We start from the raw sequence: 144,179 nt of genomic DNA, 5'->3' as shown, positions 1-144,179 counted from the left end.
TTGGGATAAGGTTGTAAGGAATTACTTCGGTTGTTGGGTTAGTCGATTAGATCTGGCCCGACTGGTTTTATTGAATCATGCTCTTATTGTGAATAATTTAGTTCGATTGTTTGGTACATGGCATGAGTGTTAGGATACCAAGCCTCACTGTCATATGCCCATGAAAATAACTCAATTCTAAAACGGATCTACAAATTTGGGGAAAATTAGGCTCAGGCCCAACCCATGGATAACCCATAATATGAGGCCCTTAATTAAAAGAAGTTTAAATCTAGGCCGGAGTTATTAAAAGACATTCATACCCTTTTATATATTGTCAAGCCCATAATTAAATAAAATTTAAATCTAGGCCCCAAATTATTTAAATATTATGTGATGATGTTCCAACCACCTGGACCACCACCAACCACCTCCGACAACCACCGCCACCAACCACCTCCGACTACCACCGTCAAACCACCTCCGACCACCACCGCCAGCCACCTCCGACCACCTCCAACCACCAACCGCCACCGCCGACCACCGTCTCCCACCACCACCATCTCCCAACACATCCATATGGAATGTGTAACTAGAAGTTACACATCCGTATGGCATGTGTAACTAGAAGTTACACATCTGTATGGCATGTGTACGCAATAGTTACACATTCATACGTCATAAAACAATTAACATGGGCATATGGCGTGTGTAACTCATGTGTATTTTGAAGTTACACATCCATAATAAATGTGCATCTAGAAGTTACACACCTGTATTCAGTAATTGAAACAATAATTCCATTTACAAAAACTTCTCTATTTATCAATTGTTGTTGAACACAATAAACAAGCTAAAATACGAAATACGTAAAATAAAATCCTAGAAATAAGCTACGAGATCTTCAAATAAAAATGACATTTTCCCTTCTTATCTTCCTCGATTACAAAATGCTTACGTATCTGCAACAAAATAAACATCCACGAGTTAGGTTGGATGAAAAAAAATCCATAGAAGCAAAACTATAGAATAATTACAAGGTGAACAACAAAGATCATAGAAAGACACTTAATGACTTATCTAAGCAAGTGTAGTTAGGAGTTACACATACTCTGTGTAGTGTAACTGGGAGTTACACAGGCATCTTCTAAATAAAATATGACGTGTACTCAACAGTTACACACCAGCTCACTTGTGTAACTGAGAGTTACACATGCATATAACATGTGTAAGTAGGAGATACACATGCATTTGGCTTGTGTAAATTTCAGTTACACATGCATATGACTAGTGTAACTAGGAGTTATACCTGCATATGAAATATGACATTTATTATGAACTTGCAAGCTTTAGTGTATTTTGGATCAATCAAAAGCAAAATACACTAAGAAAGGATAACTGAGTATGCATGGATAAAGTTAATTTTGCCAAGTGTGTCGTGTATTCATAATAAACGTTCCGCAAAACTGATGTATTTATAGGAAGATAACACACACAAAAATGAAGTTACCTGGCGCTCAGCAATTTCCCCTCTAACCAGTGAAATCAACTCCAAAAAGAGCTAATGGAATCAACAGTCTGTCAGAAATGCAGTTTCAGTCATTAGTAAGAGAAACATAATATGCTAATGGACTGACCACAACCTCTATACAAAATCATATAGTTAATCAAAACTAGATTTCAATCAATTACATCAAATTATTAAGAAGAATATTGCACAAAGAGTGAAAACAATATAATTTAACAATACACAAATACATGAACTATGAATATGAAACAATACAGAAATACGAACTATGAATATGAAACAGTATAATTAGGATGCTATTACATCTACCAATCTAAAGGAAATTCACTAACTAAACACTCCTAAAACTAAAACAAGCATGTATAATCAGCTAGTACACATAAAAAGGCATGTGTAATTTGGAGTTACACATGCATATGAAATGTGTGATTGGAAGTTACACATGTGGGTATTTAGCATTTATTCTCATACTAACCATCAAAGTTGCAATTAGATGAATTAAAATTTTGATAATACCACGACATTCTCAAAAACTCAAGATTCAAAATCAGAAAGTGGGGTTTACCTTCTTGGTACGCATCGTCAATCCATTACAGGTGTAGATTTCTGCATCTCGAAGCTTATTAATGTCTCTAGCGTTGATTCCTTGAGTGATTGCTGTAAAAGATTAAGAAAATATGTTCCTGATATTATGCTTCACGCCAAGCTGAACTTTTAGTGACATACCTGCTACAATCAACCAACATGATGACCATTCACTCTAACTATCATAGTGACAAGTACACTAGAAGTTGCAACATAAAAGGTTCAATAAAATCAATTACTACAACAATGAAGCTTAGCAGAAATCACTAACTATTGCCAATTCTAAACCACTTCCAAGTGCAAGTCCTCGTACACCATTACAGGTTATAATTGAAAATTCACAATTCAATCAAAACTGTCAAATCTCTTATACAAAAAATAATCTTAACAATCCAATGAAAACACAAAACAACGTACAAAACAGACCACAAATCATTTCAATTCAATCACTAAAACCAGAAGTTACATATTCAAACAAGATGTGTAAGTAAAAGTTATACATCTAATTATCATGTGTAACTAGAAATTACACATCTATTTAGCTTGTGTAACTAGAAGTTACACATATGGAAGTTACATACCCTTATTGCCTCCTAGCACCATAACTTGTTTATCTGGATCCAAAAAGGCCACTACAGAAAAACCACATACTATCTCTAACCTGTAAACAGAATAAAACATATTCATCAATCTTGCAAATGGAAATCAAAACATATATGCAACACACAATGCGCATCTGAACCCTTGGCGGCATAATATCCATCAAAACTTAAATGCAAAAAGTATATAACAAAGGCATATCCTCACCTCAAGAGTGTCTATAGAGTTACAGACTCAACAAAGTAGATTCAACACTCAACAATACAACAACATCACCAGTTACATATGCATTTCTCTGATGTAACTAAGAGTTACACATGTATTCTCCTAATGTAACTAAGAGTTACACATATCAAACCTAAACCTGAAGTGTGAGGAAAAAAAGCTCGGCTGCAATACTTCATGTATGATTTCAGGTTCAAGCTTCCATTCAATCAACTTCAAATCATTAACTCAAAAACTCAGTTTCACAATCAAACCATGAATCACATGATGCAAAATGACAGTAAGTAGCATTGTTGTAGTAATTTCAACCATAATTGAAAACCAACAGTCTTTGACCTCATAGGAAAACATCATACTCCTAAATAAATCCGTACACACCTGATTTATAAAAGTGAATCCACATACTCCTTAATTTTTCTTCAATCCAACTGAAAATCACCTAATCTAAATGAACAAAACAAAATTAAATGATCAAAAACTGATCAAGATTGGTTTTCATAGGAAATCAAATTTGCGATAAAACTGAATCAAAATTGAAATAAAGAATGGAATTAAAATTGAATCGAGAAATTATAAACAGTAACAACAACTAAAAATCAAAACGTACCTTGATTATGTTGTTATTCTTCCGAAACAGTGATGATTCTTCTTGATTTCCGGAATTAAAAGAAATGACAACTTCAAATCAGAAAACCTTACATGGAGTAGATTTGAAACAACAAACTAGAATCAATTGAGAGCTTGTACGTAGATGATCAGTTGTTAAATAAATTAGAATCGAATCATTCAGATCTATAAATTGATTAATTTTTCAAATCAACTGGAAAATCTTAAATCATTCAGATCTATAAATTTGAATCAATACCTTTCACATCATCGAATCAACTGAAAAATCCATATGCGGATCAAATCTATTAAGTTCAATCGATTATTTGATTGAACATTATCGTCATCATCGTCAAAGATCCATAAACATCATCTTCTTCTTCGTAAAACAGAGGTGTTCGAACTAAGTTTAACAAATCCATAAAAATCATCAGCAAAATTTCCAGATCTTCAATGACGAATGATTTTACGAAATTTCTATTGAATCAAATTGATTCGAAAAGTGAAAAATGAATCTGAGAAAACCCTAGAAATGGTTTTCTTTACAGACGAGAGAGAGAGGCAAGAGAGAGAAAGAAAATTGAGAAATGAAAGTGTATCTACTGATTTTATGCTTGTATATATAGAAAAGGGTAATACTGTCATTACGAAAATGTCACTTTATTATCAAGCCCTTAAAATAAAAGTTCTGGTCCTAGAAATATGCAAATGTGAAAGAATGGAGTTGATAGTGTAGGATCCATTTAGTGAGGCTTCTATATATTGAACCCATATAGTAGGGGGTTCTAGTATTTTTCACTTCAAATAAACCATAGATTTATAAACTAATTAGTTCTATTTAAATATTGTGGGACTAAGATCCAATCAATGAGTTCGAAAATCAAATGATGTGAAAATTGGAGGCATCCACTCAGTCCATTTAAGGAGGAATTTTCCAAGTTTCGTATGTTACAATCTTGTACAGAAGGAAATGGGCAAAAAACAAAGAGCGCTTAGTTGTAACAGACGCCCTAGGCGCACGAGTTGTCTAAGGGGCGCCTAGATAAAAACGCCATGGGTGGCAAATTGTAAGCAAATTTTGTGTTTTCTAATTCTTCCTCTGCAGGGCCCCTAGGCGAGGGGCCTGAGACCTCACATCGCCTAGCGCCTTATACAACATAAAAAGAGCAATCAACAAACCATCGCCTAAAAAGTTTTTTATTTGAGGCAAAAGAAGATTCAGTAATATGGAGTGGTTACATGATTTGCATGAGGACAGAGAATGCTCTATCATGGAAGATTAAAGAGTTGTAAACATATCTGAAATCTTCCTTCGGGATAATGCACATGAACTTCTTGGATTTTTGTATGAAGAATGCTTCGTCTATTTTTTACTATTTGTTATGCTTCCTTGAGTGTATTTTTTTTTGCTTTCACAATCGGATATAGATTCTGAAATCTATGCAGATGAGCCATTTCTGGGGCAAAAGGCTCTGAAAAATCTTTCTTATGTTTGCAAGAAGTCTGTAAGTTCCACTGCTCCATTCAAAATCAGAGAAACCAATACAGAATACAGATGGACGACTAATAAAAAAAATTGAAGCATTGGACGACTAATAATGTATAGGTTATTATTATTTTAAAACCAAGTTAACTAAATGGATGCACATATATACCAAGTTGGTTAATTTCTCATCACGAGCATCACTCTCATCACTAACATGACTAGCATCACCAACATCACAAGTAACACAAGCTTCTCAGAACTATTAATCCATACGTCACAGCAATTACCGGAATCACAAACATCACATACATCACATGGAGTACGACGAAACCAGAAATCACAGTACCTACTTTCAATTTCACCTCAATTGCTGGATTCACAAATAATGTAGGCCTCAAGACAATCACTGAAATCTTAGACATCTCAGATATCTCTGAAATTCTTCAGCTAAGCAATGTGCAACCTATGTCAGTTCAGAGAATAAAACTTCAATGGCTAGGAGAAATAAAAGATCAGAGAATCTCTCCTTGCTCTTCTGAAGATAATCTAGCTATTCCCATGGAAACATTAGTGAAGGTCAATAATACCAAGGATTGGCTCTCCCAGTATCATCTTAATCACAAACCCAAATTCAAAAAACACTCATTTTAACATTCATCCAAATTCAATAATCACATTTCGCAACAACTTCAAAAAAACAATCACAAGTCTAGCATATTCAACAAAACCAAAATCCAAAGAAATAAATGTATCAAAAGTATATCACAAAATAAACCAACCCATAAAACCAAGACATCCCATCACTCCAAATTAACAATTTGTTTACCAGCTAATTCTTTGATTCAAAGAACTTTAGAGCTCCATGGTGCTTACCTCTTAATTCCCCTGCTGAGTTCGACTACGAGTTCCCTGACTCACTTGTCGAGTCTGACTTCGAGTCAATCGCCTGGTCGGCCGGACAACATGCATTCTGGTTTGAGTCACTTCCTGCACCTCGTGCTCTGCTTCGTCGGGTTCCGACGGATCAGCATCAACGTTGATTGGACTCACAGGAGGCTCGGAATCGGCAGCTTGATCGGAGGCTGGATCGGTAGCGGGTTGGTTAGATGGATCAGTAGAAGATTGATTGGCATTAACAAAGATAACTCGACCTATTTTCCCTGTATCCGGATAGAGAGCATCCAACACTGGGAAGTGCATTGGTTCATCCTCACCCCAAGGCTTGGCTGCCAATTGTCGAATCACATTCTGAGCAGAAGTTGGCAAAGTGATCGATCGGAACCCAATCCTACTCAAACCCGAAACGAGAAATCGATCTGCAACAATCGCAACACCTTCATGAACCTCAAAGGGACCATACTTCGGATGATATGCATACAAAATCAAATCATCATCATCAGTTGAGGCTTTTTCTCTGGCTCTGTTGCTTGTGCAGATGCAACTTCCTCTCTATGATGAGTGGCACCAGGCATCTTGCATCCACCATGTTCAACACCCAATTCAGGCCTCAAAAAAGGATTAATGGAATCTTGATTCACAGGAGCAGGCTTTGGCTGATTAAAGAACTGAATCAATCTCTCTACTAGCGAATCGATCAGCAATTCATGCACATTTCCTAGAGGACAACTATGCAACAATCTCTCTGCTTCAATATTCACATAAATATTATGCTGCATATCTTTCAAGTACCAACTGAAATCCTCTTTAAAATTGGGGGCTTCACATCCTTGTGGGAAAGCGATTCCGTAAGGCAGACGATGAACCAAATGCTCATAAGGATACCACTGAATGCAAGGCTCCTTGTCGACTTCATCCATCTTACGCTTGCCTTTGCGATCATTGGAACTATGTCCTTTAGCCATGAGGAAACTCTTAGAAATTGCTTTGATGGAAATTTGGAGAAGAAAAGAAAACTGCTTCCCCTTCCGTCAAGAGAATTTATTCTTATAAAGGGTCTCATCCATAAAGCCTCGACAGTTTCGCCAATAAATTGTGATGATTCTCAATACCGTCAACTGCACACTCAACCCCTCCCCTCACCCCCTACTCTTGTCGATTCAAATCTCCAGCATTTAGGCAATGATAACCTATGTTGCAGTAAGTTATTCTTCACACGTATAACCATATTAAATCTTATGCAGCTGGTCTTGACAGGTGGCGAAGCTTTGTGGGACAACAAAAAACTCTCATCCTCCAGATGGTCGTCATGCACAAAATATAAGATCCTCCCGCGTACGACTTACACAATTCTGACTCAGCTGACAAATCTTCGCTCACAGACTCAGACGCAAGCTGAAACGAATTTTAGTTGGGCTGAAATTTTTTGCAACATGATCGATCCCATAAACATTTGGAAGCAGTTTCAAGCAACTGCAAAAGGAGTAATAAAATTCAATTTTACTTCAATCTTGACAGACATGGCTAAGGTAAGAAAGTTAACTCAGGAGGCCAACTGGCTTTCATCTTTCGTAAAATCCAACACTTATCACAACAAATGGGTAACAACTCTTCACTCTTATTTTAATTCAATTTCTGATAACGCTCATGAGCCTAGTAGTGTTACTCTGTATGCCATTAACAGTGACAGGTTATGGTTCCAAATGCCATTAGCCATGATAGTCCAAGTCAACAAGCCCTTAAAAGACTGCCCCAACCACAAGTACAAGGATTACAGTATTCCAACTGCAATTTCCATCCATCTCAATACGACAAGAGCCACTGTCATCTCGTGAATAAATTTCAAATTAAAGTATGTCACATCAATATTACCCACATGGTCCCTCACCTACCTATACTATCCAAAGTAAACATAACCTTCTCATCATTTTCATTCTTTGGATCCAAAAACTCTCGTCTATGGCGGCCTCCTCCTCAAATTAAAACCCTCAATCCATAGAAAAACTATTAGAAAAAATGAACACTTCCTTAACCATTCCTGAGGATTTATTCCCAAAAGTTTTCATTAATGCTGAGAATATCAAAATTAAGCAAGTCCAAGACTGGAAAGGATGTTTCATAGGGAAACTCTGTAGTAACATCTGCTTTCAAACATCTAGAGTCAGTAACTTCATTAATTTTAACTGGGAAATGCTCAGCAGAATTGAGGTTGAAGTTTGGAACAAAAGAAGAAACTTTTACATTCTCAGAACTACTTGTGAAGAAGACTACTCAACCTTAAGGAGTGGAGGCACTAGAGGGGTCTTTGACAAGCTGATGGTTCTAGTTGAAGTGCCTGCTAATGGTCCTGAGCTTATTGATGAAGAACTATTCTCTAAAGTTATGATCTGGCTTCTTGTTAAGAGAATTCCAACACACATAATCCCAGACATTCCAAACATCATAAGACCAATTGGAGTGTTTCAAGGGAAAAAAAAAACTTATGGTAGAGACAGGTTTGAAAAAAACTTGGAAGTAAAAGTTACAATCAATGTAACTAAATCTCTAAAGCTTGGTATAGAAGCATTTGAAACTACTTCTCTCTCTCACTGGTTGGAATGCACTTATGCTTTTAATGGTATCAAGTTCTGCAAAGTCTGTCGAATCCTTGATCATCCTAGCCCCCCTTGTCCATCCCCACCAAATCAAAACAATCCTGATTATCACCACATCCCAACCCCTCAACCTGGCCCTCCACCTATAACTCTTAGACAAAAAATAGTTGAAGCTGGTAAGGATATCATACACAGACACTACTCTGATGCATATGCAACTGTTGAGTTTGAAGCAAAAATGAAATATGCTAAAAGATTGGATATGGAAAAATCAATAGCTAATATTGCCTCTACTTCAAGTAACCACATCACCTTTGCTGCTCAGACAAACCATTTTGAAGCTAAAGACTCTCCTCATCCAGATGTTTTAGCCTGCAAAATTAGAAACAAAAGAAAGGAATTAGCAAGGAAGATAGTTGGATCTTACAAGAAAAATATGCCAAAGTGGAAAGCTGCTGCTAGAACAACATCCAACAGCAACAACAACACCACTAACAAGAAGGATGAGGAAACTGCTGTTGCTGATCTTGCTGCTGCTGACAAATCTTCCCAGTTTCCAACACTCCAAAGCACTTCCCTTTTAATACTCTCCCTACCTTGGCTCAAATCAAAGCAAATTCGGAAGCTGAAGCAAAACAGAAAAAGAAAGCTGCTTGGAAGGCTAAGAAAAAGGACGACTCTTTTGAAATGCTGGATGACACCTCTCTCAATTCTTCCTCAATCCAAATTTCTAACACCAAGAGAAAGAAGTTTATTCTCAATGAAGATAATGCTACTCCCAACAGCATGGACATGGCAAGCACCAAGAGATACAAAGATCTGAATGACATCACCCAGGAGCATATGGACAATCATCATACTACTATGGCTAATGGCATTTTGAACTGCTCTACAACTGGTAATCTGGTATATTCTCTCAACTTTCCTTATTACTTGCTCCTAATACATCAAATCTTGACTTACTTTGTGACTACCATGATCTTTAAGTATTATGACACTATCACTAGAAGGTCCTTATCTAAGTATCCAGCATTGTCATACTTTTGGCAATTCTTTACTTCTTTAGCATGGAATTGCCAAGGTCAGGGCACTAAAGATTCTAAAATATAGATTAATGATATGCTCAACAAATTTAACCCAGACATTGTTTTTCTCTCTGAAACTAGACTTAAGAGTGACAAAATCAAAAAAATCATGCATGATTTAGGGATCAACAATTTCTTGTATGTCAATCCAGGAGGGGCAAGTGGCATTGCTGGTGGCTTAGCATTAATATGGAAAAGCATTGTCTCTCTTGAGATCTTAGATTGCTCCATTAACCATATAAATGCTAAAATCAGAATTGGCAATAACCCCCCTTGGCTTTTCACAGGTTACTATGGCAACCCCTATGATACCAGTTCAAAAATTCACTCTTGTAAAAATCTTGAAAATACTGTTGAATTCAATAAATTAGCTTGGTTGGTTATAGGGGACTTAAATATAGTCCTTCATGATTCTGAAAAATTCAGCACTCATCCTATAGATGCTAATGAAGCCTCCATATTCAATGAAAAGATTCTTAATCTTGATCTCATTGATCTTGGCTTTACTGGTTGTCCTTTCACTTGGTCAAACAAAAGAAAGGGATATGCTCTTACTGAACAAAGATTGGACAAGGGTCTAGATAATGATGATTGGCTGGTTATATACCCAAACACCACTATCACTAACTTGTTGGCTATATGATCTGATCACCATCCTATATTGCTTAACTCTAATCCTAACTGAAAAAATGGTAAGATCCCTTTCAAGTTCTTTGGTCCTTGGTTAGATCATGAAGATTGCAGGAAAATTATAGATTAATGTTGGAAAAAGACTACTCCTGGTTCAAGTGCTTTCTCTATAGCCAGAAAGCTCAAAGACATAAAGTTACAACTCAGAGTTTGGAAAAAGGAGGTTTATAGTAATATCAAAACCAACATAGATGAATGAAAGAAACATTTAACATGGCTTCACACTTATTACTTCCGAGAAGACATAGGACAGGCTCTAGCAGGTGCTGGGGAAGAGCTTAAAAAATGGCAAGACATTGAAGAGAAATTTTGGAAAACCAAAAGCAGAGATCAACTCATCAAACTGGGAGACCAGAACACAAGTTATTTCCACAGATCCACTAAGAGCAGAACAAGGAGAAATAAAATTGATACAATTCAAGATGAGGAAGGCAACTGGATTATGGACTATCAAGATATCAAAAACTGTTTCACAAACCACTTCTCCAAAATGGCTACTCCTGAAACCATAAATACCTCCTCAGAAATCTTCAACCTCATCCCTCAAACCATATCCCCAGATGATAACCTAATGTTAAACAGAAAACCTGAACCTGCTGAAATTAAAGAGTATGGCAAATAACAAAGCACCAGGGCCAGATGGATTCCCTCCAAACTTCTTCAAAATCAACTGGGACATCATTGGAAATGATATTGTCAAAATGGTACAACACTTCTTCTACTCTGGTCACTTACTGAAAGAGATGAATGCCACCTTTATAACTCTAATTCCCAAAATAGATTCCCCAAACTCTCCTAGCCAATTCAGACCAATCAGTCTTTGCAACACCACCTATAAAATCATATCCAAACTTCTAGCCCAAAGAATGAAACCTTACCTACGTAACGTCATATCACCTTATCAGTCTGCTTTTATCCCTGGAAGACAAATATATGATAACACATCCATTTCTCATGAAATCATACATACCATGAGATCAAAGAGAGGAAAAAAAGGGAATGCTGGTTTTATGGGCATTAAAATTGATATGGAAAAAGATTTTGATAGAGTTTACTGGACATTTCTGATAACTATTATGAAGAAAATTGGATTTGATGAAAGATGGTGCAACAAAATTCTACAGTGTATTTCAACTTCCGCCTCTGCTGTTCTCATCAATGGCTCTCCTGAAAAATTCTTTAAACCAGCCAGAGGGCTAAGGCAAGGAGATCCCCTTTCTCCCTATTTATTTCTATTATGTATGGAAGCTCAGTCAAGAACTCTTCTTCATGCTGAGGACCTAGGCATCATTACTGAACGCACAGTTACTCCTCCTATCAGCCACCTGATGTTTGCTGATGACTGCATGATATTCTGCAACGGCAATCTTACTGAAGCTCAAAACATTATGAAGATCCTCCAAATCTTTGGTAACACTTCCGGGAAGCTAATCAACTTCAACAAGTCAGGAGTTTTCTTCAGCAAAAACACCAATCCAGACCTCATCCCCCAAATTAGCAATTCTATGGGAGTTCAAATCCTTCAACTGGATGATAAATATATAGGTTCACCAATCTTCACCCATAGAAGCAAAATAAATTCTTTCAAGCCTGGAGTGGAAAAGCTGAAGGTGAGACTCACCAGCTGGAAGAACACCCCCCTAAATCCTGCTGGAAGGGAAACTCTCATAAAGTCTGTCACTTCTTCTGCATGCATATATCAGATGAACTGCTTCAAGGTGCCAAAGAAAACATGCAAATATATCAACAACCTTCAAAGAGATTTTTTCTGGGGGAAAAATATAGAAAATTCTACTGGCTACTAACCCTAAATCTTGGACTTCAGTGTGCAAACCCAAAGAGCTGGGGGGTCTAGGATTTATGAATATGGAACTCTTCAACAGTTCAATGATTACAAAAATTGGGTGGAGACTAGTACAAAACAAGGATTCCCTTTGGTACAAGCTCATGGATTCCAAGTATCTACTAGGAAGGAATGTCCTCAACATGGATACAAAAGCCAAATATGGAGATTCATGGGTATGAAAAGGAATCCTAGAAGGCATCAACAACATACAACATCACTGCTTCTGGAAAATTGGAAATGGGAAAAGGATAAAGATATGGGAAGATATCTGGATTCCAAACACATCTCATAAACTGCAAAAACCACAGAACTGCCCTCATAATGTTGAGAGGTTAGAGTCAATCCTACTTCCAGATGGCAACTGGGATGCAGACCTAATCCTTACTCTTTTTGGAAATGACAAGGAAACAGTTATTGTCAATCTGCAGACACATCCTAATGAAGAAGATAGAATAATATGAGATCTCAATGATAAAGGTGTTTTCTCTGTCAAAGAACTTTACAAGGCAAAAATTGAAAACCTATACATAAATGACACTCCTACAGGGAACTGGGAAGCTGTCTGGAATATGGAAGTGGCACCAGTCATTAGAATCTTTCTATGGAAATGTGCTCATGGAATTCTTCCAACTAATGCTAAAACAGATAGCATTCTACACTACATCAATCCTAATTGCACTGTATGCAACAGTGGTGAAGCAGAAACCATGTCTCACATGTTCTTAAATTGTCCAGCTGCTATACTGGTCTGGCAGGAGGTTTTGGGTTCCATTAATACCCATTTTGACAGTAGCACCATCTTCATTGAATGGTTAACTACCTGGTTCCAACCTGGAACTACTAGCCTCAATTGCAACATATATGCAACAACCTGCTGGTATATCTGGAAAGAGAGATGTGATCTCATTTTCAAACAAATCCAACCAAATTTGGGAACAACTACCCGCAGTATTAAACAACATTTGTGCAATTACAATAGAATACATCATATGCAAGGTCATATAGTGAACAATTTTCCTATCTTGCCAGAGGAGACTGATACAACATCTCAACATAATATTACTCCTTACACTCAGGCATTCAATGCTGAGTTTGGGAGTAACATCAAAATATGAACTCTACAAGACCCTGCAACTTCTCTCTTTTGTACTGCTCTAATAATGACAGAGTTTACAGGAAATATTATTGGAACCAGAGAACATCCAAGATACTATGTAGCAGAAGGAGCAACAGCAGGATCAGAACTAGCTTTCCAGTGGGCCAAAGAACTGCAACACACCAATGTCACTATATAGGCCGAGGCAATGGAGACACTAATTCAGTTTAAACTCCTCTATCACGAAGCAGTCACAGGAAGATTTCATCTTAGCTATCATGAAAGAAGAAACTGCCAACAAGAAGAAGTAGAAAGGAGTAGTAATATGGGAAACTATCTTATATCTTTTGTTCTACTTAGCCTTAGTATAATTCACAGACAACAAAACATGGATGCTTTCAATTTAGTTTTATTTTGTAAAAAAAATGCTGGCAGGTTAAGTAGCACTTCTGCTACCAATGCCAGCACCAATGTTGTGTACGCTTCTTAGTGCCTTATAGGCGTAAGCTTTTTCTATAAAAAGAAAAGAACAACTAGTTGGTTTGGTATGTTATTATTGTTGTGGTAATTAAGGACGCCTGAAACAATGACAGAGAAAGTCGTGTATGATATTGCTAAAGAAACATGTCTAGATGTGGATGATATCAACTCTGCAACAATAACTACACCAATAACTTTTGAATATGTCAATGCCTACACGTTAATGCTCATTCGCCTAACTGGATTGTTGTATCTTTAGCCTCACACCACTTTTTTTATTTTTTCCAATTTAACCAGGCCCTCTCGACCATACAAAATAACTGAGGCATATAAAACGAAATAGTATGTGTGAAGGATAATAGTCCCACACTGTTAATATTCCTTTAATAACTTAAAATATAATATGGAAGGGCCACTCCACTCATTGCCAATTGGTTTTGAGTTGGATGCCCGCAGATTTTAATTGTATGAAAATACTTGTGTATTGGTGGAACATTTAGATTGACTTTACAATCTCGGTATATGTGTTGAACATACATGCAATATACAGCAGGGTAATGCAGGGGAGAAATTTAAAATATGTGTTGAACATATATGCAATATACAGCAGGGTAACGTTGAACATACATGCAATATACAACAGGGTAATGCAGGGGATCAATTTAAAATATGTGTGATAAGCAATGGATGCAACATATAACCGATTGAGTAATCCAGCAAGGTTTTTACAGAACATCTTATTGTGAGTGTACATCTGAAAGTCCATTCTCCAGAGCACGAACCAGATTTTCAAATTAAGTCCGCGTGCTTTTGGTCAGTCCAGGGCCGTCCCTGGCATTTTTCTGCCCCAAAGCTTACCCAAAAAATGTCCCCCCCCCCCAGCAAACTACAGTCAGGAGCATAAGGTGGTGTACAAACTATGTTAGCCTCATTTTCTGTCATATTTAAGCCTATAGATACATATATTAAGTTCCCAAATGTTTCCACAAGCTTGTCAAATATCTCAACATAACATATATTCAAAAAACAATAATAATAAAAGTTCATTCGATTCGAATAATAACACAGATTACCATCTATTCGAAAATGACCCTTCTTACATTCCTGGATGCGAAATCAGAAAGTACAATTTTAAAATCAACTTGCATAGCCATGTCATTTTCAATTGCTAACATAGATAATCCTACTAGTCTTTCCTGTGACATAGTTGATCGAAGATACGAGAAAATCAACTTTAGCTTAGAAAAACTTCTTTCCGCGGAGGCGGCTGTGACTGGAATCGTAAGCAATATCCTATAAGAAATCCATGCATTAGGGTAAAAACCACCCATTCTTAGTAAAAATTGTAAGACATCGATTGGATTACTACACGAACTAGGTAGTACAATTCGCATGAAGATTAGTTCCATACATAATTCCATGCCATCAATATCACTAGATCTACCATGCTTCAAATAAGCTAGAAGTGCAATACATGCACTCATCAATTCATCCTCACTCATATATTTCAACTTGTTCAAGTCATACAAAAACCCAAATATTTCTTCGTACATTTGAAATTGTTCAAATCTAGTTCGGAATGAAGACATAGCACTATATACTATATATAAGAAGTAATTTTTTCTAAAAAAACTCCTCACCTGATGTTGGTTCGGTAGTACGGGTGGTACGAACTTCACGAAATGTAGATTCAGTTCCCATCGCTCTTGCAATCTCCTTAGCTTCATCCATTGCCTTTTGAAACCCATTTACTCTAAAGTCTTTAAAAAACTCAATAAGACCTTTCATTTGTTGTATAACAACACCGATGTCCATATATTTAGATTGCAATGACTTACTCACAGTATTAACAACAAACAGAAGTCTATACCAGATAGTCAAGCTAAGATAAAATTCAAAATTATGCAAGTCAAAACTTACTAAGATGTCAGCAGTGCTGACTTCTTGAGAGATAGGGGATGAATCTCGAAATCTCTCTAAAGCATTTCGAATTTTTGGAGCTTGGTATCTTATTGCTTTGACACTTGCGACATGGCTTTCCTACCGTGTGTCTGACAACGGTTTAAGTGTCCATCCCTTCTTTCCAATCTCCTCTTTAAATACATCCCACCGGTTGGTTGAAGCTGAAAAAAGTGTATAAATACGTTGTATGGGTCCAAAAAAAGAACTTGCTTTAGGACAAGACTTGGCCATATCTGAAAGTATGAGATTAAGACTATGACAAGCACATGGTGTGTAGAAAGCTCTTGGATTGATCTCGAGTAATCTTGCCTGCACACCTTTATGTTTTCCTTTCATGTTTGCTCCATTGTCATACCCTTGTCCTCTTATATCATCAATGTTTATCCCAAGATTGATTAATGCATCTTCAAGTTCAAAAAATAAACCTTCTCCTGTTTTATCTTCCACTCGCAAAAACCCAAGATAATACTCTTCGATTCTTGCTGTTGAAACATCTACGCATCGGATGATAATAGACATTTGTTCCCTGCGAGAAACATCAGGAGTACAATCAAGAATAACTGAAAAGTATTTGGCTTCGTGGATTTTCTTGTCAATAAGCTTTCTCGTTGCATCGGCAAGCATTGAAATCAGTTCGTTTTGAATCTTGTGGCTGAGATAATGAGTACGCATTTCATTCTTTTCAATGCTCTCCAGATGATACTTTAACACGGGATCATATTTTCCAAGTGTCTCTATGAAGCTTAAGAAGTTACCATTGTTTTTTGTATAAACTTTCTCATTATCGCCACGAAATGCTAAACCATTCTTCGCTAGAAACAACACTCCATCCTTCATCCTCTCCAATACTTCTTTATAATGTTTTCTCTCTTTATTGATATGCTCTTGTATTCTTTTGTCGATAGTTTTTTCCTTTCTCAATCTTAATTCCAACTCAAGCCAATCATACATACAACGATGATGCACTCCACAGTTTTCATGACTTGCGAGTCTTCCACTTAGGTTATTCCAATCATTAAACCCAATAATGCATAACTGATAATTACTTTCCCTTTTCATGAACAGTTTACAACAAAAACAGAATACCTTTTCCAAAGTTTTCGAATACACTAACCATATTCTATCTTGTTTCTCAAAATTGCTCAATTTTCGAAAGTAATGATAGCTAGAGAAACAATCGTTCTTGTCATCTCTAGGGAATATGATATTGTCAACTCTTACCGGACCCTTCTCTACCAAAAAATCAACAAGTTTTTTATCAATTGTTTCCCAATTACCTGGATCAAGCATGTCTCTATCTGTTAACTTATCACCACAATTTCCAACTTCATTATTTTCTGCTGTTGTGTTTACATCATCCTCATTTCTATCTCTATTATCACCATCAGCACCTTCATTCTCATTATTCACCTCATATCCACCATCATTCATACCGTTAGAAGCACTTTCATAATTCTCATTGTCATTAACACCATTATCAGCAACACCAACATTCACATTCCCATTACTCCCCTCATTAACACCATTATTAGCAACACCAACATTCACATTATCCTCCTCAATCCCATTATCAGCAGCCCCATCACTTACATTCCCCTCATTCATGCCATTATCATCAATACCATCGTTCTCATTCCCCTCATTCATACCCTTATCAGCTGTAGCATCATCTTCGTTGGTGGCGTTCCCAACTATTGGTTGATTCCTAATCAAAAACTTATCAAAAGAACCTGCAAGAGATTTAGTAGATGCCAATCTCTTTTTTTGGTTCTTCCTATTTTGACATCCAGATGATTGTTTTCTTTTCAGAGGCATACCTGCCATTGATTCAACAAAGAAAAATGCTCAGCAAACAAGAACAACAAACAAAAAAAATTCACTAAAAATTGGGGGTTCAATTAAAAAAAAAATTCCCTAAAATATACAATTAAGTAATGTTAACTGAGAATCAAAAGATAACATTTAAAATCAATCATAGAACATACATGATAATCTATTCTTATGATTGAATTGGGGTTTAAAACGTTTTGCCCTAAAAATACACTTAAGTTATACTAACTGAAAACCAAAGATTAGATGCAAAATCAATTATAATATATAAATGTCAATCTATCTTATGCTTCATGATTGAATTGGGGTTTTGATTCTACTTACCGTGGAGATGGTGGTGTCGCAACAATGGCTCAAGTGGAAGAGCCGAAGAGCCAGAGGATCAGGGAAGGAAATAAGGAAGAAGACGAGATTTTGATAGAAAAATCGAGAGAAAAAAATCTATCCGTAATATATGATATTTATTATATATTTAGCAATAAGCCTTTAAAGTAAGTCCTTATTCATAATATGCCCCCTACTTCTCTTCCTATACATCCTTTTTACTTTCTGTACTCACGTTTTAAACCTTCATTTTCATTTTTTTATCACAAACCCCCTAGATAAAATCCTATTTTTGCTGCCCCTTTCGCTGCTGCTCCAAAGTCAACCTTCGTTGACTTTGCCTCAGGGCCGGCCCTGGGTCAGTCCAAGTAGCTTTACACGGAAATTCTTCAAGCCTTCGGTTGCATCATCCTCTTTGAGATATGACTTTAACTCCCGTTCTGCACATTTATGGAGCCTTTCTAACCCATTCTCAGCTTCACCTTGCAAATACCCAAACAACTCTTTCTTTACATGTTCACTTTCAGGTAAGTAATATCCATAGACATAACTCCACTTTAAAACACGCCTGCATTCGATAATTTGTAGCCAAGCATCTGTAATAACCTGAAGCTCTATTGGAGACGAGCCATATCTTACACAAAGCTTCACTAAATCCTCAGATATTGTTTCCTGCAAGCTTTTATTGGCCTCTATCCTTGATTTCTTGTTTTCAACAAATCTTTCGTAGAAAAACATGTACCTATCCAAATGATCTTTAGCCATTTTTTTAATTTTTTCTTCCTCATTATATGCTCCCTCTGCTCTTGCTTTCTCATAGATATTACACGCCCCATAACCGGTATCCTGATCATGAGTTAACCAATCACCAAGGCAGAGCCAGCAGAACTCAAGTCTGCAATGGCATGTCATATGCATACACCCATGGTTTTTCTCAATTGGTTTTTTGCACTTTGGACAAGATTTGGAATTAGCTAATATCCAAGTTACGTTTTCAGACTCATCGATATTCTGCATCGCCCACTTGGCCACTGTGTCGCAGTCAACCGGACGATGTGCATCCTCAAGACAATTCCAGCAAAAGCTATGTTCGTTACCGCAAAATAACATCATAACTTGAACTACCAGCAACAAAGTCAACAGCATACTCACAGCCTGGACCAGGGAACCATTTGATGTTTGTCTGATCTTCGACGTAAGATCTTAAAAGGTAACCTGAATACTTCTCTTTACGTTTATCAAAAACTAATTCATTGATCATATCTTGATCAACAGCGACATCAGAAGACTGTTCAGGACATCGCAACATTAAACACCCAGGTCCATCATCAATCTTTATGTTAACATATTTTGTCCAACACAATTTACAAACAAGATAACCACAAGCAGTAGCGCACATACCATCGCGAGGGAACTCATCAAAGCAGATCCGACACTTGATTATACTCTCCGGGTATTGAATCGGAACTAGTTTGTTCTCTAACAAACCAATTTCCTTGCGAACTTTTTCTTCGTCCGCAAACCATGAGTCCAGCGCTTTATTAACTTCCCAGTTGTAGTGCCGTAGTAAAATGGTTGCTGATGCTCTTGCAATGGAAAGCCCAGTAAATATCCGCGCAATGTCTTCATCCTGCCGCTTAGCTATATCTTGCTCCGTCAGTACCGTATATATTTTTTCCCGGTGATCATCATCGGGTCCATCTGAATCATCATTAGAAGAAGGCTCAAAATATCCATACTCACCATCATCAAGTGTCTCGTCTACATCACTGTTAGAACTCAAGCTTAGTAGCCAGGAGCGGGACCAACGAAAGCGAGGACGGGTACGAAAATCGTAAAATTTTCAAAAAATGAAATTCGAGGAACGAGTCCCGAACCTAGATTAGGTTTACTTATACTACTAGTTTTCCATATTTATAAACAAGAAAGAAAGAAGACAACTACATATAACATTCATAAAAACTTAATGAAGTACCTACTTTCTTCTAGTTTCAATATATCTCTCATTTGGTGCTTGCCTATCCTGTGAACCCATCCTCATCCTGTGAACCATGTGGTTGGAAGTGGCGTAGTCTATGTATAGACGTGTAGGGAACTGGGAAGATGGAATATCCATTAGTCTAGATAAACACTGACACTAACTTCTTGATAAGATAAAGACTAAAACTAGTAAGACAAACGTTATATGGTCACATTAAAGCTAACCTAAAATAACCGATCAAAAAAAAAAGAGCTAACCTAGAATATATAGGAGCTAGATATATGATATACTAGAATATATGTGAAGATATGAGAATATACAGTTAGTATATTTAGCCAGATACAATTAGATATGCTTCAATAAGATGTTTATTACAATTGGAATACTGGGTTTTTAACTGAAACGTTCCTCCCTTATCAGGAGCGCGTTTCTTTCTTGTTAAAAGCGCGTTCGCATCACGATTTTCACTAAGGAACGCAAATTCGCGGTTTTCACTGAGATTCGTGATGACTCTTCACGTTCCTGGCTACTAAGAACTCAAGTATCCATCGTCTGAACCCAATATTCTTGACCTTCTCAATCCTAGGTAACTATTTTTTTTTTAAGCTAAACAAAAAACCTTATATATATAAGGGTATGATATGATAATTTCCTAAAGGTGTTGAATTCAAGACCTACCAACATTCGGATTCTCTTATTCAAAGCAATAATTTCGAGGTTAATCGAAACAAAGAAATACCCCGTGGGAGTTGTTTTCTCTTGGGCCTTTCTGGGTGGTCGCTATGGGGCGAAAGCGCTGCTGGATTGTGATCAATTTGACTAGTAAGGTCTAAGGGGCAGTACCCCGGGTCCAGGTCGAAATGGTACGTATCTCTTGAAGAAGATATAGAACCGAAATCGGCTAGTTAGGTCAATTAAATTCGACCCAGCTGATTGCAAATCTTATTCAATTACCTCATAATATTTTATTTTATTTTTTATTTTTTTTTGTTTCTTGAGTATCCCTTAATTTACGGAGGTATCCCCAATTGTGGCTTCCAAAAAAATCAGCTAGTATAAAAACAAAAACAAAATTTTAAAAAAAATTAATTGGAGATAGAATTAGAGATTTTTGTGAATCCGAACCTTTCTAAGTAGTTGAAATTGGACTAAATCTCTCTTCAAGATCAGTCCGAAGCTCAACATGTGTAGAATGACCAACAACAGTAAAAGAAAAATTGAAGGGTTTTAAAACCAATTAGAATAAACAATATCTATTAGAATTAGTGATGATGAGCTGGTTGTTATTCCTTTGGGAGGATTACCAAATAAATATGACTCATTTAGAGTTTGATCCGCTACTATTATTAATAAATAGGTCCAAAACACTCCTCTGTAGGAAATTCTGATTTTACACAGTAATACAACTTCTTCCTCTTCTTGCATCATACATATCTTGATTATCATGAAAGCATAAGATTTCTCATGGTACCAGATTAGGAACGATCCTTCTTCACAGATTTACAAAAGCTTAACAATTTTATCAACAATTTTGAGCTACATCAAGTTTGGGTAATATCAAATCAATAATTTTTCCCAGATTCAAAAATTTCTAGGGTTCTTGCAAGATTTTATGGTAACAACTCGAAGATCAACATATAACAATATATTCAACAACAGCAGTAATATCAACAGTAGCAGTAATAGTGAAAATCACATCGACATAAATCTTCTTGCTACAGATCTGGAAAATATTCATTCTCAGTCAACAATAATAACAATGTCTTTCGCTGGTAATTCTAATGCTCTACCTTTTACAAACATCTCCAATTTTGTTTCAATGAAACTTGACTCAACTAATTTCTTACTCTGGAGAGACAATTTGAGGGGGTTTTGTTTTCCTGTGATCTTTATGGTTATGTTAGTGGTGAAATAGTTGAACCCGCACAAAACGTTGTAGTAGATGGTGCTGAGATAGTTAATCCTGAATGGATTTCTTGGAGGAGACTAGATACATTTGTTTTTACTTGTTTAAAAGTCACTTTCACTCAAACAATTAGTGGTGATGTTCGTTGTTTATCAACTTCTAGAGAAATATGGGTGTTTCTTGAACAAAGCTTTAGGACTCAATTTCTTGCAAGAAAAAGTATGTTAAAAACTCAGTTAAATGGTATTAAAAGGGGAATATGACAATTGTTCAGTATCTGCAAAATATTAAGGCTATATCAGATTCATTAGCTGCCATTGGTGAAAAAGTTAGTGATGAAGACTTAATGATGTTTGTGTTGAATGGGCTTGGTAGTGATTATAATATTTTTGTGATTTTTTCATAAAATAGAGAGAAGCCTTATACTTTTGGAGAAGTTAAAGCTAAATTGCTTTCTCATGAACAGTTTCTTACTGAAAGACATCAACTAAATACTAATGTGATTGATGATCAAAATTCAGCGGCGTTTTATGCAAGAAATGGTCCATTTGGTTATAATAATAATAGAAAAAATGGTGGATCATATAAGAATGGAAATGGTGGAACATATAAAAACAGCCAATATTAATATGGTTCTACCTCCGGGCAATCAAATACTTCATTTCAAAATGGTTCAACTTCAAATGGTAATACTGATAGGAGATCTTATGTAGACTACTCCAAAGTTTTTTGTCAAATACGTAAGCAGAATGGTCATGCTGCTTCTAGATGCTTCTTTCGTTATCATCCTCCTACAACTGGAAGTTCAAGTTCAAATGGAAATGCACAAGCTCATTATGCTAAGGATGTTCTAGCTCCATATCAGCATGCAACAGTTGCTCCTTCTGGTGCTCAACAGACTGTTACTGGTTTGAATGTTACTAATTAAACTATTAATGATGATCCTTCTTCCTCGAGTACAGTGTGGTTATCTGATAGTAGAGCCTCATCTCATATGACTGGTGACAGATCAATTCTGCATAATACTTCTACCTAAAAAGGAATTGAGCAAGTCATGATTGGTAATGGTAAGACTAGGACTGCACAAGACCCGCCCGCCCATCATACCCAAATCCGCCCGTACCCGCTAAAGCCGTGGGTTTTTAATCTGAACCCGCCCGTTGTGGGTGCGGGGTTGGTTATGAAATAAAAACCCGTTGTTTATGGGTGCGAGGTTGGTTTTAGCTAATACCCGCCCAAACTCTCCCGAAAAATCCGCTAAATATACACCATCGATAAAACTAATCCTAGTCGTCCGTTATCAAAACCCTAGTGGTACTAGGAGATTGTTGATAAGATAGATAACTCTCTTTCCCTAGTGGTACTAGTCTCTTCGACTTTTCCTCTCTGTAAGGAGCCTCCTATGTTCTTCTTCTTCCTAGTTCCTCAGTTCTTTTTCTTCCTAGTTCCTCAGTTCTATTCACCTGCGATAACAACAACAACTTCTTTGACTCATCAATAGAAAAGACATGAGTCACTTACTGTTGGTCTGGAAACTTTTATTGTTTAAGTTTTAATCTGAACTTTAAAGTAGTCGTACTGTTTAAACTTGTTTTTATTGGAAGTACTAGTGTACATTGTTTAAGCTTAACAATGAAGACTTATGTAGTTATGTTTATGGTTTGTTTTTTTAAACTATAAAACATGTGTGTGAATGATTATTGAATATAAAGCGCGTTTAAACCCAAACTCTCCCAACCCGTAGCGGGAGGGTAACAAAACCCGCCCGCTGTTTATGGGTGCGGGGTTGGTTATGAAAATAAAAACCCGCAGTCTGTGGGTGCGAGGTTGGTTTTAGCTAATACCCGCCCAAACCCGCCCATGTGTAGTGATAGCTCAAGGAATGAGACCTAAAAACTACAACCTATGTTTTACCTACAAGTATACAGGGTCTTGATGAAGATAGAATGTAAATAGAGGTTTGTCCACAGGGACTTGGAGGATTTGCTAAAGTTTTCTAAATTTCTAAAGTTATCTGAATTCAAAAGAAGGTACTAAGGTTTTTGATTCCACTACTTGACCCTAGGCTAAGGAAATTATGATGCAATGTATGTCTTGTTCTTTCATGAAAGACTACAATGAGGATTCTACTAACTATCCTAACCAAATTACCCCTAGCATCAGTTGTCTTTAATCAGCACAACTAATCACAGGCATTTAGCTTCTCTAGCTAGTTTAGCTTAAGGCAATCTCTCTAGTGGATTTAATTCTTGGCCAAAGACCTAGCTCCACTCCTAGTATCAGCTGTCTTCTAACAGCACAGGTGATCACAAGCAGGTAGCCCAAATGGTTAAGCATTCATCCTAAGGCAATTCAGCTCAATAAAGAACATACAAATACATTAACATTCCTAGCATATGATCAAGAGCTTCCTCTAAACCCTAGCAAGTGAATTAGAACATGTACATGCTTGTAATCATGATACTAACAGGTATAAACATGCTCCACATTCCACAGCATACAATTCACATTCAACCTTTATGCATAAGAGAGATTCAACAAGGATGAATTGAAAATGAATTTCGAAATTAATATTGAACTGCAAATATTGCTTACTGGCTAGCCCAGAGATGCCGAATTTTACAACCCCTAACACCCTTTTATAGTTACAACAAAAAAATTCCAAAATCCCCAAATCAGTGAAATTAGGGTTTTACAAAAAATCCTTACCTAATCTCTGAAAACGATTGATAGCTCTCACCCATGCTTCCTTGTCGTCTGCTGATGCTACCCATGCCTTCGATTTATCCTCTAACCTCACCTATTTCATCAACTCCTAACCTAGGGTTCCTGTGAGATGAAACGATTAGGAGGTGATGTAATAAGTGGCTAGAAAAGTAGGTCTTGGTTGTTAGAAGTGATGATGGCTCGAGTGGTGGTGGTTGAGTGATTTGGGGGGAGAAGATGGTGGTGATTGAGTGATTTGGGGGAGAAGATGGTGGTGATGGAGACAGCGTCGCTGTTGCAGAAGAGGGGAAGAAGGAGATGGTTCGATGGGTTTGGGCTAGGGTGTGTTTGTTTTGGGTATAGGGTTAGGTTGTTCGAGTGTGAGGCGGGTACAACAAATCTTGATGTCTTGCGAAGCTGAGCCGTGGGATAATATCTTCTGGGACGGATCTAACGGCGAGATGGAGACAGATCATGAGCGACCGTTGGATGCCTGATACAACGAAACTAACGGCTCAAGATGGAGTTAGGTGATGTAGTGTTGGTCAGGTGCATCGAAATCTGATGCATGATGACGCAGCGACCGTTGGATGATGGAATGGATCCAATCTTACGGTTAAGAAGGAAAACGGGTTTGGGTTTTGAATTTTGGGTTTAGGATATGGATTTGGGTTTAGGAATTGGATTTGGGCTTAGGTAATCTTGAGCCCACTTCTTCTTTAAGAACAATTTCTTCCTTTTTAAGCCCATTTTTATCCTTGAGTCTTCCATAACACATTCTTCACTTCTTTTCCGCTAGAGTTTCCACCGGCTTTCTCCCGTGTCTTTGCTTTTTTGGCTCCGCAACTCATCTAGTCTTTATTTGATACCTAAAAATACAAAATTAAACAATATTAAGTAATTATCCTTGAGGAGAGCAAAATACAAAATTCATTACAAATGGGGGAATTATGGTATGCAAAATGGGATAAGTGCCAATAAAACGATGATAAATAATGCAATATTTGGCGCCTATCAAATACCCCTAAACCTGAATTTTACTTGTCCTCAAGTAAAACAGAAACTAAGGAAATCCTACCTATACCACTGTCGCTGGTCTCTCGAATGCATTTAGCGTATGCACTAAGCCTTTTAAACCACTAAGTGTCCCTAGTGGACGAGTGAAGTCTCGTGAAGGTTTGCTTAGAACGTACCTACAAAGTTCTAGGCCAAAATATAAGCTCATATTCCATCAAATGTGACATGTGCGAGACAGTTTAAGCTCACAGCAAAATGGAGATGTCAATCTAGCTATCTAAGGCACAATCCTAGCACTGATAACAAATAAAGACATGTGATAAGAGTGTAAAGTGTATCTACACATGTGTAAAGAAAGATCGGATGTTATGACTACTAATCACCAAGAGATAGTTTCTCAGGCTAAGAACCAAGGTCGAAATCTAGCTAGCTGTCCGGACTTTACGAGAATTGTGAATGAGTTGGAGGTATTTCACAATTACTCGCGTTGTACATCAATGGCTTGCACCCTTCCTTGCTTATTACAATGAAACAACAAAATGACTCTTTACATGACTCTTATTTACATTGCCTACTCTCTTTTATTTTTGGAACAAGAGAGGATGGAATTGAAAAATACTTGATTTTTTTTTATTTTTTTTTATTTTTTTTTTGAATTTTTCTGATATTTTTTTCTGAATATATACATCGTTTTTTTTTTTTTTTTTTTTTTTTTTTTTTTTTTGAAAAGGAAACACTTTTGATATAACAAAAGAAACAAAAATTACATGACACTTTGCAAGAGGTAGCCCTTTTTGATGCACCCAGTTAAATTCGATGGTTGTTTTTCTTAATGTAACCTCCACCTTCTATCCCAACCAACCAAAGAACAAGCTAGTCAAGTTTCGTTCAGTATTCTAAAGTGATTGGCAACTAAAACTTCCGATAGAACACCTTGAAGATCGAGGCTATACATGTATTGGTAGATCGTGCGCGTGCAAGTTTCTTATCACTATGTGAATTGTGCTAGAATCAGGGTGCCTAAATATCTAGACTAAGACTCCTAAAATTACATATTTGCACAAGAGTCAACATTTCAAGGTAAATGAGCTCCATTTTTATGTTTTTTTTTCATTTTTTAATTTTTTATTTTGATTTTTCATTTTTTCAAAAAGAGGGAGGAGTTTTGTTTTCAATTATAGCATGTTATAAGGGTATACTGATTATCACCCCTAAACCTAAATTAAACAGTGTCCTCAATGTTTAAAAGTGCAAAAGAAAGAACTGTACAGAAAAGGAAAAACATAAAATAAAATGGAACGTTCAACCTGGTTTATGTACAAGGGTGGACCAATCAGGCCGCATAGACGGGATCCTCCAGATCGGTTGCCTCAATGTCAGGCGGAAGTGGTTCAAGGAACGGTTTCAATCGCTGCCCATTCACTTTGAAAATGTTCTTGTTGGAGACATCTTCAAGTTCCACAGCTCCATGAGGGAATACCGTGCGTACTAGGAATGGGCCGGTCCATCGGGACCGCAATTTTCCTGGAAAAAGATGCAGCCGAGAGTCGTATAACAAAACTTTCTGACCCGGTGTGAATGACTTGCGCAGAATACGCTTATCATGAAACAACTTCATCTTTTGCTTATACAGCTTGGCACTGTCATAAGCCTCGTTCCTCAATTCTTCTAACTCATTGAGTTGAAGTTTCCGTTGTGCACCCGCCTTGTCGAGAGAAAAGTTAAGTTTCTTGATAGCCCAGTAAGCTCGATGTTCTAATTCCACAGGAAGATGACATGGCTTTCCATACACTAGACGATAAGGGGACATGCCAATTGGTGTCTTATAAGCTGTTCTATAGGCCCACAAAGCATCATTCAATCTCAATGACCAATCTTTCCTTGACGGGTTGACCGTCTTCTCCAGAATGTGCTTAATTTCCCTATTAGAAACTTCTACTTGTCCGCTTGTCTGAGGGTGGTACGGAGTTGCAACCTTGTGGGTTATGCCATACTTGCGTACTAAAGACTCAAAGTACTTGTTACAGAAATGTGAACCACCGTCACTGATTATAGCTCTAGGGGTACCAAAACGTGAAAATATGTTCTCCTTCAGAAATGAGAGTACCACCTTGTGGTCATTGTCTTGGTTGCAACAGCTTCAACCCACTTCGAAACGTAATCAACAACAACTAGGATGTATAATTTGCCTTCAGAAATAGGAAATGGACCCATAAAGTCAATCCCCCACACATCAAATAGCTCAACGATCAAAATCGGATTCAACGGCATCATGTTTCTCCTCGAGATACTTCCTAGTTTCTGACAGCGCTCACAAGCAATACAATACTCATGGCAGTCTCTAAACAGCGATGGCCAGTAAAACCCACACTGCAGGATCTTTGCAGCGGTCTTCTTGGCACTGAAATGCCCTCCACATGCTTGGTCATGACAGAAAGATATCACATCTTTCTGTTCCATGTCGGGTACACATCTCCTAATGATTTGGTCTCGGCAGTACTTAAACAAATATGGGTCGTCCCAAAGGAAATGTTTAACTTCAGCCAAGAACTTGGAGCGGTCTTGTCTCGACCAATGTGAGGGCATTCTACCTGTAGCAAGGTAGTTAACAATGTCGGCAAACCAAGGAAGGTTTGACACAGACATCAATTGTTCATCAGGGAATGATTCTCTAATCAGCTCAGATTCATCAATAGACTCACTAGTTAATCGGGACAAGTGATCAGCAACCACATTCTCACAACCTTTCTTATCACGGATTTCGATGTCGAATTCCTGTAATAAGAGTATCCATCGAATAAGGCGAGCTTTAGCATCCTTCTTAGAAAGAAGATACTTCAAAGCCGCATGGTCAGTGTATATGATGATCTTAGATCCTATCAAATAAGATCTAAACTTGTCTAATGCAAATACCACGGCAAGTAACTCCTTCTCGGTAGTCGAATAGTTGAGTTGAGCATCATTAAGAGTTTTACTAGCATAGTATATCACATATGGTAGTCTATCAACACGCTGTCCTAAAACAGCGCCAACGGCATAATCAGAGGCATCACACATGAGTTCGAACGGTAGTTCCCAGTTGGGTGGTTGGACAATAGGAGCTGAGGTGAGGAGAGTCTTGAGTTCTTCCCACGCCTTCACAAGCAGCATCGAAGTTAAAGACAACATCTTTGGCAAGTAGATTACACAAAGGTCTTGAGATTTGGCTAAAGTTTTTGATGAATCGCCGGTAGAACCCAGCGTGAAAAAATGATCGAATCCCCTTCACAGAGTGGGGTTGTGGTAAATGTTGAATGAGGTCGACTTTAGCTTTATCTACTTCAATTCCTTTTTCCGAAACGATGTGTCCTAGAACTATGCCGGAGTTTACCATGAAGTGGCATTTTTCCCAGTTTAAAATCAGATTCTTTTGCTTACATCTAGACAACACAAGGACCAGATGGTCCAAACATTCATCAAAAGAGGAACCAAACACAGAGAAATCATCCATAAAGATCTCGAAAAACTATCTATCATGTCTGAAAAAATGCTCATCATGCAACGCTGAAAAGCAGGTGCATTACACAGCCCGAAGGGCATACGTCTAAAAGCAAATGTCCCAAATGGACACGTAAATGTAGTTTTTTCCTGATCTTCCGGTGCAATGTGAATTTGGTTATAACCGGAAAAGCCATCTAGAAAACAGTAGTGACTGTGTCCAGACACACGTTCTAGCATTTGGTCTATGAAGGGAAGGGGGAAGTGATCTTTTCTTGTTACTGTGTTCAACTTCCTGTAGTCGATACATACTCGCCATCCTGTGGTTGTACGTGAAGGGACTAACTCATTCTTTTCGTTCCGAACTACAGTAATGCCTGACTTCTTAGGCACAACTTGAATGGGACTAACCCATTTACTATCTGAAATCGGATATATGATACCCGCATCAAGTAGCTTCAAGATCTCACTCTTAACAACGTCTCTCATGTTAGGATTAAGTCTCCTTTGCATTTCCCTAGATGGTTTGGCATTCTCTTCAAGATTAATGGTGCATGCAAATGGTGGGACTTATCCCTTTGAGATCTGAGATGGTCCATCCTAAGGCTTCTTTCTGCTCCTAAGTACTTCTAAAAGCTTGTTTTCCTGTTCTATGTTTAATCGTGAAGAAATGATAACAGGTAAAGTATCAGAAGGACCTAGAAATGCATACTTCAAAGTATCAGGTAATGGTTTCAATTCCTGTTTGGCCTTAGGAGACTCATCCGAAGATATAACAGACTTCTCAGAAAGTGGGAGTTGTTCCACTGTAGTCTGCCATTTAGTGATGTCCATTTGAGGTACAGATTCGAGCAAAGATTGGACTTCACCAATGTATTCATCATCATACAACTCCAAGTTAACATCTTCCAAACATGCTTGCAAGGGATCTTTTGACATAATGCCAGTCAATGAATCTTGTATCAAACTCTCAATCATATTGACCTCATGTACATCCTCATCATCAAGATTCACATGTTGTTGACTAACATTAAACACATTCAGCTCTACAGTCATGTTTCCAAAAGACAGCTTCAACACTCCATTACGACAATTGATGATCGCATTAGACGTCGCCAAGAAAGGACGTCCTAAAATGACAGGAATGTGACTATCAGGGTTTTGTACAGGTTGAGTGTCTAAGACAATAAAGTCTACAGGAAAGTAGAACTTATCAACCTTAATCAAAACATCCTCAATTACAGCTCGAGGGACTTTGACGGATCGGTCCGCCAATTGGAGAGTTATGGGTGTTGGCTTCAATTCTCCAAGACCTAACTGCACATAAACAGAATATGGCAGGAGGTTCACACTTGCACCTAGATCTAATAAAGCTTTATTGACCGTGTGGTTTCCTATAGTGCAAGAAATTGTTGTACAACCTGGGTCCCTAAACTTAGGTGGAGTTTTGTTCAGAATGATGGAACTCACCTGTTCATCTAAGAAAGCACGTTTGTGCACATTAATCTTGCGCTTTTGGGTGCACAAGTCTTTGAGGAATTTGGCATATGCAGGGATTTGCTTAATTGCCTCAAGAAAAGGAATGTTGATGTTGACTCTTTTGAACAGTTCTAACATCTCATTGTAGTGGGTGCTTATCTGTTGGCGAACTAACCTCTGAGGATATGGAGCAACATGAGCATTAGGAGTTAGAGGGATATTCACAACAGTGGGATTGTCGGCTTCGCTAATGTGCTCAGGATCCTTTTCTAAGTTGGAGATGTTCTTTGGTGGTGCAGGCAATGATATGTTTGGCTCAGATTCATTTGATTGTGGTATGCCTACATTGTTCTCAACAATCTTACCACTTCGGAGGGTGGTGATGGAATGGACTTGATCGGGTGAGGTTTCATTGCAAGATGATGTGCCTGCTTGAAATATCCTCTTTGGATTTTGTTGGGGCTGGCTAGGAAGTTTACCCTTTTCTTTTGTATTCAGTGCATCGCAAATTTGACCCATCTGTAGTTCTAGAGCGGAGACTCGTTGATCAGTTGCTTTCTCATTTTTCATCAGATGTTGGGTCAACTGATTGATACTCTCTTCGATGCTAGACAATTTCTTGTCAGCAGTGTATTGAGGGTACGACTGCTGTTGAGGATTTTTAGGGTATTGATAGCCTTGATTGTTTTGATATCTTTCTAGATTCTTGGAATGCATGCATTTCCGGACAATCACTGACCTGATGGTCAGAACCGTTACATATAGCACAGATAGCCATTTCGACATGTTCACAGAAAGCAGTGGTAGAAGGTTTTACGTTTTTCTGAAGTTCTAACGCTTCTATTCTTCTTGCTAGTGCTGCCATTTTTGCATTTCCCTCAAAATCAGACTCAATCCTATGGACCTTATCTACAGGTGTAGTCTTTCTAGGTTCACGAATGGACTCCCACTGTTGAGTTTTTTCAGCAACTTCAATTAGGAAAGCCCAAGAGTCATCAGCACTTTTATCTGTGAAGAGTCCATTACACATAGACTCTACAATTGTTCGGGTGGAGACATCTAAACCTTCATACAAAATTTGCACAAGTCTCCATTTTTCAAAACCATGATGGGGACACTTAAGCAACAATTCATTGAATCTCTCAAGATATCTAGCTAAGGTTTCACCTTCTAATTGTACAAAGTTGTTCAGACTTTGACGAATTGTCGCAGTCTTGTGATTAGGGAAGAACTTTTTGAAAAACTCTTTTGTGAGGTTGTCCCATGTCCTAATTGACTGTGGATGTAAAGCATACATCCATGACTTGGCCTTTTCCTTCAAAGAGAAAGGGAATAGTCTCAATTTTAGGGTTTCGTCAGACATCTGAGTGAAACGTATAGTTCCACAAATCTCCTCGAATTCTCTCACGTGATGGTAAGGGTTTTCATTTTCAATTCCTCTAAACACGGGAAGCATTTGTATTGTGCTCGATTTTAGCTCATAATGACCAGTAGCTTCTGGTAAAACAATGCACGAGGGTTGACTTGTCCTTGTGGGATACATGTAATCCTTGAGACTACGGGGTTCTTCCATTATCTCAGGTTGGTCCGGTGTGTTTTCCTCAGAAGATGTGGGTATGTCAATTGGGTCTATTGGATTGACTCTAATTAGTCGGTTTGATTGGTCTCTAAAGGTCACAACCATATCCTAATAAGATCATTGATCGATGAAATAACATCTAACAAGCCCACAGTCAATGAAAAAAAACACGACCTAAAATTTGGTTTTGTTGGGTTTAGGTTTCACAATGGGTTTTGGTTTATAAAATGTAGAGCCCAAATTTTTGGTTTGAAAGGGTTAGAATTTTTGGTTTAAAAGGGGTTTAGAAAATTTTTGGATTAATTGGGACAAAGCCCAACCAACTAAAAGGCTTTTGGTTCTTGGGTTCTTTGAAGAATTTTGGTGAGAAAAATCTTAACTCACGGCCCAACAGAATTTTGTTGCCTCTAAGCCCAACAGAATTGTTTTTGTAAGGTTAGGAGCCCAATGGATGGGATATAAACCTATAGTCCAAATTAAAGTGCAAGCCCACAAAAGAAAAGAAAAAAAAATAACAAACAAATAATTACAAGCCCATAAAAGAAAGAGAAAAAGAAAAAGAAAAATAAAAATAAAAATTATTACAAGCCCAAATAGAAAATAAAGAAAAAGAAAAACTAAAATTATTACAAGCCTATAAATACTTAAATACAAGCCCAAAGAAATTTAATGAGGCCCAGTTGGGTTAGCTCATGGGTTAGGCTTACTTGATTTTCGGAGGGAAGCCCAAATTTGGGCTTTTGATCCCTTTTTGTTGCACTAGCCCAGTTGGGCTTGGATCTTCCTTTGCAACCTTAATCAACAGCTCAGCAGAATTGCACCAGCAGCTTCACAGCAGCAGCAAGCAGGAGGGAGCAGCAACAACAGCAACAGCAGCTTCACAGCAACAGCAGCAGCAGCTAAACAACAGCAACAACAGCAGGAACTTCAGCTCCACTGCAGTTCCAACAGCAACAGCAGCTTTGGCTCCACAAAGCTAACAGCAACAGCAGCTGCAATAACAGTCAGTGCAAGGCAATGCTCTTAGTGAAGCGAGAACAAGAGCAATGCAAGAGCAGGAGCAAACAAGGAAGTTGCAGGTCAGGAACAAGCAAGATTAGCAAGAAAGAAAGAAAAAAAAGAGAATAAGGAAAACAGAAAACAAGCAAACCGCTACTGAGTCCCCGGCAGCGGCGCCAAAAACTTGATAGCTCAAGGAATGAGACCTAAAAACTACAACCTTTTTTTTTACCTACAAGTATACAGGGTCTTGATGAAGATAGAATGTAAATAGAGGTTTGTCCACAGGGACTTGGAGGATTTGCTAAAGTTTTCTAAATTTCTAAAGTTATCTGAATTCAAAAGAAGGTACTAAGGTTTTTGATTCCACTACTTGACCCTAGGCTAAGGAAATTATGATGCAATGTATGTCTTGTTCTTTCATGAAAGACTACAATGAGGATTCTACTAACTATCCTAACCAAATTACCCCTAGCATCAGTTGTCTTTAATCAGCACAACTAATCACAGGCATTTAGCTTCTCTAGCTAGTTTAGCTTAAGGCAATCGCTCTAGTGGATTGAATTCTTGGCCAAAGACCTAGCTCCACTCCTAGTATCAGCTGTCTTCTAACAGCACAGGTGATCACAAGCAGGTAGCCCAAATGGTTAAGCATTCATCCTAAGACAATTCAGCTCAATAAAGAACATACAAATACATTAACATTCCTAGCATATGATCAAGAGCTTCCTCTAAACCCTAGCAAGTGAATTAGAACATGGACATTCTTGTAATCATGATACTAACAGGTATAAACATGCTCCACATTCCACAGCATACAATTCACATTCAACCTTTATGCATAAGAGAGATTCAACAAGGATGAATTGAAAATGAATTTCGAAATTAATATTGAACTGCAAATATTGCTCACTGGCAAGCCCAGAGATGCAGAATTTTACAACCCCTAACACCCTTTTATAGTTACAACAAAAAAATTCCAAAATCCCCAAATCAGTGAAATTAGGGTTTTACAAAAAATCCTTACCTAATCTCTGAAAACGATTGATAGCTCTCACCCATGCTTCCTTGTCGTCTGCTGATGCTACCCATGCCTTCGATTTATCCTCTAACCTCACCTATTTCATCAACTCCTAACCTAGGGTTCCTGTGAGATGAAACGATTAGGAGGTGATGTAATAAGTGGCTAGAAAAGTAGGTCTTGGTTGTTAGAAGTGATGATGGCTCGAGTGGTGGTGGTTGAGTGATTTGGGGGGAGAAGATGGTGGTGATTGAGTGATTTGGGGGAGAAGATGGTGGTGATGGAGACAGCGTCGCTGTTGCAGAAGAGGGGAAGAAGGAGATGGCTCGATGGGTTTGGGCTAGGGTGTGTTTGTTTTGGGTATAGGGTTAGGTTGTTCGAGTGTGAGGCGGGTACAACAAATCTTGATGTCTTGCGAAGCTGAGCCGTGGGATAATATCTTCTGGGACGGATCTAACGGCGAGATGGAGACAGATCATGAGCGACCGTTGGATGCCTGATACAACGAAACTAACGGCTCAAGATGGAGTTAGGTGATGTAGTGTTGGTCAGGTGCATCGAAATCTGATGCATGATGACGCAGCGACCGTTGGATGATGGAATGGATCCAATCTTACGGTTAAGAAGGAAAACGGGTTTGGGTTTTGAATTTTGGGTTTAGGATATGGATTTGGGTTTAGGAATTGGATTTGGGCTTAGGTAATCTTGAGCCCACTTCTTCTTTAAGAACAATTTCTTCCTTTTTAAGCCCATTTTTATCCTTGAGTCTTCCATAACACATCCTTCACTTCTTTTCCGCTAGAGTTTCCACCGGCTTTCTCCCGTGTCTTTGCTCTTTTGGCTCCGCAACTCATCTAGTCTTTATTTGGTACCTAAAAATACAAAATTAAACAATATTAAGTAATTATCCTTGAGGAGAGTAAAATACAAAATTCATTACAAATGGGGGAATTATGGTATGCAAAATGGGATAAGTGCCAATAAAACGATGATAAATAATGCAATATTTGGCGCCTATCATGTAGCCCTAGGTAAGACTTTACCTATTTTTCTGGTACTTCAAATATACAAGCTTCTTCTGTTAGTTTTGAGTTGAATGAATTACATGTGCCTTCTATGAGAGACAACTTACTATCAGTGGCTAGATTTACGAGAGATAATGCTTGTTATATTACTTTTGATCCATTTGTATATGGGATAAGAAGTTTACATGATCATGTTTTACTAGCTAAAGGGAAAATGGTCAACAATCTATATCTCATAACTACACCTAAATTGCAATATGCATTTTCATCTCTTATTGCTTCTTCTGATTTGTGGCATAGTAGGTTGGGCCATCCTTCCTTAAAAATAGTTCAACAACTTCATGTTGATAAGCATATTCATTTGCAGTCTGTTAATTCCAGTGCTATTTGTCATCCTTGTCAGCTTGCTAAAAGCAAAAGGTTACCTTTTATTGCTTCTTCTTCGCATGTTTCTTCTCCACTAGCCTTCATTCATTGTGATGAGTGGGGTCCTGCTCCTCTTACCTCATTAGCAAGACATGGATATTACATTTTGATTATTTGATGATTTTAGTAGGTTTCATTAGATTTATCCAATGCAAGCAAAGTATGAAGCTTTACAATGCTTTCAACATTTCCAAAATCTTACTGAAAATATGTTTAGTACCAAAATAATTGCTTTTCAAACTGATGGTGTCAATGAGTTAGTTAAAGGTAATTTCAAATTTTTTATTCATTCATCTGGTATTCAGTTAAGAATTTATTGTCCTCAAACCCCATGTTAGGCTTCTAAAAGGTCCTAAAAATTATCCCCGGCAGCGGCGCCAAAAACTTGGCAGGTCCGGAAAGTGTATAGAATAATGATGAGATGGAAACGGGCCTACAGTAATACCGCAAGTGCACGGTCGTCGGTTGTAGCTCGTGCAAGTACGGGTCGATCCACAGAGATCGGGTGTGTTTCGGAAGTGTTTTAGCTAATTGGGTTTCTAGTTTGCTTTGGGCTTAGAAGCCTTTTGGAAGTGTTAGGCTTAATGTGCTATTGGGTTTGTTCTCTATAAAAAGAACTGAGCTTGGGCTCAGTTGGTCTTTGAAAAGCAAATTGGGCTTTGGCCTTTGAGTATAAGCTTATGGAATAAGCCCACAAGTTGGATTGGGTCTTAACCTTAACCTAAACTGGGCTTTGAGCCTTAGTGAAATGGGCCTCAGTGTACTAAACCTTGGGCTTTTGTTTCAGTCAAGAATCTGGGCCTTTGGGTTCAGTTGGCTTTGTTTAGCTAGGCTTTTGGAAGTGAACTGAGCCTTGGGCTCAGTTGGTTAGGCCTTGGAGAGCCAAGCAAGCAGAAAAAGGAAGAGGTGCAGCAGAAGAAGCAAGCACAAGTGCTGCAGTAGAAGAGAAAGGCAGCTGCAGCTTGGCAGCAGCAGTTGCAGAGGTAGCTGCAGTAGAAGAAGTGGCAGCAGCTTGGCAGGGCAGCTGCAACAGAGAGTGAAGGCAGCAACAACACAGCACAGGGCAAAAATAAGCAGTTAAGACTGCACAGCTGCACAAGTGCTGCACAGCAGGGAATGCAACAGCAGGAGCAAGAGCTAGGAAGGCAGCAGCACAAGGCCAAAAGGGCAAAAGCAATAGGAAAAAGTGACAGAACACATCAACTATAAGCAAAGAACAATGCAATTAGCAAAGGGAAAGAACACAGCAACAACAACAGAAAACAGTGCAAGATGAGCCAAGGCCTGAGGCCAAGGGCAGGGAGAAGAAGAAGCTAACAAGGCTAAGGCAAAGCTAAGGCATACCAATGGAATGGGAGGAGAATTAGCTTGCTATGAGCACTAACTTCCTCCCATTGCACAATCACAACAATGCAATAGAGTTAAGCAATTACATGGAGTGGGAAGAAAATTAGCTTGCTATGAGCACTAATTTCTCCCCACTGCACAATCAAAACAGTGCTTTAAAGCTCTAACCTAGCATACCATCATTTCTTAACAATGAATTAAACATAACAGTGACATTAACAAGAGCAAGCAGGATATGAAACCAAGCACTAACAGTGATTAACATTAACCTAAACAGGATACTATCATACATTTAAACTACAAATATAAACATTAACAGTGATTCATTTGTAACTGAAATTGAACATTAAAATTAAACTAAACCCTAAAGATTTAAACCTAACCCAAATTGGGTGGTTACTTGGCTAGTCCAAGAACAAGTTTTAACATCTCATACACATCCCCTTTTATACCCAAATTAGCAAATTAGGGTTTACACCCATTTTCCCCAAAAATATTCAATAAACAGTACAATTAGGGTTTAACTTTTATTACCCAAAACCGAGGAATTGACTCTCTTATCTTCGACCCATTCCTCCTCTGATCTTCCTGCTCCCTCTCCTGTGTTCAATTGATGTCTAGAGCCTCATCTATTTTAGTGATTTCCAACCTAGGGTTTAGAATGGTGAGAAGTCACTAAAATAGATGGCTAGAGAGATAAAGGAACGGACTGGGGAGGTACTGATGATGTTGGTGAAGAAGTGATGGTGTTGCAGAGGTGAGGTGGTGGCTGGAAATGGTCGGGGAAGGTGGTGGCAGAGAGGTGGCTCTGCAAATGTCGGGTGAAGGAGATGAAGTTTTGGGGCGATGGGTTGTTTGGGTGGATAATAGGCTTCGGTGCTAGGGTGTGAAGCGGGAGCATCTGGTTCGATGTTTGGCGAGCTGAGCCGCGAGATGCGAAGCTGGTAGGTGAATCGGACGGTGATGCGTAGTGAAGCTTGTAGCGACCGTCAGATTATATGATACAACAAAATCAACGATGCCAGATGGAGTTAGGTGTTGTAGTGTTAGGCGGAGATATCAAACTTTGATGCACAGCAAGGGAGCGACCGTTGGATTCAACTACCATCTAATCTGAAGGCTTGGAATTTCAGCGCTGTGGTGCTCGGCAGAGACTTCAGATTTTGATGCTCTATGAAGGAGCGACCGTCGGATGCTTCTGAGAAATGATCTGATGGCTGAGAACGGAGGCGCTTTTGTGGGTAGAAAATGAGGTTGTGCGCACCACTCTTCGCGGTTTCCTTGCGTAATTTCTCCCGGCTTTTCACTACTTTTCTGCTCTTTTTGCTCCACGACTCATCCGAACTTTATTTATTACCTAAAAATGCAAAATTAAGTAAGAAAAATATTTATTCTTGAAAACAATGAAAATACAGAATATGGGATAAAATGTAGAATTAATGCATAAAAGATGAGTTAAAATGCCAACAAAAAGGGATAAATATATACAATATTTGGCACTCATCAAATACCCCCAAACCTGAATTTTACTTGTCCTCAAGTAAAACAAAACTAAGGAAATCCTAACTATACCACTGTCGCTGGTCTCTCGAATGCATTTAGCGTATGCACTAAGCCTTTTAAACCACTAAGTGTCCCTAGTGGACGAGTTGAAGTCTCGTGAAGGTTTACCAGAGGTGTGCCTACAAAACCTAAGGACAAAATATGAGCTCATATTCCATCAAACGTGACATGTGCAAAACAGTTAAGCTCACAGCAAAATGGAGATGTCAATCTAGCTATCGAAGGCACAATCCTAGCACTGATAACAAATAAGGACATGTGATAAGAGTGTAAAGTGTATCTACACATGTGTAAAGAAAGATCTGAAGTTATGACTACTAATCACCAAGATAGTTTCTCAGGCTAAGAACTGAGGTCGAAATCTAGCTAGCTGTCCGGACTTTACGAGAATTGTGAATGAGTTGGAGGTATTTCACAATTACTCGCGTTGTACATCAATGGCATACACCCTCCTTGCTTATTACAATGAAACAACAAAAGGCTATTTACATGACTCTTATTTACATTTACTATTCTCTTTTATTTTTGGAACAAGAGATGATGGAATTGATAAATACTTGAATTTTTTTTTTTTTTTTTTTTTTTTGTATTTTCTGATTTTTTTTTTCTCTTTTTTTTCTGAATAATACATCGTTTTTTTTTTTTTTTTTTTTTTTTTTTTTTTTTTTTTTTTTTTTTTTTTGGGAAGAAGGAAACACTTTGATATAATTACAAAAGGAAACAAAAAAATTACATGACACTTTGCAAGAGGTAGCCCTTTTTGATGCACCCAGTTAAATTCGATGGTTTGTCTTTCTTAATGTAACCTCCACCTTCTATCCCAACCAACCAAAGAACAAGCTAGTCCAGTTTCGTTCAGTATTCTAAAGTGATTGGCAATCGTAACTTCCTATCCAACACCTTGAAGATCGAGGCCATACATGTATTGGTAGATCGTGCGCGTGCAAATTTCTTATCACTATGTGAATTGTGCTAGAATCAGGGTGCCTAAATATCTAGACTAAGACTCCTAATAAAATACATATTTGCACAAGAGTCAACATTTCAAGGTAAATGAGCTCCATTTTTTATGATTTTTTCATTTTTTAATTTTTTTGAATTTTGAGTTTTTTAATTTTTTTTTTGGAATTTTTCACTTTTTTCAAAAAGAAGAAGGAGTTTTGTTTTCAATTATGGCATATTATCGTGGTATCTACTCTATACCCCCAAACCTAAACTAAACATTGTCCTCAATGTTTCAAAATATGGAAAGAATTAAAATGCAACATATGGAAAGGGACATGCTAAGTAGAGTAAAAGGAGAGAGAATACCCGATTTCGGCGAAAGCAGAATTAAAACTCCGTTATTCAAGGCAAAAATCCAACATATTTCAACCGAGATCATATTGGATTAGCAAAAATATATACAAAAGAAACCAAAAAGTTTTAAAATTTATCTACTGGATTATATACAAAAAATTCACCATACACTAACAATCTAAAGAGTTGAGGATCAACCCAAAAGACAAAGTGTAGACATTTCAACAGCTTCACACATATATAACAGGAAAGAAACGCAAGTGAAACTGTGAAACAAAATGAGCTACCCCCAAACCTGGATTTTACAGAAGATATAATTTTGAAAACAAAATCGCGCAGTTTCGGGGGTTCATCATGCAAAAGGTCTAGCTCGAAATGGACTGTTTTCGGGATGGGCAAAGAAATGCATTCCAACTGTGGCTCTTTAAAAGTGTTATATTTTGAAGCAAAATAGTCCAAAAGGACTTGGGAAGCACACAGTTCCAAACCTAGATTAGGAATTTTCAGAAAAATTGGTTTTACAATATTGGTACAAACCAGATCTAGGTTGGGTGGAAGGCCATCAGATTGTGACTTAGGTAGAAGAATAGGCACATCATTATCAATCAAATCAAAATCTCCTAAATCATCTACACATGTCACATCATGCTCACAGTCATCAATCAGTTTAGCAAGTTCACACTCAGAATCATCAACATCATCAACAGATTTATTCTCGTGTATCGGCACATCAGGAGAAATATCACAATGTGACCTAGGTAGAGAATCAGACACATCAAATATATTTTCATGCATATTAGTGTCTACAGAAGATTCAACTATTCCTACGTCATGTTCATCTTCACAGAATAATTGTACGAATCCCATGTCAATATCAAAATCATATGAATTACAATGAGTATTAGAAAAAACAACATTCATGAAGGTCGAGGGCGAGAAGCCATATGTTATTGAACCAACAGGTTCCACAATATTTTCATGTTCTTCTAACACATCATCATCATCATAATCATCATCATGGTAGCATGCATATTGGTCCTCATTAAAAGTGGTGTGTCGTTAGTCGATTCATGTTCCTCTAAATTAGGTTCATATTCAACATTATTTATATGAATGGGACTAGACACTTCATTAGGGACAACATACATTTCCTCATGAATTTCCTCCTTTTGTAGGTGAAGCAAATCTGATCTAAATATGCCTGAATTCGTGATGTAGATCTATCGAAGTTTTGCTCACTAAGTCTGAAAGCTTCTGTGGTGGAGTCTAAATTCATGGGAGTACAAAATTCTTCATGTTCAAATTGTGGTGAATGGTACATGTATGCATGGTCATTAGGGTCTACAAAATATTGATCGCAACCCTCAAAGGATTGATTATGGTCCCAATGACTACCATTCTCACAATTCATGGGCATTTCATACATTGGATTTTCTCTTGATTGCCTAAAATTATGCAAAATATGACAATGCTCAACAGGGTGGTCTAAACTACCACATGCGGGACATGCATAGATTTCAGGTTGCCTAAGAAAATTAGATGTGACAGATTCCTCATGTGCTTGCATTTCTAAAGCGGTGATTCGAGCTTCTATTTGATCCATAAGTGATGATTGGGTGAGTGAGGCACTAGCAAAATGTTCATTTTCACGTTGTGGCGAATGATGCATGTGTGAATAGTCATTAGGGTTCATGTATTGAGGCTCGGGACTTTGAAAATGTCCATAATAATTCCTATAACTATTGACATCATGGTCCGTGGGAGGTTCATAACGTGAAGTTTGTCCATACGCAAGTTCTCTAAGGGATTTATTGTATTCCCCAACTGTAGAAAAAGATCTATACATGATTGGGCTCAAAAGCTAAGTAACTATGTTACAAAGCCCAAAATTTGGTTTTTAATGGGTTTGGATTTTTGGGAAAAATTGGTTTTATGGGTAACATTTGGTTTTTGTCGGGTTGAAAAGAAATTTGGTTTTTAATGTTGGGAGCAAGATAAAATTTGGTTTTAAAATCTGGGAGCAAGTAAAATTTGGTTTTTAAAGGGTTTGGATTTTTGGGAAAAATTTGGTTTTGGTGGGAGACATTTGAAAATTTGGTTTAAAATGGGAGTAAAATAAAAATTTGGTTTAAGATGGGAGCAAGTAAAAATTTGGTTTTAAAATTGGGAGCAAAGTAGAGATATTTTTTTTTTTTTTTTTTTTTTTTTAAAGAAAAATAAAATTAAAAAAATAAAATTTGGTTTTTGAATGGGAGCAAGCCCACTGTGCAAGCCTCTAATGAAATGGAAGGAAGGCTGCGGCCCACAATCGGTTATCAGCTCAGCTGGGTTTAAACCCAGAGTCCAAAATACAAGTCCAATGGAAAATTTAAACAAGCCCACACAAAATAAATACAAGCCCACAAATTAAACAACAAGCCCACAAATAAATTATTACAAACCCAAAATAGAAAAATAAAAAGCCCAAAAAATTGGGTTAATTATTACAAGCCCACAATTAAATAAATTTGGAAGCCCACAGGTTGGGTTCTCTCAATTGAATGGGTTTAGGCTTACCTTTGTAGCACAGCCCAGCTGCTCTGATATTGTTGCAAAAACCCAGTTGGGTTTTGGTTCTTTTCCTTGGTGGCGTCCCAGCAGAGGAAAAACAGGTTCAGAACAGCAGGTCCAACAGCAAATGAAGTGAAGCAGATGCAGATGCAAATGCTATGCAGTGAAATGCAAAAATAGCAAAGAAAAACACAGATAAAACACAGCACCAATCCCCGGCAACGGCGCCAAAAACTTGGCAGGTCCGGAAAGGTGTGTAGAAATGATGCAATGAAAACGGGCCTACAGTAATACCGCAAGTGCACGGTCGTCGGTTGTAGCTCGTGCAAGTACGGGTCGATCCACAGAGATCGGGTGTGTTTCGGAAGTGTTTTAGCTAATTGGGTTTCTAGTTTGCTTTGGGCTTAGAAGCCTTTTGGAAGTGTTAGGCTTAATGTGCTATTGGGTTTGTTCTCTATAAAAAGAACTGAGCTTGGGCTCAGTTGGTCTTTGAAAAGCAAATTGGGCTTTGGCCTTTGAGTATAAGCTTATGGAATAAGCCCACAAGTTGGATTGGGTCTTAACCTTAACCTAAACTGGGCTTTGAGCCTTAGTGAAATGGGCCTCAGTGTACTAAACCTTGGGCTTTTGTTTCAGTCAAGAATCTGGGCCTTTGGGTTCAGTTGGCTTTGTTTAGCTAGGCTTTTGGAAGTGAACTGAGCCTTGGGCTCAGTTGGTTAGGCCTTGGAGAGCCAAGCAAGCAGAAAAAGGAAGAGGTGCAGCAGAAGAAGCAAAGCAGCACAAGTGCTGCAGTAGAAGAGAAAGGCAGCTGCAGCTTGGCAGCAGCAGTTGCAGAGGTAGCTGCAGTAGAAGAAGTGGCAGCAGCTTGGCAGGGCAGCTGCAACAGAGAGTGAAGGCAGCAACAACACAGCACAGGGCAAAAATAAGCAGTTAAGACTGCACAGCTGCACAAGTGCTGCACAGCAGGGAATGCAACAGCAGGAGCAAGAGCTAGGAAGGCAGCAGCACAAGGCCAAAAGGGCAAAAGCAATAGGAAAAAGTGACAGAACACATCAACTATAAGCAAAGAACAATGCAATTAGCAAAGGGAAAGAACACAGCAACAACAATCAGAAAACAGTGCAAGATGAGCCAAGGCCTGAGGCCAAGGGCAGGGAGAAGAAGAAGCTAACAAGGCTAAGGCAAAGCTAAGGCATACCAATGGAATGGGAGGAGAATTAGCTTGCTATGAGCACTAACTTCCTCCCATTGCACAATCACAACAATGCAATAGAGTTAAGCAATTACATGGAGTGGGAAGAAAATTAGCTTGCTATGAGCACTAATTTCTCCCCACTGCACAATCAAAACAGTGCTTTAAAGCTCTAACCTAGCATACCATCATTTCTTAACAATGAATTAAACATAACAGTGACATTAACAAGAGCAAGCAGGATATGAAACCAAGCACTAACAGTGATTAACATTAACCTAAACAGGATACTATCATACATTTAAACTACAAATATAAACATTAACAGTGATTCATTTGTAACTGAAATTGAACATTAAAATTAAACTAAACCCTAAAGATTTAAACCTAACCCAAATTGGGTGGTTACTTGGCTAGTCCAAGAACAAGTTTTAACATCTCATACACATCCCCTTTTATACCCAAATTAGCAAATTAGGGTTTACACCCATTTTCCCCAAAAATATTCAATAAACAGTACAATTAGGGTTTAACTTTTATTACCCAAAACCGAGGAATTGACTCTCTTATCTTCGACCCATTCCTCCTCTGATCTTCCTGCTCCCTCTCCTGTGTTCAATTGATGTCTAGAGCCTCATCTATTTTAGTGATTTCCAACCTAGGGTTTAGAATGGTGAGAAGTCACTAAAATAGATGGCTAGAGAGATAAAGGAACGGACTGGGGAGGTACTGATGATGTTGGTGAAGAAGTGATGGTGTTGCAGAGGTGAGGTGGTGGCTGGAAATGGTCGGGGAAGGTGGTGGCAGAGAGGTGGCTCTGCAAATGTCGGGTGAAGGAGATGAAGTTTTGGGGCGATGGGTTGTTTGGGTGGATAATAGGCTTCGGTGCTAGGGTGTGAAGCGGGAGCATCTGGTTCGATGTTTGGCGAGCTGAGCCGCGAGATGCGAAGCTGGTAGGTGAATCGGACGGTGATGCGTAGTGAAGCTTGTAGCGACCGTCAGATTATATGATACAACAAAATCAACGATGCCAGATGGAGTTAGGTGTTGTAGTGTTAGGCGGAGATATCAAACTTTGATGCACAGCAAGGGAGCGACCGTTGGATTCAACTACCATCTAATCTGAAGGCTTGGAATTTCAGCGCTGTGGTGCTCGGCAGAGACTTCAGATTTTGATGCTCTATGAAGGAGCGACCGTCGGATGCTTCTGAGAAATGATCTGATGGCTGAGAACGGAGGCGCTTTTGTGGGTAGAAAATGAGGTTGTGCGCACCACTCTTCGCGGTTTCCTTGCGTAATTTCTCCCGGCTTTTCACTACTTTTCTGCTCTTTTTGCTCCACGACTCATCCGAACTTTATTTATTACCTAAAAATGCAAAATTAAGTAAGAAAAATATTTATTCTTGAAAACAATGAAAATACAGAATATGGGATAAAATGTAGAATTAATGCATAAAAGATGAGTTAAAATGCCAACAAAAAGGGATAAATATATACAATATTTGGCACTCATCACCCCACAACAGAGTGGTCTTGATGAAAGGAAGCATAGACACATTACTGAAATGGGAAATACTCTTCTTTAAAATGCTTCTTGTCCAAAAGAATTTTGGTATGATGTTTTTTTGGCTTTAACTTTTCTCATAAATTGGACTCCAACTCCAGTTCTTGGTCATAAATCTCTTTTTCAAGTTTTACATAATACTCCTCCAGAATATTCTTTGTTGAGAGTTTTTGGTTGTATTTGTTATCCATTTTTGGGACAGTGAAGAACCGACAAGTTATCACCTAAGTATGTGAAATGTGTTTTTATAGGTTATAGCACTTTACATAAAGGTTATAAATGCTATAACCTTGTCTCAAAAAGAACTTATATTTCCAGACATGTCATTTTCTCAGAAACAAAGTTCTATTTTTTTTTCTTCTTCTACTGTTGAGTCTTCTACCATTATCAAAGTCCCTTCTGTTTTATTTTTTGTTCCTTCATCTAGTATTGTGACAAGATCCCAATCTGGTATTGTTAAAAAAAATGAATTTCCTGATCATGTTTTACATCATTTTGTTAAACATCCTATATCTTTTGGTTTTATTTCTTTGCTTTCCATTCCTAAAGAACCAATATCTTTTAAAGCTGCAATTCAAATTCCTGACTGGCAAGTACCAATGAGAGATGAAAATGATGCATTAATTAGAAATGGAACATGGGATTTGGTTGATCCTGAACCTCATATGAACGTATTGGGATCTAAGTGGGCTTATAGAGTAAAGTTGAAGTCAGATGGCACTATAGATAAACTTAAGTCGGGATTGGTTGCTCAAGGATATAACCAGCAAGATGGAATAAATGATGGTGCAACATTCAATTAGAGTAGTTTTAACTTTAGTTGTTACTAAGGGATGGAAAATAAAACAATTGGATGTATCCAATCCATTCTTGCATGGTGATCTTATAGAAGATGTTTACATGAAACATCCACCTGGTTTTGAAAGTACTGAGTTTCCTCATAAAGTCCGCAAATTGAAAAAGAGTCTCCATGGTTTAAAACATGCACCAAAGGCATGATTTGAGAAATTTAGTTCTTCATTACTTGTTTATGGTTTTGTAAGAACTGTTTCATAGTTTTCTATGCTTGTGTATGTTGTTGGTTCTGAAATGATGGTTTTGCTTCTTTATGTGGATGATATTATTCTTACTGGTTATTCAGCAAGTTTGATTGATCGTTTGGTTACATATTTCAGTGTTGCCTTTGCAATGAAATATTTGGTGGATTTACATTTTTTCTTGGATATAGAAGCTATTAGGAATGTTGATGGTATTTTGTTAACACAAAAGAAATATGCTTTGGAGTTAATGGATAAGGCTAAGATGTTGGAATGTAATCCATGTAGTACACCTGTAGCTAAAGGTCAAAGAGTTTCAATTTCTTATGGTGTTTTGTTAACAAATCCTTCTGAGTATAGAACCATAGTTGGTACGCTTCAATACTTATGTATGAAAAGACCAGATATATGCTTTGGAGTTAACTATGTGAGTCAGTACATGCATTCTCCCATTGATGTTCATATGTTATTGGTTAAGAGAATTCTAAGATACTTAAAGGGTTCAATTAGTATTGGGATCACAATGAGAAAAGGTGATATTGATTCTTTGACAGCATACACAGACTCTGATTGGGGTAACTGCCCAGAAACAGTTAGGTCTACTTGTGGTTTTGCAATCTTTTTGGGGTCTTCTTTGGTTTCTTGGTCTAGTAAAAAACAACCTGCAATTTATGGATCTACAGCTGAGGCAGAGTATGAGTGTTTATTAGTGGCTACTGCAGATTTGGAGTGGCTTTCTTCTGTCTTGTCTGAGCTACATATTTCATTAGTTCAACCTATTACTCTATATTGTCATAATACAAGTGCAATATATTTAACAACTATTCATGTTTCTCATTCCAGGGCAAAATACATAAAAATTCACTATCATGTTGTAAGACAGTTGGTTGCAAGTGGTTTTCTATCAGTACAACATATTGCCTCAGAGAATCAGTTAGCTGATCTTTTTACTAAAGGACTATGTGCTCCAGTGTTTTCTTCTTTACTGCATCAGTTGTCGGGAACTTCTTTATCATCTTCCAATGAAGATTCTTCTACAACAACAGCTACTTCCTCTGGTGTTGAAGATTTTACTGTTGCTACTACAGTTTATTGTCTTAGTGACGTTCCTTATCATGTTAGACATGCTTCAGTTTAATTGTTGTTTTTCTACTTTACCGTCTTCTTTCTGTTCAAACTGTTTAGGGTCACCCTCTATCAGTTTGAGGGGGGCTAATTGGATAGTTACTCAAGTCAAAGTTATTTGACTTGACTCGGTTCAATTGAGTCAGTATCTGAGTTAGTGTCTGAGTTTGTATCTGATTCAGACAACATAAATGTGTGTAACAAACATGTCCAAAACACTTCTTTGTAGGAAATTCTGATTTTACACAGTAATACAACTTCTTCCTCTTCTTTTATTCATCTTGTTTAACATCATACATATCTTGATTATCATGAGAGCATAAAATTTCTCAATTACCTTTGGTGAGCTTCACAACCATCTTCCCCAGAGGAGATTATTATTCAAGACAAAACTAGCTCTCTACAAAATAATGCTAATGCAAAGGGTTCTTCAAGTCGTCATAATTCCACCAACATAATTCATGGTTCTAATTCAGTCAACAATCGTGGATCTGGTTTTTGTCGCGATTTTCGTTCAAACTAAATTTTATTGTCGACCATCTTTCAAAGTTTGGCCATATCAGGGATATACATTTGTATAGCTAATTTAACAAAACTAATTAAAATTTGGCCAAAGACCGTGAAAACACCAATTAACCATAAATAAAGTAGAAAATCAAACTAAAACTAAACACAATACAATATTTTGGTGAATTGATCCAAACTTCAACTGGTGGAAAGGTAGACAAATATATAGAGATTACATGCCTTTCTTACAAGGGTTACAGAGATGTTTTTGGCGTAACATAAGCTAGCAATTATAGAGAATATATTTGCAATAAATCCATATCAATCTGTAGCGTAACACAAGCTAGTGATTGATACGTGATTTTCTCTTGGCAGCTGTTACCAGAAGAGCTTTGACTGAGTCTTGATGAGATGTATTCCTAACATCCCCCTCAAGTTGTGCATGACTGGCCGAATGTTCAACTAGGCTCTGAGAAACTCAAATCTTACAGAAGCAAGACCCTTTGTAAAAATGTCAGCTAGATGACCTTTTGAGGAAATAAACTTTACCGGTAGTGTTTTGTTTGCAACTCTTTCTCGTACAAAATGGTAATCAATTTCAATGTGTTTCATTCGTGCGTGAAAGACTGGATTTGCTGTCAGATAAGTTGCACCCAGATTGTCACACCACAATGTAGGAACTTGTACTACAATGCCCAATTCATGCAATAGTGACTGAAGCCATATCAATTCTGATGTAGCTATGGCTATGCCTCTGTATTCAGCCTCAGTACTGGATTTAGAGACCGTTTTTTGCTTGCATGCACTCCACGAAATAAGATTACTGCTAAAGTAAATACCGTAGCCACTTGTTGATCTTCTATCATCTAAACTGCCATCCCAATCAGAGTCTGAGTAGGCATGAAGTGTTGTATCCGCTGAAGGACGGAAAACTAAACCATAATGCACTGTATGTTTGAGATATCGTAGGATTCTCTTAACTAGATCCCAATGCTCAACAAAAGGATTATGCATATACTGACAGACTTTGTTGACTGCTACCGCAATCTCTGTTCTGGTGAGATGAAGATATTGTAAAGCTCCACAGACACTACGATACAGAGTAGGGTCCTCAAATTTCACACTTCCGTGTTTACTGATATTGGCATTCACTGGAAGAGGTGTAGAGACTGGTTTAGCAGCATTCATTTTTGTTCGTTTGAGTAGGTCAACTATATACTTCTGCTGACTGAGTATCACTGAAGTGTCTTGGTGGATTACTTCTATGCCTAAGAAGTAACTTAGGTTTCCCAGATCCTTTACTGCAAAGGCAGAGCTCAGATTAGTAATAATATTGGTGATAAGAGCAGAGTTTGAACCTGTGATGATGATGTCATCAACGTAGATGAGGACATATGTAACTCCTTCCGATGCTTGTTTTATAAAGAGAGAACTGTCAGAAATAGAACCCTTGAATCCCAGTGCAATGAGAAAATTACTTAATTTGGAAAACCAAGTTCTCGGAGCTTGTATCAACCCATAAATCAATTTGTTGAGCTTACAAACATGATTAGGATAGTCAGGATTGACATACCCTGGTGGTTGCTTCATATATACGGCTTCATTTAACTCACCATGCAGAAATGCATTTTGGACATCTAATTGCTTCATCGTCCAATTTTGAGACACAGCAATTGAGAGAACAAGCCTTATCATGCTAGGCTTTATCACTGGGATAAATGTTTCATAGTAATCATGTCCCTCACGCTGATTATATCCTTGTGCTACCAATCTGGATTTGCGTCTGTCAGTTGACCCATCAGCTTTTTCTTTGACACGAAAAACCCATTTTGAGCCAATTAGATTCATCAATTCCTCATATGAAACATAACTCCAAGTTCCATTGCGAATGTTAGCATCAATTTCATCATCCATGGGTGGTCTCCATGTTGGATCTTTTGATGCTTCAGTATAAGATGTTGGAGCAGTAATATGTGTTGTCTCTAGTGGATATTTAGTTGCTTGCAGACACAACTTGTTTACAGGCTTTCTAATACCATCTCGAGCTCGTGTGACCATATGATACTGCTGAATTTGTGGTTGAGCTTGAGAAACAGTGATATCAGCTGCTACTGATGAAGTACCAACTGTAGTATTGTCTGTGGGTTGATCAATGATTGGAGATGATACTTCTGGCAGACTAGAGGACAACGGTTGATCAATTACAGCTTCAGCTTCAATGGATGGTGATGCTGGTTGGACAGGTTCAAATGATGCACTAGAAGATGGAACTGATAAAACAGATGAGCTTAAGAGCTTTGTAGTGAGTGATTTCTGTGTGAAGGTAGGAGAATTTACATGTTGCCTGGCAACAAATGGGAAGCTTGTTTCCACAAATTTGACATGTCGAGAGATATATAGCCTGTTGGTTGAAACATGTAAGCATAAATAACCTTTGTGAGCACTATTGTACCCTATAAAAACACATGGTAAAGATCTTGGTTCGAGTTTGTTTGAGACATATGGTCTAAGACATGGATAGCATAAACATCCAAAAACTCTAAGAGAGGAGCAGTCAGGAGTCTTGTTGAACAATAACTCTAAAGGAGATTTACACTCAGTTTTTGAAGATGGGAGTCTATTGATGAGGTAACATGTAGTTGTGAAAGCTTCAAACCAGTAGGATTTTGGCATTGAGGCATGAAAAAGAAGTGCTAAGCCTGACTCTGTTATGTGTCTAATTCTACGTTCTGCAAGATCGTTTTGAGATGATGTATGAGGACATGAAAATCTATGTATAACTCCTGAGCTATTTAGAAAGGCAGTGAACTTTTTAAACTCTCCCCCATTGTCTGACTGAAAAACTTTAATCTTGAGATCAGTTTGATTCTCAATGATTTTTTTGAATTGAATGAACTCAGGAAATGCATCTGATTTACGAACTAGTGGATAGATCCATGTGTAATGTGTGAAAACATCCATAAGCAGAAGATAATATCGATATCCATTTCTAGATAAGTAAGGAGATGTCCATAAATCAGACACAAGTAAGCTCAATGGCTTATCGGTTACAGTACTACTATTTGGAAAGGGAAGTTTATGACTCTTGCTCACATGACAAGAATGACAGAACTCAAACTTCTTATTGGAAACTGGAAGGGAAAAATGTTTAATGACTCGAAAAACAGTACGGAGCATTGGGTGTCCTAGACGTTGATGCCACAATGGAATAGTGTTGGTTACTAGAGCAGTTGGAGTTGTATTGGTAATCTCTCGAACATCATCAAACATGTAGAGCCCATTCTTACTCCTGCCTTGCAACAGTGTTTTCCTGGTTTTGAGATCCTTTACATCAAAGAAATTGGAGTGAAATTCAAAATATACATTATTATCTTTGCGGAACTTTGAAACAGAAAGAAGATTTTCTTTTATGTCAGGCACATGAAGTATATTTTTGAGATGAAAAGATCGATTATTATGGGTAAAAGAAGCATTACCAATATTTTCAATGTGTAGAGCATTGCCATTTCCTACACGAACTTGTTCAGTTCCATCATATTCATGCCTGATGTTCAGATTGTTGAGATTTGCAGTTAAGTGATGAGTTGCTCATGTGTCAGTCACCCAATTGTTATCAGCAGGACCACCAGGTAAAGCAAGATATGCAGCTAGTTCTCCTCTTTGTGGTGCATTTTTATCTTTGCGAAACCAGCAGAAACTTGCATTATGGTTTTTGCGATTGCAAATCCAACAAGGACCTAGTCCTTGATCTCTTTTAGGCTGTCGATTGTGTTGATTTTGCTGACGAAAACCTTGATTTTGTTGAGATCGATTCTGGGGAAACCTTCCTTGCTCTTGTTTTTGATATGGTGGTGCAGTAGACGAAGAGGCAATATTTTCCATTGGTTGCTGAATAGAAGCTAGTTGTTGCTCAAGTCTCATATCATATGCGATCAGATGTGCATAAAATGCATCCATATCTATCTTTTCGACAGTGCTCAGCGAAGTGACAATTGAATCATATGCTTGATCCAGCCCACTCAAGATTGATTGCTGAATATCATCTTCAGAAAGTGCATTCCCTGATGCTGTAAGGGCATCAAATAATTGTTTAGATTTTGCAAAATAATCATACATGGAGCTGTTACCTTTGCGCAAACTCATTAGTTTCCTTCTTAGATTCATCTGATGTGCCCTTGTCTTGGGTGCATATCTTTTTTCAAGTGCATCCCAGACTTCTTTTGAAGTTGTTAAACCAGATAGACGACCTAATACTCCTTCTGTGAGGGATGAAAGCAGCCAGCCTAGTAGGATCTGATCCTGTTGTTCATACTTTTCATATGTAGGATTTGATAATGGTGGTAAATCAACTTGTGTGTTTGGTATGGCTGGTGATGGTCTTGCATAAGTACCATCTACACATCCTTCTAAACGATAGCCCTTCAGTAGTGGCTTGAATTGTGTCTTCCATAAAAGATAGTTGGTATCATTGAGTTTGATGTTGATGAGATGGTTAATGTGAATTGCTTTGGATGTTTCTGGTGCTGCCATTGATGCGGAAAAATGAAGAAAGCGTGGTTTATGATCTTTCTGGCTGATACCAAAACAGAATACAATATTTTGGTGAATCGATCCACACTTCAACTGGTGGAAAGGTAGACAAATATATAGAGATTACATGCCTTTATTACAAGGGTTACAAAGATGTTTTTGGCGTAACATAAGCTAGCAATTATAGAGAATATATTTGCAATAAATCCATATCAATCTGTAGCGTAACACAAGCTAGTGATTGATACGTGATTTTCTCTTGACAGCTGTTACCAGAAGAGCTTTGACTGAGTCTTGATGAGATGTATTCCTAAGAAAACTCGTACTCTTGTTTCTTCCTTTGATTCCTTCCTCCCAAAAATTGAGCCCGTTTGCCATGCGGCAGGCACCTTATCGTGAGCCTACTTCTGAAAGACCATTCTCTAACGAACGAACCAAGTTTTCAAAGTAAGTCCTTGTGATACTGGTCAGGTCACGAAGCTTTCTAAGGAAATGTATGAAGTCTCCGGCTGCATCATCTTCTTGGGGATATAATATATATTTCTGAATTTCCTGTTCTGCGCATTCATGGAGCCTTTCCAAGCACAACTCAGCTTCACCTTGATGATAATCAAGGAGTGGTTTCCTTACATGCTCACTTGTAGGCAAGTAATATGCATAGACATAACTCCATTTTAGAACACGCCTGCACTCCATAATCTGTTGCCAAGCATCTGTAATGAAGTCAAGCTCAACATCAGTCTTATAATAGCTGTACCTAAGCATTGCTAAATCCCGAGATTTGAATTTCTGCAAGCTTTCAGCTGCTTTAAGCCTTGACTTTTGGTTTTCAACAAATCTTTCGTAGTAAAAAGCATATTTATCCAAATAATCTTTAGCTTCTTTCTTTATTTTTTCTTCCTCGTCATATACGCCCTCTGCTCTTGCTTTTTCATAAACATTACACGAGTAGTAATCACCTGCACTCTCCCAATGAGCTGACCAGTCACTAAGGCAGAGCCAGCAGAATTCAAATCCGCAACGGCATGTCATATGCATACCCCCTTGGTTTTTCTGAATTGGTCTTTTGCATTTTGGACATGGTTTGGAGTTGGCAAATATCCAAGTTAGGTTTTCAGGCTCATTACTATTCTGCATGGTCCACTTTCCCGCAGTGTCGCAGTCAACCGGACGATGTGCTTCGCCAAGACAATTCCAGCAAAAGCTATGTCCGTTATTGCAAACAACGTCATAAATCGAACTATCTCCAAAGAAGCAGTAACCTAAATTATCTCCAATAAAGCCAACAGCATACTCACAGCCAGGACCAGGGCACCATTTGATATTTCTCTGATCATCGACGTAAGATCTGACAAGGTAACGAGAATACTTCTCCTTATCTTCATCAGAAACCAGATCATTAATCATGTCTTGACCAACAGCGGCAGCACAAGATGGTTCAGGACATTGCATCTTTAAACATCCAGGTCCTTCACTAATATTTTTGCTAACATATTGTGTCCAACATAATTTACAAAAGAGATGACCACAAAAAGTAGCGCACACACCATCGCGAGGGAACTCATGAAAGCAGATCGGGCACTTGATTGTACTCTCGATGGATTGAATCGTAGCTAATTGGTTCTCTAACAACAACCCAACATCCTTGCGAACTTTTTCTTCGTTGGCAAACCATGCTTCCTGCACTCTGACAACGTTCCAGTCGTAGTATCGCAACAAGATGGTTGCCGATGCTGTTGCAATGTAAAGCACAGTAGATATCTCTGTAATATCTTCTTCCTGTAGCTTACGTAAATCTCGCTCCTTTAGCACAGTATATCTTTTTTCTGGCCAATTACAAGCGGATCTAAGATCATCGTTAACTGTCTCTTCTAGATCACTGTCAGAACTCCAGTTCTTATCTTCTGTACCCATTATTCTCGACTTGAACCTCTTCTCAAACCTAGGTATCTACTGCGCCGTGAATAGAATTAGGTACTGATCGAATAGACAAGTATACATATATATAATATATACGCGGATTTCCTAAACTTGAAGCAAACCAAGACTTGCCAGAATTAGGAATCTGTTACTTTTGGCAATGATTCGGAATCCGTTATTTTGGGCAATGAAATTAAGGTTGTTCCTAAGCCGACTTGACAGATGAGGTGTCGATACAGGGCGGAAGCTCCGCTCGGTTGTGATCGACTTGACAGGTAAGGTTTAAGGGGTGGTACCTTGCTCTTTAAGACATTACTTGGGCTGTTGGGCGTATGAATCTGTGGAAGTTAGATTGGTAAAACTTTATAGTTATTCACCCGAGTGCCAGAGTGTAGTATTGTTGTGGACTATCCATGTCTCTGGCTTTTAGATCCGGGACGAAATGTATTCAGAATTGCCCATTTCCATACCATAGTTATTTCTGTTGAATGTGTGTACTAGGCATCAAAATGTAAGGCTCGGAATTTCCGCATATTCCAACAGTAGGAGTACATATATTTAAAATTTAGAAACAGCACACATACAATGATACACACGCAAAGATGTCTTGTGAGCTTATGGTCATCTTCATGAAGTTATGAAGTTACACCTCGGAACCCAAGGCCTGACATGTTGAACAGACAACAAGAAGTAAGATATGGCCCAATGACACATTACAAGGTGTTTGAAATCCATAGATCCCCCAACAAACTTTTCATTCTTACTTTTCTTCCGGTTCACCATCTGCCATTGCCAAAAATGAAGAGAATTTAAATGAGTAGTACAACTGCTCTGAGGAATGAGTAATGCAATCTTATAAACCTTACCTCTTCATTGGCATCTTCTGTTGTTGGAAAATCTGGATGCGCAACCCGCAAAGGAACCTCAAACTTGTAAGCAAAGGGTAGTGCAAAACCAGAAAATGCGCAAAGGAACCTCAAACTTGTAAGCAAAGGGTAGTGCAAAACCAGAAAATGTTTTGAGAAGGAAAAAAAAAATGATTCCGACATACCGGATTCGAACCAGTGACCTGACCTAAGGATCAAGCTGCAAACTACTACAGTCCTCCGCTCTACCAACTGAGCTAAGGTCGGAATTTGTCTGTTCTGAGGGATTAACGTACATATTCACTTAGATGGTTAAAACCATGTCTGTCATATGTCAGGCAGTCGCATATTCAATACTTTCAATGTTGCAATCTGAAAAATATGCAGGTGATCATTCAAAGAGGCTTATTTCGAATGAAGACTACTATAAGGCATAACATATCCCGTACTAGGCAAGATACTTGTACCCATACAATAAGGTTCATTTCTTTGCTGTCGTAGTGTCATGAATCTGTATGGCTCTCCATGTGCAAACCTAAATTTCATACTGCAGCGCCTTCGCCTTCATGATCTGGCTTGATTCGCTGGTGTCCGAGCAAAATCTAAGCAAAAAGTCTATACTAACAAAAGTCTATACTAAGGATTAAGCTGCAAACCACTACAGTCCTCCGCTTTACTAACTGAGCTAAGGTCGCAACACTGTTCAATTCGAGGAATTATCATATATCAGCTTCTTATCTATAATATCATGCATATTGCCGAGGAATATCATGCATGCTCGGACGTAGCGGCATAGCTCTACATTTAGCAACTATTCTGAAAATGACATATAGCCGTTGGAAGTCAAAGAGGCTGATTTCAAACAAGATTACCTATACGGCTTGTCATTGCCTGGCACATATAGCATTAGTCAAAATACCGTACGTTTAAACCCATACTAAATTTTGGTATCTGTGCAATTGCGAGCAAAGTCTAAGCAAATCGCACAACAAAGTTTATAAAATTCACAAAAGAAGTACAGTTACCTGGAGCGGCCTTTTCTTACACTTTGAAAGTTGCACGACATAAAAGATAATTCCGACCTACCGGATTCGAACCAGTGACCTAAGGATTAAGCTGCAAACTACTACAGTCCTCCGCTCTACCAACTGAGCTAAGGTCGGAATACTGTTCAATTTGAGAAAATTATAGTATATGATCACTGACGTGGCGATCTGCTTCTTGTCTCTAGATCTACATATCTGACATGAGTGGGATGCATACATAGCTCTAACGGAAGTGACTATTTTGAAAATGACAAATAGCTGTTGCAAGTGATTAGTCAAAGAGGCTGATTTCAAACAAGACTACCTATGAGGCTTGTCATTCCTGGCATGTCTAGTACTAGGCAATATACTGTACATTTGTACCCATACAATAAGGTTAGTTTCTGTGGCATGCTGTATACCCTTATCGCAAAAGAACCCCACAACAAGCATAAAACATGTAAGTAAAGGGTAGTGCAAAACTTCAGCCGAGTCATTATTTCGGTTGGCCATAATTATCTAACTGTGTTAAAAGACTCAGATATGCGGAAATAAATATATGTGCACGATTCTCATTAAAAGGTAAACAATTAGTACCTGATAAGGAAGTAAACAAGAAAGAGAAATGAGAAAACAAAGAAATAACAGAATTCTGGTTATGTGAAACCCTTACCTCTTCATCGGCTTATTCTGCTGTTGGAAAATCTGGATGCCCTTCTCGCAAAGGAACCTCAGTGATTCCTACAAGCATCAAACATGTAAGCAAAGGGTAGTCCAAAATTTAAGCTGAGTCATTAGGTTGGATACAATTTACAAACTGTGTTCTCAAAGACTCGGACCTGCGCACATAAATACATACACGTGCATGATTATCATTAAAATGTAAGCAATTACCCGATAAAGAGAATAAGATTGCCAAATTGTCAACAATTAAGATTGCACCACTGTTTCACTAATCCATTTTGAAAGGTAAGGATAGATGACTGTTTCACTTGTAGGAAGGATTCCAATACAAACCCCTGAGTCAGTACCTCCAGTATTCATCTCCCAAGCAACCTAAAAAAGTGTGAACTGTAAATGAACGAGTAGGACGTTAACTATTGAACCCATAAGATTAAAAAAAAAAAAAGTATATAAATCACAATCACAACAAGACGTTGATATAAAGCAGAGGTTACTGGTAGAGACAACAAATATTTTTTGTATTGGCCCTGGAGAACAGACATGCAAAATTGGCGAATACGATGAAATATTAGAAAAGATGGTTTGTGTTTGCTTAACAAAACTAGTCATTTTAAGAATTTTATTTGAGCCAAGAACTTTATGTTCCATCAGCTACAAATGAGTGAGGACGGATATGGGTCTACCCATTTAAAACAGCAAAGACAACCTAATCTCAGTTAAAACAACAAAGATAAACTACGCTGGAACTTAATTATAATCAACTCCCAGCCAGGTTTATACACTAGAAAGCAAGCAGCTTTGTGGTTGACCAGCAAAAAGAAATCCAAGAACAGGATCCTGAAAAAACTATAACTAAGATAAAATTTCCCTTCTGATTGAAGAGCTTTAAGATGAAAAAATGTTTCCGACCTACCAGAGTTTTAAGATGAAAAAATGATTCACACCTACCGGATTCAAACCAGTCCAGTGACACTAAGGATTAAGCTGCAAACTACTACGGTCCTCCGTTCTAGCAACGGAGCGAAGGGCGGAACAATGTTCATTTTGATGAATCATCTAATCTACTCATTTAGATAGCACTCTTGTCTCTAAAACCATGTCCGACATGAGTCAGATGCATAATCGGACTTAGCCCTCCCAGAAGTAGCCAAATCTAAGACTTAGAATCCCTTCCAGATTTTTTATGATGCAAGTTGAAAAAATTGCAGGTGATAATTCAATGAGGCTGCTTTCTAACGAAGACTACCTATAAGGCTTGTCACAGAATGGCACATCTGGTACCAAGAAATACATTTGTACCAATACAATGAGGTTAGTTTCTTTGCAGTCGTAGTGTCATGAATCTATATGGCTCTCCATGTGCAAACCTAAATTCCGTATCGCAGTTCCTACACCTTTGCGTTCATGATCTGGCTTGATTAGCAGATGGCTGAGCAAAACCTAAGCAAATTGCGCAACAAAGTCTATATAATTAACAAAAGAAGTACAGTTATCTGGAGTGGCCTTTTCTTACACTACAAAAGTTGCATGATACTTCCAACAAAAGCACAGCAAAACTTTAGTTACAAGAAGCATTCACCACTTGAGCAAAACCATCCCAACCGTTTTCCTAACTGGCTCTTCAATGATTTGTTGAACCATGATGAGTTGCAGAATGAATCAACAAACAGTCTGTTCGGTTGATCCTGACTCCTTGAGAAAATACGACGAAGATAAACTTATCTGGAACTTTTGTAAAAACCAAACTACCTCTGCCTGTTTTAGAGACAAGCCAGTTGACTTTCCCGGCAAAAAGAAATCTAACAGGATCAGGGAAAACTATAGCTAGGATCAAAATTCCTCTTAGATTAAAGAGTTTTGAGATAAAAAATGATTCCGACCTACCGGATTCGAACCAGTGACCTAAGGATTAAGCTGCAAACTACTACAGTCCTCCGCTCTACCAACTGAGCTAAGGTCGGACACTGTTCAATTTGAGAGTTATCGTATTTTATCACTTAAGTGGTGTTCTGCTTCTTGTCTCTAGGTCTATATATCTGACATGAGTGGGATGCATACTCGGACATAGCTCTACCAGGTGAGCTGTCATAGGCTGGAGCCGCCTGGCACATCTAGTACTAGGCAAAATACGGTACATCTGTACCCATACAATAAAGGTTAGTTTCTGTGGCATGATTCTGTATGGATTTGTCCATGTGCAACACCAAAATTTCGTATCTGAGCAATAGCGAGCAGTATCTAAGCAAATCACATACAAAGTCTAAACAAATAACAAGAGAAATACGGTTACATGGAGATTTTAGAAGCATAGTTGATTTAATCGACAAACAAACCTATACCATTGTTCCATATGTTTTTCAATAATCCAAAATAATATGCGTTATGGTTTTGTGAAACCCTTATCTCTTTATGCGCTTCTAACGTTGATGGAAATCTGTAAACCCTTCTCGCAAAAAACCTCGCAACAAGCATAAACGGGTAGTGACTTCAGCTGAGTCATTATTTCGGTTGGCCAGAATTTTCAAACTGTGCTAAAAGACTCGGATATACGTAAATATGATATATGTGCATGATTCTTACCTGATAAAAAGAGGTTAGGATTTCCAATTCTCGACAAACACCAGTGTTTGACTAATCCATTTTGAAAGGTACGGATAGGAAAGATTGCAATAGGCACATCTGAGTCTGTACCTCTGACTTACTCCCCCGAGCAATCTAGTAGAGTATAGCTGTAAATATGTGAGTAAGTCGGGAACTACTAAACCCTTAAGGTTGGAAAAAAAAATAGAGTAAATAAATCACAATAAAAACAAGAAGTTGATACAAGGCGGATGTTCCTGGTAGAGTCAACACAAAATAAACCCAACAGAAGCCTATCAGCTAGAATCACACAAACATTACTTCAGTGGAGGTCTCAAACAAGAGTAGTACAGCTACACGGAGTTGACCTTATCTTACACTTCGAAAGTTGCAAAATATTGCCAATAAAAAGTAGCAAATTTTTTGGTTGTATGAAACGTTCAGTTAGTTCCACAAGAGCGGAAACATTCCAACTTTTCTGTAAAACAGGAGGAGACAAGATGGATGTAGTGAAGTTGTACAGGTTTGGGATGGTTAAACACCAAAAATTAGTCTCTTTCACCAGGTGAGGTTTACATCCCAACCCAAGGAAGGGATCTACTTATTGAGGGCGACAGTGAATTGTGGTGGTGTCTCTGGCAGTTCACATTCAAATGCATTTTTGTTTTTTCTAATAATCTCTATAAAAGAGTATCTGGAAAGAAGTTCTTTATAACCAACCACCTGCCTGATTTGGAAACTAGCTAGTAAGCAGCTTCGCACTTGACTTCCCTGGCAAGAAAAAATCCAACAACGGGATCAAGAAAAACTATAACTAGGATTGAAATTTCGGTTTGAGATGCAAAAATGATTCCGACCTACCGGATTCGAACCAGTGACCTAAGGATTAAGCTGCATACTACTACAGTCCTCCGCTCTACCAACTGAGCTAAGGTCGGAATATTGCTCATTTTGAGGAATTATTAGGTTTAACTATTTAGGTGGCTTTGTCTCTATGGCCATATCTGACATGAAATAGCCATTTTCACGCCCTCCACAAGTAACCACATCTAAATTTTTGAATCCTTCTAAAATTCTTGAATTGATGACACAATCTGATAAGATAGCAAGTGACTATTCAAAGAGCCTAAACTTGTCACGGCATGTCACATCCGCACATCTATTCCTAGGAAAATATGGTAAATTTGTACCCATACACTAAGGTTAGTTTCGCCCGGGTCGTTCAGTCATGAATCTGAATGGATGTCCATCTGCAACACTTAAATTTCGTACCTGCACTCATGCACCTTTACGTTCATGATCTTGCTAGTTTAGCAGATACCCGAGCAATACCTAAGCAAATTTCACAACACACTCTAAACAAATAGCAAGAGAAGCATGGTTACATGGAGTTGATGGTTATTTTACACTTAGGAAGTTGCATGATATTTCCAACAAAAGTAGCAAAATGTTGGTTGTGTGAAGCATTCGAATCCATATCTCAGGAGCAAAACTATTGCCACCCTTCTGTCTATGGACAACATTGTGAATAAGCAAAATCATCTAATCACATCAATTCTCCCAACATAAATGCCATAAAACTACAATAGTTTTACATCTAATTTCTTGGGCCAGAAAATGCAAAGCTCACAACAACACAAACATATATATCAATTGTGCATTTCCTTGAGCAGAAACAAACAGAACTTGGAATTAATTACCTGATGCCCTCTTTTTCAGTTTAATACCACCAGAAATTGCTAGAGTTCCGATTTTGTCCCGGAGACACAGTGAGAGAGACATTTCGAATTGAAAGTGGTGCTATCCTAAATTAAAAAACCTAATTTCAAAAGCCCCAAATTGAAAAACCCTGATTCAAAATCAGGTAAAAAAATCCCCAAATACATCGCATAAGAACAAAGATTGAGCAATTATAACACCAAAACATAGTTAATTAGATAAGGTTCAGTGAAATTATACCTTTATCTTCACTGTTTCATCAACTGCCATAATCTCAACACACTAGCTCACTGGCTTGTTAGTGTTTGCACAGAAGGATAGGATACTCAATCGATTTCTTAAGGATACAAAAGAAAACCCTAATCCTTGATTGATTAAACCCTAACAAAGTAGTGGTGGGAGATTTCAGAGATCAGATGGAAGAAACCATTTTTGTTTCGGATTTACCCTGACACTTCCCGGTTAATTAGCAATAAGGGCGTTCTCGTCTCTTTAAGGCGTTCTCGTCTGTTTAAATTACATTTACAGGGGTTAGTCAAACCAGATTTCAAATGACTTTCAGAGAGTTTTCAAATCCAATGTTAGTAGGGTTGTTCATGGTCGGTTTTGGTTCGGTTAAAAACCGAACCAAAACCGAAACCAATACTATTGGTTTCTAAAAATCTAAACCAAACCAATCCATTAACCATTGGTTCGGTTTCCAAATGGTTCCAGTTGGTTTCGGTTTGTCCCAGTGGTTTTTGGTTAACCAATAATTATGTAAAACCAAAACAAAAGAAAACAAAAATTTACAGATATAAAAATCATAGTTGCCGATAGTACTGGTTTACACAAATTTACAGACAAAAAAAAATAAAAAAATATCAAGAATAGTTAAAGCTTACTCCAATTCTAGAGACAAAAGAAGATATATAATATATCTTAATTTAGTTATTGACAAATAAAAAAGAAGGAAGACGGGAAGAAAAAAGTCGAGTAGCAGCGGCTGTAGTTGGGGGTGGAGAAGGGAGACGACTGAGAGAAGGAGAAAGAGAAATAGGGAGAATATCATAATGAAATATTAGATTTAGGGTTTCTATTTATCCTCTAAATCAATGGGTAGAATCTAATACTTGTAAATCAACGATAGAAATTAAGTTTAAAAATTAATAGGTTTTCCAATGGTTTTTGGTTCGGTTTTAGAGGTCAAACCAAACCAAAACCAACACTATCGGTTTTCCACTTTCTACACCGTAACCAATCCATCAGGAAATGGTTCGGTTTGGTTTCTTTCTAATTGGTCTGGTTTGGTCCGGTTCCAGCGGAAAACCGAAACCATGTTCAGCCCTAACTGTTAGTCCAATGAGAATTTTTGTGAATCTCTTAATGTCTCTTGTTATTGGTTAGAGATTTTTTTTAAGTTATTTAAATTCTGTGAAACTCCTTGTTATTGGATTACGATTTCATAAGAGTCACTCCAACATCCTTGTTATTCCAATGAGAATTGAAAGTCATTGATTTATTGTTTTCAGAGATTTGGAGCGACTTTTTTAGGAAAATAGGCATGGTAGAAATCTCTCATCAAGAGGTGATATTTCTGGAGTCTTGGAAACTTGAGGATTATTTGTTTTTGAGAGAGTAGGACCTTTTTTTTTAGCTGATAACCAAGTAACGGTCCATTTGCGGAGTAAACCAACGGCGATATTGCATAGAAAATAAAATGAATGTGGGATGAGTGAAATAAAAAAAAACATGAAAACATAGGCATAAGGCAACAATGAGATTTGTTTTGACAATGAACACATATTTTACCATGCATTCATGGTACTTTTATTAAGATTATAACATGCATAATAAAGTAACTGGTAGATGTTTTGAATTTTTGATTAGATATTATAATCTGTCTCTACAAATCGCAGAGACTCTTTGCGCATATCAATGTTTTGTCTCTACAGGTCACAAAGACTCTCTAATATACTCTCAGAGAATCACTAGAAATCTCTATACTTTTAGAGAATCTCCGGGAGTCACTCAAATTACAAATATATGAAAGTTTATATAAATCTCAATTGACTACCTCCCTGTTACTTTCCACCTGTATTTTTTCTTTTCCTTAAAAATCCACCTGGACATGTCACATATCCATCTATTAACTTTGCGGACTGTTGAATGTGGATTGCTGCAAAGAGTTCGTTTCGTGAAGAATTCTATTGTCGGATGACGGGGACCTATTATATAACAAAAAAACACAAAAATACCTTTTGAAAACTTACTAATTACTGAATCTAATTCTACTCCCCTTGTCCTAAAATTTCTATCCTCTATTCTATTTTGATCTTTCCTAAAATACTGGGCAGCTTCTATTTATGTTCTTATTTCTTAATCAAAGTCTCGGATTAGGATAAAAAGTGTAGTTGAGCATTAGACTTTATGGCGTTCATCGATATTGAAGACGGAGACCTACTAAGGGGAGCTTGTGGAACTTCATCACAAAAGGTATGTGGAGACTTGAACTCATCTATCACTCAAAAGTATATTTACTCTATCTCCTATTTGTGATAAAAGTCGTATAGATATATAGACTTCGATTATCCACATTTGATATTTCGATCTGAGTTTAACTCGCTTACATATTTATCGAAGTATGTGTTGGCAAGCTTTCGCTTCAACCAAGTTCATCTTATAATCTTGACGAAAGTCAAAAGATGATCATGTGACAATCGCCTTGTAATATCTTATATGATTTGTGTGAGTCAGTCATTTGATGTAAACTCGGAATATTTCGTATTGATCATTCGATCACTTGAAAATTTCTTTGAAGCTAATAGTTTGTGTGAGACATCTATTGTCGTCTTCCAAGAATGTTTCAATGATTGAAATGGGAGTTTAGAACAAATAACTATGATTGGATATAGCACGGTATGCGTACTTGTATGCTAACTATTGCATGTTATTCCAAGTCGGGGAACCATAGTATGCATACCCGTACGCATACTGGTTGGTTTAGTGAAAGTCCGGGAACTTACTATGCATACCGGTATGCGTACTGGCGTGAGGTTCAGTTCCGGGAATTTCTGCTGAGTTTGGAAGGTATGCGTACATTTTCGCATACTGGAAAACCAAAACTAAGTCCGGAAACTTAGGTATGCGTACCCGTTTGCATACTTGATTAGGTTATGTGCTAAAATCGGTTTTTTCATGAACTAATACAATTATATATTAAGGAATGCAATCTTTTGCAAACTGTGGTTATAATGTTCATGGATTGATTCATCCTTCAATTGTGTCTTGTATACTTCTATGAGAATATATAAACAATTGAACAACTCTGGAACTAGTTTCATTTCAGTCATTTGAACTAGTTATGCATGGTTAAGATGAATATGGTTGATATGAAAGTGTTCATATGGCTAACTTCGGTTAACTATTGTTGAGTCAACAAGGTGCACACGTTTAGGTACGGTTACTCATATCTAAATGAAGTCACTTTTCATTTGTGTGCAACAATCTAAGTTCGATCTAACGGTTGAAAGATATTAGCTTGAGACTAATCAGGTTTTCATCTAACGGTGAATATTGAATGCTTTGCTACCAAGGTAACATTGATTACAAACCCTGATTTGAAGACTATATAAGGGAGAACTCTAGCAACTGGGAAACCTAATCTCCACACCTACTGTATGATACTAGGTGCGACTAGAGTCGATTCTCCTTTAACCTTAGGTTTTTCTAAAACCCTTTAGGTTAACGACTTGAAGACTTCATTGGGATTGTGAAGCCAGACCCAACTATTTTCTTTGTAGTTACGTGTTCTGATCTTGCTGTTTTCTATAGTGATTTATTACTATCTTCTCCAAGATTTACTCGAGATTTAATCTACGATAGGCAAGATAAAGAGTATTCACAAACATCTTCGTCTAATCGTTTGTCATTCCACAATATCTTGTTTCGCTACCATACGATTAAGATTATTGTGAGGTGATTGATATTTCTAGGCTGTTATTCAGGAATATAAGTCTGGTATATCAATTGGTTCATATTCACGTTGATTTATCAAAAGACGGAAAAAAAAACTCATAGGTATATCTGTGGGAGACAGATTTATCTATTCAATAGACTTTTTTGTGTGAGACAGATTAGTTTATCAAGTCTTCGACTTTGGATCGTAGCAACTATTAGTTGTGGGTGAGATCAGCTAAGGGAATCAAGTGCGAAGAATCCGGCGTGGTTCTAGAGGCGTAAGGAACGCGACTGTACCTTGATCAGTGTGAAATTGGTTAGTGTTAGAGCACTGCTCGGTCGAACTCGCATGCTTTGCTATATCAAGCATGTTTGTAAATGTTAATGATCAAAACTATAAGTCTTGATTTCTAGTCTGTTATACCTAAGTCTCAGACTAGGATAGTAAGTATAGTTGAGATCAAGGACTTCATGGAGATTCATCATACAAGTTGAAGAACTACTCAAGGAACCGGTGGAATTTCTCGACAAAAAGGTATGTGAAGACTTGAACTTATCTATTACTCAAAAGTCTATCTATTCTATCTCATACTTCTTGAGACGAAATTCATATGCTATATATATAGACTTAGATTATACACATTTGGTATTTCGAGCCGAGTATATCTCACCTATCTATATCTCGAAATATGAGTTGGTAAGTGTTTCGCTTCGACCATGTTTTTCTTTACCTAGTGACGCAAGTCATGATATGTTTCAATCACTTTGAAAATTGATTTGACGAGAAATAGTGTAACAACTATATAACGTCCTCTAAGAATTTTTAAATGATTGGAATGAGAGTTTAGATTACATAATCATAATGGACATAAGTATGTTGTGGAAACACATATGTGCATAAGTACTATACTGGAAGAATGGCTAGTATCCAAGTCCGCGAACCCAGTCCACGAACCGGAGAAGTTCTCAAACCCGAGAATTTCTGATGGAGTTTGTAAAACTCTATCCAGTACCTCAAAATTCGCGAACCTAGTCTGCGAACTTATGAAGGTTATATATCTGAAGATGATTTCTGAACTAAACTTATAAAGACTAAGGAATGCTTTTGCAAACCGTGGCTTTAAAGTTCATGAACCGATTCATGTGAATCAAATCATCTTTGCTTCAATTATTTCTTGTGTAGTACATAAGATTCCTTGCAATTGAACAACTCTCTAACTAGTTCATATGAGTCATTTGAACTAGTTATGGTGAAGAAGAAAGTGGTTGGTATGAAATGCTCAAATGGCTGACCTTTTGGTTGATTATTATTGAACCAACAATGTACACGTTTGGGTGCGGTTAACAAACCTAGAGCGTGCATTTCATTTGTGTATAACAAGCTAAGATTTTGATCTAACGGTTGAGATATATTAGCTTGAATCTAAATCAGGTTTTCATCTAACGGTGAATATTGTTTGCTTTGTGACCAAGGCGAAACCCTGATTTGAAAGACTATATAAGGGGACATCTAACAACTCTACAAACTAATCCCCACACCTTACACGTGATACTAATTTGCGTGCTAGAGTCGGTTCTCCTTTAACCTTTGGTTTTCTTCATCTAGAACCAGGTTAACGACTTAAAGACTTCATTGGGATTGTGAACCCATACCGATACTACTTTTATCGTAGTTGTGTGATATGATTTTGCATCTTATATCGTACGAGTACAATCAGATTGATTGGCTTGAGATTTGATATCTCCGATAGGCAAGATATAAAAAATAATCACAAACATCTTCGTCTCATCGTTTTTCATTCCACGACATCTTGTTTCTCTACCATGCGATTAAGATTGTTGTGAGGTGATTGATTTATCTAGGCTGTTCTTCAGGAATATAAGACCGGATTATCAATTGGTTCCTATTCACCTTGATTATATATCAAAAGACGGAACAAAAACTTTAGGGTTTTTCTTTGGGAGACAGATTGATTCTTTGATAGACTTGTCTGTGTGAGACATATTTGTTTATTGTCAAAGCCTGCGATTTTGGGTCGTAGCAACTCTTAGTTGTGGGTGAGATCAGCTAAGGGAATCAAGTGCGTAGTATCCTGCTGGGATCAAAGGCGTAGGGTGCAACTGTACCTTGGATCAGTGGGAGAATGACTGGAGTTCAACTACAGTCCAGTCCGAAGTTAGCTTGGAGTAGGCTATTGTCTGTAGCGGCTTAATACAGTGTGTATTCAATCTGGACTAGGTCCCGAGGTTTTTCTGCATTTGAGGTTTCCTCATTAACAAAACTTCTGGTGTTTGTGTAATTTCTTTTCCGCATTATATTTGTTATATAATATAAATAATACAGGTTTTGCGTTACATAAATCAATTGGATAGTCCGACCTAACGGTTGTTGATTAATATTGATTGATCCTTGGATATTGGTCTTTGGTACCATCCAAGTTATCTCTCTTTAATTGAGACTCGCAGTTTGCTTGAGTAAGATTAAATCGAGAGATTGAGATATTAACTCCTTGAGATACTTTTACCTAGATTGAGTCTGACTGTCTAGTTGATTCTCTAGAAAGTGTTTCGGAGTTTGATTGCGGAATTAATTGAGAAATAGAGATATAACTCTTTGATATACTTTTCCTAAGATTTAGTCTCACTGTCTAGTTGATTTTCTTTAAAGTATATTGGAGTTCGTCCATACAGATTGCTAAGCGAAATATTGGGTATGGTTGTTAGACCCCTGCTTTTTCAATTAGTATAGTAAACACGTTTAAGACTTTATAAGTATGTGTTTGTAGAAATCCGACTAAATGGATGAGTCTATCTCTAAAAACGTAGTAGTTTAGAAATTACCAAATGATTTTCAAAGCTTGGATTTACCTAAGCCAATATCTAAACATTCTCTTAATGTAGAAACTGTTGATAACTGGGAAATACGCTTAGAAGAACAGTTGGACGAAATTTCTGATGAAGGTGATTCCGATATTGATAGAGATGTTGATGAGGAAGTCTTATAGTATGTCAAGGTTTTGAATTTCTTGGAAAACAAGAAGATGACAACTTCTCATGTCACACCTCTTCTGACTCCTCTCTGTCGAGAAAACTAGAAATTAAGAAGATGTTACGCAGGTATTTATGTTTCGAATCGTTCTAACGAATCGATCCTTAAGGATTCTGAGTAAAACGTACATATAAAGTCACTTAAATGTGATAATCTTTATCAAAAGTAATTTTTGTTGGAAGAGAAAATTGCAGAATCTGAAGCAAGGATTAACTCTCAACAAATTAGTTTTGATGACAGAGGAAGTGCTTGTCTGGTTCGAGAAAAACGCATTGATGTTGATTTAACTGTTGCTCTTGATAAAATCAAGGTGTTGGAAGATGACTTGAAAAAGTTCAATATTAGTTCAAGAGAATTAACCAAAATGCTAAGAGCAAGTAAAAATCATCGTGATACACGAGGATTGGGCTATAAGGGAATAAATGCTCTGAGTATTAGCAAAGAGCTAAATTTTCCAAGGCTAGTGATTCTTCTCAACAAAAGGTTTCCACTGATGGAAAAAGTGAAATACCTTCATCGGTAGTTAAGGTTCAAAAGAGCAAAGTTTATCGACCTCCAAAATCAGCACACATAGATCGAGGTAAGAAAATTCCTTATGTTTGCCACTATTGTGGAAATAAAGGTGACCTGGAAAGGAGATGTCGTTTCCGTATAAGGAATGAAAAACTTCATGATGTTCTTGTTTGGGCATCACAAGAAGTTATGAAACCAAGATCACATGTTAAGGCTAATCCCCTTAACGCTACAGGTTGTAATTGTCCAACCTTTAGGAAAAGGAATCAGTGCTGTGATAAAAGATTTGTCTGTAAATTAAAGTCATACGAATCCTTTTCATAATCGTAATGGTTATCAAAAGGATAACTTCGTAAAGACGAAGACAAGATCCGATGCTCCCAATTGGAGAAAGACTAACTTGCAAAAGAACAGTCAATCCAATTCATTTCCGAGAAATCTAGAAGAGAGTAATGGGAAGAAGGTTCATATTGTTCCTAAACGCACTCGGAAGTGGGTACTAAAGAAAGCCAATGATCTTTGAGTGTGAAAAGGAATAATCTCCCAAAAAATTCCATGACTATGGAGAAGGCATTATCCATGGTGTTGGAACTTAATAGGTTCTTTGGAAAAATGAATTTGGATGTGAAATGTTCTAAAAGTGATCTCTTTCATGATAATCCAAAAGTGAAACAGAATAAGCCAAAAAAAAACAGATGGTGAAACATCCATAGTTACAGAAAAGTATGTTTTAGTCACTTGTGGTGAGAAAAACATTGCTCACCTCAACACAACTTGATTGTGTTGTAAGTGCATCCTCACCAAGGAATGAACTGTTAAGTACAAATCATCTTGTATGTGCATTACGAGTTTGTCTTTATGTGTAGGAAACTTCTTATGAGAATTTATTCTTGTGTTTTAAGAAGGATAACTAGGGTTTGGAATAGAAATTATTGTGAGTACACATAGGTATTGCCAACGATTTTCATCTTGCAACGTTTTTAGATTTATGTATTTAAATTCTAAAGTTTATTTGGAAGATGATTTTGCAGTATTAATATTTATTGGTTTTAGATATTACAAAAAAAAAATTGTTATGGGATATGTGTGTTTGCGTCCGTGAACTATGATTGTCCTATATATATCAAAAGTTAAGTCTATTGTGTCATTATGCAGATATTGATGGAAGATAAGATGAATTTTTGATTGCAAAGATTAGGCCTATTATATGTTTTTATGCAAATATTGATGAAAAATAGAATGAACCTTTGTATATTCCGTAGTATTGATCTTTCCCCGATCCACTTCTATGTGAATGTATTGTATGGTTCCGTAAGTTCCCTTATGTTGAGCATTTCCAATTAAATTAATCATGGGTTCTCTTGTGGTTAATTTAATTGAGTTTTCTGGATACAAATTCATGTTTCATGTGATTTGTTAAAGTCCAAAAAAATCCTTATTTTCTTGTGAAAGTAAGTTCGCTCTTGTTGTTCTTTCGGGAATGACATTTTATGGGGAGAGTTCTTATTTGAACTTGTGCTTAATTGCCCAATCTTTGTGGTGAGTGCGGCTGTGGAATATTGTCGGAGTTCTCTTGTATCTTTATAAACTCCTTGATGAATACAAGAAGTTTCGACTATGTGAAATCATTGAAACAAAGATGATATTCTCTTTTGGTCATGAAGTATCTGTATGGAAATTTCATTAGGATCCCACTAGTTTTCGTACCTTTGCCGATTTATATTGACAAAAAGGGGAAGAATTAATGTGTAGTTCATATGGTTTACGAATCATTATGTAAGGGGAAGTGGTTTTCATGTGAGATGAAGTATTAACAAAGGGGGAGTGATACATATCACCATAGTATTATTGTCGAAGTTGTGATACAATTGGACTTTAATGATGTGTAATAATACTATGACTAGGGGTGCACATACCCTATCCCTACCCGCCAGTGTTTTAACCGTATCCTACCTACCCACTATTTGGCGGGTAGGGTAACGGGTAAAGATTTCTTAACCGCCATTAGATGGGTAAAGCTCGAAATTATCTTACCCTACCCGCCTACCCGCCTCTTTATGTAACAACTTATAGTAGCCGTTGATATTTCTATTATTGATCATCTTTGTCGTTGGTTTCTATTAATCAACTCAACCAAAAAACTAAATTCATTTTCGTTTTCTTCTTCAAACGTCTCCTCTCTACACGGAAACTCCCAGAACCATAGATTGAAAATCCAGTTTGTTTCTCAATAATTAGAAATCAAAGTTAGAAATCGAAGAGGAACCTCACTCTCATATCGAAGATAGAAACTCACTGTCACAATTCATTCATCGTCCTAACAGAAATCAAAACGTATGTATCAGTAGAAATCTAAAGTAACCATTTCCATCGAGTATCTTTTTTTCCTCCAAACACAAGAGTTTCAGGCTTGCAGCTAAATTTTAGCTTTGGGGATTGTCAATTTTGGGTGCGAGAGATAAGGATCTCCCTTAGTGGTTTTGTTTTTAAAAATTTCTGCTGCCCTTCAATTGGTTAGTTATTTGATCAAGGTGTTGTAGATTGATTTCATTTTTTCAATTTATAACTTGGATAGGTCGTAATTACCATGATTGCATGTTTTCTTAATTTGTTTTAGGGAAATTAAATTAGGGTTCCTTATTTTTACATGAATTATGGGTTTCTTTGTTTTCTTGAAATGACCTAGTGTTGCCTCTGTTGTTCTTCTAGTACTGTTTTTTCATTAGGGTATGACTGATTTATGTGATTCCGTGCATACCCATCTTGAGATTTGATAAGCAGTAGCCATGACTATGTTAGGTTTCGGTTCAAGTTTTTGATTTTTTCAATTCCATTCTCAAAATCTGTGATGTTGAGTTTAGTTATTGTATAGTTAAAATTACTTAAACTGATTGTGTTCAGTTTCTCTCGCTGGTTATCAAATCTTGGCTGTAAAACCTTTAATGGATAAAATGCAAGTGTTATATGTTTCTGCCTAGTATTGTCCGAACTTTTGCTTTGGTGGTCGATGGATGAAAATGTGCATAAATCTGGAAAGGCTTGGAAAAACACATTATGTTGATTAATGATTTTTTTCATCAAAGTAATGGTTTATGTGGCTATAATAGATCCAAAATATATGTTATTTTGACTGGGGCGGAAAGTTTAGAAGGATTCATTTACTCTTCCATGTGGTTGTTCTTACACTAACCATTGTCGACCTTGGTGAACTGATGTGCGACATTAGAATTTACTACTTGCTTTGTAATTAACATTTATATTCCTGAATGCTTTGTAATTAGGATTACAGGTGTGCTGTCAGTTCAGTGGGTCCTGCAAACAAACGTTGGGAGTTCTCTTTCGAACCCAGAGTGAGTCTCTCTAAAAGATAGGATCATTCATAGAGTTGTAAATGTATTCTGATGTAAGCACCGACACGTCGTTAAGTTGTACGAGGTATCTTCTTTTTTCACTTTAAATTGGAAAATTTTTGTAAATGTTCAACATGCTTGGATCCTGATTCGACCCAATTGTGACATAGGGAAAAACTTGGGACATACTGAATCTTGACTCAACCGTTTATACTTCTTCTTCATGACCAAAACTATGCTTCAAGGTTCGTTAAGGGTTCTAGCAATTATGTCAATCAGAATGCTTGCTTGTATCTCTAGGTTGTCTCTATTTTACTTTAGTTTTTATTTTTTGTCATCTTTGTAAATGATATATTCTCTTGGTTTAGGTGACGGGAAGCAAGAAAAAGATTTTTATCGTTTTGGAGTTAGTCACCGGAGGGGATCTCTTTGAAAAAGTTGTAACTAGCGATAATTTATACTTGTCCCCCTGTACCATGATTTAGTCACCGGAGGTGAGACTTCATAACATATATCCATGAAGTCCCATGTACCATGATTAGGCGCATGGAGTCTGCTTTACCTTGAGAATTGAGAACTTGGTAATGATGGGAACACAAGGTCTAAGCGTTGAATTTAGATATATAGTTTCTCGACACGGTGCCAGTAGGGGTGTCTGGAACCAGCAAAAACACATCAATATGTGTGTAAATTAATTTACCACAGAGACTTAAAGGTTGATTTTCTGGAATGTGTTAATTTTGTAGAAATTAGGAAACTTCCGATCTACAAGATAGGATCATTCATAAGCTGTAAATGTATTTTGATGTAATCTGGAGTAAGTAATTGTATGTACATAATCCTTTTGGTGATACTATGCATGTGAAGGAGGTAAATGCATGAACACTAGTTCATTTAGGATATAGGTCTCACAGTGCAGAAGCAGTTTGTAAATTTAACTCTTTTCAAAGCCGATGGAATTAATACCGCATAGTAACTGGGAAATCAATCCTCACAGTACTAGTTTTATGCGCCTTAATTACACCTTTCTCTGTAATTAGCATTTATGTTCTTGGGTTTTTTTGCAATTTCTTGTACTGCATATTAAGACTATGAAATTTAATGTCGTTGGTTTTAATTTGTGCAGGCTTAGTGTGAGAAAACATGATTGAGATTACAGAAGAGATGTCAACGAGACCTCCTATTCCCTCTCAAGCTTAATCTCAATATATACAACGAAGGTCCAGTATTGTTGCATCTCCGCCACCTCCACCTCCACCATCTTCTCAACCTGAGGTCAGAGAAAGTAAGAAGCGGAAGAGGATGTCTTGGGTATGGGGGCATTTTACGACGAGTTTTGATGAAGATGGTATTAAATGGTGGAAGTGTAACCATTGTGAAGGCAAGATGCTTTTGTTTATTCATTTTTCCCTAGTTAGATTGGAAATACCATTGGGTACATATTTAGATAGGATGGCTCTTATTTGCTGTGTTGTTGCAAGATTTCTTTTTTGTTTTTTGGGAAGCATTTTTTGTATACACAGTCAAGGTAGTAACTAGTAACCAGAAAATCCAGAACACAGAAAAAAAATCGGTTATACCTGCCACCCTATCCTACCCGACCCGCCAATTAATGGGTCGGGTAGGATCTTACCCGTTTAGTGGCGGGTAGGGTGGCGGGTAAAAAGTTTCTTACCCGCCAGTTAGCGGTTAGGGTGGCGAAATAGGCCATATCCTACCCACCGTACCCGTTGTGCAGCCCTAACTATGACACTGTATAACAATGATCGAGAGCTACTGTTTTCTTGTTGTTATAAGCTATAGATCTTCAACAACTATGATGTTGAGTTGAACACGTTCTGAATCACTGGAGTACTTGGAAGTGACGAAGATTTCGAGTAATGTTGAAGAACCAAGGAAATCAATAATTTGGATGAGAAGCTACAAAGTTTATTTATTTTTTAATCCATATGTATTGATAGTTTTGTCACTAAAATTTGTCAAGTTTAGTTGTTAGAGCACTGCTTGGTCGAACTCGCAAGCGTTACTATCTCAAGATTGTTGTCAAGTTTAGTTGATAAACCTATAAATCTTGATTTCTAGTCTACTTATAGATAAGTCTCGGATTATGATAGAAAGTGTAGATGAGAATTAGACTTCACGATATTCATCGATTGAAGACAAAGAACTACTAAGTGGAGATTGTGGAACTTCATCAATAAAAGGTATGTGGAGATTTGAACTCATCTGTCACTCAACAGTCTATCTACCCTATCTCCTATTTGAGACAAAAGTCATATAGATATATAAACTTCGATTATACACATTTGATATTTCGAGTTGAGTTTAACTCCCTTACATATTTCTCAAAATATGTGTTGGTAAGCTTTCTCTTCAACCAAGTTCATCTTACATTCTTAACGAAAGTCAAAAGATGATCATGTGAAAATCGCCTTGTAACATCTTACATGATTTGTGTGAGACAGTCATTTGATGTAGACTCAGAATGTTTCGTATTGATCATTCGATCACTTGAAAATTGCTTTAAAGATAATAGTTTGTGTGAGACAGCTATTTTCGTCTTCCAAGAATATTTCAATGACTGAAATGGGAGTTTAAAACAAATAACCATAATTGGATATAGCATAGTATGCGTACTTGTATGCTAACTGTTGCATGTTATTCTAATTCCGGGAACCATAGGATGCATACCCGTATGCGTACTGGTTGGTTTAGTAAAAGTCCGGGAACTTAGTAGGCATACTGGTATGCGTACTGGCGTGGGGTTCAGTTCCGGGAATTTTTGCTAAGTCGAAAGGTATGCGTACCCGTTCGCATACTGGCGAACCCAAACTAAGTCTGGCCACTTAGGTATGCGTACCTGTTTGCATACTTGAGTAGGTTATGTTTTAAAATCGGTTTGTTGGTGAACTAATACATTTATATATTAAGGAACACAATCTTTTGCAAACTGTGGCTATAATGTTCATAAATTGATTCATGTGAATCAAAATCGATATTGCTTCAATTGTGTCTTGTATACTTCTATGAGAATATAAACAATTGAACAACTCTAGAACTAGTTTCATTTGAGTCATTTGAACTAGTTATGCATGGTTAAGATGAATATGGTTGATACGAAAGTGTTCATATGGCTAACTTCGGTTAACTATTGTTGAGCCAACAAGGTGCACACGTTTAGGTACGATTACTCATATCTAAATGAAGACACTTTTCATTTATGTGTAACAAGCTAAGCTCAATCTAACAGTTGAAATATATTAGCTTGAGTCTAATCAGGTTTTCATCTAATGGTTAATATTGATTACTTTGTTACCAAGGTAACATTGATTGCAAACCCTGATTTGAAGACTATAAAACTCTATCAACTGGGAAACCTAATCCCTATACCTCTTGTGTGATACTAGTTGAGACTAGAATCGATTCTCCTTTAACCTTTGGTTTTTCTAAAACCTTGTAGGTTAACGACTTGAAGAATTCATTGGGATTGTGAAGTCAGACCAACTATTTTCTTTGTAGTTGCGTGTTATGATCTTGTTGTTTTCTATCGTGATTGAGTACCATCTTCTCTAAGATTTGCTCAAGATTTAATCTCCGATAGGCAAGATAAAAAGTAGTCACAAACATCTTCGTCTCATCGTTTGTGATTCCACAATATCTTGTTTCGCTACCATACGATTAACATTATTATGAGGTGATTGATATTTCTAGGATGTTCTTCGGGAATATAAGTCCGGTATATCAATTGGTTCTTGTTCAACTTGATTTATCAAAACAAGGAACAAAGCTCATAGGTATATCTGTGGGAGACAGATTTAACTATTCTATGGACTTTTATGTGTGAGACAGATTGGTTTATCAAGTATTCGACTTTGGGTCGTAGCAACTCTTAGTTGTAGGTGAGATCATCTAAGAGAATTAATCAAGTGCGCAGAATCCGGCGTAGTTCTAGAGGCGTAAGGAACGTGACTGTACCTTGATCAGTGTGAGATTGGTTAAGACTAAACTATATTTCAGTCTGAAGTTAACTTGGAGTAGGCTAGTGTCTGTAGAGGCTTAATAGAATGTGACGTTCAAATCTTGACTAGGTCCCGGGGTTTTTCTGCGTTTTCAGTTTCCTCGTTAACAAAACTTCTGGTATCTATGTCATTTCTTTTTCACATTATATTTTCTATATAATTGAAATATCACAGGTTGTGCGTAAGTTCAATCAATTGTGAATCTAACCTTTGGTTGTCACTTGGATATTGGTTTTTGATACCGTCCAAGTTATTCCTTATATTCAATCGGGCTCGCAAATTCCTATTTGTTTTATTGCGGGTTAAATTGAGAAATACTAATGTAACTCTTTGTATACTTTTATTAAGATTGAGTCTGACTGTCTAGTTGATTCTCTTGAAAGTATATTGGAGTTAGTCCATACAACTTGCTAAGTGAAATATTGGGTGTGGTTGTTAGACCCCCACTTTTTCACTAAGAACCTCTACCCCAAAGGGTCTCACCAAACCGTAAAAATGTGGATCAATTTCGAGCAATAACGAAACTTGACCCCAACTTCTACTTTCGTTAGCATATCAGCTGGATTGTCTTTGGTATCTATCTTCACACGTAGAATGTCTTCTTCTTCCAGAATTTCTCTTACAAAGTGAAATCGAACATCTATGTATTTGGTTCTAGCAATATGCACTTGATTCTTAGCCAAGTAAATTGCACTAAGACAATCACAATGCACATACATCATGTTCGTGCACAACACCCAAATCATCGAGCAAACCTTGTAACCATATAGCTGGGTTTCCGTTGGGTACACCCGATTAGGACCCGATATTAATCGGTTCCTAATCGGATCTACCCGTCGGGTACCAAATCTACTAATGGGTCTAATATTACTACCCGGAACCGGACGCGTTACGTACGGGTCCGTTTCGGTTCCGAGTAATTGGGTACCCATTGACAACCCTACAGTAAAATAATTAACAAATGATGTTGTTGTTGGTCTAATTTTAAGAAATCATGCAGGTAATGCAATAAACCCTGAATGGGCTGAAGCTAAAGCGTTATCAGAATGCAGGTAATGCAATAAACCCTGAATGGGCTGAAGCTAAAGCGTTATCAGAAGTGGCACTTTGGACAACAAATAAATTGTATTTGGAGGGTGACTGTCAAAATGTTATCACTGCTTTGAACCATGGAGACAACAATAAATTTCATTATCTATTGTAGTAATATTTTGAATTCTTTTGTAACTTAAAAATGCAGTCATATGTTGGTATAGATGGTATTTCAACTGAAAAATGGGCAAACAATATCTATGCTTGGATAACACCATGTATCCATAGGAAAAAAAAAAGGATTTTGAACTAAAGCTCATATTTTTACCCCGTTCCTTTGATTCCTTCCTCCAACAAAAAAGTGCGACTATTTTGTCTTGCCTCACTCATCTTATTGTGAGTCTACATCTGAAAGACCATTCTCGAGAGCACGAACCAGGTTTTCAAAGTAAGTCCCGGTAGCTTTGGTCAGTTGAAGTAGCTTTATACGGAAAGGGTTGAGTGCATCATTAATTTTCCGGGTTGAATTCTTTGGTTGCATTATTTTCCTTAAGAAATGATTTTAATTCCTGTTCTGCACATTGATGGAGCCTTTCCAACCGAGACTCAGCTTCACCTTGCAAATACCTAAACAAGTTTTTCTTTGCACAGTCACTTTCAGGTATGTAATACCCATAGACACACGTCCACTTTAGAACACGCCTGCATTCGATGATCTGTCACCAAGCATCTATAATAAACTTAAACTGCGTATCAGGCTTGTTATATCTGTAGCCAAGGTTCGCCAAATCCTCGGATAGCATTTTCTTCAAGCTTTCAATTGCCTTTAGCCTTGACTACTGGTTTTCAACAAATCTTTCGTAGAAAAAAGAATATTTATCCAAGTAATCTTTAGCCTTTTTCTTTATTTCCTCTTCCTCATCATATGCTCCCTTTGCTTTAGCTTTTTTCATAGACATTACAGGAATCATAATCACCCGTATCCTCATCATGAGCTGACCATTTACCTAGGCAGAGCCAGCAGAACTCAAATCCGCAAAAGCATGTCATATGCATACAGCCTTCGTATTTCTGAATTGGTCGTTTGCACTTTCGACAAGATTTTGAGTTGGCTAATATCCAAGTCACGTTTTCAGATTCATTACTATTCTGCATTGCCCACTTTCCCGCAGTGTCGCAGTCAACTGGACGATGTGCATCGTCAAGGCAATTCCAGCAAAATTTATGTTCTCTATTGCAGACAACATCGTAGCTTGAACCATCAGGAAGGAAGTCAACAGCATACTCGCAGCCTGGACCGGGGCACCATTTGATTGTTCTCTGATTTTCGAAGTAAGATCTTAAAAGATAAGAATAATACTTGTCCTTATCTTTATCAGAAACCAATTCATTAATCATGTCTTGACCAACAGCAACAGCACAAGATGGTTCTGGACATCGCATCTTTAAACATCCAGGTCCTTCATTAATCTTTATGCTAACATGCTGTGTCCAGCATGGATTACAAAAGAGATGACCACATGTAGTAGCAGACATACCATCACAACGGAAATCGTCAGAGCAGATCGGACACTGGATTGTATTCTCCGCGGACTTAGTTGGAACTAACTGGTTCTCTAACAACCCAACATCCTTGCGAACTTTTTCTTCGTTCACGATCCATGCATCCATCGCTTCATTAACATACCAGTTGTAGTGCCGTCGCAAGATGGTTGCTGATTCTCTTGTAATGGAAAGCCCCACAGATGTGTGTGTGATGTCTTCTTCCTGTCGCTTACGTATCTCTTTCTCCAGTAATATTAATCTCCCGAGAAACCTAGAAAAGTGTCACTGTAGAATGAGAGTTGGTCAGTACGTAATTATGGAACCCATTAGGTAAAAAAGGGTAAACCAATCAGCCGCAACAAGACGTTGATATAAAGCAGAGGTAACTGGTAGAGAGACAACAAAAAGTCTTTTGTACTGGCCCTGGAGAACTGACATGCAAAATTGGCGAATACCGTAGAAAATTAGAAAAAAGGTTTGTGCTTAATTAACCAAACTAGTCATTCTAAGAATTTTATTTGAGCCAAAAACAGTGCGTTTATCAGCTTCAAATGACGAAGAACGAATATGGGCCTAAATTTCTCCACCCATGGTTAAAACAGCAAAGACAACCTAAGCTCCCTTTTGATTGAAGAGTTTAAGAGAAAAAAACTAGTCCGACCTACCGGATTCGAACCAGTGACCTCTGCTTTAGAAAAAAGGTTTGTGCTTAATTAACCAAACTAGTCATTTTAAGAATTTTATTTGAGCCAAAAACAGTGCGTTTATCAGCTTCAAATGACGAAGAACGAATATGGGCCTAAATTTCTCCACCCATGGTTAAAACAGCAAAGACAACCTAAGCTCCCTTTTGATTGAAGAGTTTAAGAGAAAAAAACTAGTCCGACCTACCGGATTCGAACCAGTGACCTAAGGATTAAGCTGCCAACTACTACAGTCCTCCGCTCTACCAACTGAGCTAAGATCGGACACTGTTCAATTCCAGGAATTACCATTTATATTTTTCTTAGGTGAGATTCTGCTTCTTGTCTCTAGATTATATATCTGACATGAGTGGGATACATACTCAGACATAGCTCTACCAGAAGTGACTATTCTGAAAATGACAGATAGCCGCAACAATGATTATTCAAAGAGGCTGATTTCAAACAAGACTACCTATAAGGCTTGTCATTCCTGGCACGTCTAGTACTAGGAAACATACTGTACCCATACAATAATGTTAGTTTCTGTGGCATGCTGTATACCCTTCTCGCAGAAGAACCTCACAATAAGCATAAAACATACAAGTAAAGGGTAGTGCAAAACTTCAGCCGAGTCATTATTTCGGTTGGCCAGAAAAAGACTCGGATATGCAGAAACATATATGTGCACGATCCTCATTAAAAGGTAAACAATTAGTACCTGATAAAGAAGTAAACAAGAAAGAGAAAAGAGAAAAAAAGAAATAATTCTGGTTATGTGAAACTGTTAGAATACGGGCATCCAACTCAAAATCAATTGGCAATGAGTGGAGAGGCTCTAATAGATTATAAACCGCAGGATTTTAAATAACCCAAGTACCCAACCATGTGGGACTAATAATCTCAATACGCCCCCTCACGTGTAGCCTCGGCAGGTCTTACAAACACGTGGACAATTAAATCGGGTGACGCGGAGTAAAGGTGCGGTCAACTGACTCGACACAAATAGCCTGCTCTGATACCATGTTAGATTACGGGCATCCAACTCAAAACCAATTGGCAATGAGTGGAGAGGCCCTAATAGATTATAAACTGCAGGATCTTAAATAACCCAACCATGTGGGACTAATAATCTCAACAGAAACCCTTACCTCTTTATCGGCTTCTTCTGTTGTTGGAAAATCTGGATGCCCTTCTCGCAAAGGAAAACATGTAAGCAAAAGGTAGTCAAAAATTTAAGCTGAGTCATTAGGTTGAATACAATTTACAAACTGTGTTCTCAATGACTCAGATCTGCGCACACAAATACACATGCTTGTACTTGACTTCCCCAGCAAAAAGAAATCTAACGTTTCCCTTAGATTAAAGAGTTTAGAGATAAAAAATGATTCCGACCTACCTGATTTGAACCAGTGACCTAAGGATTAAGCTGCAAACTACTACAGTCCTCCGCTCTACCAACTGAGCTAAGGTCGGACACTGCTCAATTTGAGGAGTTATCGTATATAAGCATTCTGCCTCTTGTGTCTAGGTCTATATATCTGACATGAGTGGGATGCATACTCGGACATAGCTCTAACATAAGTGACTATTCTGAAAATGACGTTTAGCGTTTGCAATTGATTATTCAAAGAGGCTGATTATAAACAGGACTACCTATAAGGCTTGTCATGACCTGGGCCGCCTGGCACATTTAGTACTTGGCAAAATACGATACATTTGTACCCATACAATAAGGTTAGTTTCTGTGGCATGATTCTGTATGGATGTACATATGCAACACCTAAATTTCGTATCTGAGCAATAGAGAGCAATAACCTAAGCAAATCACATAACAGAGTCTAAACAAATAAGAGAAATACGGTTACATGGAGATTTTATATGTATAGTTGATTTAATCGACAAACAAACCTGTACCATTGTCCCATATAGCGTCATTTCTAATTTTTCTATAATCCAAAATAATATGCGTTGTGGTTATGTGAAACCCTTACCTCTTTATAGACTTCTACCGTTGTTGGGAATCTGTAAACCCTTCTCGCAAAGAGCCTCGCAACAAGCATAAAACACGCAAGTAAAGGGTACGTAGTGCAAAACTCAGTTGAGTCATTATTTCGGTTGGCCAAAATTTCAAACTGTGATAAAGACTGGGATGTACAGAAACAAATATACGTGCTCGTTTCTCACTACAACATAAACAATTAGTACCTGATAAAAGAAGTTAGGGTTTCAAAATTGTCAACAAACAACATTGCGCCACTGTTTCACTAATCAATTTTGAAAGGTAGAAATAGATGAATGTTTCAATAGTAGGAAAGATTGCAATATGAACATCTGAGTCCGTACCTCTGGCTTACTCTCCCGAGGAACCTAGTAGAGCGTAACTGTATGTATGTGAATCGCAGGTCAGTAACTACTAAACCCTTAAGGTTTAAAAAAAAAACAGAGTAAATAAATCACAATAAAAACAAGAAGTTGATATCAGGCAGATTTTACTGGTACAGTCGGCCGAAAACTTCACTAAGAAAGTAAATCCAACAAAAGCCTATCAGCTAGAATCATACAAACATTACTTCAGTGAAGGTCTCAAACAAGAGCAGTACAGCTACATGGAGTTGACCTTATCTAACACTTCGAAAGTTGCATGATATTTCCACTGAAAAGCTGCAAATTTTGGTTGTATGAAACATTCAATTAGTTCCACAGGAGCGTAAACATCCCAATCCATTGGTAAAACAGGAGGTGAAACAAACATAGGGTTGTAGTGAAGTTGCACAGGTCTGGGACAGTGAAAAACCAAAAATTAGTCTCCTTCACCAAATGGGGTTCCAACCCAAGGACGGCATCTACTTGTTGAGGGTGACAGTGAATTGTGGTGATGTCTTTGGCAGTTCAAATTCAAAAGCAATTTTGTTTTTTTCTAACAATCTCAATAAAAGACTATCTGGATAGAAATTTTTTATAACCAATTACCTGCCTGCTTTGGAAACTAACTAGTAAGCAGCTTTGCAATTGACTTCCCTGGTGGGAAAAAATCCAACAACAGGATCAAGAAAAACTATACGATTGAAATTTCGATTTGAGATAAAAAAATATGACTCCGACCTACCGGATTCGAACCAGTGACCTAAGGATTAAGCTACAATCCTCCGCTCTACCAACTGAGCTATGGTTGGAATACTTTTCAATTTGAGGAATTATTATATTTAACTAACTAGGTGGCTTTGTCTCTGGGGCTTTGTTTCTAAGGCCATATTATATTCAACTAACTGAGTATCATGACATAGCCCCTTCTCAGATTCTTTATGACACGATCTGATAAGACTGCAAGTGATTATTCAAAGAGCCTAAACTTGTCATGGCATGTCACATCCGCACATCTATTACCAGGCAGATATGGTACATTTGTACCCATACACTGAATGGATGTCCATCTGCAACACCCAAATTTCATACCTGTGCTCATGCACCTTTACGTTCATGATCTTGCCAGTTTAGCAGATATCTAAGCAAATTTCACAACAAACACTAAATAAACAACAAGAGAAGCATGGTTACATGGAGTTGACCATTATTTTACACTTCGAAAGTTGCATGACATTTCCAACAAAAGTAGCAAAATGTTGGTTGTGTGAAGCATTTCAATCCATATCTCTGGAGCAAAACTATCGCAACCCTTATGTAAAACAGTAGGAGACTCAAACATAGAGAAGTAGCAATCCTAGTTGTAGCTTTTGTCAATCGAAAAAGGTTTGTATAAAGACAACAATCCGAATAAGCAAATTCGTCTAATCACATCAATTTTCCCATTATAATGCCCTAAAACTAGAATGGGTTTACTTCTAATTTCTTGGGCCAGTAAATGCAAAGCTCACAACAACACAAACATAGACATGATTTTTTATAAAAATAACAAAAAAGGAACCTGAATTGTGCATATCCCTGAGCATAGACAAATAGAAACTGGAATTAATTACCTGATGCCCTCGTTTTCAGTTTCCTCAAACATGATTTAATACCACCAGAAATTGCTGGAGTTCCGATTTGGAGACTCAGAGAGAGGGATTTTGAATTGAAACTGGTGCTATCCAAAATTATAAAAAACCTAATTTCACAAGCACCAAATTGAAAAGCCCTAAAAAATCCCCAAATACATCAAATAAGAACAACCATTGAGCAATTATAACACCAAAACAGAGTTAATTAGAAAAGGTTTGATGATATTATACCTTCATCTTCACTGTTTCTTCACTAAAAGAAACTACTCGCTCACTGGCTTGTTAGTGTTTGCACAGAAGGATAGGATACTCAATCGATTTCTTAAGGATACAAAAGAAAACCCTAATCCTTGATTGATTAAACCCTAACAAAGTAGTGGCGGGAGATTTCAGAGATCAGATGGAAGAAACTTGTTTCGGATTAAATGAGCAATAAGGGCGTTCCCGTCTCTTTAAACTACATTTACTTTCCACCTGTACTTCCACCTGGAACATACCGCAGTGTTAGCGTGGTCCTACTAGTTAACTTTGGGGACCGTCGAATATAGATGGTAGCGCATATTTGAAAACCGGCCTAACAACTTGTGATAGATCTAACCGAAATCCGAAAGCCTTTATGTCCGGGAACAAGTCCCGGGTAAGGCTAGAGATCATCGCGTAAAGATTTATCTTATAGAGGAAGTACGGTTAGAAGTTTTTACGCCTAGAAGCAACTTGGACAAAGACAAGAAAATTGCATCCCACGAAAATTTAAGCGAATTGCACAACTTAGTTAAAGAGAAATACAATTACCAGCTATCTGAGTTCAAAACTCGTCTAAATGGAGATTTGAAGTTTTCTTTCTTTGCCGAGCTACCTAGGCTCAGGTGCAGTAAAATCTTAAGAACATTTAAACTTAAATATTCTCTTCGTTTTTAAAAAATACTAGATTTGTGCCCGTGCGACGCAACGGGCGGGCTTAACTTCACCTTACGCATCTATACAGATCAAAGGTTTCTTCACTGTCAAAATTGATAATTGCCCGTTTATATGAAAATTGATAGTTGTCTGTGCTTTTCTCATGGCTTTTTGTTATAACCTTAAGCAATATTCTTTTCCGTTTTAATAAAACAATAATTCAAATTGATAGTTGCATGTGTGTCTTTTTGTTATTATTTTCCTTCTGAATAAAACATTGATGAAAATTGATAGCTGCTCGTGCCTTTTGTTATTATAATTTTCCTAAATAAATTGATAGTTGTCTGTGTCATTTGTCACATTTCTTTTTTCAAAAAAAAAAGAAAGAAAAGAATGATGACGAAAATTGATAGTTGCCCATGTTTTTTTGTTGTACCCTCCAGTAAATCTCTTTTTTTTTTATTACTATTCTTCTTCTGAATAAAATGATAACAAAATTGATAGTAGCCCGTGCCTTTTTATTGTCTTCTTTTTTCTCTAAATAAAATGATAATGGAAATTGATAGATGCCCGTGTCTTTATGTTATATTCACAAGCATGACTTTTTTTCAGTAGTAGCCCTACAACACGTAGCTTCGGTATAGTTCTGCATTACATCTATCATAATAGTCACCTTAAGTGATGTTGGTTTGGTAAGTACAGGTGATGAGTGCCAAATATTGTATATATTTATCCCTTTTTGTTGGCATTTAACTCATCTTTTGTGCATTAATACTACATTTTATCCCATATTCTGTATTTTCATTGTTTTCAAGAATAAATATTTTTCTTACTTAATTTTGCATTTTTAGGTAATAAATAAAGTCTGGATGAATTGCGGAGCGGAAAAGAGCTGAAGAGTGGTGAAAAGCCGGAAGAAATTACGCAAGGAAGCCGCAAAGAATGGTGCGCACAAGACCAAAAGGCTAGAAGTGGGCTTGAAGAGGAAGAATTGTTCTTAAAGAAGATATGGGCTTGGCATACACAAGGCCCAAAACCCTTACCCAAACCCATTTTCTATATCCAAGCCCGTCTCGGATTTCAGCCGTCAGATCGAAGCATTTCAGCATCCTACGGTCGCTCCATCATCGCACATCAAACTCCGAAGCCCCCGCTTTACATCACAACACCCATCTCCATCTTGGGTCGTCCGTTTTGCTACATCCCTTCATCCGACGGTCGCTACACGCTTACCTCCGTATCGCCGTTGGATCCACCTACCATCTTCCCATCCATCGCTCCTTGTCGCAGATCATCAAACCTCGCTGAACCCGCCTAACACCCAAGTATCGAACACCCTATACCCAGCCAAACGCACCTTTCTTCTTTCTTCTCCATCTATTCTTCCTTCAGAACCCGTACCACCACCATGTCCGTCTCCATCACCACCATCTTCTCCCCAAATCACTCCACCATCTACGCCACCAAACCAACCCTAAACCTAAGCCCATCATCACCATCACGTGCTATCTCTTTATCAACCACTAATTTCTCCAATTTCTCATCTCTCTTCTCACTGAAACCCTAGGTGAGAAATTGGGGATATAAGTGATGTTAAAGCAACAATTGGAGCATGAGATGAACGAGAAGAAGTAATTGGAGAGTGGGTCGACGAGATGGAGTGAGTATCTCAACACATTAGGTAAATCAATTTTACCTAATTTTCTGTTTTTGGGGAAAAGGGGTTGGAACCCTAATTCTGATAGGGGGAGTATATATTTGTAATGTTTTGTGTGAGAGAAGGGGGGGGGGGGATGATCTCTGGACTAGCCAGGAGAGAATTAGAACAAATTTTATGCAATTTCAATTCCAGTTCTCTTATCACAGTTGATAGTTGAATGCTATGTGTGTGTGTTTGAACTATTTTGTTTGATGAATGATGTTGTTATACTTATGTTGAGCATGAGATAAGTAGCACTAAGCTAAGGCTCAGTTGAAGCCTTGTGCACTGTCAATTGACAAGTTGCTAGGATAGTTATCCTGATGTGTGTTTTGATTGAGCAATGGGAAGAGACTAATGCTCTTAGTGCCTGTGATTGATTGTACTGTCAAAAGACAGTCAATGCTAGGGGCAACCTAGTGAGCAAATTAGTCTTCCTCCCATTCTAGATGTATGCATAGGATTTTTAACTCAACCTAGAAACATGTTGTTTGATTAGGACACAAGGTGGATCCTAAGCCTTGGCTTAACCACAAATCCCTTTGCAGTCACTTAATTTCAGTTCTATTTTGTTCCCTGCTAAATTTACTGTTTTTCTTTCCTGTTTTCCTTGCAATTTGTAGCTGTTGTGCACTGAAGTCAGTGCACAATCTCACCTCTGCCCTTGGCTTCCAAGCCTTGGTTCTTAGCTGTTTTCTTTGCTGCTTTGCTTTACCTTGCTGCTTTGGTTCTTTACTTCTGCCACTTTGTATGCCATATTGCTTTGTCCTGCTCACTGCCATAGTGCTTTACACCCATTGATAGCTTAGGAAAATTCTTGTATGCTCCCGCTCCCTGTGGACTAACTCTTTCTTATCCCTATATTATAAAGCTTGACCTTGTATACTTGCAAGTTTTGTGTGTTTTCCATTCCACACCAAGTTTTTGGCGCCGCTGCCGGGGAGTGGTGTTGCCACTACTGAGTTCCATTAGCATCTCTGCCTTGCAATCATTGCAGGCCTGCTTCACTATCATTGCAACCCTCTGCTTGCAATCATTGCAGCAGATCATTGCATACTTGCCTGCAATCATTGCACTACAATGATTGCACTGTGATCATTGCAGGGTTGGCCTGACTATTTTTGCACTCTGTGATCATTGCAGGTACCACCTTGGCTGTGCTGCTGCTGGTGGTGCCTTCTCTGCCAAAGCCTGCTGCTGCCAACTGAAGCTGTCAACTGGGCTCGCCTATTTCTGTTGCTGCCGGGCTTGTGCACCCTCTGCTGCTGGGCTCTGTTCCAACCTTTGTTGCTGGGCTTGAACCAACTGAGCTGGGCTTAGTAATCTCAATTTCGCTGGGCTTGCAACTTCTGCTCCTGGGCTTGCCTTTTCTGCTGGGCTTCGCTGCAGATTCTGCTGGGCCTGTGTTGCTGAGTCACTTCAATTGCTGCTGGGCTTGAGCGTGAGCTGCTTAGGACGATCCTAAAGCCCAACTGGGCTGTGCAACTAAAAGGGGACTAAAAGCCTATTTTTGGGCTTCCCTCCAAAAACCAAGTAAGCCTAACCCATGAGTTAACCCACTTGGGCCTCATTTAAATTCAAATTCGGGCTTGTAATAATTAATTTAATTATTTATTTGGGATTGTAATAATTTTTATTTATTTTCTTTTTCTTTTTTTTTTTTTATATTTGGGACTGTAATTATTTTTTTTTTTTTTCTTTTATTTTTCTTTTTCTTTTATGGGCTTGTCTTAATTATTATTATTGTTTTTATTTTCTTTTATGAGTTGTGCTAATTTATGCTAGGTTTAGTTCAAAAATTTTCCAAAGCCCAATTTTAAACCAAAAACAAAATCCCTTGTTAGTCCAACACCCATTCAAAACCAAATCTTCATAACCCTTGTGGGCCAAATTGTTTCCGATTGCTCTGTCTGACCAACATGTTAGTTAAGGTACCTACTAGGACATGATTGTGACCTACAGAGACCAGACAAACAGACTTGTTAGAATTAACCCAGACGAACCTATCGAAATTCTAAGTTCTGAGGGAGACAGTCCAGATCAACCAGAAACAATGGGAGAACCCCGTACCCTCAAGGATTATATGTACCCAACTAGAGCCAGTCAACCTTCTTGTATTGTGCTACCCGAGGCTAATGGCCATTATGAGCTGAAATCAAGCACAATACAGATGCTTCCTATTTTTAGAGGTGTTGAGAATGAAAACCCGTACCACCACGTGAGAGAATTCGAGGAAATTTGTGGAACTCTGCGTTTCACTCAAATGTCCGACGAAACCCTAAAGTTAAGGCTTTTTCCTTTCTCCCTGAAAGATAAGGCAAAGGCCTGGCTCTATGCTTTACAGCCTCAATCCATCATGACATGGGATGACCTCATAAAGGAGTTTTTCAAAAAGTTTTTCCCGAACCACAAGACTGCGACAATTCGTCAAAGTCTGAATAGCTTTGTGCAATTAGAAGGTGAGACCTTAGCTAGATACCTGGAGAGATTCAATGAATTATTGCTCCAATGTCCCCATCATGGTTTTGAAAAATGGAGACTTGTGCAAATTTTGTATGAAGGTCTAGATGTGTCCACCCGAACAACGGTTGAGTCGATGTGTAATGGTCTATTCGTAGACAAAACTGCTGATGCGTCTTGGGACTTCTTGATTGAAGTAGCTGAAAAGACGCAACAGTGGGAATCCATCCGTGAAACCAGAAAGACTACATCCGAAGCAAAGGCTTTTAGGATTGAAGCGGATTTCGAGGGAAGAGCAAACATGGCATCAATAGTTAGGAGATTAGAAGAGTTAGAACTACATAAAAATTCAAAACCTTCCACCACTACTCTCCGAGAACATGTCGCTTCGTCTGTTTGTGCGCTTGTAACGACCCCAACCATCAATTCCAAAATTGTCCCGATTTGCTTGCAGTCCAGGAATCTAGGCTTGAACAGGCACATGCCATGTTTCAAAAACCAGAGCATAACCCTTATTCACAGACCTACAATCCAGGATGGAGAAACCACCCTAACTTTTCATGGTCAAAAGGACCCACTCAGGGAGGACCATCTCAACCCAATCAGAGCTATCAAAACAATCAGGGATATCAGAACAATCAAGGTTATCAACACCCGAGAAACCCTCAACAACAATCAAACTCTCAACAACAATCATATCCTCAACACAATACCGACAAGAGATTATCCACCCTAGAGGAAATGTTCCAGAGTTTGATGCAAAGTCAGAAAAATCTAGATCAAAAGATGGATCAAATGTGTGAGAGAGAAAAGGGTAAACTTCCGAGCCAACCCCAACAAAATCCAAAGAGGATATTTCAAACAGGCACAACATCCTGCACTGAAACCTCACCCGATCAAATCCATGCCATTACCACCCTCCGAAGTGGTAAAGTCATCGAGAACAACGTGGGCGAACCTAATGAATCTGATACAAATTCCACGCTGTCTCCACAACCCCAGAAAACCAAAGAACCTGAGCAAGTTGGAAAATCTGACAATTCTACTGCTGTGAATGTCCCTTTGCCAACTCATTCTGTTGCCCCATTTCCTCAAAGATTGATCTATCAACAGAAAAGTACCCATTACAATGAGATGTTAGATCTGTTCAAGAGAGTCAACATCAACATTCCTTTTCTTGAAGCAATCAAGCAAATCCCTGCTTATGCCAAATTCCTCAAAGACTTGTGTACTCAAAAGCGCAAGCTCAATGTGCAAAAACGTGCTTTCTTAGCTGAGCAGGTGAGTTCCATCATTCTGAACAAAACTCCACCCAAGTTTAGGGATCCAGGATGTCCAACAATTTCTTGCACTATAGGAGAACACACGGTCAATAAAGCGTTATTAGACCTAGGTGCAAGTGTTAACCTACTGCCATATTCTGTTTATGAGCAGTTAGGTCTTGGGGAGTTGAAACCAACATCTATCACTCTACAACTGGCAGACCGATCTGTCAAGATTCCTCGTGGAGTGGTCGAAGACGTTTTGATCAAGGTTGACAAATTCTATTTTCCCGTAGACTTCATTGTCTTAGACACTCAACCTGTACAAAACCCAGACTGTCACATTCCTGTCATCTTAGGACGTCCTTTCTTGGCTACGTCCAACGCGATCATTAATTGTCGTAATGGAGTGTTGAAACTGTCTTTTGGTAACATGACGGTAGAATTGAATGTGTTCGATATTAGTCAACAACCTGTGAATCTTGATGATGATGATGTGCATGAAGTTAATATGATTGAAGGATTAATGCAAGATTCGTTGACTAACATTCTATCCGTCGACCCCTTTCAAGCATGTATGGAGAACTTTAACCCAGATTCCTATGATGATGCATACTGTAGTGACGTCCTATCTCTGCTCGAATCTGTACCTCAAATGGACGTCACTGAAAGGAAATATGAAGTGGAACCACCCTTACTCTCTGATTCCAAGCTTATTCCATCCATTGTTGAGCCACCCAAGCTTGAATTGAAAACATTGCCTAGTACGTTGAAGTACGCATTCCTAGGTTCTTCTGATACTTTACCGTCATTATTTCATCATGTTTAGACACGGAACAGGAAAGTAAGCTTTTAGAAGTACTTAAGGAACACAAAGAGGCCTTAGGATGGACCATCTCAGATCTCAAAGGAATTAGTCCCACCATTTGCATGCACCACATTAACCTTGAAGAGAATGCCAAACCATCTAGGGAAATGCAAAGGAGACTTAATCCTAACATGAGAGATGTAGTCAAAGGAGAGATCCTGAAACTACTTGATGCGGGTATCATATACCCAATTCCCGATAGCAAATGGGTTAGTCCCATTCAAGTTGTGCCTAAGAAGTCAGGCATTACTGTAGTTCAGAACGACAAGAATGAATTAGTCCCTACTCGTACAACCACAGGATGGCGAGTATGCATCGACTACAGGAAGTTGAACACAGTAACAAGGAAGATCACTTCCCGCTCCCTTTCATTGACCAAATGCTAGAACGTGTGTCTGGACACAGTCACTACTGTTTTCTAGATGGCTTTTCCGGTTATAACCAAATTCACATTGCTCCGAAGATCAGGAAAAAACTACATTCACGTGTCCATTTGGGACGTTTGCTTATAGACGTATGCCCTTCGGGTTGTGTAATGCACCTGCTACTTTTCAGCGTTGCATGATGAGCATTTTTTCTGACATGATAGATAGTTTTCTCGAGATCTTTATGGATGATTTCTCTGTTTTTGGTTCCTCGTTTGACGAATGTTTGAAGCATCTTGCCCTCGTGATATCCAGATGTAAAGAAAAGAACCTTGTTCTAAATTGGGAAAAATGCCATTTTATGGTGAATTCAGGAATAGTTCTAGGACACATCATCTCAGAAAAAGGAATTGAAGTGGATAAAGCTAAAGTTGACCTCATTCAACATCTACCACAACCTTGCTCTGTGAAGGAGATCAGATCATTTCTAGGTCATGCTGGTTTTTACCGGCGATTCATCAAAGATTTCAGCAAAATCTCCAGACCTCTGTGCAGTCTTCTCTCCAAAGATGTTGCCTTCAATTTCGATGCTGCTTGTGTGAAGGCATGGGAGGAATTAAAAACCCTTCTCACCACCGCTCCTATAGTCCGACCACCCGATTGGAAGCTTCCGTTCGAACTTATGTGTGATGCCTCTGATTATGCTGTTGGTGCTGTTTTAGGACAGCGAGTTGATAGACTACCATATGTGATATACTATGCTAGCAAAACCCTTAATGATGCCCAACTCAATTATTCAACTACCGAGAAGGAATTGCTTGCCGTCGTTTTCGCATTAGACAAGTTTAGATCTTATCTGATAGGGTCTAAGATCATCATATACACAGACCATGCGGCTTTGAAGTATCTTCTTTCCAAGAAGGATGCTAAAGCTCGCCTTATTCGATGGATACTCTTATTACAGGAATTCGATCTCGAAATCCGTGATAAGAAAGGTTGTGAGAATGTGGTTGCTGATCATTTGTCTAGATTAACTTTAGAGTCTATTGATGAATTTGAGCTGATTAGAGAATCATTCCCAGATGAACAGCTGATGTCTATCTCAGACCTTCCTTGGTTTGCTGATATTGTTAACTACCTCGCTACAGGTAGGATGCCCTCACGTTGGTCGAGACAAGACCGCTCTAAATTCTGGCTGAAGTTAAACATTTCCTTTGGGATGACCCATATTTGTTTAAGTACTGCCCAGACCAAATCATTAGGAATGTGTCCCCAACACTGAACAGAAAGATGTGATATCTTTCTGTCATGACCAAGCATGTGGAGGCCATTTCAGTGCCAAGAAAACCGCTGCAAAGATCTTGCAGTGTGGATTCTATTGGCCATCATTGTTCAAGGATTGCCATGATTATTGTGTTGCTTGTGAACGCTGTCAAAAGCTAGGAAGCATTTCGAGGAGAAACATGATGCCATTGAACCCCATTTTGATTGTGGAGATTTTTGATGTTTGGGGGATAGACTTCATGGGTCCATTTCCCATGTCTGACAGCAAGTTGTACATCCTAGTCGCAGTTGATTACGTTTCTAAGTGGGTAGAAGCCATAGCAACCAGAACAAATGACCACAAGGTGGTACTTTCATTTCTAAAGGAAAACATATTTGCACGTTTTGGTACCCCTAGAGCTATCATCAGTGACGGTTCTCACATTTCTGCAAGGCACTTTGAGTTTTAGTACGCAAGTATGGAATAACTCACAAGGTTGCTACTCCGTACCACCCTCAGACTAGTGGACAAGTGGAAGTTTCTAATAGGGAATTAAGCACATTCTGGAGAAGACGGTCAACCCGTCTAGGAAAGATTGGTCATTGAGATTGAATGATGCTTTGTGGGCCTATAGAACAGCTTATAAGACACCAATTGGCATGTCCCCCTATCGTCTAGTGTATGGAAAGCCGTGCCATCTACCTGTGGAATTAGAACATCGTGCCTACTGGGCAATCAAAGAGCTGAACTTTTCTCTGGACGAAGCTGGAATTCAAAGGAAACTTCAACTCAACGAGTTGGAAGAATTGAGAAATGAGGCTTATGACAGTGCCAAGTGTATAAGCAAAGATGAAGATATTTCATGATAAGCGTATTCTGCGCAAATCCTTCACTCCTGGTCAGAAAGTCTTGCTGTATGACTCCCGATTACATCTTTTTCCAGGAAAACTGCGTTCCAGATGGAAGGGTCCGTACCTAGTACGCACAGTTTTTCCTCATGGAGCTGTAGAGCTGGAGGATGTTCCAACAAGAACGTTTTCAAAGTCAACGGGCAGAGATTAAAGCCATTCCTTGAGCCATTTCCACCCGACATTGAAACAACCAACCTGGAGGACCCAGTCTATGTGGACTAAACTGGTCCACTCTTTCCCTAAATAACCAAAAAGTTTTCCAAATCTTTCCCTAAAAACCAAAATTTTCTTTTTCCCAACAAAACCAAATTTTTTCCAAAAAGTCCAATCCCATTAAAAACCAAATTTTCTTGTAGATAATGTGTTAGTTAAATTTCCTTTTGTTATATTTTGTGCTCATCCATTGTGACTCCTAATATGATGGATTTTTGCCTTGAATAACGGAGTTTTAATCGAGCTTGTACAATCGGGTATTCTCTCTCCTTTTACTCTACTCAGCATGTTCCTCTTCATATATTGTTTTATAATTCTTTCCATATTTTGAAACATTGAGGACAATGTTTAGTTTAGGTTTGGGGGTATAGAGTAGATACCATGATAATATGCTATAATTGAAAACGAACTCCTTCTTTTGAAAAAATTAAAAATTCCAAAAAAAAAAAAATTGAAAATCAAAAAAAAAATTAAAAAATGAAAAATCATAAAAATGGAGCTCATTTACCTTGAAATGTTGACTCTTGTGCAAATATGTAATTATTAGGAGTCTTAGTCTAGATATTTAGGCACCCTGATTCTAGCACAATTCACATAGTGATAAGAAATTTGCACGCGCACGATCTACCAATACATGTATGGCCTCGATCTTCAAGGTGTTTGATAGGAAGTTACGATTGCCAATCACTTTAGAATACTGAACGAAACTTGACTAGCTTGTTCTTTGGTTGGTTGGGATAGAAGGTGGAGGTTACATTAAGAAAGACAACCATCGAATTTAACTGGGTGCATCAAAAAGGGCTACCTCTTGCAAAGTGTCATGTAATCTTTTGTTTCCTTTTGTATGTATCAAAAGCGTTTCCTTATCAAAAAAAAAAAAAAAAAAAAAAAAAAAAAAAAAAAAAACGATGTATATTCAGAAAAAAAAAATATCAGAAAAATACAAAAAAATCAAGTGTTTATCAATTCCATTCTCTCTTGTTCCAAAAATAAAAGAGTAGTCAATGTAAATAAGAGTCATGTAAATAGTCATTTTGTTGTTTCATTGTAATAAGCAAGGAGGGTGTATGCCATTGATGTACAACGCGAGTAATTGTGAAATACCTCCAACTCATTCACAATTCTCGTAAAGTCCGGACAGCTAGCTAGATTTCGACCTTGGTTCTTAGCCTGAGAAACTATCTCTTGGTGATTAGTAGTCATAACTTCAGATCTTTCTTTACACATGTGTAGATACACTTTACACTCTTATCACATGTCTTTTTTTGTTATCAGTGCTAGGATTGTGCCTTTGATAGCTAGATTGACATCTCCATTTTGCTGTGAGCTTAAACTGTTTGCACATGTCACATTTGATGGAATCTGAGCTTATATTTTGACCTAGAACTTTGTAGGTACGTTCTAAGCAAACCTTCACGAGACTTCAACTCGTCCACTAGGGACACTTAGTGGTTTAAAAGGCTTAGTGCATACGCTAAATGCATTCGAGAGACCAGCGACAGTGGTATAGGTAGGATTTCCTTAGTTTTGTTTTACTTGAGGACAAGTAAAATTCAGGTTTGGGGGTATTTGATGAGTGCCAAATATTGTATATATTTATCCCTTTTTGTTGGCATTTAACTCATCTTTTGTGCATTAATTCTACATTTTATCCCATATTCTGTATTTTCATTGTTTTCAAGAATAAATATTTTTCTTACTTAATTTTGCATTTTTAGGTAATAAATAAAGTCTGGATGAATTGCGGAGCGGAAAAGAGCTGAAAGTGAAAAGCCGGAGGAATTACGCAAGGAAGCCGCAAGAATGTCGCACAAGACCAAAAGGCTAGAAGTGGGCTTGAAGAGGAAGAATTGTTCTTAAAGAAGATATGGGCTTGGCATACCCAAGGCCCAAAACCCTTACCCAAACCCATTTTCTATATCCAAGCCCGTCTCGGATTTCAGCCGTCAGATCGAAGCATTTCAGCATCCTACGGTCGCTCCATCATCGCACATCAAACTCCGAAGCCCCCGCTTTACATCACAACGCCCATCTCCATCTTGGGTCGTCCGTTTTGCTACATCCCTTCATCCGACGGTCGCTACACGCTTACCTCCGTATCGCCGTTGGATCCACCTACCATCTTCCCATCCATCGCTCCTTGTCGCAGATCATCAAACCTCGCTGAACCCGCCTAACACCCAAGTATCGAACACCCTATACCCAGCCAAACGCACCTTTCTTCTTTCTTCTCCATCTCTTCTTCTTCTTCAGAACCCGTACCACCACCATGTCCGTCTCCATCACCACCATCTTCTCCCCAAATCACTCCACCATCTACGCCACCAAACCAACCCTAAACCTAAGCCCATCATCACCATCACGTGCTATCTCTTTATCAACCACTAATTTCTCCAATTTCTCATCTCTCTTCTCACTGAAACCCTAGGTGAGAAATTGGGGATATAAGTGATGTTAAAGCAACAATTGGAGCATGAGATGAACGAGAAGAAGTAATTGGAGAGTGGGTCGACGAGATGGAGTGAGTATCTCAACACATTAGGTAAATCAATTTTACCTAATTTTCTGTTTTTGGGGAAAAGGGGTTGGAACCCTAATTCTGATAGGGGGAGTATATATTTGTAATGTTTTGTGTGAGAGAAGGGGGGGGGGGATGATCTCTGGACTAGCCAGGAGAGAATTAGAACAAATTTTATGCAATTTCAATTCCAGTTCTCTTTATCACAGTTGATAGTTGATGCTATGTGTGTTGTGTTTGAACTATTTTGTTTGATGAATGATGTTGTTATACTTATGTTGAGCATGAGCTAAGTAGCACTAATCTAAGGCTCAGTTGAAGCCTTGTGCACTGTCAATTGACAAGTTGCTAGGATAGTTATCCTGATGTGTGTTTTGATTGAGCAATGGGAAGAGACTAATGCTCTTAGTGCCTGTGATTGATTGTACTGTCAAAAGACAGTCAATGCTAGGGGCAACCTAGTGAGCAAATTAGTCTTCCTCCCATTCTAGATGTATGCATAGGATTTTTAACTCAACCTAGAAACATGTTGTTTGATTAGGACACAAGGTGGATCCTAAGCCTTGGCTTAACCACAAATCCCTTTGCAGTCACTTAATTTCAGTTCTATTTTGTTCCCTGCTAAATTTACTGTTTTTCTTGCCTGTTTTCCTTGCAATTTGTAGCTGTTGTGCACTGAAGTCAGTGCACAATCTCACCTCTGCCCTTGGCTTCCAAGCCTTGGTTCTTAGCTGTTTTCTTTGCTGCTTTGCTTTACCTTGCTGCTTTGGTTCTTTACTTCTGCCACTTTGTATGCCATATTGCTTTGTCCTGCTCACTGCCATAGTGCTTTGCACCCATTGATAGCTTAGGAAAATTCTTGTATGCTCCCGCTCCCTGTGGACTAACTCTTTCTTATCCCTATATTATAAAGCTTGACCTTGTATACTTGCAAGTTTTGTGTGTTTTCCATTCCACACCAACAGGGTCATGGAGTGGTTAAGGGAGTTGAATTGCAAAGTTATGGGGTTTGTGTGAATTCCAGGGTATGCGATTGGTGTCAATGCTGTAAGATGTAAGAAAAAGTTAGAGTGGTGATGAATTTGTTGAAAGGATGGATGAGAACTGAATGAGAATATGATGTTATATGATTGAGTTATAGGAATAAATGTTTGATGAGTGTGTGGAGTTGAATCTCTTGTAGAATCTTAGAGCTGCAACTGCAGGTAATTAAGCTGTAATTGTGTTTGTAAATTGATTCTGAAGTTTACTTAAGAATATATGAGTTGAGTTATATTTGAGTTTTGATTTGTGCAAGAGACTTAGCATGAGTCTTTTCAGCTTAGGTGACTTTGTCTAGTGTTCTGACTCAGTTATATGACCGAGCTGAGTTAACCCCGTTAACCTGAGTTGAATCGGTTTGACTCAGTGACCAGACCAGTAGACCATTGACTTTGACCCAGACTTGGACGTTGACTTTTAGTTGAACCATTTGACCATCATTGACCGTTAGTTGACCCAGTTGGGTCAGCACTTGTGTAATGGGCCGAGTCTAATGAACTTGGGCTTAGTGTTATGTATTCTTAGTTCGATGTTATGGACTCTTATAGTCTAAGTTAGCCTTTGGTTCCTTCTACTAGTTGTAGATATTCTTAAGTCTCGTCCAATAGACTATAAACCTAATCTAATTGAATTATTAAGCCATTAGATATGCAAGAGATGGGTAATGAAGATGTGTAGAACCTTAAATGGGCTTAGAATAAATAAAGTAGTTCACTTAGCCTATAACTAGAGAATCGTATGAGATTATGTTATGAGCCTAGTGTGAGTCCTTTGGCTAGATTCTTAGACTTCTTATGTGATTAACAGTTAGTCTATATTAACAACGATCGCTTCAAAGGACGAACCAGTGGATCGTGGATCTCGAGGTAGGCGTGGCTTGTCATCAAAAGAGGTGAGAATACATTTGACTCTTTTGTAACCATTATTGTTGCTGTTACGAAAGTTTATGCTTAACAAACTCATGCATTGTATGTCCGTGCATTCCATGCTTTGTTTAAATTGCATTATGATAATTCTTTTGATTCTATGAATCTTTCCACGGTTTGGAAAGGACTTGTAATGTTTTATTTGTCATTACGTTATTTAGATTGCTTTCGCTATGTTTATTTTGTGTTTATATTCATTTGTAAATCAACTCACTATTGAATATGTATCATTTGAGAGAAGATTTGTATATATATATATATATATATTTTTTTTTTTGATACGAAAAGAAATCCATTCAAACTACTAAGTTCTCCTCATTTCAAGAAGGAGCTGTTCTGAAATACAATTAGGTGGATTATCATACCATTCCTTGGTTAGCTTCTCAGTGCGAGCTACCTTTGCAAGAATGTCTGCCACTTTATTTTGTTTCTTTGGAACATGATAACAATTCCAGTTTTTAAACTTCTTAAAACATAAAACATTATCTCAAATGAAATTATAAAATTTCCAATTGATGTTGAATTGACCCTTAGTAATAGCTTCCACCAGAATGGTTGAATCTGTCTCAAAATTGACTGCGTCTAGATTCAACTGCTCCATACACTTCACAGCTTCCAGCAGTGCTAGACCCTCCACATGCTCTGGACTCAGGGATTTGTCGACATAAGTGCATTTTGCTCCCCTTGCTGCACCTGTGAAATTACGAAGGATTAGTCCTGTACCAGCATTTTTGGAAGAAAGATTGTAAGAACCATCTAAATTTACAGTATAAACCCCTTGCATAGGAGGAGACCACTTCAAATAGCTCTAACTTCTCTAGTGAGTAACTTGGTAGGTTTTTTAGGTGTAAATATAATATGCTCTGAGGTAATAGAGGAGATCTTGTAAATAAGCTTCTGAGTATCCAATAACTTATTATCAAAGACCTTAGAACAACGTTCCTTCCATATTACCCAAGCTGTGACCATCCTTCTGATAAGAACTTATGAAGTAATGATACTTTGTTTAAACTGAGATATCCAGTTTGAACATTCCTGTTCAATCGTGTTTTGAGAATCAAACACAAGACCCGTACTACCAAACCAGACTGCTCTAGAATACTGGCAGTGTAAAATGATGTGAGAAGCACTTCCTTGAGTGGGGCTAGTTTTTGGGTTAAGTTCTGTAGCAGATTTCTTATTGAATGCTTAAATATATGATTTGGATTCTTAGTGCTTCTGTATTTAGTTAATCTCTTGGATTAGTTAGCTGTTAGCTTTGGGACGCTACAGTCGCCATTGTCACCTCTCATGTCATTCGAATTTGTAGACACAGATGCTAACAAAAAACCCCAATGTTTCTTCACTAATGGCTTTTTTATGAAATTACCAATTGATACTATCAATTACTACAACAACTACTGCATCATCTTCTCCATTATGATCTGTGTGGTCTCATCCACCTACCAGTATATGGTGGCGAGACATTATGCCCATACATAGTACCATCCACCTTAATCTGGCCTATGTTGGCGCCTGACTCATACGCCAACATAGCTCTCCCAGATATGAATATTTTGAATATGAGATATAGTCATTGAAACCCCTACATCAATAAGCTCCACAGGTAACCACATTTAAAACTTTGAATCCCTCTCAGATTCTTCATGACACATTCTGAAAAAGTTGCAAGTGATTATTCAAAGAGGCTGGTTTCGAACAAGACTACCTACAAAGCTTGTCAAGGACAGGCACATCTAGTACTAGGCAACATATGGTACATTTGTACCCATACAATAAGGTTAGTTTCTTCCCGGTCACTGTGCCTTTACGTTCATGATATTTGGCTGGTTTAGAAAATATCCGAAAAAAATCTGGCCAATCTCACAACAAAGTCTAAGCAGATAACAACTAAGAAGAGAAGTACAGTTACATGGAGTTAACTTATCTCACACTTCCAGAGTTGCATAATATTTCCAACAAGTCATATGAAGCATTCGGATTCATCAATTCGCACCTCTGGAGCAAAACCATCCCAACCATTCTGTAAAAGGGTAGGAGGCTCAAACATGGGGAAAGTGGCTATCTTGAAAGAAAAAAAATTCCGACCTACCGGATTCGAACCAGTGACCTAAGGATTTAGCTGCAAACTACTACAGTCCTCCGCTCTACCAACTGAGCTAAGGTCGGAATACTGTTTATTTCGAGGAATTATCATATTTAACTAATAAGGTGGCACTTCGTTTCTCTCTAGGCCCATATCTGAAATTTTCCATTATAGGAAGCCCTTACCTGTTTACCAGCTTCTACCATTGTTGGAAATCTATATACCCATCTCGCCAAAGAACCTCACAACAAGCATAAAACATGTAAGCAAAGGGTAGTGCAAAGCTTCAGCTGAGTCATTATTTCGGTTGGCCAGAATTTTCAAACTATGTTCAAAGACAGAGATATACATATATAAATTTAATGCACGATTATCATTGCAATTAGTACCCGATAAGTGATCAAGAGAGTGGGATTGGGAAATCGTCAACAAACAACATTGCACCATCGTTTCACTAATCAATTTTGAAAAGTACGGATACATGAATGTTTCACTTGTAGGAAGGATTGCAATAGGAACCTCTGAGTCAATACTTCCAGTCTTCACACCTAAAAGAATGTAACTGTAAATGAGTGAGTAGGTAGGTAATTATGGAACACATGAGTGAAAAAAAGTACATACATGACAATCACAACAACACGGTGTTATAAGGCAGAGATTACTGGTAGAATCAACACAACTTTACTAACACAGTGTGACTAGGAAAGTAAAACCCTATCAGCTAGAATCATAAAAAAAAACATTTCCTCAGTGGAGGTCTCAAACAAGAGAAGTACAGCATAACATTTCCAATAAAATTAGCAAAACCATCCAAACCGTTCTGTAAAACAGTAGGAGACACGAACATGAGGAAGTAGTGAAGTTACACCAGATTGGAAAGGTGAATGAATCAATAAAAGTCCGGCTTACCAGGTCAGGCTTACTTCTCAACTAGAGGGAGGCATCTATTTGTTAGTAATAAGAGTGACGATGAATTGTGGTGGTCTCTCTGGTTCTTCAAATTCGAATGAATTTTCTTTTCCAATGAGCGACAGGATACGAATCTTAAATTCTACACCCATAGTCCCATAGTCAAAACAGCATAGACAACCTAAGCGGCCAAGTGTTGTCAATACAATAAAGATAAACTAAGCTGGAACTTCTTTATCACCAACTGCCTGCCTGCTTTAAAGACTACCTAGTTTATCTTTGTAACCTAAGGGTAGCTCCCACAAAATCCTGCTAAGATCTGCATCTCAGATGGAAGGGTGGCGGTTGATCGTTGCAACCCTTCGTTTTGGCAGCCATGAAGGAAAGGCCGACATGGCATGCCGTTGGCACGGTGGTGCGGCTGGCACGGGATGCCATTGGCACATGTGGCATGGTCGGCATGCCTTGGAGCGGTTTAGGCGCGGCCAAAACTAGGGCTTTGGCGTTGGGACAAAGGTTACCATGCTTTGGTTGGCGACCTTGGACGACTAAGATATGCGTCTCAGATGGAAGGGTGGTCGTTGATCGTTGCAACCCTTCGTTTTGGCAGCCATGAAGGAAAGGGCGGCATGGCATGCCGTTGGCACGGTGGTGCGGCTGGCATGAAATTCCTTGGCGCGGAGACGTGGCTGGCATGATTTTCCATTTACATGGTGGTGGGGCTGGCATGCCTTGGCGTGGACACGTGGCTGACATGGTTTTCCATTGGAACGGTGGTGCGGCTGGCATGGTTGGCATGCCCTGGCCGGAGATGTGGCTGGCATGGTTTTCCATTGGCACGGTGGTGGGGATGGCATGGTTGGCATGCCTTGGCGCGGAGACGTGGCTGACATGGTTTTCCTTTGGCACGGTGGTGCGGCTGGCATGGTTGGCATGCCTTGGCGCGGAGACGTGGCTGGCATGGTTTTCCATTGGCACGGTGGTGCGGCTGGCATGGTTGGGATGCCTTGGAGCGGAGACGTGGCTGGCATGGTTTGCCATTGGCACGGTAGTGCGGCTGGCATGGTTGGCATGCCTTGGCGTGGAGACGTGGCTGACATGGTTTGACATTGGCACAGTGGTGCGGCTGGCATGGTTGGAATGACTTGGCGCGGAGACGTGGCTGGCATGGTTTACCATTAGCACGGTGATGCGGCTGGCATGGTTGGCATGCCTTGGCGCGGAGACGTGGATGACATGGTTGGCATGCCTTGGCGCGGAGACGTGGCTGGCATGGTTTTCCATTGGCACGGTGGTGCGACTGGCATGGTTGGCATGCCTTGGCGCAGAAACGTGGCTGATATGGTTGGCATGCCTTGGCGCGGAGACGTGGCTGGCATGGTTTGCCATTGGCACGGTGGTGCGGCTGGCATGGTTGGCATGCCTTGGCGCGGAGACATGGCTGGCATGGTTTTCCATTGGCACGATGGTGTGGCGGGCATGTTTGGCATGCCTTGGCGCGGAGATGTGGCCGGCAAGGTTTGCCATTAGCACGGTGGTGCGGATTGCATGGTTGGCATGCCTTGGCGCGGTAGTATGAGAATTAGGGTTTGGCATAGATGATGTCGGTCAATGTTAAGGGTTCTGCCGTGGAACGTGACCCACGTATAAAAAAATGGTACCCCGTTAATTCTTACGTAGGAATGATGATTGATTCAATAAATGTGCTAATGGTCATAGTGACGTCATGTCAGATGTACAGTTTTACGATTTTCACCCTAAGCTAAAAACCACCATCAACACCTGCGTTATGTGAACTGTTGGTTATGGAAGCATCAATAAACATCCAATTCCAGTCTGAGTGTTTCATGAGCAATTCATTTGTCAAGAGAAAGTCTGGTTGATATTTAGTAGTAATGTGTCCAGACTTTTAAAGTATAGAATACAACTTTTGTGTCTGTTCCAAAGTCTCAATTTGTATGCCTATCCTATGTATAATATCGATAGGATTATGCTTCTGGTGTTCAAAAGTGGCTCTACACCTTGCTTTCCGTACCTTCCAAATCACTATAACATAGTTATTTTGCCCACTAGTCAATGTTTTACTATATATCCAATTTATCATCCAAGTACAAAAGCTAGTGAATGTAGTAAGCACAGAGTAAGCATGAGGGAAGCTACCAAACCACACTGCCCTAGTAAAAGGACAATAACAAAACAAATGCTCCATAGTCTCTTCAGCTGCATCACACAAGGGGCATAAAGAATTGTGTGCGACACCAATTCTATACAAGAAGGATTTCAAGGGAAGAATATTATGCAAACACTTCCATGAAAACAATTTGAACTTAGGCAAAGCATCAAGATGCCACAATCTTAACCAGAACTTCTGCTCTTAAGAAGAAGTCGTACATTGAGGACTAAACAATTTTCGATAAGTGGATTTAGTGGTAAATTTACCTGAATTTGTAAGAGACCACCTAATTTCATCCTTACCTGTAACAGGTAGAGTGATATGCATGATACGAGCAATCTGATGTTCATTAAAAAGCTCTGCTAGTGCTGATTCCTCCCATACATGAGTGTAATGGTTTATCAGTTGAGATACCTCATTATAATCTTGTAAATGGTATTTTGTTGGCTTTTCTAAAGGTTGGTCATTTGGATATATCTAGTTATCCTTCCAAATACTAATATCCTCCCCAGTTGCCACCTCTCAAACATGATATTGTTTTACCATATCTAGCCCTTTTCTAATACCCTTCCACATCCATCTATTATGCTTTCTATAAATACCATGTAAAGGAGAATGTTTTGGAAAATATTTAGATTGCAACACTCTAGAACATAAATTATCAAGATTAGTTACTAACCTCGGAGAGATAGGTTAAACTTCCTAAGGTTTTTGAAGCCAAGACCACCATACCTCTTAGGTAGACATAATCCACTCCAAGCTTTGGGATTCAACCCCTTATTTTTAGGTTGATGTCCTCACCAATATCGCCTCTGAATAGTGTCTAGCTGTTTAATGATAAAGACAGGCAGAGGAAAACAAGTCATTTGATAGGTTGCAATAGAATTTAAAACAGCTTGAATCTGAATTACTCTCCCTGGTTGGGGAATTAGCTTTTCTTTCCAACCATTTAGATTTCTTTGCATCTGTACTACTAAAGGTTGAAAACTTAATGCCTTAGACTTGTTAAGAAATAAAAGAACTCCTAAATATTTATCTGAAAGCTTCATGGGTTTCATTTGTAGCAAATTTGTTATTTCAGTTTGCCTATGACGAGTGATTTTCCTGCTAAAATCTATACCACTTTTTATAAGATTGATTACCTGACCAGATGCTCTGCTAAAGGTAGTAATATATCTTGGGCATGAATCGGTTCAGAAGTTTTAGCCTTAAGGAACAAAATGACATCAACAGCAAAAAATAAATGAGAAATAGCAGGCTTTACTCCATGGATTTTTTTTCTGAGATTCTGCATTAAGAAGAAGTCGAGACAATACATCCATACATAACATAAACAGATAGAAATACAGGTTATCACCCTGATGTAAACCACGCAAAGGGACAAATTTTTTACAAGGAATACCATTTAATAAGAAAGAAAAAAACGCAGATAAAATACAAAAGTAAATCATTTTACACCATTGCTCAGCAAAACCCAACTGTTTCAAAACATAATATACAAAAGACCATTCAATACGATCAAATGCCTTAGACATATATATCTTTATGGAAATATCTCGCACTCTATCTTTTTTCTTTTTCATAGTGTCGAGAAGTTCATGTGTTGTTACTATGTTATCCTGAATAAATCTACCCGGTACAAAAGCCGATTGATAGGGAGAAATTATCTTAGATATGATTGGTTTCATCCTAGTGATCATCAATTTAGATATAATCTTGTAAGTGGCATTACACAAACTAATCGGGCGAAAGTCACTTGGCAATGTGGGGCATTCTACTTTTGAGACTAAGGTCTGATATGTGAAGTTCAAATTGGGATGAAAAGTTTGATTTATAAAGAAATCCTGGACTAATTTCACAATATCATTATGGACTATATCCCAACTACACTTGTAAAAACCTATTTGAAACCCATCGGGACCTGGGGCTTTCCAAGAAGGCATCTGAGCAATAACAAGTTTAATTTCATCTTCAGAAGGCATTTTCAGCAGATTAAAGTTATCCTCTTCAGTAATACATGAAGAAATTAAATTTAGCAATTTAGCGTCCTTACCTGGATTAGTTTTAGTGGTAATATGAAAAAAATGACTATTTAATATCTCCTCAATCTCTTCCCTTTTTTTACACCAGATGCTTAATGAATTTTGTAAAGATGCAATATGATTTCTTCTACATCTAAAATTAGCTCTAGCATGAAAATATTTTGTATTACGATCACCATATGCAAAAAGATTATCCCTAGATATTTGTCTCGCATGCTGATCCAAAATATCGTACCATTTAGACAACTTTATCTTAACATGCTTATATGCAGGTAGCAATTCAACTTTGGCATTGTGGCAAGACAGATACTCAAGTCTTTTTTTCAAGCCTTTGATTTTCTTTTGAATATTGCCAAAAGTGTTGCTGCTCCAATTGGACAACGCATGTTGAGTAACAACAAGTTTTTTCTGTAAAATATCCATGTCATCATAGTTAATATAAAAATTCCAAGCATTAGCAATAACACTCCTACTTTCAGCATGGCCAAGCCAATATTAAAAGACTCTAAAAGGTTTTTATTTTTTAAGACTACCAGAAATAGTATCAATCAAAACCGGGGCATGATCTGAACCTACCGGCAATAAATTCAACAATTTAGCCTCGGGAAAATGCTGATGCCATCGTGTGTTAGCAATTGCTCCATCTAATCTTACTCTAACCAGGTTTTTATCTTTCCTATGATTCGACCAAATGTACGGGTATCCAGACCAAACAACATCAGTAAATCCTAGATTTCTAATACTTTGCGCAGCAAAAGCATGTTTATTAGATATCCGAATACAGCCACCTACTTATTCATCGATGGAAAGAGTGGTATTTAGATCTCCTACTAGCAACCAAGGAAGAGAGTAATTATGAGCTACTTCCTGGATAACTTGCCATTACTCTACCTTTTCTTGAGTACGAGTAGCACCATACATACAAGTTAAGATCCATTTGCCTACCGAAGCATACATAAGACACAAGATTTCTATTTTCCTGTATTAACTCTATTTTCCACAAAATACATAACCCTCCATTTTCCACAAAATACATAACCCTCCAGCTAACCCTATGGAACTTTGTATCCAAAAGTTAGGATAAGCAAATTCCCTCTGTATTACTTTCATTTTATGGTACACATGTTTAGTTTCTGACAAAAATATAAGGTCCGGAGAGTGGGTACTAATTTCACTCTTCAGATTTTTTAGTTAGGGGATTGGCAATCCCCTGAACATTCCAGGCTAAAATTCGCATTACACAGTTAACAGAGAGAATCAAATACTTGATACAAACACTTGATCTAAAGATACCAACAAACAGCAGAAGGGAAACAACTATAACACAGTAATATAACAACTTAGAAGCACACCAAGCAGAAGATAAACAAAATTTAACTACACTAGATAAATGGATAGAAAGACATCAAGTACACCAAGAAGGGATACAAAATATATAAGCACACAAAGGAAATCTTAGAAGAATACCAAGTAGTACAGAGAAGCACACAAGAAGAATTACTTAAAAGAGAAGATAACCCAAGTAGCACAGATTATAACGCACACAAATAGAACTAAGATTATTCTACCATACAAAACATGCAAAGGATTAACGAGTTGAAAGCTAATTAAACAAGATTAAAACAGATGAAACTTTGAATTGAAACTGATGAAATAAAATTTAGAATTGAAACCCTGGAAACGAGACGAAACAGTAGAAACATAAACGCAAACAAAGGTGAAATCGATACTTATCTGATAGATTGGCTAATGCGAATATTGAAGAACCGGAGATTCAATAAGGACGAAATGATGTTGGATTTGTGAGAAGACACGAATAATTTGGTGAGATTTTGATTTAGGTTTGAGTCGCCTAGAAAATCAACTATTTTTCGCCCACCGACATAGACAGAGAAAGTCCCGATGAAGTTGCTTTATAACAAAAGAAATGAAAGAAAAAATTTCGTCAAACGAGTACATTCCGACTTTACAGTTATTCACAATGGAATTTTTTTTCCAAGGTACCGTTGAAGGAACTTCATTAACAGCCTGAACTAAAGGAAGATTATCAGAGATGAAGATAACTAGTCTAACTGTACTTGATTAGACCACTGTGTTGCAAAAAACAATGCTTGAGCTTCAGCTTCTGTTACCGAATCTGCATATGTTGTCCAACATCTTGCAGCTCCAAAGTTTCCATTGGCTTTGTACCAGACGATCAAAAAGTTGCTTGATATGGTGAAACAATTTTGGATATAATTGGTTTCATACGATTTACCATTAGCTTAGAAATAATTTTATAAGTAGAATTACTAGCTTTTTGTTTTTTTCTTTTGGCAATTGTCACTTCCGGTGACTTTTGTCTCTTAATATAATTTGCCCTTTCTGTGTCAAAAAAAAAAAAAGAATTACAAAGGCTAGTTGGTCGAAAGTCGGATGGAGTGGCAGGACACTCCACTTTGGGAATTAAGGTCTGATAAGTGATATTAAAGTTGGGGTCTAATCTCCGTGTCGTAAAGAAATCTTGGATCACAGAGATAATGTCAGACTCTACAATGTCTCAATTATGCTTGTAGAAACCAATTTGAAATCCATCAGGTCCGGGTGCTTTCCATGAAGGCATCTGAGCAGTTGTGTTTCTAATTTCAGACACATCGGGTATTTTAAGAAGCATATCATTTTCCTCATTAGAGATGCAAGGAGTAATCAGATTTAAAAGACTTATATCTTTCCTAGGATTCGAAGAAGTAGTAATTTGTTGAAAATGACTATTCAAAAGACTCTCAACCTCATTTCGCTCTTTACACCATATACCTAAAGAGTTCTAAAGTGAAGCTATATGATTTCTTCTACGCCTAAAATTTGCTCTTGCATGAAAATATTTAGTATTACGGTCCCCATAGGAAAAATAATTATCTCTAGAGACTTGTCTCAAATGTTGATTATGAACATTGTACCAATGAGCAAGTTCAAGTTGAAGATTTTGATATTGAGGGGTTAGTTCAGATACAGGGTTATGTCTAGCCAAATTCAACAAATTATACATAATATTCTTAATTCTACGTTGGATGCCACCAAAAGTATTCTGACTCCAGATAGTTAAAGCATGCTTAGTGATAAGCTTAGCATTAAATGTTATCCTGGTCTTGCATCCTACTGGTCCAAGCAGCCTCTATAACAGATTTACAATCCTTATGACTCAACCAGTACTCAAAAATTCTAAAAGGCTTATCTTTAGTTCTAGCATTAGATTCAGTTATTAAAAGCACTGGAGCATGGTACGAACCAACAGGTAGCAAATTATGCAGTTGTGCCGATGGAAAGTATTCATGCCAGTTAGTACTAGCCAATGCACGATCTAAATGAACTCTAACAAGAGAATCGCCTTGTCTATGATTAGACCAAGTATAGGGGTCCCCTGACCAAACCAAATCTGTGAGACCTAGATTTCTGATATGTTGGGAAGCTAAAGCATGATTCCTATTAGGATTGTCTATGCCTCCCTGTTTTTCAGATGAATGCAAAGTTGTATTCAGGTCTCCAATGACCAACCAAGGATATTGATACTGAGAAGTTTCGATTATTAGGTTAACCTTAGAAGTTTCGTTTTTTTAAGAGATTAAATGAGTGATTTAACCTTGGTTGTTTGTAACCGAACTTGGTCCGACGAAGTTTTACCTAGCAATGTCCATTGGAATTGTTTTTACGCGGATCCAAATACTCACTGTTGCCAGCAAAACTTAAGGGTGCGCATCACTCCAACGTTTCGCCAAAAACCTGATACATAATGTAGCAAATGATGGAATTTCCTTCAACAGCAAGAAGAATTTTGGAAAGTGAAGGTGTATAATGGAATTCCATAATTTGATTCCAACATTTACAGAAGAAAAACTGGAGGCAAAGCAGGACACGACTGTTTCTTAAGGAAAACGAAGGAGGCAAAATTGAAGCAAATCATAAGATGGTAAGAATTAAGTTAAATACTTCAAGGAAAAAAGAAGCTTCACCGGCAGATCATACACATACGGATACTAATGGTACAAAATCAGTAATTCTCTAAGCCAGACCCAAGGTAATATTTGATCTGCAATTTTTGCATATCTGGACCAAGGAAAATTTACAATCAAATTAGATGGATTAGGGAACAAAATATATGAGATGGATACAAAAAAATAAAATAGGACTTAAAGTATCCCAATGCTTAATCTGCACACCTCACAGTGAACCAAGGAGAAACAATATCACAGGAAAACCAAAGGCGCAAAGACATGCAAAGAGTGTATGAGGGTTTTTAATACCCAAGATATTCTGAATTAGCGAGGAGTCGAATGCATACATACATACCTTGATATATCATGGATAGCACCAAAAATATAACTACATAAACACACAAATTAGCTTCATCAATATACCGAACCCTCTGCTTCAATACCCAGATTCCCGGGGGAGAGAGAATCAATCATATGTGTTAAGGTTCTGTTAGGTTAAGCATAATTTGTAAAAGTATGTGCATTAAAGGCTTACTTTTGTGTATCAAAAAAGCAAAGTCTGTTAACAGTATTACATAACCTTAGTTGATCAATTAACTGCATCGATATGATAAGATCCTTAGTCCCCCCATGGGTTCTTATCACAATAATATCCTGGAATGGTAGACTCTAGAATTCGAATTAAATAGTATTATTAATTGCAATAGTCGTCCAACAGTAGGCTCTTGATTCTAGAATTCGAAGAGAGACCGAGAAGAGGGTTTTACACGAGGTTTCAGAAGAGAGAGAATTCAGAAGAAGCGAGGTGGAGACGAACACAAAAGACTTTCGAGAAACATACCGCTAAGGAAGAGTCAGAGTCGGGGTAAACAAGGATTAGTTTGGGATCGGCTGCAGCCAAGCTTAGGGGTTACCGCGCAGAGACATATTTTGAGGGACCGGACATAATCTCTGTCGTTAAAAATCATGAACGATCGCAACCACTCTTTGACCAAGATACATACACACCACCTTTCCTTAGAACGTTGATACCTTTTTAAGGATGGGTTTGGTAATATTTTTCTTTTTCCAAAAGCATTTCCAAAACCTATATATGTCAATAATTTTTAAATTGGTGTTTGGTAAAAAAAAATCATATTGTATTTTACCTAAAGTACTTCCGAAATTCCTCAATTTTCAAAAGATGGGGAGGAGGAGCTTTTAAAAGGAACGCACGACTGGGGGTACTTGAACTAATTGGGGGATATAAGTTACTTCCCCCAACCAATAGTGTCTGTTAAGGGGTGTTTTTGGGCGAAAATACTAAAATACCCTTCCCTCAAAATAAAAATCAAAAAACTTAAAATCAAAAAACAAAACCACATCCCCATTTCCATCTTCACCCTTAACTAATCTCTTTTAGGGTTAGGGCTTTGAAACCTAAATATTCCCCACTCTCTTTCAAATTATAACTTTCCCCATTCCCTTTCAAATTCTCTTCTCCTTCTCTGAAGGCTCCTCATTTTGAAAACTATTTTTTTTTAAACATTCTGAAATGATGAAGATCATATCGTTAGGGATGAAGACCATGTCGGAAATGATGAATACCATGTCGGAAGTGATGAGTATCATGTCGGAAGTGATGAAGACTTGCCGGAAGTGTTGAAAACCATGCCCGTATAGATGAAGACCATGCCGGTAGTGATGAAGACCATTCCTGAAGTGATGAAGACCATGCCTGTAGTGATGAAGACCACGTCGGAAATATTTTTTTTTTACATCTTCGGAAGTGATGAAGACCATGCCGGAATTGATGAAGACCATGCCGGAAAATGGTGCCGACATGCTTGGTAACTAACATTCAATGTCGTAACTAAGTGCCGGCATGCTCGATAGAAATCTATCAATATCGATAATTAAGTGGAAAAAAATTCAATTTTCTGGATACTTTACATCGTGTGCCGGCAAAGAAATTCAAGCAACATACCATGCTGGTAGCAGTACCTGCATGCTCGCGAATTAACTGACTGTGTCGGCAGTGGACTGAAAACCAAAAAAAATATCAAAACGGAACACAGCCGGAAGGGGCTACCCCCCGGACCCCATGAATAGCGGTAGGTAAAAAACAACTTTTGTACCGGCATAGTTTTTTGGTTGAATATTATGCCGGCTTGAATTTCAAAATGAGGGATAAGCTCGGTGCCGGTATGGACGTGGTATGAATACCATGCCGGTATCCGGCATTGTATTCATGCCACGTCCATGTCGGCACCGAGCTTTTTCAGCTGCAAAATGGTGGATTCAAAGAAAAAAAATCAATTTTTCAACCTCTTAGCAGCAATTCTCTCTTCACAATCATCCTCCACTTTCAACAAAAAAAGTTCCCTATCAAATACTTTTTTCCTCCTTCTACTCTCACCTCACTCACCCTAATACTAATAAAAATACATACTAATCATTTATCAAATAATCTTATGAATTTACTAATTATAATTAAGCACTAAACATGATTAGTGAGGGGTAGATTAGGTATTAGGTAAAACTATTAGATAAGGGGTGACCCTGATTTGATATTTAAATCCAGTTTTTGTCCTTTTCCTCTATCCCCCAATTAGTTTTTGTATCCCCCAATCGCGCGTTCTTAAAAGCTACAAAAGAATAAGCTTTGGTCCCACCAAAATTTAATGTTTGATTTATACTTTTTGTCCCTATTTTATTTTGTAAATGACAAAAATTACCATTAAATATATATACAACCAATCTTTTATTTCTTATATTTTATTTTTTAAATATTATATAATTTTATTATTATTATTAGAAAAAGAGTATTACATTAACTGGTTGGAAGCATAACAAGCTAAGCTCCAACAACGTACCATTACATTAATTGAACAGGTTGTTGTGCTAACCTACCAGCGAGCCTCATGAGTAACCTAGCCAAGGGAGCCGAAGCGGAAGGAGGGGCTGAGATTGTGTCACAAGGGGGGCAAGCTAACTCTACCTTCCATGTTAATTCCTGCAATATTACACCATTGGGGACATGAATCTGGGACCTCTTAGAGCGCATGAAACTTTGGGAAAATAGGGATGACCAGCTGAGCTAGTGTAGAAATCGAGGCCCATCCAAAGTCAATGAACCGAGCTTTTTTGATCCCTAATTGTTATGGGGGTGAAGTCTTCGTACTAGTTCGTTAGTAAGAGAACTAATTCCGCAAAGAACATAGAGATGTTTTGAAGTCGCCACCTGACTAAGTGGAGTCAGGACCCTTTTAACTAGTTTGAGTTCTTCGGGAAAACAAAATCTAGTTATGACTTACATGTTTATGGCCTGCTATCAGAGAGTCTGGGTAAGGAGATTCTAGTACGAGATGGGAAGGTGTTAGGCACCCATCGGTCGCCCAACCATACGATTGGCCTATACTTCATGATAAATATGAATAATATTTATAGTTTCTCTTTAACAATGTACTAACCACACTTGTGACTCTTGGACTAATATATATATATAGCCGGAAAAACAACTAATTATTCAAGAGGTATTGGGAATCTAGATCAATTCCTAACATGTTGAAAATATTAATAAGCCAAATTTAAACTTGTAAAGAATTTAGATTCATTCTAGATATTCTTGGATGATGACAGAAATTTGGAAGCTGTCATGGACTACCGATTTAAGGCTTATTGAAGTTTTGAGGTAATAACCGGTAACCTGCAACTTAACCGATAACTAGGTAAATTATTTCCAAATTATTCACGTATGTGGTCTTAATATGAGAGGGGAATCCTCTCTATACTCATATTTAGATATTCCCACGATATGAATCAATTAGATTATACTACCAAATATATTGTTAAAAATAAATTATGCAGAAATTGACATGGGTAATCAAAATGTGAGAGGGGTAATCCACTCTATTCTCACAATTTTTATTTATCCACGAGAATTAATTTGATCAATATACCGTAAATGGAGGTATTTGCTTCAGAGAGATTCTTATACTCTCCTCCCTGTTTTTGGTAAGTATGCAAAAAGTAATTAAAGTACCAGCAATTCAATGCCAATCTTTTAAGAACTTAAAAGACAATACTTGATTTAATATTTCTTTTTCTTTTTCGGGTTTTCTCAAAATGAACTATAAGTGCATAGATAATAATAACTAATATTTAGGGAGAAAATTTTGATGTTTCTTTGATTAAATAACAACATACATGGATACTTGGAACATGTGAGAAGAAGTATTTTCTATTTGAAGACAATAATTCTTCTTGGTTTAGGTATATGGGTGGGAATCAGAATTTTTCTTTAGTTTGCATGGGAGAATGCAAATCTCTTGGGTTTTTCCAAATGGAGTAATTGGGGTGATTGATTGTGTTGTAGAATCGGATTCTTTTTTTTGGGATTGTTGGTTGCGTGTAATTGGTTCGTCTCCAAACGGAGTAAGGAATGCCTTATATAATTGTAGACAAGTAGGAAGTAGGTGTAAAAGAGGTATGGAGAAAACGATGAAATGGAATGGTGGGGGCCGAAGGATGTTAGGATTGATTTACTTTTATTTTTCTTTTTCTTTTCTTTTTTGGTGTAAAGAAATTTTGCATATGTGTACGGATGGAAAGGGGAGTAGAATGGGGAGGGAGAGGGTGCATGTGGTGTATTTAGAATTATTTGATGGGTGATGGGATGAGAGAGGTATATGTTTTTGGTAAAAAAGTGGATTTTTTAGTGGGATTTGAGAAGAATAATTTTTGCTCTTTTGGGTAATGGGTTGAATAAAAATATAAAAGGGTAATGATTTTATAGTATGTGAGAGAAGGAGGGAATTCTTTTTTTTATGAGAAAAGAGAATTCGATAATGTTGAAGAAGGTTTTTTTTTTAATACGTCACATGGATTATGGAGTGAGTGGTTGGGTAATGAAATGGGTGGTTGGGTAGTAAAATGGGTTATTGGGTAATGAATGGTTGGTTGGGTAGTGTTTGTGGGATTGATTTTAAAGGATATAGAAATCCTTAATGGTTATACAAAGAATTTCTCTTGTACCCGGCTTCGAAGTATAAGGCTGATATTTTTGTGGAGGGTGCGAAATTAGGGTGTCAACAGTTGCCCCTCTTTGAGAGAAATCGCTCTCGGTTGGCGAACAAAGCCGTAGGACCCGATTTCGCACTATTTTGTTGTTGATGAACGGTGATTCAATTGTTGATGCAGAAATTTATGACACTGGCCAGGTTTGCTCTGGTTAAGCTTGTCGGTTTTTCCTAAGAGGCGTTGGGCCTTGCACTGTGCATTCTGTTCTTGAGGTCACAACTTTTCGGTGTTGTGCCTTGAATTTATATGATTGATTTTCCTTCGCGGAACATCCTTCTTTGAACGGGTATATTCCAAGCTTCTTAAAGAAGGGAGTACATTCTCTTTCTTTATAAGATTGGGACGGACACTATTCTTTACTCATGAGTTCTTCTTTTGTTATTTTTCTTTTTTTCAAGATGACATCTGGGTAGCCATCTGATATTTTTTCTAATCTTCCTCCTTTGCCACCGGTGCGTAGCAGACGAAGGGTCGGGGTTTTGGACGATGTTGAAAACCACGTTTCAGCGAAGATCCGTAATAATCCAGTAAGCCTTTTGGGTTGGTTTTTCCGCTTTTCACGTTCTTCGAATATGTCTTCTAGTGATTCTTACCGAGATTCTCCCTCATTGCGTGCTTTACAGGATTATTCCTGGGCGCGTGTTCGTGGAACAACCACTGGTATAATGGAGTGGTGGATTCTGTTGAGAAAATGCATAGGTGTTCATGACATTGTACGCCGAATAGGTTGGCTCTCCTTCATAGAAGCTTTGAGGTCGCACCAGGATCGTGACAATGACATAATTGTGGCAGAGCGATGGTGGGGTGACACCAATTTATTTCATCTTCCGCACTGTGAGTTGACCATGATCGAACCTAATGTTCGGAAAATGCTGGGACCGCGTTGCGGAAATATTTTTCCAAAGAATTGGTCAGTTAGCCTACCCGACTTGAGATCAAGTTTCTGGAAATCTGAGACGGAACTTGCTGATGACGCTCCAAGAGATGACCCTAAAGTTATTAAAGTTAATAGAGCTTTTCTTATTTATTTTGTTGGGTATACTTTCATCAATCCTTTCAATGATCACGTGAAATCGGTCTACCTGGAAGCTTTCAATGATCTTGATCTTGTGGGATTTTATGACTGAGGAAGTTGTGCAATGGCTTGCCTCTTCAACAGTCTCACTCGAGTGACTCGTCTCCAGGCTAAGGTTCTATGTGGGTTTTGGCCCGTCTTGAATGTGAGTACCCATCACCTTGGATCCCAATAACTTCATCTATACTTTCACCTTGTTTTTCTTTAACATATCTTCTTGCTCCGTGTCACGAGTATTTTCCTACTAGCCGTCCACCATTTGATTGCAGTTTCTCTAATAGTCAGATGTTTCCAAGAATGACTAGGTGGAGAGGTGCATTTCGAAATCATTCGGTTGCACATGCTCGCCTCTGTTTAGAAGAGGCCACTGTTGAATCAGTAAGTTACCTTTTTTTTTTTTTACCTTTCCATTCCTTCGCTGGTGATGTAGATTTGCTGGTGAGAAAGCGGGGGTACAACAACCACACCCAATATTTCCCTTAGCAATCTGTATGGACAAACTCCAATATACTTTCTAGAGAATCAACTAGACAGTCAGACTCAATCTAGATAAAAATTATATCAAACTGTCAATCAATTTCAATCAACAACCAAAAGGTCGGATATTCTAATTGATTGAACAACACACAACCTGTGATATTTCAATTATATAACAAAATATAATGTGGAATATAAATAACAAAGACACCAGAATTTTGTTAACGAGGAAACCGCAAATGCATAAAAACCCCAGGACCTAGTCCATATTGAACACACACTGTATTAAGCCGCTACAGACACTAGCTTACTTCAAACTAACTTCGGTATGGACTGTAGTTGAACCCCAATCAATCTCAAACTGATCCAAGGTACAGTTATGCTCCTGCGTCTCTGATCCCAGCAGGATGCTACGTACTTGACTCCCTTAGCTGATCTCACCCACAACTAAGTGTAGATACGATCCAAAGTCGAAGACTTTAATAAACAAATATGTATCATACAGAAAAGTCTACAGAATAGATAAATCCGTCTCCCACGAATATACCTATGAGTTTTCGTTCCGTCTTTTGATAAATCAAGGTGAACATGAACCAATTGATAAACCAGACTTATATTCCCGAAGAACATCCTAGTATTATCAATCACCTCACAATAATCTTAATCGACGCAGCGAGAAAAGATATTGCGGAATTACAAACGATGAGACGAAGATGTTTGTGATTACTTTTCTATCTTTCCTTTCGGAGATAAAGATCTCAAGCCAATCGTTACGATTGTACTGAACACGATAGAATCAGCAAGATCAGATCACACAACTACGAGAAAGTAGTATCGGTTTGGCTTCACAATCCCAATGAAGTCTTTAAGTCGTTAACCTGGTTTAGAGAAGAAACCAAAGGTTAAAGGAGAATCGACTCTAGCTAACACAACTAGTATCACACGTAAGGTGTAGGGATTAGGTTTCCCAGTTGCTAGAGTTCGCTCTTATATAGTCTTTCAAATCAGGGTTTGCAATCAATGTTAGCTTGGTAACAAAGCATTCAATATTCACCATTAGATGAAAACCTGATTAGATTCAAGCTAATATTTCTCAACCTTTAGATCGAAAACTTAGCTTGTTACACACAAATGAAATGTACTATTTTGGGTTTATGTAACCGTACCCAAACATGAACATTTGTTGGTTCAACAATAGTTAACCAAATGGTTAGCCATATGAGAAATTTCATATCAACCATATTCTTCTTCACTATAACTAGTTCACATGACTCAAATGAACTAGTTAGAGAGTTGTCCAATTGCTTAAATCTTATGTAACTACACAATACACAATCGAAGTAAAAACGGTTTGATTCACTCGAATCGGTTCATGAAATTTATATCCACGGTTTGCAAAAGCATTCCTTAGTTTACATAAACATGATTTCAAGTGAAAAAGCGGGGGTCTAACAACACCACCCAATATTTCGCTTAGCAATCTGTATGGACTAACTCCGAAATACTTTGCTAGAGAATCAACTAGACAGTCAGACTCAATCTAGATAAAAATATCTTAAGGAGTTAATATCTCTCTCTTGTTTTTGATATTACTCAAGCTAATAGAAATCATCGAGTCTTTATCAAATACAAGGAATAACTTGGACGGTACCAAAGACCAATGTCCAAGTGTTAATCAATGCAATCAACAACCACAAGGTCGGATCTCTAATCGATTAAACTTTAATGCCCAACCTGTATTATTTGAATTATAAAGATAAACAATATAATGGGGAAAATGAAATAACACAGACACCAGAAATTTTGTTAACGAGGAAACCGCAAATGCAGAAAAACCCCGGGACCTAGTCCAGATTGAATACACACTGTATTAAGCCGCTACAGACACTAGCCTACTCCAAGCTAACATCGGACTGGACTATATTTGAACCCCAATTAGTCTCCCAAGAATTCAAGGTACAGTTGTACTCCCTACGCCTCTGATTCCAGCAGGATACTGCGCACTTTATTCCCTTAGATGATCTCATCCACAACCAAGAGTTGCTGCAATCCAAAATCGCAGACTTGATAATAAACAAATCTGTCTCACACAGAAAAGTCTATCAAAGGATAAATCTGTCTCCCACAGAAGAACCCTAGGTTTTTGTTCCGTCTTATGATATGAAATTAAGGTGAACAGGAACCAATTCATAATCCGGTCTTATATTCCCGAAGAACATCCTAGATTAATCAATCACCTCTCAACAGTCTTACTTGAATACACAAGAGGACGTCGAGGAATCACAAACAGTGAGACGAAGATGTTTGTGACTTCTTTATCTTTCCTATCGGAGAACTCTCACGATCTCAAGCCAATCAATAGATTGTACTCGTACGATAGAAGATGCAAGATCAGATCACACAACTACGATAAAAGTAGTATCGGTCTGGCTTCACAATCCCAATGAAGTCTTTAAGTCGTTAACCTGTTTTTGTTAGAGGAGAATCGACTCTAGCGAGTGCACTAGTATCACACAGACGTGTGGGGATTAGTTTTGCCCAATGCTAGATGTATCCTATATATAGTCTTCAAATCAGGGTTTTTCCTTAAGTACAAAGCAATCAATATTCACCATTAGATGAAAACCTGATTTAGATTCAAGCTAATATTTCTCAACCGTTAGATCGAAAACTTATCTTGTCACACATACTTGAGATATACGTTTACTGGGTTTGTGAAAACCGTGCCCAAACGTGTACATGTATGTTGGTTCAACATAGTAACCCGAAAGGTTAACCATATGAGCATTTCATATTAACCTTGTTATTCTTCACCATAACTAGTTCAATTGACTCAAATGAACTAGTTCGAGAGTTTTTCAATTGCTATGAGATCTTATGTAACTACACAAGACACAATTGAAACAAAGATGGTTCGATTCAATTTGAACCGGAACTTTATAGCCACGGTTTGCATACTGCATTCCTTAGTAATTTAAGTTTCATGTTCAGAGAACATTTTTAGATCATAACCCACTCAAGTACGCAAGCAAGTTCGCGGACTTAAGGAAACCGGCAGAGTTTTCCAAAATCAGCAGATAACCTCTGGAAGGAGACTTCCGCCAGTTCGCGGACTAAACATGCAACTGAGTTTTTTGAAAATCCCAGCAGAAAATCTCGGTAGGAGAACTTCCGTCAGTTCGCGGACTAAGTTCGCAAACTGAGTTCGCGAACTTGGCAAAGCCAATTCCTCCGGCTTCTCTCAATCAACAATGTTCGCAAACTTCGGGTTAAGGAATAGGATTTATGCACATATGTGTTACCACACAATGATTATATCCATCATTGGTTATATTGACCTAAACTCTCATTCCAACCATTGAAACATTCTTAGAGGACGTTATAGAGTTGTTACACTATTTCTCGTCAAAGCGATTTTCAAATTGATTGAAACATTATGACTTTCGTCATTAGGTAAAGATAAACCAGATCAAAGCGAAACTCTTTACCAACACATTATTTCGAGATATAGATAGGCGAGATATACTCCGCTCAAAATATCAAATGTGTATGATCCAGTCTATATAGCATACGACTTTTGTCTCATAAGAAGTAGGAGTTAGAAGAGATATACTTTTGAGTGATAGATAAGTTCAAGTCTCCACATACCTTTTTGTTGATGAAGTTCCACGGTTCCTTGAGTAGATCTTCGTCGTTATATGATGAATCTCCATGAAGTCCTTGAGATCAACTACACTTTTCTATCCTAGTCCGAGACTTAGCTATGTAGACTAGAAATCAAGACTCATAGTTTTGATCACTAGCATTGACAAACATGCTTGATATAGCAACGCATGTGAGGTCGACCGATCTATGCTCTAACATCATGAACAACCATTTTTAGATATAACCAACTCAAGTTCGCGGACTTAAGTTCCCGGAAGGAGTTCACAAGCTCCAGCAGATTTTCTCGGGTCGAGAACTTCCACCAGTTCGCGGAGTTAGCTCACGCCACTATTCCGGTTCTCTTGATCAACAAAGTTCGCAAACTTCGGTTCAAGGAATAAGGACTTATACATATATGTATTTCCACAACAATGCTTATATCCACCAATGGTTTATAATCTAAACTCTCATTTCAATCATTGAAACATTCTCATAGGACGTTATATAGTCGTTATTCACAAACCATTTTTCGTTAGAGCAATTTTCAAACTGATTGAAACATATCATGATTTTTATCACTAGGTAAAGATGAATTTGGCTAAAGAGAAAGCTTACCACTACATATTTCGAGAAATAGATAAGCGAGATAAATTCGGCTCGAAATAGCAAATGTGTATAATCAAAGTCTATATATCAAAACGACTTTTGTCTCAAGAATAGGAGATAGAGTAAATAGAATTCTGAGTGATAGATAAGTTCAAGTCTCCATATACCTTTTAGTCTATGAAGTTCCACTAGTTCCTTGAGTAGTCCTTGTTCTTGTATGATGATTGCCATGGAGTTCTTGAGCTCAACTACACTTTCTATCCTAGTCCGAGACCTTAGCTACAATATCCTAGAAATCAAGACTTATAGTTTTGATCACTAACATTGACAAACATTCTTAGTAAGCATCTTCATATGTACTTCAATTTTCAGCATCACTTGTATCTTCATTAGTATTATAAGCAACCGCAACTTCAGGATCTTATACAGGATGGCCCTCATCCACTTCTTTGTTCTGAACTTGAATTACCAACTCATCATTTTCTTTCATTTTCTTTAACCAATATTCTTCATCAAAATAATCATCATCTACAACTGGTGTACTACTTGATCCTCCTCCCACATTATCACCAACAACACTTGCTTGAGTATGCTGTGAACTGCCATGTACAAACAACTTTCTAGCACTACAACCACCTGCACTTTGGTTCTTATCACCTACAAGTCTTGGGCTTCTTGTCACTTGTGGTGACTTAGATGTTGTTTTCTTAGGTGTGACCTCTTTGTTCCATTCTGAATTATTAACCTTCACAATCAACTGAATAAAACCATTGGCATTTACTACAACATTCTCCCAAAACCAGAAAAAGGCATGCTCATTATTTAGTGTCCATGAAACTCCATGTTTTGAAATCCATAATAAAGAAACATCATTTATGTCTTCCAAACGTAACTTTTTGTGAACCATTTGCACAAATATCCTCAGACTCATCCTATTTCTTTGTAATTGTTTGAATGCAAACTCAATCTTACTGTCAATGCAATAACAACTTATATATCTGAACTTGGTTTTTCCCTTATCAATATTTCCACTGAAAAATACAGAAATACAAATGTATTACAAATAAAGACCAAAAAGTACTACAGACACAAATTTTCTAACAAAATAAAACAATTAATTTCTTTTTATGGGAATTATTATTATTTGTTTGATTTTATAAAATTATTTCTTTAACTTTATACAAAAATACAGACCCAATGCAGAATCTTCACAGATATCATCTTTTTTCCAGATTCGGATTCACAGACAAAAATAAAAGGAAAAAAACAATAAAAAATGATAGGGATCGAAGATTCTTCATGGATAAAACAAAGGAAAAACATAAACAATGATGCAAAGGTTAGGGTTTCAAGAGAATAAAGTTAGGGTTTCACTTTATATTGATAGAAAAAGCCTTGAAATCGCTCTATTTCATTATGCAAACACAGATTTAACAAAATCAAAAGTTAGGGTTTCTGTTTGTACCATAAGTAACAATGCCACATAATGGGCCAAATTGGTACTTGAATCATCTTTTGGTCCTCATCCAAGATCGCTAACTAGTCAACCAAAGTAGCCCAGCAGCTTAGTCAGTATTACATAAATTACCGGTCAATGGTCGAAGTCAACACCCGGCCAATGGTCAACGCCAACGCCCGGTCAATGGTCAAAGTAAACGCTTGATCAACGGTCAAAGTCGACCGTTGGTCAACTGTCAAAGTCAGGTTGCACGTCGCACCTCTAGCCAATTTTCAGTCATGTTGTCGACAGTGCTGCTAACCAGTTTCCAGCCAAGTACTCTGCCGCACTGCCAACCATCCGCAATCCATGCTGTCAGCTATTATGCATGTCAGCCAGTCAATCCTTTCTGCCAACCCATTATGCATGTCAGCCAGTCAGTCCATCATGAAGAATTAACACAGGGAGGAATGAATGGAGGTTTCATGCATAATTGATTCAAAGAGGCATGCGAGGGAAGTTTCTTGCGAATTAACGCAAAAGCCAGCAAGTGCAGAATTAACACAGGAGGACAGTTTCATGCAGAGTTAAGGAGGCATGCAGACAGTTTCATGTAGAGTTAAGGAGGCATGCAGACAGTTTCATGTAGAGTCAATGAGGCATGCAGGCAGTTTAAAGACATTTAAGTTTATTCCGAATTAATTATTGAATGGTATAAATAGTGACGCCCTGGTATAGGAAAGGGGGTAGCTAATACAGGGAAAAAGATACAATGTAATTCCATTATCAATAAAAAAAATCACTCCCCAAGGGGATTCGTCCGTGGACGTAGGCAAACCATGTCGAACCACGCAAAACCTGTGTCTCTTTTATTTGTTCTTCAATTCGTTTCCAACCCTAAATACACACCAAATAATCAATTCAATCATGTTTCGTGCCCAAGTAATTTTGGGTACAAATATTGACGCCGACTAAGGGGATTACGAGAAACGGGATCGTGTTTTCCCATTGTGAAAAGTTGTACAAAATGCTTCAAAATCATGTCTGTTAAAAAGCAGTGTGAATGTTTTAAAAAATCACTGTTGCAGTCCAGTTGATCGTAACTGCCGCAGTCCAGCTTGATCGCAAATATTGCAGTCCAGCTGATCACAGCTGCTGTAGACCATATAACCGCAGAAACTGCAGTCCAGTTGATCGCAACTGCTGTAATCCAGCTTCACAATTCGAGATTTTCTAAAGCTATTACCTTTTGAAACCACTGAAATTGCATCACTACAAAGCCTAATGAAAATGTTGCCATGACGTTCGGTCCGCGAAAAAGATAGCGTAAAAACATCATCAAAAGTGTTGCTGGATATTCGATTCGCGACATGGCTTGGTCCAGTTTTGATTTCAATCACCGCAGTCTAGCTGATCGCAACTGCTGCAGTCCAGTTAATCACAGTTACTGCAGTCCAGTTGATCGCAACTGCTGCAGTCCAGCTTCATAGTCAGAGACCACCAAGACTAACTCATTGGAAAGATCGCTAAGGTTTTGTAGTAAATCAAAATCACCACTGTCATGATCGCAGGGTTGTCAAGTTGCCTACATCTCTAGGTGCTTGAATAACCAAGAGAAAACTTCAAGAAAAGCATCTCAAAAAGTTCCAGAAAGGGCCACAAAAGTGTAGCAAAACCACGGTGAAAGGTCCATGAGAAACAACAACAGTCCCTAGAACCGTTGCTAAAAGTCCAAGGAAAAAGAAGAAAAACAGAAAATTGTTGCAAAAGGCAGACAACAAAGATAACACTTCCACTAGCCGTTGCAGAAACTACAAAAACAAAGGCAACAGTTCAGAAAACCGTGGCGAAAACTTTCGAAAAAAAAAAACCAGCGGGTCAGAATGACGGGGGTGACGTCCACCTACAGTAAACTTTTGTTCACCCACGCCCGTTGGTTCTGTTCACCCACGTCAATTGGTTCTGTTCACCCACATCAACGGGTTCTGTTCACCCACGTCAGAATATGTCACCCACGTTCACATTCCACGTCAGCATCTGATCCAGTCAGCGACTGCCACGTCAACAAGTGGTCCAGTCGGCGAATAACACGTCATCAACTTGGTCCAGTCAAGATGCCACGTCATCAATCCAGTCAGCGGAGACACGTCAGTAATGTGGTCCAGTCAGTAGTTCCACGTCAGCATTGTCATCCAATCATCAGCTGCCATGCATGCAAGAGACATACAGTCAGCTGCCCAGCCAAACAGAAACGTCATCATGACGTCAGCTGAGAGTGACGTCAGCGTGCGTCAGCAATGTTGACGACAGCATGACGTTGTCAGCCGACAGCGCTAACGACGTCAGTATCCTCCGTTACTGTTAACGCCGTTACTAACGGCGTCATCTAGCAGCGAATCTGAACCCTTCATCTACAGGCTGTTAATTCAGCCGTTGGTCACGTCAGCACAGCGTCAGTTGATGACATCATGATGACGTCAGGTTGTCTTCTCAGGTGAAGGACGGCGCCGGTGCAATAACAGATTGCCGGCGGCAGCGGCGGCGTCAGGCGACCTTGCCGACATTCCATTTGGTGGTGAGTTAGTGTATTGCGAAGCTATTTAATTCCATAGTCCCGATTCAGCGCATCACGGAGTAACTTAACTCCGTAGCCCTAGGATGTTTACGCCTCGTCCATTTACACTTGCGACTTTTACACCCACCGATTTGAACTGATTCGGCTCACTGAATCTGGCAGAGTTGAGTTTTTGGATCGCTGATTTTTCATCCCAACACCATTTTCATTGCGGATATTTATGCTCCACTATGGGATTATGCACACTCCTCTCTTTGGGCTTGGTCATCAATTTTGCTTCCTTGATATCTTCTTCATACGACGTCCGAATTGGATGATTTTTGGCTCGTTGTGATCGTACTTTGATATCCTACAACATGAAGGTAAAATTTTTATAATTAGAGGAGAATATTTTTTGAGCAACTACATCATTAACATTTTCGGAGCAAGGTGCTCACCGAACAAAGTCATTGAAAGATTAATCACATCGTCAACATGTTAATACCGCGCCGTCAACAGGGTGCCACGTCAGCTAAATTATTTCTATATAAGTTTCCACATTATCAACTTGCCTCCGTGTCAGTAGAAGTTGCACCAATCCTGCACCGACAATAATCTAATCACCCCGACTTACTCCACATGCAAATTTGTTTGTGCGATAACTTTTTTATCGTACGTCCGAATTGGGCGAATTTCAGCTCGTTGCGATCGCATGTCAATTTCCAACAACATGAGGGCGCAATCCTCAAAGATTGATGTTGTGTCGATTTAAGTCCACAACATGAAAAATGCGTGCTTGTGGTGTAGATTTTCAAATCTCAAGACACTTATGTTCGGCAATGATCTTAACTGCTACAGTCTAGTTGATCGAGCTGCTGTAGTCCAGTTTCACAGCGAACACTGCAGTCCAGTTGATCGAACTGTTGTAGTCCCTTTATCGAATAACCGCTACAGTCCAGTTGATCGAGCTGTTGTAGTCCAGTTTCTCAGCAAATACTACAGTCCAGTTGATCGAACTGTTGTAGTCCTTTTTCGCATAATCACTACAGTCCAGATGATCGAGCTGTTGCATTCTTTTTTCATATAATTATTGTAGTCCGGTTTTCCTCGAAACTTTTTCAGTACCCTTTTCCTCACAACTACTTCAGTCCAATATGATCGAATTCCTGTAGTTCGGTTTCTCAGCAACTGCTTCAGTCCAGTTTTACTTATAAATGTTGCAGTTCAGCTGATCGTAGCTGCTGAAAAACAGTTCCATGGCAACTGTCTTCAATCCAGTTTTGATTCAACTGGTGCATGCCAGTCCCGCAGACAAATCTAGTTGCTGAGTCAAGCCGAGACGATAAAGCAACTACACTAGTCATCGTCGCTGGAAAACATCAACATAGCCAGTGGACATCCTAACCACCTCATACACTGAGTCACAATACCACATTTCGTAAGGTACGTATACAATTTACATATTTTTTTGCATCATTTCATATAATCATGCATACTTTTGTTCAGTGGGAAACTTCAATGTGGCTAGCGTTTTCATGTGCCAAGGCATAAAAAACTTTCAACGTCATTCCATGTGAGAGCAAGATGCAGGAAGGTTGTGCACCCTTGTGCGAGCATTGAGCAGCATGACAATTATTATCTTTTGGGGGCGAGTTGCATATCACTTCAACGTGGTGACCATCACTTGGGGGAGAGATATGTAACACCTTATGGTCTAAAGTAACTTTTTTGGGGCAAGCTGTGTAACACTCCACACGCTTGGGGCCGAGTTACGTGGAACCTGAATACAATGTGAAATTCAGATTCTGGGAATCAAAACAAAAGGTAACCCAAACTTATTAATCCTCCAAGGAGTTACAGGATTAAGAGGGACGAGCACACACCCTAATATTTCGACGCAATTATTACAATCAGTAACATTAATAACTGCTACAGATGAGTTTATCGAACTACTGTAGTCATGTTCCTAAGCGACTGCTGCACTCAGTTGGACGCAATTGATGCAGTCTAGTTTTCTCATCAATTCTGTACTCAGTTGGACGCAACTGATGCAGTCTGATTTTATTTGTAACTGTTACACTCAGGTTTATCGAACTATTTTAGTCAAGTTCCTCAGCAACTGCTGCAGTCTAGCTGATCGAAGCTACAACATTTCAGCTGATCGAAGCTGCTGCAGTCCAGCTGATCGCAGCTGCTGCAGTGAAACTTTGCAAGTTGTTGTTGCAGTCCAGCTGACCGCAGCTGTTGCAGTCCATCTCTGTTCATAGCTCCTGCAGTCCAGTTGATCGCAGCTGTTGTAGTGTAATTTTGCTCGTTGATGTTGCAGTCCAGCTGACCGCAGCTGCTGCAGTCCATCTCTGTTCATAGCTCCTGCGGTCCAGTTGATTGTAGCTGCAACAATGTAATTTTTCTCGTTGCTATTGCAGCCCAGCTGACCGCAACTGCTGCAGTCCAGTTCTGCTCGTAGCTCCTGCAGTCCAGTTGATCGCAGCTGCTGCAATAATTTTGCTCGTTGCTGGTGCATTCCAGCTGATCGAAGCTACTGCAGTCCATCTATGTTCGCGATTCCTGCAGTTCAGCTGATCGCAGCTGCTGCAGTCATGTTCGCAGCTCCTGCAGTCCAGCTGATCGCAGCTGCTGCAGTTCAGCTATGTTCGGAGCTCCTGCAGTCCATCTGATCGAAGCTGCTGCAGTCCAGCTATGTTCCAGCTCCTGCAAGCCAGCTGATCGCAGCTGCTGCAGACCAACTTTGCTAAATGTTGTTACTACCCAGTTTTGCTCATTACTGCACATGACAGTTTTTTCTCGCCGTAGCAGTCCAGTTTACCGAAATCATTGCAATCCAGTTCCGCAGCAACAACTATTGTGACCTAGTCGACATCGCTGCTGCTATCCTGATTGATATAACTATTGAAGATATATAAAGATCGATGTCACATCCAATAGCAGCACCAAGACCATTGGAGGTCCAACAACACAAAAATTCTGTTACCATCTCAACTACAAAAGGGTCACACCCTTTCACTCGCAACTACCGCGGCTCAGTCCGTAATTGACAGCAGCCTAATACCAACATCTCACATAGATTCCAGCCGAGTGACGTCAAATATAGCTCATCTTTTCCAAACAACAGTTAATAGTCAAGTTCTACGCAACTACCACAGTTCAGTTTTATATCAACAGTTACAACTCACTTTCAACACCACTCCGCTCCAGCATCACGCTTCCGTTGCAGACCAGATCATCCATAAGTCCTGTTTGTACATGCAACAATGGTTCATACTCAACTGTTTCCCGCCGATCTTCCAATCACAATAGCCTCACTTGGGGGAGACTTGATTACAATTTCCACAATCAACGAAGGCATTTTTCTTTATGCTTCAACAACAAAAAATTACTCTTGAGGGCGTATTGAGTTCCGCAAACACCATGAGAAAGTTTCCAATCACTTTAGCAGCAATAATCCACGCTTGGGGGCGAGTTTTGTCATTGACTAAGGAAAACGAAAATTTCTTAACCCCCAACAAGTTGGAGGTTAAAAGGGGGCGATGTTTGTACTATAAGTAAAAATGGCACATAATGGGCCCAATTGGTACTTGAATCATCTTTTGGTCCTCATCCAAGCCCGCTAACCAGTCAACCGAAACAGCCCACCAGCCTACCCGGTATTGCATAAATGACCGGTCAATGATCGAATTCAACACCCGGCCAATGGTCAACGTCAACGTCCGGTCAATGGTCAAAGTCAACGCTCAATCAACGGTCAAAGTTAGGTTGCACGTCACACCTCTAGCCAGTTTTCAGTCATGTTGCCGACAGTGCTGCTAACCAGTTTCCAGCCAAGTACTCTGCCGCACTGCCAACCAGCCGCAATCCATGGTTCCAGCCATTATGCATGTCAGCCAGTCAATCCAGTCTGCCAGCCATTATGCATGTCAGTCAGTCAATCATGTCTGCCAACCCATTATGCATGTCAGCCAGACATTCTATCATGAAGAATTAACACAGGGAGGCATGAATGGAGGTTTCATGCAGAATTGATTCAAAGAGGCATCCGAGGGAAGTTTCATGCGGATTAATGCAAAAGCCAGCAAGTGCAGAATTAACACAGGAGGACAGTTTCATGCAGAGTTAAGGAGGCACGCAGACAGTTTCATGCAGAGTTTAGGAGGCATGCAGACAGTTTCATGCAGAGTCAAGGAGGCATGCAGGCAGTTTAATGCCATTTAAGTTTGTTCCGAAATTAATTATTGAATGTGAAAAAGCGGGGGTATAACAACACCACCCAATATTTCGATTAGCAATCTGTATGGACAAACTTCAATATATTTTTTATGAGAATCAACTAGACAGTCAGACTTAATCAATAAAAAGATATATCAAAGAGTTTATATCTCAATCTCTCGATTGGATCTTTACTCAAGCTAGAATCAATAGCGAGTCTTTATCAAAGAGAGATAACTTGGACGGTACCAAAGACTAATGTCTAAGGATCAATCAATATCAATCAACAACCAAAGATTGGATTTCCAATTGATGATCACGAACGCACAACCTGTATTATTTCAATTATATAAAAAATATAATGCGGAAAATAAATAAAACAGACACTAGAAGTTTTGTTAACGAGGAAACCGCAAATGCAGAAAAACCCCGGGACCTAGTCCAGATTGAATACACATTGTATTAAGCCGCTATAGACACTAGCCTACTCCAAGCTAACTTCGGACTGATCTATAGTTGAACCCCTACCAATCTCCCACTGATACAAGGTACAATTGTAGTCCTACGCCTCTGATCCCAGTAGGATACTGCGCACTTGATTCCCTTTGCTGATCTCACCCACAACAAAGAGTTGCTGCAACCCAAAATCACAGACTTGATAATAAACGAATCTGTCTCACACAGAAAAGTCTATCGAAAGGATAAATCTGTCTCCCACAGATAAACCCTAGGCTTTGTTCCGTCTTTATATATAAAATCAAGGTAACAGGAACCAATTGATAATCCAGACTTATATTCCCGAAGAACAACCTAGATTAATCAATCACCTCTCTACAATCCTTCCTGACTACACAAGCGGATTGTCGAGGAATCAGAAACAGTGAGACGAATATGTTTGTGACTTCTTTATCTTGCCTATCGGATAATTCTCACGATCTCAAGACAATCAATCGATTGTACTCGTACGATAGAAGATGCAAGATCAGATCACACAACTACGATAAAAGTAGTATCGGTCTGGCTTCACAATCCCAATGAAGTCTTTAAGTCGTTAACTCGAGTTTAGAGAAGAAACACAAGAGTTAATGGAGATCGACTCTAGCGAGAGCACTAGTAGCACACAGACGTGTGGGGATTAGGTTTGCTCAATGCTAGATGTCTCCTTTATATAGCCTTCAAATCAGGGTTTTGCCTTAGGTACAAAGCAAACTCTTTTCACCGTTAGATGAAAACCTGATTTAGATTCAAGACAATATCCCTCAACCGTTAGATCGAAAGACATAGCTTGTCACACACACACTTGGGTACACGTTTACTAAGTTTGATAAAACCATGCCCAAACGAGTACGCGTATGTTGGTTCAACATGATAATCCAAAAGGTCAACCATATGAGCATCTCATATTAATCATGTTCTTCTTAACCATAACTAGTTCAATTGATTCAAATGAACTAGTTAAGAGTTGTTCAATTGCTATGAGATCTTATGTAACTACACAAGACACAATTGAAACAAAGATGATTCGATTCGATTAGAATCAGCTCATGAACATTATAACCAAGGTTTGCATAAAGCATTCGTTAACAATTAATCTTTCATGTTCACAGCACATCTTTAGATCATAACCTCTTAGCTCACAAACAAGTTCGCGGATTTAAGGTGATCGGTTGAGTTTTCCAAACTCAGCAAAAATTCTCGGGTCGAGAACTTCTGCCATTTCGTGGACTGGGTTCGCGGACTTAGCACACAAACGAGTTTTGGAAATCCCAGCCGAAATTCTCGGTCGAGAACTTCCGTCAGTTCGCGGACTGAGTCTGCGGACTGGGTTTGCGGACTTGGCAAGCCAATTCCACAATCCTACAGATTTCTCTGGATCAACAAAGTTCGAAAACTTCCGTTCAAGGAATACATGGTTATATAAACTAACTCTCATTTCAATAATTGAAACATTCTCAGAGGGAGATATTCAGTCGTGAAGAACAACATACCTTTCTCGTCAGAGCAATTTCCAAAGTGATTGAAACTTTCATGACTTTCGTCAGTAGGTGAAGATAAACCTGATCAAAGCGAAACGCTTTACCAACACATGATTTCGAGTAAAAGATAACGAATGAATACTCAGCTCGAAATATCAACTGTATATGATCTAGTCTATATAGCATACGAATTTTGTCTCATAAGACGTAAGAGAAGAATAGACGGACTTTCGAGTGACAGATAAGTTCAAGTCTTCACATACCTTTTTGTTGATGAAGTTCCACGGTTCCTTGGTGTAGATCTTCGTCGTTGTCGTTGAATCACCATGAAGTCCTTGAGCTCAACTACACTTTTCCTATCCTAGTCTGAGACTTAGCTAATAGGCTAAAAATCAAGAATTTATATTTTTGATCACTAACATTGACAAACATGCTTGATATAGCAACGCATGCGAGGTTGGCCGAGCTATGCTCTAACAATCTCCCCCTCTTTCAATTTTAGTGACGAAACTATTAATACATATGGAATACAAAAAAGATAAAATTTAGTGGCTCCTATTCCATAGTCCAATCTTCAATGTTCCTTGAAATATTTGTCCTTCCAAGTACTCCAATGATCCCAAAGGTTGTAAGTTTAGTATCACCGTTGTTGAAGATCCGTAGCTATAACAATGAGAGAAATCGAGATTCTCGATCATTATTATACAGTGTCATAGTATTATTATGAACATCAAAGTCCAATTGTATCACGACTTTAACAATAATGCTATGGTGATATGTATCACTCCCCCTTACACAATGATCCGAAAACCATATGTATTTGTAGTGTGACCTACAATATTTCTCTCCCTTTTTGTCAATAAAATATGCAAAGGTACAAGAACAGGTTCATAATGAAATTTCCACAAGAGACATTTCATGACCAAAAGAAAGACAACATATCATCTTAATTTAGATGAAATCTTATAGCCGAAGCTAACAGCATTGATCAAGGAATTTTAAGACGCAAGATAACTCCTATAAAATTCCACAGCCGCACTCCCCGCAAGATATTACCATCAAGCACAAGTTCAAAAGAACTCTCCTCCATTTGATGTCATTCCCAAAGGAACAACAAGAGCGACCTTAATTTCGAAAGAAAAGAAGGATTTTTATTTGGACACCAAAAACCATGTGAATGATTTTTTATATCCAAAACTCAATCAAAATACTCACAAGTAAACCCATGAATATTCTAATTGGAAGACGCAATTAAATCAAAACCACACAAGTGATCAATTTAATTGAAAGTGCTCAACATAAGTAAATTCACGGAGCAACAGGCTACGACTAAGTTAATCATATGGAGGTGACTAACTTAACCGTTCAAGTACTCAACATAAGGAAAACCTTACGGAATACATGACTACATTAACCAATAAAACATGATAGTGTATCCGTTCATATACTCAATACAAGAACTTGTGGAATATATGAAAACTCAATTAGATTAATTACAAGAGAACCTATAATTAATCTAATCGGAATACAAACAAATAACCAAACTAATCACCGAGGTAATCAATTTAATTATTTTAGGCTTAACATAAGAGATTATGGAACCCCGACTAAGATTATCATGGAACATGACCATCTTAACCGCACATGTACTCAACATAAGAAGGAAAAACTTATGGAGTACAAAGTAAATAACCAAGGATGATTAATTAAGTTCATAATGCTCAACATATAGCATCTTACGGAACAACCAACAAAGCCAAGGTTAATCGACTTAGTTGTAAGGTGCTCAACATAAGACATGCAATGGAGCCTTCACGGTAAAACATAATAAAATGGATCAATGAATATCAATACCGTGGATAACATACAAGGATCTATTCTATCTTTGCATGATTATATGCATAACAACATAATAGACTTTATCCTTGTCACACAAAATATTTAATCCTATTTTCCATCAAATACATGATTGCATGTGCATAACTTTTGTGTATGTCAAAAGCCATTCGTCCTTTCATCAATACGAATACCAAAACATGGACGACTTTACTTTTGACCGCTATATGGGACCTTCATGTTCACGGACGCAAACAATACATATCCCATAAAAATATTGCAATATAACAAACTAAGAAAATACTGCAACAATCATCATCCTCCAAATATTTTTAGAATTTAATACCAATAAACCTAAAAAATAACATAACAAGATGAAAACAAATAATAGCTATGTGTAGTCACAATCATCTCTATTCAAATCACTAGTTATTCTTCCAACTAATCCAAAAGGAAGGCATCCTAGGCGACAATGCCTTTGAGAAATTCAGCATCATTCCAAAACTCCTTGTTGTCAACAACCATTGGAACATACGGTTCACGAAGATAGGAGTTTATATCAACGAACTGTTTTGGCTGACTATGTCGTACCAGGGCTCTCTGAATTTCTAAGGACTTTGACACAAAAGCCTTTATTTCACGAATCTCCTTTCTTACTTCCTTCAACTCATCAAGAACATCGGAAAACTTCTGAGAGTTAGAAGACACTGCCTTTGTCTTTCTTATATTCCTCCTTTTTCTTTTTCGGGACGGAGTTACAGGAGATTTTTCTTTTTCCTTGATTGATGGCTTAACAATCATGTTGACATCACTTATCTCCATATACTTGCTTTGAGAACAGTTATAACCAACTGATTTTTGTGGATGGAATTCACAATCTCATCAGGTCTAGAGACAAAAAGGATATCAAGAAGGAAAAAGGAATGTAGGGTTCGAAACCTATAAACAGGTTCGTGGTCGTTCAACTCTAAACCCTATAAAGAGTAGAATTATCGATAATAACCTTTTTTTTGTTTGATAGACAAAAACAACAACCCTAAAGAAAAACTTTTCCACAAGCCTGCACGTTTGCGATCTTGCCTCTTTTGATCAGGCACATGAGACAAGATTTGCACAACAACACAATTAATTTGTGCTGTGGTGAACAACAATTTGTCCACCACTTTCCTCAAGAGAGGAATCTTCAGGCTTCTGTCTATCAAAACGATTTGACCATACTTTCTTTTCAAATGGTCTAATATTATCCATGGAAACCAACTTCTTTGAAGAACATAAGATCCTACATACCTTGGCGGTCTTCTGAGCAAGTTCCAACTTTCTTGCTAATCGATCTGCTCTTCGTTGAAGTTTGTTGGCGTGCCTCATTTGATGCTTGTACTTGTAACATCTTGATAGTTCGTGACCCTTCATCGAACAAAACGAGCACATCAATCTTGGATAATATTCAGGTATCTGTGGTGCGACGACGGCTAAACACATAGTAGATCCTGAAACATCACGATCAGAGTTTATATAGGATAAATCAATCGAATCTTCCATCTTTATTGGGTATCCTTCTTCCATGAACCCATTTAGATTGATATATGTATTGCTACAAGTATGAAAATCGATGTTTTCACCAAGAATCCCTATACTTGATTTCCTATCTTCATCGGAACCATAAGTTTCAGACATTTCATCAAGTGTTACAGCTAGACCGTTGTTCCCAGTGTATTTTCTGCGATTAGGGCATTCGTTTGAAAAATGGCCAAACCCCTTACACTTAAAGCACTGAGGCATGTCCTCGTCATCAGCCTCGTCAGCATCCCTATTTTTAGAAGGTACGCGACCGTGAGGTTTGTCTGATGACCTAGGTTTGTCTATTGAAAACCGTTTACTTCTCTTCAACATAAGATCCCTAAACTGTCTTGTGATCAAGGAGACCGATTTGTCAAGGTCTTCATTTGAAAAATCATTCTCAGACTGATCATCCTCCGAGACATGAACACTTTTACCTTTGGAAAGTAATTTAGTGCTCTTCTGTGCTTTAAAGGCAACATCCTTACCGACTTTGGATGTATGCTCATGATCAAAGATCTTTAGCTTCCCAATCAAGGTGTTTCTGGAGAGATTATTAAGGTTATTCCCCTCAATGATGGCATGCTTCTTAGACTCGTATCTGGATGGTAGCGCTCTGAGAATTTTCATCACAATGTCCTTTTCAGGAATAGTCTTACCCAATGCAAAATATGCATTAACAATTTCAGACACTTTGTGATTAAACTCATCAAATGTTTCTTCATCTGCCATATGAAGGTTCTCCCAATCGGAATTAAGGTTTCGAAGCCTAGCTTCCTTTTCACTGGAGTTTCCCTCAAATACGGTTTCTAAGATATCCCAAGCATCTTTAGACCTAGTGCAATTATACACATGGTGTTGAAGACTTGGGGAAATGGCATGTACGATAGCATTCAGCCCTTCAGAATTCTGCTTTGCAGCAAGAATCTCGGCAGCATTATATTCACCAATATTCTTGGGAACAGTTCTGTTTCCGGCTGCAACAACTGGCGCATCATATCCATTGACTACATATACCCACGATTGAAAATCACGCGATTGAAGAAAAGCTCGCATAGTAATTTTCCACCATAAGTAATTTGAGCCATCGAAGACTGGTGGTACGTTAATAGAGATAACACATCTGTCCATAGAGTCAGATCGCTACAAACACAGACTGATGAGGTCTTTAGCGTGTTTGCCTGCTCTGATACCAATTAAAAAAGCGGGGGTCTAAAAACACCACCCAATATTTCGATTAGCAATCTGTATGGACAAACTCCAATATATTTTTTATGAGAATCAACTAGACAGTCAGACTCAATCAATAAAAAGATATATCAAAGAGTTTATATCTCAATATCTCGATTTGATCTTTACTCAATCTAAAATCAATAGAAAGTCTTTATCAAAGAGAGATAACTTGGACGGTACCAAATACCAATGTCCAAGGATCAATCAATATCAATCAACAACCAAAGATTGGATTTCCAATTGATGATCACGAACGCACAACCTGTATTATTTCAATTATATAAAAAATATAATGCGGAAAATAAATAAAACAGACACCAGAAGTTTTGTTAACGAGGAAACCGCAAATGCAGAAAAACCCCAGGACCTAGTCCAGATTGAATACACATTGTATTAAGCCGCTACAGACACTAGCCTACTCCAAGCTAACTTCGGAATGATCTATAGTTGAACCCCTACCAATCTCCCACTGATACAAGGTACAATTGTAGTCCTACGCCTCTGATCCCAGTAGGATACTGCGCACTTGATTCCCTTTGCTGATCTCACCCACAACAAAGAGTTGCTGCAACCCAAAATCACAGACTTGATAATAAACGAATCTGTCTCACACAGAAAAGTCTATTGAAAGGATAAATCTGTCTCCCACAGATAAACCCTAGGTTTTGTTCCGTCTTTATATATAAAATCAAGGTAACATGAACCAATTGATAATTCTTATATTCCCGAAGAACAGCCTAGATTAATCAATCACCTCTCTACAATCCTTCCTGACTACACAAGCGGATTGTCGAGGAATCACAAACAGTGAGACGAAGATGTTTGTGACTTCTTTATCTTGCATATCGGAGTACTCTCACGATCTCAAGCCAATCAATCGATTGTACTCGTACGATAGAAGATGCAAGATCAGATCACACAACTACGATAAAAGTAGTATCGTCCTGGCTTCACAATCCCAATGAAGTCTTTAAGTCGGTAACTCAAGTTTAGAGAAGAAACTCACGAGTTAATGGATATCGACTCTAGCGAAAGAAATACTAGCACACAGACGTGTGGGGATTAGGTTTGCTCAATGCTAGATGTCTCCTTTATATAGCCTTCAAATTAGGGTTTTGCCTTAGGTACAAAGCATACTCTATTCACCGTTAGATGAAAACCTGATTTAGATTCAAGACAATATCCCTCAACCGTTAGATCGAACGACATAGATTGTCACACACACTTGGGTACACGTTTACTGGGTTTGAGAAAACCATGTCCAAACGAGTACACATATGTTGGTTCAACATGATAACCCAAAAGGTCAACCATATGAGCATCTCATATTAATCATGTTCTTCTTCACCATAACTAGTTCAATTGACTCAAATGAACTAGTTAAGAGTTGTTCACGAACATTATAGCCACGGTTTACATAAAGCATTCCTTAATAATTAATGTTTCATGTTCAGAGCACATCTTTAGATCATAACCTCTTAAGCTCACAACCAAGTTCGCGGACTTAAGCTAATCGATTGAGTTTTCCAAACTCAGCAAAAATTCTCGGGTCGAGAACTTCTGCTAGTTCGCGGACTAGGTTCGTGGTCTGAGTTCGCGGACTTAACACACAAACGAGTTTTGGAAATCCCAGCAGAAATTCTCGGTCTAGAACTTCCGTCAGTTCGCGGACTGAGTCTGCGGACTTGGCAAGCCAATTCCATAATCCTACCGATTTCTCGTGATCAACAAAGTTCGAAAACTTCGGTTCAAGGAATACATGGTTATATAAACTAAACTATCATTTCAATCATTGAAACATTCTCATAGGGCGACATTCAGTCATGAAGAACAACAGACCTTTCTCGTCAGAGCAATTTCCAAAGTGATTGAAACTTTCATGACTTTCGTCACTAGGTGAAGATAAACCTGATCAAAGCGAAAGCTTTACCAACACATGATTTCGAGTAAAAGATAAGCAATGAATACTCAGCTCGCAATATCAAGTGTATATGATCTAGTCTATATAGCATACGACTTTTGTCTCATAAGAAGTAGGAGAAGAACAGATAGAATTTTGAGTGATGGATATGTTCAAGTCTTCACATACCTTTTTGTTGATGAAGTTCCACGATTCCTTGGTGTAGATCTTCGTCGTTGTCGTTGAATCACCATGAAGTCCTTGAGCTCAACTAAACTTTTTCTATCCTATTCCGAGACTTAGCTAATACGCTATAAATCAAGACTTTATAGTTTTGATCACTAAGATTGACAAACATGCTTGATATAGAAATGCATGCGAGGTTGAAAAAGATACAATGTAATTACATTATCAATACAAAATCATTCCCCAAGGGGATTCGTCCGTGGACGTAGGCAAACCATGCCGAACCACCTAAAACTTGTGTCTCTTTTATTTGTTCTACAATTCGTCTCCAACCCTAAATACACACCAAATAATCAATTCAATCGTGTTCCGTGCCCAAAAGTAATTTTGGGTACAAACAGTTTCCAATATTTTTACCTGGACATCACTTTTTCCTTCCAGTCGAAGCCATGAAAGATATATCCATGGTCACCTTCAATTGATTCGATTAATCATCAAATATACCAATTATTCTATTGATTCAATTGAATCGTCAATTATTCATCTTTTCAGAAGCAGAAGAGAAGGAAGAAGAGGCTGAAAGTAAAAATGAGGTTTATTTTCTCACTCGTTTAATATATAGTGTAGGGTTTTATGGTCATTTTACCCTTTTTCTTGACTAGGTAAATGACCGTGGACTCATTAGATGGTCCCAAGACGTGAAAATAGACAGTAAGGGTAGATTAATAAATTTATAAAAATGGGGACTGTTTTTTAGTGGGTATTTTTTGGAACGAGGGTACTTTATCAACATTTCCTTTCTTTTATTATTTTCAAAATTGCAAACTTATGCTTAGACTATCCCCTTCCCACGTGTCCCAGACTCCCAGACTAAAACACATGTCTCTAGCTCTACAGTAGACTGTACATATTTCAGTAACAAGTCCATATATGTGACTAACTCTAAATTTAATGATCACTTGCTGGCAGAATGGTTTGATCAGGGGGTTGGTCATGACTTTTCTATCTCTAGGGGTTTGGTTGACGTTGAGTTCATTAAAATCTTTAGAAAGAGAGGTTAATATGGATACTTTTGAGAATAATGGTAGGGGGTGTTGTTCTCATAGTAGAAATATTACCTTTTCTCTCAATTAATTTCAACTTTTAGATGGTCATGGAGCTGAAGAGGAAGTTCCCATCCCATCTAGGTTGGAGTTAATTGATAGTCACTTGGCTGCAGAGGCTGAAGGAACTCAATATGTCGTTGGAGAAGTTGGGGTGTCCACACATGTTGGTTCTCTTTCAAATACTGTGGTTCAGGTTTCTAACAGTAAGGATGGAAGTGCAGATGGAGTTCCCATCTTTACTGTGGAGAATTTTGATTCTGATGCAAGCCAAAGGTTTATCTCCTCAGCTGCGGCTGACAACCTTCAGATGGTTGTGCATGAGCATCAGGGAGGTGCGGTGGAGGATGAAGGGTTGAGTAATTCTGACTTATTCAAAGTTGTTGAAGATAAAGTTATCACCAATCTGAGTGAGCTACAAGACATAAATATCGACTCACATGAGGTAATTTTCTCAACTTCTAAATTGGTTTTTGAATTATGCTGTAAACTTGGGGGCATTACTTCTAAAGACGAGACTAAAGCTAAGGATGTTATCGATGAAATTCTATACAAGTATAGAGAGAGGTATTGTGCGATTTCTAAGGGGAATAGGGTTCAGGACAGCTGTGAGTCTGATGAATCGGATATTTCAAAAGGGTCAAATGAAGATTTGGAAGAGGTAAATTCCAGGGAGTTGGAGGTTGTTAATGGGAACTAAAATCTTGGACTGGAACATTAGAGGATTGAATGCATATAATAAACAGTTGGCTGTCAAAGATTTAATTACATCTCACAAATATTTCATTTGCACAATCCAAGAAACTAAGATGCAATCGTTCTCTTCATATTTCGTAAGACAGTTGTGGTATGACTTTGAGTTCCTTCCATCACCAGGATTAGTTGGCAATAGTGGTGGTCTTCTAACTATTTGGGATTCTTCTTGGCTAGAGTTGTTGGATAAAAGATTAGGCTATAATTCTATCTCATGTCTTTTTAAATGTAAGGATAACAATTTCAAGTTTATCATGAAAAATGTTTATTCTCCTTGCGACTATAATTTGAGGGAGGAATTTTGGAGAGATATTGCGGAGATTAGAAATTGGTCACAGGAGGCGTGGTGCTTTGTAGGTGATGTTGATCCAGTCAGAAGTGATGTAGAGAGAAACAAAGTTGGAGCATATGTAAGGAATATGAACTTCCTAAATGATTTCATTACCGATCAAGAGCTAATTGATTTACCCCTTAATGGTAGTTCTTTTACTTGGAGGAATAAGCAGGATGATCCTCTACTTTGTAGACTGGAAAAATTTCTTATATGTTCGTCTTTCGATTCTAAATTCAGAAATGCAACGCAAATTGCATTGGTTAGAACCGTCTCAGATCATAATGCTTTGGTACTGGATTTATCCCCTTCAGCTAAGTTTTCTTCAAGTATTAAGATTGATAATAACTGGCTTCATCATCCTGATTTTGTTAAAATGGTGGATATTTGGTGGGATGCTATGGATTTTGAAGGTACGCCAAGTTATGTGCTTTTCAGAAAATTGCAGAATTTGAAATTTTTTATTAAAAAATGGAGTAGAGCTACTTTTGGTAATGTCAAAAAGGAGGAGGAGGAACTGAAAATGAAGATTCATACTCTTAACTTGGCGGAGAAAGTTGTTTTTTTATCTGATATACAATTAGAAGAAAGAGCAAGTTTACTTAACAAGCTAAATATTGTCAAACTTACAAGGTCAAGGAGTGCTTTTCAAAGGGCCAAGGTTAATGGTTTTAAGGAGGGTGACAGAAATACTAGATATTTCAACCATGTAGCAAATGCTAAGAGGAAGAGAAATCTTATTTCTAAGTTAGAAATTGTAGGGGTTGATGTTTTTAACCAGGTTTTTAATGCTGTCAAGAATTGTGGTACAAATAAAGCCCCTGGACCAGATGGCTTTAATTTGGAATTTTACAAGGCTTGTTGGATCACAATTAAGAAGGAGGTGATGAAGACTGTTGAAGAGTTCTACTTAAAGGGTAAGCTGGATTGGAGATTAAACATGTCTTTCTTGAAGTTGATTCCTAAAAAAGAAGACTCAGCAACTCCAAAGGATTTTAGGCCTTTGAGTTTAATTAGTAGCTTTTACAAAATTCTTCCTAAGCTTCTTGCTGAAAGAATTAAGGTGGTGATTCCAGGTTTGGTTTTTTATGCAAAAAGAGCCTTTATTAAAAACAATAGCAAATTTTGGATGGCATTTTAATTGCCAATGAGTGCATCGACAGCAGATTAAGACAGAAGAATCCAGGTTTATTGTGTAAGATAGACATGGAAAAGGCCTTTGATAATGTCAACTGGAACTCTTTATTCTCTATCTTGAAGAAAAATGGCTTTGGGGAGAGATGGATTCAATGGATACGATGGTGTGTAACTGGTGCTCAATTCTCTATTCTAGTTAATGGTGAAGCTACAAGCATTATTAGGCCTTCTAAAGGTATAATACAGGGAGACCCTCTGTCTCCTTTTCTTTTTCTTCAAGTAGTGGAGGTGCTTTCAATTTTACTTAATGATTCTGTTAATAATCAAAGGCTAGAAGGTTTCAGGTTGGTGGAAGGAGGTTCTGTTATATCACACTTACATTTTGCAGACGACACAATCATTTTTCTAAAGGCTACAACGGAAGAGGTTAGGAAATTACTCATTATTCTTTTGCTATTTGAGGCGCTTACTGGCCTAGAGCTCAACTTGGAAAAGAGCTCTATCACTAGCATTGGAGCTGATAATATAGTTCAACAGTTGGCTATTGAGCTGGGATGTAAGATAGAATATCTCCCAATCACTTATTTAGGAATGCTAATTTGAGCTGGTGGAAGGAATGCCGTGATTTGGAAATAATAATTCAAAGAATGCAGAAAAAGCTGGCTCCATGGAAAAGAAAATACTTAAAATAAAGCAGGTAGAGTGGTTCTAATCAGATCAATATTGGAAAGCTTAGCTGTTTACTTCATGTCTTTACATTATTTTCCAGTGTTTGTGGAAAAAAGGTTAAACACTATAATGAGGAAATTCCTTTGGGGTGAAGACGATGATAACAGAAAAATGAGATGGGTAAATTGGAAGAGAATTTGTACGCCAAAGAAGAAAGGGGGCTTGGGGATACGGAATTTAAGGTTAGTGAATAGGTCTCTAAGAGCTAAATGGCTAGGAAGATTTTGCAAGGAAAAACAAGCTTGGTGGAGGAAGTTGATGTGTGAGAAGACTGGAGCAAATGAGGATGATTTAGTACATTCTCAAGTTGACGAATCAGTTGGAACAAGTCTATGGTTCGATATTCTAAAGGCTAACGATGATTTTTTGATGTAGCTTCAATTCAGGTGAAGAATGGTGTCTCGGTGAAATTCTGGCATGATTGTTGGATTGAGAAAAGAGCACTTAAGGACAAGTACCCAAAGCTGTACAGGCTGAGCAGACAAAAACTTTTCTCAGTGGCTGAAATTTATGAAGATGGTTGGACTTTTGTTTTCTCAAGGGAGCTGGATCCAGCGGAGAGATAGATTATTTGGAACTAAAGTTTGATATTAGGTATGTTGTTTTAAATCCAGCAGAAGAAGATATTATACAGGGTGATTGTTCTTCAAAAGCTATCTACAATTCACTTACAGATGTGGAACAAGATTGGGAGTGTGCTTATACTGTATCCAGTAAGTTTGCTCCACCTAAAGTTTTGTTCATTATTTGGCTGCTTTACATTACTTGATTCCAACAAGGAGTATGTTGCAAGGAAGAGGTGTTGAAATCAGTTCAGACCGTTGTGTCTTATGTGTGAACTCTATAGAAACTTTGGAACATCTTTTTATCCATTTTGAATGGGTCAAAAAGGTTTGGGACTTCTTCATCTCTGCGCTAAGCACAAGTTGGGTGATGCCAGAGAGCTTCAAAAGTTTAATGCTTAGCTGGAGCCTATACACCAGAGTTAACAAGGTCAAGCATATTTGGAAGTTGCTACCCTTTGCGATTTGCAGGGAGATTTGGTTAGAACGCAACAGGAGAGTGCATGGCAGGCAATCAAAATCGACAGATGAAGTTATACATGCTATCAAGTTAGACATTCATCTGTGGAGTACGGATACCGAAACCTTTAGGAATGTTTCGATGAATCAATTGATTCACCAATGGGAGGATGTAATAGTATGAGATAGACTTTTGTTGAGCTTTTCTTTGCGCTGGATGGCCTAATGGCCTTTGTATATACAGTACATACTTCTTCTTTTTAATACAACCTTCCTTTATCAAAATAAAAATATTTGAGTATTTGACTACAAAGTCTAACCCTTCACATGCGTGCGCACCAAACGTACAAAGAGCCAAGCTTGTGTGTCATCTATTTTAGTAGAAATTGACGTTTAATCCCATTTTTCCTGGGCTTTGAACATTTTAGTCCTGTCCGTTCCAGCCCAGTACTATCTAGTCCAAAATTCACCCGTGTTAGACAAGTTAGTCCAAATTTAAACGACTTAATCCAAACTCTCACCGATTCAAAAATTCCTGAATTTTCTAACTACCAAAATTACCCTTAAGAGATAATCGTTTTGAATTCATTTGATTATAGATCTCAGATTTAGGAGAGATTCAGAGTGACAGCGATAGAAAGACACCGATGAAATTCTTCTTTTCTTCCTTCTATTCTCTTTCATTCTCCATTGTTTTCTTTGATGCAGGAACTGCAACTCATGCATGATTTTAAGTTAGAATTTCCGGAGAAAAGGTGAAACAGAATTAGAGTTAGGTTTCTTGATTTGAAATCTAGATGGAGTGGGTAATGATTTGATTTATTAGAGTTCTGATGAAGAATTAGATCGCGGTGTTGTTGCTGGTAGATGATTTAGGAATGAAGAAGACATAGAGATGGAAAAACAAGGATTTACAGCGTTTTGGAAATTGATTGAAGATTTGATTTAGTGATGGTAAAGAAGGAATTAAAGGATGGGTTTGATGATTTGAGAACTGAATTCAATTAAATTAGAGAAAGAAGAGAGAAAGAAAAAGTCATAAAGATCCAATCGTGCTGGTAGTGATGGTAAGTCACGATAGAGTAATTGATTCAACATTTCACTATGTACAAATATATACACACACATCTATATAAACATTACTAGCCGTCTTAATTAGCTTATACATGCTCAAGGTACAGAAAATGACATATTAATCATATATTAGCGGAACACATTAAATAAAACTTGGTATCTCGTATAGGTGAATGCTTGCTTATCATTTTAAAAATTAGATAGTAGATAATGTACATTTGTATTGAGTTCTGTTTTGCGATGTTTTCTCCATTTTCCTTTAGTTGCCGCACTCATATTTAATGTACTTTGTAATTGTTGTCGATTTTTTTGTGCATTGGGTCCTGCTGTCCTAGAAAGTGGTTGTCAACATCTACTCAGAAGTCTAGATGTCAGAAGTTCTTCATCTGGTGTATCAATATTCAAAGTAATCTTTATATAGTTGCGATTGACACACCGCCTTGTTTTTGACATATATGATGCACTAAATATACTATGTCCTATTAATTAACAGAGGTGGAGCCATAGTATGCTGGTGCTCAAATAGAGGGGGAAGTTGCTTCCTTGGATTTCGTGAAAAAAATGCTGGATGACTCATAGACGCATTTATGTGTCTAATTTGTCCTCAATGTTTCGTATTGTTGGTACTCGTTTTCGTCCTTATTATGGTGTTTTGTGTATTTTTAGGTATTTTTGGAAAATAAATATTATTGGAAAAATCGGCTCGAAAAATCACTAGGAACACCCCCCGGTGGACACTTGCTATACGGAGCCCAGATTTGGTTAAGGGGCACCTCAATTACTAAAGGGCACCCAAAAGGCAGCTGCTATTCGCACCCTACAGCTGGTTAGGGGGACACCATCTTCTTCGTTTGAAAATTAAATTTGGCGGGAAAAAGAAGCACTGAAACTGGATGAAGTTTCGATCGAAATTTGAAGTAGTTCTGGGTAGACTAAAGGGCTGAAACTTAATGGGTAGTTGTGATATGTCCTAAAAAAGCTGGTATGGGTGTTTGTTTCGACCCAGTTTGGATGGACTTGCCGTGGTGAAGAAAACAGGGAGTACGGGGCCGGAAAACTCCATCACGGGATTACAACAAACTGAAACGTGTACTTCTCGTGTTTGGATGGAGTTTGGACTCTGCAGAGGCGTGTAGAAGGAAAATAAGGAAGGTTGGACAGCTGCAGATGCTCGGATGAAGAAAAAAATATCCGGAGAATATTTTTTATTTACTGCCGAATAATAGAGAATTTGTGGTATTTAACTCGAGATTCGAGGGGGATGTTGAGTATAAAAAGGCTGCTGGGATATCATAGAAGGGAGACAGAGAGATTGGGAGAAGTTTAGAGCACCACAGAGTCAAAAAAATCGAATTGCAGAGAGACCACCTGCTGTTGCTGCTGCCATTGAAGAACACTGAAGAACACGAAGAACAGTCCATTTGCGACAACAATTTGTTTGGATACTAATAGTTCTAACGTCAAAATCCTTATTTGACGGGCATTCATTTCGGCAACAAACTAATTTTTTCAGTGTAAGATACATTCAGGGACAAAAATCTTGGGTTGTTAGCAATATTATGTATGGAGACTGTAATTTTCCTTTGTCGCTAGAA

At 38.1% G+C, this 144,179-nt stretch overlaps 2 protein-coding genes, 1 long non-coding RNA gene, 8 other non-coding genes and 1 pseudogene across 14 annotated transcripts; 1 reads left to right on the top strand and 11 right to left on the bottom strand.

Annotated features, from left to right (window-relative positions):
• Positions 1-46,036: 46,036 nt before the first annotated feature.
• On the top strand, positions 46,037-47,119 carry LOC113342846 (uncharacterized mitochondrial protein AtMg00810-like). Its single transcript, XM_026587244.1, has one exon. The coding sequence runs from the start codon at positions 46,037-46,039 to the stop codon at positions 47,117-47,119; it is 1,083 nt and encodes a 360-aa protein (XP_026443029.1).
• A 5,414-nt stretch (positions 47,120-52,533) lies between these two features.
• Positions 52,534-54,057, bottom strand: LOC113342845 (probable E3 ubiquitin-protein ligase ARI8). Its single transcript, XM_026587243.1, has one exon. It carries the CDS (start codon positions 54,055-54,057, stop codon positions 52,534-52,536), a length of 1,524 nt encoding a protein of 507 aa, XP_026443028.1.
• A 506-nt stretch (positions 54,058-54,563) lies between these two features.
• Positions 54,564-61,403, bottom strand: LOC113342872. 4 transcript variants are annotated; one of them, XR_003356895.1, is made up of 5 exons: positions 61,178-61,403; positions 59,219-59,367; positions 56,849-57,025; positions 54,930-56,695; positions 54,564-54,846 (listed from the first exon to the last, which is right to left on the bottom strand). It is a non-coding gene; the product is annotated as an uncharacterized LOC113342872 (long non-coding RNA). The 4 variants fall into 4 exon arrangements; XR_003356892.1 differs by having other exon boundaries at positions 54,576-55,301; positions 56,628-56,695; XR_003356891.1 differs by having other exon boundaries at positions 54,576-56,695.
• TRNAY-GUA lies at positions 55,105-55,196 on the bottom strand. Its single transcript is given in 2 exon segments — positions 55,105-55,145; positions 55,160-55,196. It is a non-coding gene; the product is annotated as a tRNA-Tyr (tRNA).
• TRNAY-GUA lies at positions 56,006-56,092 on the bottom strand. The gene is given in 2 exon segments: positions 56,006-56,041; positions 56,056-56,092. It is a non-coding gene; the product is annotated as a tRNA-Tyr (tRNA).
• Positions 58,513-58,599, bottom strand: TRNAY-GUA. The gene is given in 2 exon segments: positions 58,513-58,548; positions 58,563-58,599. It is a non-coding gene; the product is annotated as a tRNA-Tyr (tRNA).
• Positions 60,070-60,156, bottom strand: TRNAY-GUA. The gene is given in 2 exon segments: positions 60,070-60,105; positions 60,120-60,156. It is a non-coding gene; the product is annotated as a tRNA-Tyr (tRNA).
• Positions 61,404-77,015: 15,612 nt separating the features above from the next.
• LOC113342815 lies at positions 77,016-83,473 on the bottom strand (annotated as a pseudogene).
• TRNAY-GUA lies at positions 79,266-79,352 on the bottom strand. Its single transcript is given in 2 exon segments — positions 79,266-79,301; positions 79,316-79,352. It is a non-coding gene; the product is annotated as a tRNA-Tyr (tRNA).
• On the bottom strand, positions 80,457-80,543 carry TRNAY-GUA. Its single transcript is given in 2 exon segments — positions 80,457-80,492; positions 80,507-80,543. It is a non-coding gene; the product is annotated as a tRNA-Tyr (tRNA).
• On the bottom strand, positions 82,167-82,243 carry TRNAY-GUA. The gene has a single exon. It is a non-coding gene; the product is annotated as a tRNA-Tyr (tRNA).
• Positions 83,474-99,571: 16,098 nt separating the features above from the next.
• On the bottom strand, positions 99,572-99,658 carry TRNAY-GUA. The gene is given in 2 exon segments: positions 99,572-99,607; positions 99,622-99,658. It is a non-coding gene; the product is annotated as a tRNA-Tyr (tRNA).
• Between the last annotated feature and the right edge of the window lie 44,521 nt (positions 99,659-144,179).

Source organism: Papaver somniferum, unplaced genomic scaffold (assembly GCF_003573695.1).
Source record: "Papaver somniferum cultivar HN1 unplaced genomic scaffold, ASM357369v1 unplaced-scaffold_48, whole genome shotgun sequence".
In the NCBI taxonomy this organism is placed as follows: domain Eukaryota; kingdom Viridiplantae; phylum Streptophyta; class Magnoliopsida; order Ranunculales; family Papaveraceae; genus Papaver; species Papaver somniferum.
Note: the sequence above shows the minus strand (reverse complement) of the source record. Positions and strands in the feature narration are given on the sequence as shown.

Bases quoted from the DNA above. Each gene is read 5' to 3' on its own strand.
- LOC113342845 (XM_026587243.1), bottom strand. From the start codon at position 54,057: ATGGGTACAGAAGATAAGAACTGGAGTTCTGACAGTGATCTAGAAGAG.
- LOC113342846 (XM_026587244.1), top strand. From the start codon at position 46,037: ATGGTTTTGCTTCTTTATGTGGATGATATTATTCTTACTGGTTATTCA.